General features: G+C 34.5%; 13 protein-coding genes across 26 annotated transcripts in view; 5 read left to right on the top strand and 8 right to left on the bottom strand.

Annotated features, from left to right (window-relative positions):
• LOC18589949 (mitochondrial fission 1 protein A-like) overlaps nt 1-2,303 on the top strand; it is a 3,612-nt gene extending 1,309 nt beyond the window's left edge. The window contains exons 2-5 of the mRNA XM_007015156.3: nt 1,231-1,366; nt 1,469-1,590; nt 1,864-1,927; nt 2,018-2,303. Of these exons, the coding sequence (XP_007015218.3) occupies nt 1,231-1,366; nt 1,469-1,590; nt 1,864-1,927; nt 2,018-2,103 (408 nt within the window). The 3' untranslated portion in view covers nt 2,104-2,303. The remainder of the gene's footprint in view (nt 1-1,230; nt 1,367-1,468; nt 1,591-1,863; nt 1,928-2,017) is intronic.
• A 904-nt stretch (nt 2,304-3,207) lies between these two features.
• On the bottom strand, nt 3,208-9,613 carry LOC18589950 (disease resistance protein At4g27190). Its single transcript, XM_018126894.2, has 5 exons — nt 6,539-9,613; nt 5,742-6,221; nt 4,913-5,629; nt 3,950-4,789; nt 3,208-3,411 (listed from the first exon to the last, which is right to left on the bottom strand). Exons 1-5 carry the CDS (start codon nt 9,293-9,295, stop codon nt 3,343-3,345), a joined length of 4,863 nt encoding a protein of 1,620 aa, XP_017982383.2. The 5' UTR covers nt 9,296-9,613; the 3' UTR covers nt 3,208-3,342.
• Nucleotides 9,614-18,322: 8,709 nt separating this feature from the next.
• Y14 (RNA-binding (RRM/RBD/RNP motifs) family protein) lies at nt 18,323-21,599 on the bottom strand. The gene is made up of 4 exons (XM_018128481.2): nt 21,222-21,599; nt 19,413-19,549; nt 18,774-18,925; nt 18,323-18,629 (listed from the first exon to the last, which is right to left on the bottom strand). The coding sequence occupies exons 1-4, from the start codon at nt 21,484-21,486 to the stop codon at nt 18,584-18,586; spliced, it is 600 nt and encodes a 199-aa protein (XP_017983970.1). The 5' UTR covers nt 21,487-21,599; the 3' UTR covers nt 18,323-18,583.
• A 782-nt stretch (nt 21,600-22,381) lies between these two features.
• On the bottom strand, nt 22,382-24,014 carry ANNAT8 (annexin 8). The gene is made up of 6 exons (XM_007015161.3): nt 23,942-24,014; nt 23,714-23,859; nt 23,371-23,589; nt 23,026-23,238; nt 22,786-22,875; nt 22,382-22,659 (listed from the first exon to the last, which is right to left on the bottom strand). Exons 1-6 carry the CDS (start codon nt 24,012-24,014, stop codon nt 22,459-22,461), a joined length of 942 nt encoding a protein of 313 aa, XP_007015223.3. The 3' UTR covers nt 22,382-22,458.
• A 720-nt stretch (nt 24,015-24,734) lies between these two features.
• LOC18589955 (Tetrapyrrole (Corrin/Porphyrin) Methylase) lies at nt 24,735-30,027 on the bottom strand. 2 transcript variants are annotated; one of them, XM_007015163.3, is made up of 7 exons: nt 29,896-30,027; nt 29,003-29,166; nt 28,788-28,912; nt 27,853-28,082; nt 27,367-27,406; nt 27,167-27,258; nt 24,735-25,159 (listed from the first exon to the last, which is right to left on the bottom strand). In XM_007015163.3, exons 2-7 carry the CDS (start codon nt 29,150-29,152, stop codon nt 24,939-24,941), a joined length of 858 nt encoding a protein of 285 aa, XP_007015225.3. In that variant the 5' UTR covers nt 29,153-29,166; nt 29,896-30,027; the 3' UTR covers nt 24,735-24,938. The 2 variants fall into 2 exon arrangements, with proteins under 2 accessions (XP_007015225.3, XP_017983969.2); XM_018128480.2 differs by having other exon boundaries at nt 29,003-29,170; nt 29,896-30,022.
• Nucleotides 30,028-38,221: 8,194 nt separating this feature from the next.
• LOC18589957 (Aldolase superfamily protein) lies at nt 38,222-46,628 on the bottom strand. 2 transcript variants are annotated; one of them, XM_007015165.3, is made up of 9 exons: nt 46,426-46,628; nt 44,770-44,961; nt 43,346-43,553; nt 42,896-43,075; nt 40,954-41,034; nt 40,700-40,863; nt 39,892-40,028; nt 39,046-39,161; nt 38,222-38,679 (listed from the first exon to the last, which is right to left on the bottom strand). In XM_007015165.3, the coding sequence occupies exons 2-9, from the start codon at nt 44,934-44,936 to the stop codon at nt 38,431-38,433; spliced, it is 1,302 nt and encodes a 433-aa protein (XP_007015227.2). In that variant the 5' UTR covers nt 44,937-44,961; nt 46,426-46,628; the 3' UTR covers nt 38,222-38,430. The 2 variants fall into 2 exon arrangements, with proteins under 2 accessions (XP_007015227.2, XP_007015228.2); XM_007015166.3 differs by having other exon boundaries at nt 46,453-46,623.
• A 19,237-nt stretch (nt 46,629-65,865) lies between these two features.
• Nucleotides 65,866-70,654, top strand: LOC18589958 (SNARE-associated protein-like protein). 7 transcript variants are annotated; one of them, XR_016028612.1, is made up of 6 exons: nt 65,866-66,308; nt 66,401-66,565; nt 68,240-68,416; nt 68,992-69,045; nt 69,734-69,844; nt 70,240-70,654. XR_016028612.1 is itself a non-coding variant. In XM_007015168.3 (4 exons), the coding sequence occupies exons 1-3, from the start codon at nt 66,053-66,055 to the stop codon at nt 69,015-69,017; spliced, it is 447 nt and encodes a 148-aa protein (XP_007015230.2). In that variant the 5' UTR covers nt 65,866-66,052; the 3' UTR covers nt 69,018-69,045; nt 70,240-70,654. The 7 variants fall into 7 exon arrangements, 3 of the variants coding, with proteins under 3 accessions (XP_007015230.2, XP_017983783.1, XP_017983778.2); XR_016028614.1 differs by having other exon boundaries at nt 70,254-70,654; XR_016028613.1 differs by lacking the exon at nt 69,734-69,844.
• Nucleotides 70,655-71,960: 1,306 nt separating this feature from the next.
• LOC18589959 (Putative methyltransferase family protein) lies at nt 71,961-77,310 on the top strand. 3 transcript variants are annotated; one of them, XM_088810317.1, is made up of 8 exons: nt 72,034-72,166; nt 72,287-72,354; nt 73,204-73,323; nt 74,197-74,270; nt 74,355-74,412; nt 74,487-74,587; nt 75,154-75,266; nt 76,737-77,310. In XM_088810317.1, the coding sequence occupies exons 1-8, from the start codon at nt 72,051-72,053 to the stop codon at nt 76,855-76,857; spliced, it is 771 nt and encodes a 256-aa protein (XP_088666443.1). In that variant the 5' UTR covers nt 72,034-72,050; the 3' UTR covers nt 76,858-77,310. The 3 variants fall into 3 exon arrangements, with proteins under 3 accessions (XP_088666445.1, XP_088666443.1, XP_088666444.1); XM_088810318.1 differs by having other exon boundaries at nt 73,222-73,323; XM_088810319.1 differs by lacking the exon at nt 72,287-72,354 and having other exon boundaries at nt 71,961-72,166.
• A 569-nt stretch (nt 77,311-77,879) lies between these two features.
• On the bottom strand, nt 77,880-81,850 carry LOC18589960 (MutS2). The gene is made up of 6 exons (XM_007015177.3): nt 81,379-81,850; nt 81,088-81,193; nt 80,814-80,866; nt 80,158-80,289; nt 78,963-79,035; nt 77,880-78,122 (listed from the first exon to the last, which is right to left on the bottom strand). Exons 1-6 carry the CDS (start codon nt 81,751-81,753, stop codon nt 78,031-78,033), a joined length of 831 nt encoding a protein of 276 aa, XP_007015239.2. The 5' UTR covers nt 81,754-81,850; the 3' UTR covers nt 77,880-78,030.
• A 1,751-nt stretch (nt 81,851-83,601) lies between these two features.
• On the top strand, nt 83,602-84,964 carry LOC18589961 (uncharacterized). The gene has a single exon (XM_007015182.3). It carries the CDS (start codon nt 83,602-83,604, stop codon nt 84,814-84,816), a length of 1,215 nt encoding a protein of 404 aa, XP_007015244.3. The 3' UTR covers nt 84,817-84,964.
• Nucleotides 84,965-85,217: 253 nt separating this feature from the next.
• Nucleotides 85,218-89,908, bottom strand: LOC18589962 (F-box protein At2g32560). 4 transcript variants are annotated; one of them, XM_018128101.2, is made up of 7 exons: nt 88,304-89,908; nt 88,086-88,165; nt 87,741-87,919; nt 87,050-87,124; nt 86,468-86,564; nt 85,924-85,990; nt 85,681-85,805 (listed from the first exon to the last, which is right to left on the bottom strand). In XM_018128101.2, the coding sequence occupies exons 1-7, from the start codon at nt 88,976-88,978 to the stop codon at nt 85,791-85,793; spliced, it is 1,188 nt and encodes a 395-aa protein (XP_017983590.2). In that variant the 5' UTR covers nt 88,979-89,908; the 3' UTR covers nt 85,681-85,790. The 4 variants fall into 4 exon arrangements, with proteins under 4 accessions (XP_088666025.1, XP_007015245.3, XP_017983590.2 ...); XM_088809899.1 differs by lacking the exon at nt 85,924-85,990 and having other exon boundaries at nt 85,218-85,805; nt 88,304-89,906; XM_007015184.3 differs by lacking the exon at nt 86,468-86,564 and having other exon boundaries at nt 88,304-89,904.
• A 33,312-nt stretch (nt 89,909-123,220) lies between these two features.
• Nucleotides 123,221-124,735, bottom strand: LOC18589965 (heat stress transcription factor B-4-like). The gene is made up of 2 exons (XM_007015187.3): nt 124,399-124,735; nt 123,221-123,949 (listed from the first exon to the last, which is right to left on the bottom strand). Exons 1-2 carry the CDS (start codon nt 124,645-124,647, stop codon nt 123,359-123,361), a joined length of 840 nt encoding a protein of 279 aa, XP_007015249.3. The 5' UTR covers nt 124,648-124,735; the 3' UTR covers nt 123,221-123,358.
• Nucleotides 124,736-141,433: 16,698 nt separating this feature from the next.
• LOC18589967 (rhodanese-like domain-containing protein / PPIC-type PPIASE domain-containing protein) overlaps nt 141,434-143,506 on the top strand; it is a 6,078-nt gene continuing 4,005 nt past the window's right edge. Inside the window, exons 1-4 of the mRNA XM_018128403.2 lie at nt 141,434-141,823; nt 141,920-142,036; nt 142,531-142,622; nt 143,500-143,506. The exon at nt 143,500-143,506 is cut by the window's right edge and continues 94 nt beyond it. Of these exons, the coding sequence (XP_017983892.2) occupies nt 141,583-141,823; nt 141,920-142,036; nt 142,531-142,622; nt 143,500-143,506 (457 nt within the window). The 5' untranslated portion in view covers nt 141,434-141,582. The remainder of the gene's footprint in view (nt 141,824-141,919; nt 142,037-142,530; nt 142,623-143,499) is intronic.

Raw genomic sequence — 143,506 nt, forward strand, 5'->3', positions numbered from 1 at the left:
TCAAATGTGGACTTCTAATTACTTTGGGATACTCTTGAGCTTTGTATTACATGAGGCAATAGAATGGACTTAAGGAGTCAACTTTTGGAAAGCTTATTTGATATTATTTCATTGTAGATACATGTAAACATGCATATAACTATTCTTTTTTAAAAATTAAACTAACATTTCTTTAATAGCATGCTGAGAGATGGAGGGAAAGATTAACAAAGACTTTGGTACAGACTATAATCTATAACAAAAGAATCAACTTTTACTGAGCTTTCTTAGGATTAGTCTTAAGTAGCAACACAGTGGGCCATTTCTTCTTCTAGTTGTCATTAACTAACACTTTGCTTTACTTGGGTGATTGCTTTTTAGTGCCTTGTGACTTGGGTAATACAAGGGTCCTAGAGCTGTGAGTGCTCCTTTGCCTTTGACTTCTATGGTTCATTTATTAAAGTAGTGTTATCTCTATTGTCCTTTAACTCGGACACAAGTGTCAGGCATGGATATATGTTCAAATAGGTGTGCTTCACTAGTAAATTTTACTCCTTGCAAGTTTTTCCTTGTATTTGGAGAGTCATACCCTCATATCATATTTATTTTAATGTGCTCCATATGTGTCACGGAGAGTTTGATGTAACTTAGGTTTATTGAACCTTGAATGCCTCCTTTATGAAAATAACTGATGGATTAGCCTATGATATCAGCTGTGTGATAATTGCTAGTAAACCAGAAAGTACTTTTTCTGTTTTATTTTCAGTTTCAGTTGTATTTAGCATCTAAGTGATTTTATTTTGAAACCTTTGAATTATGTAGACTTGGAATGCGGTTTGGATGTACTTCCTGGTTGTTTTTTCTTCTTCTCCTTCAAAATTTTTAATATATAACTTAGCAAAAAATTACTGCTAATGGTTGAACCAATAAAAAAGGTTCATCACAATTTGGTTCATGATGCTTGAACTGTGTGATGGTTCGGCAGTTTCTCATATGCTTCTGGCTTTTTCATCCTAAATATGAGGCACCGTATATTCATATTCACCACATTAAATTGTTTTATATATAGATATATTCTTTTCTTCTTGCATGGGATGATTAGGTGGTGAATCGAGTCAACTTGAAAATAACACTTAGAACCTTAATTTGTAGTTGGATGAGTTGACATCGAACTATCCTGGCTTTATATACTGGTAAAGATTATAGACATTGAATTAATCTATACATTTTTGTCTTTAAAATAATTTGCAGGGCTATGAAAAGGAGGTTGCTGAGGCAGAAAAAGGTTCTGTTGAGTTGAAAAATGAATATATTATGTGTTTGTCATGGGCTCTTGTTCACTCGAGACGAGCCGAAGATGTGCAACGTGGGATAGCTATGCTTGAAGGTGAAATTGAGTTTCTCTCTCCTTGTCACCCCATTTGAGATCTTTTGCTGAATATCATCTACCTGTCTGAATGGGTAAGATTAAGGCATTTACTATTTGCAGCTTCATCGGACAGCACTACTAGTCCATTGAAAATGAGAGAGAAGCTTTATCTTCTGGCCGTTGGATATTTTCGAAGCAGTGACTATCCAAAGAGCAGAGAGATTGTGGAGCAATGTTTAAAGGTTGATTTTCATTATTATTCCATACTCCTGCTCCAGATATTATGGCATTTCTTATTGGTGGAATATGCTGCATTATTTTGTGTTATAGACCTCTGACCTATTCTCATCATCCCCAGAATAATTGGTTTTGTTGAAAATGTTGTATTCCTAGTAAAAAATAATCTATGTGGAAACTGCATGATCCTTGTCTATTTATTTGTAGAAACACTTTTGATGTGAAGTTTGTTCTCTGTATATCCATATATCAATAGGTTTTGTCATTGAATTTGGCAGATGGAACCTGATCGGAGGCAGGCACAATCTCTTAAAAAGGCAATTGAAAACCGGATTACAAAAGGTAGTTTAAGTACCTATGATTTGTGGTTTCTCCCTCGTCATTGATCTGTACTTAGCTGATGTCACAACTTTCCTTTAAATTTCTGTGCAGATGGTGTCATTGGCATAGGTATTGCTGTTACTGCTGCAGGGCTGATTGCTGGTGGCATTGCTGCAGCTCTGGCACGGAAGAACTAACCTATCCATCTGATACGTATGAGAAATCTTTCTGCTTAAGCATTTTCTGTGAAGAAAGGAAAAGAAATGCTACCCGAATGCATCTTCTCTCTCATGTTTCATATATTGCTGTACAGAAAAGAAAATTGTTAGAAATGCTTCGCTTGAAAACATATTTGTTGTCTTCTCAAAATGAAATGTTTGAGTGCTTTTCAAAAGTAGTTCAGTGATCTCCTGGTTTTACTCTTGCTCACTGCAATTTTTCAGTGGACATCACATGACTGACTGATTGAGGTTATATCAGCCGAGTTGTCATTTCTCTTGGCTGACTCTAATGACTATCTAATTGCTGCATCCTTTGCATCCCATAACTTTATCACTGCAAATGATTGCTGACTCCTTTGCATCTCATGATTGTTGGCATACATTTTTGGGTTTTATTTTCCTTGGTATGAACAATGAGTGGCTATACTCTATATTCAAAGTGTAAGGAAAAAAAAAGTATAATTGCCTTATATGGTTATGGTGTCTTTATGGGGCCATAGCAAAAGCTCAATCCTTGACAACGTCAATATTAGAAGGCAGAAGATCCTTTTTGTGATGTCAAAGTCCTTGGCAACAGCAGTACTTGCTGGGAAATGGTGTTGGCTCATCATTGGTATGCAATAGTTTGACGGCTATATAGATTATACGAGTAGATTGCTGCAAATGTTACCCAATTTTTAGGACGGCATGCGCACCAAAGGCAACCATGCTACAAAAAGGAAAACTAAAGGCCTTTCTCCGATGAAATTTTTCATCGGGAAAAGTCTATATTTCTTTGAAATATTTCATCGAAAATTTCATAAAATTATTTAACTCACTAATGCTCTCCGTCGAAAATGAACAATTTGTTCATTAGCAATGGTTGAAGCATTTTTGATGAAATATTTTGTCAAAAATGACATAAAAAACTGTAGAAATTTAATTAAATATTTTGGTTATTATTAAAATTTAAAGCTAGATATATCTTCATATATTTTGAGAGTATACAATCATTACTTCATATTATAAATATATCTCGTATCATTGAGAAGAAATTTATAAAATAAACTTAGTATAAGAATGACTAATTACAAGCTTATATATTATAGATATGTATAAAGAATTAAATTACATTCGAAATACATATGGAAATCATACTTTTGACATGGGAAATACATATATATAGGTGTAATTTCTACCATGGAAAGCAATCACCTGATTTCTGAATGCCTTGAATTATTCATCTCTGATTGAGTAGGAAGCTGCTTGCTTTTCCAAATGATCATAGTCTCTTGTACCAGAGATCTGCCAAATATAATGCATAATTATTTTGTGAATGACAATCATTCCACAAATGCATTTCTCAAATAGTTTAAATGCTATCTACATCTTTAGCTGTGTAATTACTATGTGCTTGTACTATTGAACTAAACTTAAGTTTCTATAATGTTTAATTTGATCTTTTTTTTCAACGGGTCAGGAGTGTGCTACCCAAAAGAATGATTCAACTCCTTTATTTTTACTTTTCAATATATTATTAATCATATGCGTAAATTTCATGATTCATATTTAGATGTAAATATATGAACAATGATTAACTGTGTATCAAAAAGTAATAAATAATAGACGAAATATCCAAATGTCAAAATAAATCGATTTTCATTTAAGTTATTTTAAAAATAAAAATATATAAATAGATAAAAATAGATAAATTTTGTCTAAATTTTTAATAATAAAGTTCGAATTTCCTTTCTCTAAATATTAAAAAATAATAAATCAATATTTTGAGAACCAATAAATAAAACAATCTATAGATAAGAAAGTTCGGTGAATAAACACATACCATTCTCCCGGATGTATCATAGGAAGTGGCAATGGCATTAAGGTCACCTTCCCAGCAACTTCGATCCTTTTCCTCTGTCAACCAAACTTTGTGTAGCTTTGGTGTGCTTAACTCTCCCCAGTGGAAATACCTCAGGTTTGGGCATTGTTTCACAGTTACATCTTCCAGAGATGGAAACTTCAAGGCAGAACTCCCTGAGCTGAAATATAGGAGGCTAGGTAACCCATTTAGCTCCAAACATACAAGGTTGCTGAAAATAATTTCCTTTGGTGTTTCTTCTTCTTCGTCATCTACAATAATTTCTGTCACCTTATTGCATTCTCTTATACTCATTCTGGTCAGTTGCACTAGACTTTTGGCTGTAGAGGATGCAATTATGTTCTCCGGCCCATGGCAATTCCATACATCTAAAGTTGTGAGATATGAGAAAGATGAAGCTGATGGTGCCAAATTAACCAAATTGCTACAATGCGAAATGACTAGAGCTTCAAGCAGGGGAAGAACCAGGTCTGCTCTGGAGCTTAGCTGCCATATATGACTCAGATTAGGGAGAGAAACCAACTTCAAGCTTCGAACTCGGGCAAGGGTCCTGGGATGGTTCTCCTCATCCTCTACTTCTCCAGATGGAAATAGATCCCGAAATTCACAACAACCAATATCAAGCTTCTCCAAATTGGTGAATTTTTGGATGAAACGAAAGGGAAAAATAGCTGAATCCTGATGATAGCAGTGCACTTGCAGAACTTTTATCTTGCTAAACAGGTTAGCTGGAAAGACTTCATTACTTAAAATTGAGATGTCATCGCTGTTCAATGAAAGTTCCTCCAAGTTGGGAACAACCTGAAAGTCGATGAAAAGAAAACGAGTCAATGCTATATGCTAGGCTAGATTAGTCTCAACAATGCGAGGCCTCCATGAGTTTCTGCACAGATTTTTTTTGTCTAAACATAATAGATATGCTACCTTTTCTACTAAGAAGAGTGGCTGTGAAACCCTCGACGTTTCCTCAATGCTGAGAAGTTCTGAAGTGAAAGTCTTCAAATCACCACAATGGTAGGACACAAATTTTTTCAACGCCGGCCATTCTACAGAATGCATTCCAGGGTAGAAATTTTTGAGTTTGTATAGGTTCCAAAGTCGAAGGAAGGATAATTCAGTAAACAGAAATCTAGTTTCTGGTTGAGGGGTTTCATCCTTGGCGACGATCTCTTCCACCGCACTAGCGTCTATTTCAACCTTTTCAAGTTGCTGAAGCCCTCTTGCAACTGAGGCTGGAAATAGATATTTCAGACTGTGACATCCAAAAGCATATACGAAATTCAGATTCTGAAAAGTGGCAGTTCCCTTGGGGTCCTCACTCCACACATGTTTCAACTTTGGTAAATTGTACATGTACAATTTCTTTAATGGAACTGCTGCCTCAGCCTCGTTTTCTTCAACATAGAGCCCTTGGACCTCAAATACTTCTTCCAATGAACCAGCATCATTTATTACCAGCGTCTCCAACGTTTGAAATCTTCTGACCATACTGAATGGAAAAATGGTCTGCAGCTTTTCACAGTATGCAACTTCCATTGTCTTTAGTTTGCAAAAGGAATCTTCAGGTAATTGATTATTCCACATCATAGTCAAGCTTTTTAGGTGGGAGATCGTCAGCTTCTCCAAGCTAGGAAATGCTACCTGCATAATTAAGAGCATTGAGTAATCAACATACATACAAGTAAAGGATTATTTTATGTACTAAGCAATTCTAGTAAAGACGGTAGAAAATGGAAAACAATAAATGAACCACCTTTTCATTGAAGAGAGGTTGAATGCCTAAGACCATTTCTTGTCGTCCTTTCATGGCTCTCATTTCTTTTTTCACAAATTTGGAGACAAACGTCTCTAGTTTAGGGCAATACTCTATTTGCAATTGTTTCAAAGATGGGAACTCGACACCCTTTGCTGAGCAAAATCTGGCCAGCTTTGGAAGACCCTTCATCTTTAGGGAGTTGAGTTTGGGGAACGATATTTCCTCCATCCCTTCCTGCCCTGTTATTTCTTCAATGATCTCCTCTATTAGCTTGCATTCACTTATTTCTAGGTGGATCAGCTGCTTTAGATTCTTCACCGTAGAGGATGATAGAACAAATTTTAAATTACCACAACCCTCCACTGTCATGGTGGTTAAATTCTGAAAGCAACTAGGCACTGACAAAAGCTGAGCGTGCCATATCTGTGATGTGCTAATTGAGGACAATTTCAAGTCCTGTAAATTAGGAAATGTGACCTGTAAAAATGTATATGCTTTTTCAATTCAGTGAACCTCGTAATCTTGATGAAAAGGCAAAACAAATGCAGCGCTACTTAGATATCTAGGATTTAGCATCCCAATGTGAATGATAAGCACCATAAAGAAGGAAAAGGGATGAAATTTCCTCAAAAATTTAAGCTTTTAATTTAAGATGGCTATCTCTAAACTGTAGGAAGAGGGCCATGATATGAAAGCATGATACATAACGCATAGCAAGGACCTTGGATTCTGCATTTTAACTTTTGTCTAAAATATATAGAAAACAATAGAAGAAAGAAGAGGAGAAGAAGTACCTTCTGGTTGAAGAGTGCCATGGTAGTACTGCTCGTATTGAAACTGATAAGCTTTGGTACTTGTTTCAGTGTCAACAATTGCAATTGCCTGAACTCAATTTTGGTTGTTGCTCCATTCTTACCAATATCACTTTCTCCTCCCTCGGCAATGATCTCCACCATGTCCTTACAATCAACCATTTCAATTTCTTGAAGTTGTAAAAGCCCTCTGGCAACGGAGAACGAAAATAAATTCTTCAATCTATGGCAACTTCTCACTTTTACCACTCTTAGCTTTTCGAAAGGTTGTTTTTTGAGCGGGCCATTACATATCTTCTCCAAGTTAATCAAATTTTGAAGACACAAGGACTCCAAGACGGGAAAGGCTTCAAGAGTAGGTGCCTCAATTGAGTTAATGATGTGCTTCATTTCTGAACCATTTTGGACATGGAGATGCTTCAGTTGTGGAAAGCCTTTCCCAGTATCATCTAATTCATATAAAACATTCCTAACACGCTTCAATTCATCTAAATACAGATCTTCTGTTTTCTTAAGCAGCATTTGAACCCCATAATTGATACGAATGCCTTCAGTGAGCTTGAGCTTCAACATTCTTGAGGTTTCATGCTTGTCTGACCAATCCCACGTTTCTCCTATTAATATCCTGAATCTTTGCAACTTCTCGGAGAACAATTCCTTTGGCATATTACGAGAATCAGGAATCTGCAAGTTTAAACTTGTCAAACAAGGCAAGTGCTTCAACTCACCAAGACTAGCATGCCCTGCTGCCCTTTGCTCATCACCCCACCGAGCAAAGCTGTTACCTATATACAGTTCTTCTAGTTGGGACAAGTTTGATATTACATTTGGTGGAATTACTCTAAGTTCGGAGCAACTATCCAAGTTTAACAACCTAAGCTGAGTCAATTGCCCTATTTCTTTAGGCAACTCTTCTATAATGGAGCTGTACAAGCTAAGGATTCCAAGTTTCTTCAGCTTTCCGACCATTGATAGGTCTTGCAACAAGCATGACTCCAAGCATAATGTTAGAAGGTCTTCCAACAAGCTCAGTGATGAAGTCAATGACAAAAGCTGCAAACCTTTCAGATCCAAAACTTCCAATGCTTTTGTCCTCATGAAAAACTGATCAGGAATTTTCAAAGCAGAATTCTTGTTGTAAAGTTGAAAATATTTAAGTTGTGGACAGTCAAGCTCATCAGGAAGATTGATGAAATCATTGTAAATCAGTGAGATCGCAGAGCATTTTTTTAGCATACCTGCATCTGGCAACTCTCTTGGTCCTATTTCATTTCTCATAAAAAACATATGCCTGTCCCTAGACGCTATTGAAGCAGCAATATCGCGAATCACATCATGCATTGTAAATTCCTCAGCCATACGACCATCAAGCAATAAACAGGAGGATTTGAGGTTTTGTACCAGTCTTTGTAGTCTCTGGCGTGCTTCCTCCATTGTTTCTATTCCTTGAAGCAAACCCAAAGCCATGCCATATTTCAACAAGTCAAAAATGGTAGCATTGTATGGCATAAGACTACAAAGCAAGAAAGCAGATTTAAGGTCTTCATTTGCTAAATGATTGAAACTCAACTCGATAGCTGAGCGAGGATCTGCTGGCATTGTTTGCAAAGGACTTTTTAGCTGTTTCAAAGCATTTTCCCATTCAGGGGGAGTTCTATTTTTCAAGGCTTTTGCAGTTGGTACAATGGCAATTGGCAATCCCGCGCATCTCCTACATGCATCAATAGCTTTAGATTGTACATGGGGATCTTCCACAATATCACCAGCCGTTTTCTTGAATAGGTTCCAGGCTTCTGCTTCTTTTAAAGCATCAACTCGAAAGTGTCTGTTAGCATGCATTCCATGTAAGACATCGGGATCTTTGGATGTTATGAGTACCTTGCACCCTCTATGCTCGTGATCTCCAAAGGCAATTCCAACTTCATCCAACTTCAAACTCGTCCAAATATCATCTAAAATCACCAGAATTTTGCGCTCTTTCCTCAATCTTATGCTTAGCCTAATGGCTCGCCCAGCTACTGACTCCTCATCAAATTTGAGACCAAGAAAGTCTGCAATCTCTCCCTGAATTTTCCTAACATCTGGCGTCTTAGTTACAACTGCTAAAGCCACCACATCAAACAACTTGTCTGCCTTTGCTTCGTTAGCAACTTGTTTGACAAGTGTGGTCTTGCCAACGCCAGGTTTGCCATACACTCCAATCCTCTCCAAATTAGCATCTTTCAAAGCCCCCAAAATCTCATTCAACATAAACTTTCTTGATTCCAAGGCCACGTAACTCTTGGATGATGGAGCCCATATCTCTTGCGGATCAAAAGGGTGAGAAACTTTGCCATGGATTTTACCTTCTTGCTCAAGGAGTTTAACGATGGCCCCTGCCTGCTCGTCTGCTTTCTTGCTGAGCTCATAACGGGACTTCAAATTAGGACACAAGCCAAAGAAACACTTAGCCTTGTCTTTATTTGATTCCCCTTCAACTTCCGAGCCGTTCTCTGGCTCCTGAGCGATCATACTAGCCCGATCCTGCCAGTTCTTGACATTCTGTAGAATTTCTTCACCCTTTCTTGTGGCAGCATTCACAGAAGACTGCACCCTCTCCCTTGCAGCTATCAGGTCCTGAACTTTGAGCTCCAGATTCTGAGCCTTGCTCTTATAGCAAAAGATGTAACCAGTTTGACGTATAATGTGATTCATGCTAAAGTCAACAACTTTGCCAGCTACGGTAGTAGCCAAATCCATTTTTCTTTTCTTGATTTCCTTTTCAATAACCACAAACAATTGATGAGAAGAAACCAAGAACAGGACTACAGAAACAATGGGAAGAAGAAGAAAGAATTTTTCTTTCCTTTTTTGGCAGAAGTGAAATGATCAATACAATAGAACTTTTTTTTTTTTTTTGGAGATAAAGATTAAAACACAACAGGAGGCTTTGTTTTGTTTTGTTTTGTTTTCAGTGCAATGATCAGACAGCAAAGAAATAGAAACGAAAATGGAGAGGAATGTGAGAAAGCAAATGAGGTAGGAAATGGCAGCAGAATGGAAGGTGTCAAACCACAGTAATCAGGTTGCATTTGTGGAGCTTTATATGACTGAAAGTTCCAAGGGAAGGATAATGGGCAACCATTATTCTTTTCTTTCACTCTGATCAAAGTTAAACTGCCCATTATTCTTTTCTTGCTCTTAATTTGATCTTTGCGAGGGACAGAAGAATTGATAAGGTAATCCATTGCTTTTTCATAAAGCATCCCATTTCATTGCTGTCAAATATCTAAGTTTTTTTTTTTTTTTCAGCTTTTGCACGTAGCAATGAGATTCATGTGTGTGCTTTCTTTATTCTTTTCTTCTCAATTCTTTTGATTTGATGCTAATTATTTTGTTTCTTGCTCCTACTTTGATACTTGAGCAGTGCCCTGCAAGTCCAAGTCCAAATTAAAACAGGTCTTTCCTCTAGGATAATATGTCTTACCCTACTTTGTTGAGACCAATTAGGCAATAGTTTTGCCACTTATAAGTAAGTAGCCATTTTCCTGTGCTTGCTTGCATGCGAACAATGAATTCAGTATTGTATCAAAGTGGTATCTCTATTCTATTAATATTTTATCGTGACAATTTCAAATTTCACACTGAAAATTTGTGACAATTAATTATTATATGTATATAAAAAGTTGAATTCATATGTAAAAACTTTATTCTTATTTATGACAATTTCTATGACCTAAACTACTATAAAATCTATCGAATCAAAATCGGTAATTTCTTGCTCATTGATTGAGGTCACTACACATAAATTGATAAATAGAATAAAAAAATGGATGATACAACAATTGCAAATTCTGTCATACACTTTTCAGGTAAATTTTGTGTACCTTGATTTTCTTATCATATATATATATATATATATGTTGAATTTGGTTGCTGAAGCTGCTTAGATCCATCTGTTGTGCAATCTATAAATGAAATTTGTTTCCTTTCGGTTGTTGTTTGAGCCAATAGCTTATTTGTGTGTGTTTTGACTTTTTTTTTTTTTTGAAATTTCATAATGCATTAATCATAATAGGGAACCATCGTTCACCTTTTTACAAGGATTTCTCAAGGCTATGCCCCTTACAAAAGATAATAGGAGTATATCAATACAAAATCTCCCACAATGCCCTTAGGCCATCTAAGAAGTTCCATAATATACAAATCCTGAACATCCTCAACAAATTCACCTCAACCCCTAATTTCAACCATGACATCAAAATAGTAAAAAAATAAAACGTCCCAACAATTGCACTACAGCTATTCACCAACACAACAACACCTTGTATCTCATTTCCTGTGCACTAAAGACAGAATGATACTGATCTAGACTTCCTAATCCATATGGGAAACAGCTCTGTAGGTTGGGCCTTCTACATTTACAGCTCTAACTCTAGTAACATTGTCCCAAAACATTGATAAGGTCTTCTTCTCTACCAATACCTGATTTCGCTAAGGTATCCACTTGTTGGTTTGCCTCCCGAAGAGTGTGTTTGACTTCCCATTCTTTAACTCGTTTCTTTAGCATTTCGATATGACGTACCCATTTTCTGAGTCTCCACGGGGCTATCTCTAGTGAATTGGACCACTTCACAGCATTAGTGGAGTCACTTTCCACTATAAGTTTGTGGGAGCTTCCCCATCTTGAAGCTAAGAACATTAAAAAAGCTTCCCTTATCGCTAGCATCTCTGCTAAGTTTGAGTCCCAATGCCTATGGACTTTGAAAATGACATCATTGTCTCCCCATTGGTATTTCGAAGTAATCCCCTAATACTTGCCTCTCCAGGACAACCCCTTGCAACGCCATCAACATTGAATTTCAGCACCCCTTTATTTGGTTTTTCCCATTGAATTGTTGTTCTGTTCTTTTTTATACTTTTTATGCAAGCTCCTGCTTTCGGGGCTCTAAACGTATCGATCATCCTGTTATATTCTCTCAGCCATCTTGCCTTGGCCCATGTAGCCACACGAAGTTTAATTAAATCATAAAGCTGTTCGGAGCCCCACATTTTACAATTAAAAACAATTTCATTCTTAAAAAGCCATATTGACCACACAATTGCATAAAAAGCCATTTTCCACACTTGAATCTCACCTTCCATGATAACTGTCCCATTCCAAATTCTGAAAAGAGTAATCATGTCGCTTGGCATAACCCAATAGATATCCCATTCCTTACACCGTCGAGACCAAAGTTACCAAGATTCGAAATAGCTTGTAAAAAGATAGCTTATTGTTTCCTGTTTCTCATTGTAAAACGGACAAAATGCAGCATTGTTATTCAACAACCCACGTTTAGCCAATTCGTCCTTGACGGCAACCTTACCTTGCAACATTTGCCAAACAGATATTTCAACTTTGAAAGGGGCTAAGTTTGCCCACACACCCTTCCACATGCTGTGATTATTACTCACATTAGTCAAATGCTGTTTATAGAAGTTTTTGACAGAAAACTCACCAAATGAAGTGCCTTTCCACACTAAAGTGTCTAGTAGTTCCTCATTTAGTTTATAATCCTTTATAGTTTCTATAAGCAATCTCAGTTGTTCCTCCTCCCACCCAAACAATCTCCTTCGCAGCAATATCTCCCATCTCCAGTCATTATTGTGCCTACAACCGTACTCATTAATTTTTCCTGTTTTGTTGGAAGATAAGGTGAACACCCTCGGAAACTCATCTTTTAAAATAATTCATTCAACCCATTCCTCTGACCAAAAATGTATACTGCTGCCATTACCCACCATCCTTCCCAAATTGTTAGAAACTTGCATATAAAAGGGGTTAGTAAGGGATAAGGGGGATGTGATATTTTTTCATGTGTTTGACACTTTCCTATTCCTCTCAATTGACGGCAGAAGGCTATTAGGATCATCACCATTTTTCTCAACAATTACTTCCCTCCACAAGCTCGTTTTCTCTTTCCCATATCTCCAAATCCATTTTGTTAGGAGTGCTCTGTTTTTCAATTGAAGATCAATGATCCCCAAACTTCCATTCTCTTTATAGTTGCACGCTTTTCCCCATCCAACATAATGTAACTTCCTCTTGTCTTCCATCCCACTCCATAAAAACCTTCTTTGAATCTTTTCAAGCTCATTTTTTACCCCAATAGGGATTTGAAAAAATGACATATCAAAAATTGGAAGGCTTGCCATCACCAATTTCAATAGAGTAACCCTTTCACCTATTGAAAGAATTTTGGACTTTCATCCCGCTAATCGATCCTCAAATTTTTTAATGACTGGTCTCCAAGTTTCAATGGATCAATTACTTGCCCCCAATGGCAATCCTAAGTAGACATTAGGTAGACTGCCCACTTTACAAGAGATACAATCAGCCCATCTTTTCACACTTCCCTCATCCACCATTATGCCAATGAGACTACTTTTCATGAAGTTGATTTTCAACCCCGATGTGAGTTGGAAACATTTGAACAGCCTTTTGATATTAATCAAATCACCAAGCCTCGGTTTGTAAAAAATCATAGTGTCGTTCGCAAATTACAGGGGCGAAACCGATAGACCATTGTTCCCAACTTTGATTCCTTCAAACAAGTGTTCCTCTTCTACTTTATACATTAATCTGCTAAGGGCTTCAACAACCATATTAAAGAGAAAGGGAAAAAGTGGGTAGCCTTGCCTAAGCCCCTTCTCATTAGAAATGGATCAGTAGGGACTTCATTGACTAAAACTAAAACACTTGCTGCAAATATGCACTCCTCCATCCATCCCCTCCACTATTTTCCAAACCTCATCTTAGACATCACCAAGTCAAAAAACTCCTAATCCACACTGTCATATGCCTTTTCGAAGTCCACTTTTATCAAGAGACCACCGTTCTCGTCTTTTTTCAACAAATCAATTATTTCGTTGGCAATGAGTGCGCAATTTAAAATTTGCCTCCTCTTGGTGAAGGCAAATTGATTGATTCTTATGACTTCTCCAACCACCTCTCTTAATTGATTTGCTAGTAGTTTGGCCACAATTTTGTATATGCTTCCCACTAGGCTGATCGAACAGAACTGATTTAACTGGGTAGGATTAGGCGTCTTGGGTATGAGAGTAATGAATGAGTTATTGATGAGTTATTGATTCCCTCTCCCAACTTTCCTGTTCTAAAAAATGTCTCCATAAAAATCATTACGTCTTTTTTTATCACATCCCATTGGCTTTTAAAAAAATTGAGATTGTACCCATCAGGCCCTAGGGCCTTGTTCCCATCATAGCTGCAGATGGTGTCCTATACTTCTTCTTCAGTGATTTCTCTTTCAAGCTAAATTTTGGATTGCTCACTCAGCTGTTGAAAACCGCAATGAATATCTTTTAATCTCATCACCCCTTGCTATTCATAGAATTTTTTAAAATGATTAGCCACTTCTTTCTTGATCTCTTCGGGATAATCATAAATCCCCCCCTCAATATTAATTTTGCCTACAAAATTACATCTTTTCCTGACTAAAGCCATTGTGTGGAAAAAACGAGTGTTCCTATCACCTTCAACAACCCATCTAACCTGAGATTTTTGGTGCCATTCTCTTTCTTGCAACTTGTAAATATGCCAAAGTTCTGCTCTCCTCTCAATGACTTTCTTTCTAATTTCTTCCTTGTTCACTGATTGTTGCCACTCCAGAAGTAGCTTTTAAAGCTCACCTTCCAATCTGTCAATTTTCTCTTGAGTGTTGCCTAAATGATCTTTTTGTTATTTTTTTTTAAACTGGTTTCAATCCTCTTAAATTCTGCCAAATCCATTTATTCCCTATTCTTCCTTTTTCAATCGATTCTCAATAAACTCTGACTGCTTGATGAAAGCTATCTTCACTAACCTAATGATTAAAAAATTTAAAAAGCTTGGCCCCTCAATTATCATTTCTCATTACCAATAAAATTGGCACATGATCAGATAAGAAAACTGGTAAACACTGTTGTATCATCCCACTGTTCCCCATAATAAGGCTTGCATCAATTAAAAATCTGTCCAAGCAACTAAAGGCAGTTTGCTCATGATAATTACACCAAGTGATTTGCCACCAACAAGAGGCAGATCCACCAAACCCAAATCATTGATGAAAAAATTGAAGCTTGCAGCTGATCTTTCAATATTTCCTTTCCCAACCCTTTTCTCTTCTTTTTTGACTGTGTTAATGTCTCCCCCTAGACACCACACTTGTTCAAAATTACCCATTTCTATTTTCAACCTTTCCCATAGCACCCTTCTTTCACCCTCATCATTGAGAGCATAAATATTCTCAAAACCACATTTCAATTGAGATTTCCTTATTATACCCATCAATATAATAAAGTTTTTTGATTCAACCAGGTTCTCAACTGCAAAAAACTCCTCCTGCCAGATGCTTACTAACCCCCCAACTAATCCCTCAGCTGTGACAGCATGCCCACAGACTTTTTCTCTACTCCATAACCTTTCATATAAATTTTTATTAACCTTCTGCATTTTTGTTTCCTGAATAAATAAAATATTAAGTCTATAATTCCTAACTAATTTTTTGATCGTTTTTTTCTTTTCTCCCCTGCCCAATCCTCTAATGTTCCAAGACAACACAATCATAAGGAAATAAATCACATCTCATACCTGGCGCCTCACAAATCTCTACTTTCATGTTCCTCTGTTTTCCTTGCCTTGGTTCCACAAGGCCCTTACTACTGCATCACGATCCGTTAGGAATTCCAACCCAACTTTGTTACCTACTTCCCAAGATGCAATTGCCTCATTCCAATTGATACTGTTTCGAAAAGCAATATTTGACTCTGTCTCTGATGCCTGACCTTTTTCATCCTGACTTTTCTGCCCCCCTTCTAAAATCTTTCTAATGTTCCTCCTTATCCTACTTCTTCTATTCATTGTTGATTCCACTTCCACTGACTTTGCTTTTTCATTGTCTTTGCTTGGCCACAGTCTGACACTTCCTTCAACTTCACGAAGTTTCTCCTTTCTTCTTCCTCTTGCTTCACTCAGTCCTTTGGTATAAGGACTCCTTTCAGAATTGTTTGTGTGGTCCTCATCCATCGTCATTCCCTGTCTCTCTACAGAATCAGTTCCACCTCTTCTCATCTTTTTTACTACCTTACATTTCCCTCTAATACTTTTTCCTTTTTTTTATCTTCTTCAACCTTTAATTATTTATTATTTTGATCAACTCTTTCAGATTCATGTGGTCTGCAAAACTTCTTGTTGCCTTATCTGAAACATTTTCTTCAATAATCGACTCGATTCCCCTCTCTATTTCCCCTATCATTGGCCTGATCTTTCTTCCTAATTCCGACTCAACCTCATTCTGACATTTTTCATTACCCTCCTCCAAATTATCATACTTGATTTTCTTCCTCTTCTTTTCATTGCTCTTTACTTCTTTCTCTTTTATTTCCTCCACTAACCGGCCCTAGCTCGCTCAATCAATTGAGTTCTATTTTTCCTTTCATTTTTCATTTCAATTTTAACCCATGATCTCATAGAGCCCAATTCTTGGCCCTTTTCCACTTGATTGTGACTAAAACCTTTACACATCAGCCCATCAAACCTCATAATCTTATGAGCTCTTCCTATCTCTTCATTTTGGCCCATCTTCCTACTCTGTGGGTCTACCCTAGACTTACTCATCTTTTTTTTCTTCTCTAATTTCTCTTTTTTTATGACAGCCATCTTTTCCATCTCCATGCTTCCCTCATTTGTACTTGCCTCTATTCCTCGAGCCACTCCTCCATTTGAATTTCCCTCCCTTTTTTCATACACTAAAGTAGTTGATCTTTCTTATGTCTTTTCACAAAAGTTCTGCATGTCCTGTTAAAAAAAAAAGAAAAGAGTGCCCATGACTTTAGATTTCTTTAGCATCCGTTCAGAACTAGTCTTTTTGCAGCTATTTTCTTTAACAAAGGCCTCTTTTGTCTTGTCCCAATTTCCCTCGAAAAACGAGTCATTGTCCCCTTCCTCCCACCATGACTGGTTTTCCAGTGAACTGAAATTTTCCTCTACCACTTCTTTCCCTTTTTTCATGGCTAAAATCTGCCTCTTGATCTCGACTTTCTCCACGTCGGCAATGAAAGCACTTAAAATAATGATTTTTCCATTAAACTGGATTTGAGGATAAGCTGGGATTTTATTTTTACTGCTTACTTCAACTTGAATAAGTGCATGATCCAATCTATCTTTCTCTGCAGTTGCATGGTCTATCCTGATAAATTTTCCCCAACTATTGCCCAATGCTTTGAAAAGTTTCATGCTCCATAGGTGGATTGGAATTTCCTCCACTTTGACCCAGACCATATAGCTCCTTGTTTCTATGTCTGCATTGTAGGGAGAGATGGAATCAAACCACAATTCAAAAATTTCACTGTATGATTCGAGTAGAGTTTCCATTTCTTCTTTATCCCCAAATGTTACTAACACATCAAGACCTCCAGCCGGCCTTACTCTCGCCGTGACTCCCTCCAAGAACATAGCACTCTGGATTGCCTGGCATGATAATGATTTCTGCAACTTGCCTATTGGACTCCTCCCTAACCATTAGAGTTCGTCCTCTGCAATTTTCACCTCAACACTAGTTTGCCCTTGGCTCGCAATATTCTTCTTGGAGTTTTGATTATTTTCCACCGTTTTCGCCTCCTGATGTTCCCTTTCTCTGTTCCCTTTAGCTCCTGTAAGGACTTCCTTGTATGAACTTGCTCCATTCCTTTTTCCACCTTCACATTGTTCATCATTAGGTCGTCCAGTATTGTTGACTAACCTTCCCCTTGGGTAGTCAGCTTGTTTCACTTTTAATCTTTTCCCATCCAAACTAATCCCCGATCTGTATCGAATGGCTTTCAACATTTCTGTCTCATGCCCGAATCGAACAAAGGCATAATTACTGCCATGAGGTATGAAAACGTCGACTACCACACCGAACTCGTCAAAGCTTGCCTTCACTTCTCTCCATGATAGTCGATGACTAATGTTATCAACAAAAACAGTGAACAAGCTTCTTCTCCACCTCTCTAAGTTACCAAGATGATCCCTATAGCCTCTGTCGTCAACCCACCAAAAGCTTTCTCTTCTCGCTCCGCTCATGACTTTTATTTATTTTTTTTTAAGAATAAACTTAACCAGAATCTTTGCTTACTTACCAAAACGACTTGAACAACAACGATGGTAAGTTTTGACGAGGCTTTCATTTTGTGTGTGTTTTGACTTGAATGCCAGCTTCTTGCAGCAAAATCACTTGTTCCCTTTACTATAAGCCTTAACCTTGCATAGACATGCTTTTAATTAATTTGTCCCATTTTCTACCGTGCCCTGAGTCATAATTTGCGGTTTGTGCAATTAAATATTGGAATTGATTTTCCGTGAGAACAATCAGGAAATTTACATTCATGAGGCATCAGTTTTAATATTACCTTGCTGGGGAAGATTACTAACCACCCTCAAAGCTTCCAGCTTCTTCCTTTTTGTATGACTATTTATACTATGATGTTCAAGGGGGCTGCATTCATTCTGTAACCACTATTAATTATACACTAGTCAGCTCCCCGTCATATACTATCGGAATCAGTAAATTAAACAAAAGGAAAATAGTTTCATTCAGAAAATATGTAATTGGTTGTAGCTTACCCACCTCTTCTTCAAATTTCCTCAAGGCCAACAATCACTTCCCATTAAGGGGGTCATGGTCATGGAGCTTCCATGGCAGTAACATAATGATCAGAGTCAGAATCTAAAAACAACCTGCACAACTTTGCTGCGACACGAAAGGGTACTAATAAAAGATGTCTCTCACTAATATCTTAGAAATAAAAGGATGAGCACAATAGCGAGGAGCAATACACCAAGAAGTTAAATATAAACCAAAAAAGCCGCACTTGAAAACTAAGCAATCACCACTTAGAGACACCATACATGAAAAACAGGATGAGGGGACGTCAGCCAAACAAATACAAGTCCATAATTTCAGTAACTTTCAAGCACCAAATCTCCAAATCCCTTGTTATAAATCCTTCCTCACAATACAGCACAAGTTAGTATCTTCTCCTAGGACTCCTGGAGCGATGAGTCCGTCCAGATCTGCAAAATTTGAAATTGAAAGATAAAGGATTTCGTTAGATCCAAGTACTGCACTTTTTTGCACATACATAAGGAGAGAACAGATAAGCCGCAATATATTTAACAGATGAATCAAAATTCAAAAGCATATTCATAGAGACAAACCTCATAATTTTTCTTTTGAAGCCTCCAGTACTGGGTCCATTGCTAAAGGCCCAATCAACATTGATAGTCTGTGTAAGAAGTTCTGCTCCATCCATTGCAGATATAGCATTCTTTGCTTCTTCAAACTTTTCATATTCAATCAGCGCATATCCCTAAATGGAATCACTCACATTAATTTTACTCAAACAAAAATATACAATAATAAGAAACCATTGTAAACGAAACAAAAAGTTTGTTTTCTTATCTTCAATCACTGCTATAAAATAAAAGATGTTGAAATGTGTCAAACCAGCATTAAAAACATAAAATGGTTAAGCAACACTAAACTGCTTATATCTTTCGATATAACTGAATCCACATTCTCTAATACATATGCAAAACACACAAAAAAATGTTAAACATGCAGACATAGGTAGCCAAAACATATCCAACACACACACACACACACACGCGCACGCGCACACGCACACGCACACACGCACACACACACACACACACATGTGCGCGCAAGCACACACATGCATAAATATAAAATGCGCATGTGAATAGTTCCATCACCAAAAAGAAAACTTAACAGTACACCATTTGCACAGAGCAATAGTCATAAAGAGAGTTACACCAATTTACTAAGTTGCCTACCTTGACAAATCCAGTGCGACGATCAAGATTTAAATGCAAATTCTTGATCTCACCAAATTCACCAAATGCATTGTGCAAATCATCCTCTTGTGCTTCCTCATGTACACCAGTGACCAAAATGATCCATCCTTCAATAGCTGCATATTTATCAAAGAGAAATAACAGAAAATATTACTATTGAGAAAAAAAAAAAAAAGTCTACAAACATAGAGGAAATTTTTTTTTTTCATTCTTGCACACAAATGCTTTTATCCACTGTACTCTACAAGTTGAGTTAAATTGACATTATCTAGGAAAACAAGAGATGTCCCAAAATGGTCACAAACCTTGAAAATAGCCGGATAGACTAAAGGTTAAGTTTCAACAATACAACATAAAATGTTTAATGCACTCAATTGGTGGTTGAAACATGGCCAAACAGGTAATAGCAGTCCTTAAAGAAGAGCATACGGCTTAAAACCTCATCAACAATGAAATTAGAATCTTTTTCTTTTTCTTTGGTTGGGCTTATTGTCCTTGATAGAAGGGAATTTCCTATATCCCCTCCATGATGTCCCAACCATATTCTGAAAACAGGAAAACATGATTAAACCCTGTTCCATACTTTTGATAATGGAACAAGATAAACCTCAACAATCGGCCAAGAATACAGATCCACTTAATGCTTCAACAGAATTTCCTCTGAAATCATAGAGGAAATTTCTATAAGATGTTAAATGATTTTGATTGAATTTTGTGTCCCGTGCACCACTTGGCTTTAAAACTAGTTTCTATATGAGCAGAAAAAGGCAACCACAGTCAGGAATTTCCTCTTATTCCTATAACAATTTCCTCTTACACTTTGGAATACTATTTGGCAAACTTCATTTCCTAAGTGTTATGTCTTTTCTTCTCAACTTTAAAACTGAATTACCTATTTTAAGTCCTACCCTAGATCAACATACATAGTTCCTCAATAAACGATTTTAACTTTGAGCCTCAAAACTTATTACAAATGGACTATGTCCAAACACCAAGGCCTCTCTTCCATCCAACTTTAGAAATATTAACCATCCACAACTGACAGAAAAGTGCAGAAAGGTGCAGACCTTAAACCTAATGATACTACATCTTACAATTTGTGGGATGCATTAACACTGTGGACCAGAAAATTCATGAAGCATCTGCCCTTGGACTTGTTCTAGTCTCATAAAACACCTGAACATATTATACCTCTTCACCCAAGATCTCTACTGAGAAATGTAATAAAGCAGTCCTCTTAATCAAGGGTCTCTATAACGCATAATAGTCAGAAAATATCCATAATGACAAAGTTAAGGAAGTTGCTTTTAGGAATCCAACATTCAAAAGGTTAGGATGTTCGAACAGCCCGCAAAACAATTCATTGTGAAATCTAATCCTGGAACAACCTATTATAGCATGAATCGAAGAGTAAAACATTTTATCATGAGAAATTTCTTATCCCTAATATTAGTCTTTTGAACTATTTAGTTATGAATTAAGTTTAACTTGAAACTGTAAGCAAATAAAGAACATAAGAAATATTAACACTATATTCTGAGAGTAAAGATATTCAATATGACCCCAAAAAAATCAGAAACCTACTCAAGATTTAACGTTAAGCCAAAACTACCAAAATTCCCAACTAATTCCATCCATATTTATTCTAAAATTATTTAGCAAATTTCACATAGCAATAATAGGGACAGTTTTGACAAATAATAAAAATAAAAACCCTAGATAAAATAAAAGAAAACAGCGTAAATAAACGGAGAGAGAAAAAAATTAGGGTTTAGTGGAGGGACTAACATCTCTGGGGACCGGGGCCGCCGTCAGTGCCAAGAGACTCGAAGTCTCGGGAGGCGAGACGGGAGTGGCGGTCGGCGTCGTCCTCGCGGAAGCCACGGCCCTTGGTCTTCTTTGGGCCAGAAAGAGAGGTGGAAGCGCCGCCAGTGATGGCGGACTTGAGCTTAGGCATGGGGGCCTGAGGGGAGGCGTCGCCTGCGGCGTCCTCGTCCATGAGGTCATCGTCCTCCGGCTCAAAATCCACGGCTTCCACGTCAGCACTCGCCATCACGTGATCTCAACGTGCCTATCTTTCCCTTATTTACCTAAAGAAAACGAGAATTTCCTTTGACCTCTCTGATTCAAAAATTCGCAAGTGTGGCGTGGAGAGGTTTAAGCTGATTGAGGCTTTTATAGGAGATAGATAGATATCTGACCAGCTAACTTTTAACTGAATGTATATTACTTTTTACTTTCCATTATTATGATTTTATTACTGAATTTGGATCTAAGCCTACAGCTGCACCATGAAAGTATATGGGCCTGCTCTTCCATTTTCTCTCAGAAGCCTTGGCTCTACACCCATCTACTACTGTTCATAGGAACTATTGGGCCCAAACTTGGGAGTTTGCTCATGGTCGGGGTCAAGGGAGGCTTGGGCCCGGACTAACCTTCTGAGAGTTAAACCGAGGCCGCCCTTGCATTTGCACTTTATTAATAATATAAAATTAACATTAGTGCTTTAATTGTGTTTCACAATTATATTTAATTAAAAATAAATACGAACAATTCTAAGTAATTATTTTTTAGTTAGAATTATTGTTTTGGGAGAGCTTGATTGAGTCATTTGAGTTGGCCAAGTTATTGTTTCTCTATTGATTATGAGAACTAGCTTGCTCTTGCATCTTTTTTATTATTTGAAGAAGGACCTATGCACATCTGCAGTTTTGCATCAAGTTGATTGATCTAAAGAATGCCACGTGGTTCCTGGTGATTGGCTATTGGAATTGGGAAAAGACAAAGTGACTTTTTTATTCAGAAAACGGCATAAGATATGCATGCTAAGTTATTGTTGAAAATTAATGCAGCCAACATTTGTTGTGGATTTGCTTAATTTCTATATAAATCCCAATGCAAGACATGGGTCTATGAACTAAACTACCAGATGATCCAAAGCATAACTAATTAGGCTTATAGAAGTTCAGTAATTAGTAAAATCTAACTTAACTACTAATTAAATTGTAGAGGTCAATTAATGATATCACTCAGCCCCTAATAAGGCTAGCAGAAAGGCCTTGTAGTCCCCGGAACTGTCTCTACCAACCGCATCATCAAGGGATACATTGTTTCTCTTGAGGTACAGCTCCTTAATCTCCTTCAAGTCCTTCTCTGCGCGCGTTATGATCACACGGCTGAGAGCATCTTCGTCTGTTCCTGGCATATTGATGGCAGTTCGCAACACCTACATTAAGAAATCCATGAATTCTGAATCATTATTTTTAAGCTATAAAAAGATCGAAGTGTGCTGATGCCTTTGATGACAAAGGGTTTTTTTTTGGGTGAAAAATGATCTACGGGTCTATCTCACCTTCGCATAATACTTTTTAGGGTCTCTAATGCAACGGACCACAGTACGCAATGCAGAGAAATAATCATCACTTGGACCACCCAACAAACCCTTCAAAACATGACAAATATATATTAGTTCAATGCGCAAAGTACAAACATTGAAGATTTGGGTTAAGAGCAACAGTTCAAACATGTGGAATTACATCCCTGGTTCTCACGCTTGCAAATCTTCTAGTATTTTCAGATTAGGCTTTTGTACCTTAGTGATGGAACGGCCATGGATGTCTTTGTAGAGGTTGAATGTTGCATTGAGCTGTGCTTTGCTCCTAGTACTCAAGATTCTGATCATTTCCTCATGGTTAAAAGCCTTTTCATGGATTTCTTTATGGAGAACACTAGCTTCAGAATGTGCAACTGTCTCATCGAACTCATCACCATCGTACCTATAAGCACTTGTTACAGCAACCAGAAGCTGCATGACAACCCACAAATGAAATTCAAAATCATGCCATAAAAGATATACGATGAGGCTTAAGCAAGCAGCTGTCAACAGAAGAAGCCCCTTTGCTCAAGATAAGGAAACACTGTGTCTTAAAAGCCATACTTTTCGAATATCACCAGAGGTGTAAGAAGCCAGGTCTTCTTCAAGAGAACGCTTGTAGCGAAATTTGTAAGCACGTTTCACAGCCAGGAGATCTTCAGGGGATCCGGTACATGCTATTTCAACAATTGCTCGATAATCAGGAGTAGTTTTCTGCAAGGCCTCGTATGCTAAGAGAGCATCTCGGTCAGCAGGATCCAAAGTCCACAGGCTTATAGCTCTCTGTATTGCATGACAATAAAAACAAAACAAAAACATGTTGTTTTGTTAGAAAAAAGATGTCCAAAGGATAATTTTCTGTAGTGAACAAAATTTTCATGTTGTTGATTGTTGATGTATACAAAACCTGGAAGTCCCCAGACAGCTCACACTTAAGCTGCTGGAGGAGATCTTCATGATAAATTTCTTCAAAAGCTAGTCTAATAAGCTTCTTTTGAAACAGATTTCGATGTCCTAGTATCGAAATTATGGCTTTCTCATCTGTTCCCCATCCTGAAAAATTATCCCAGTGAGATCAAAACGCGGGCGAAGACATAATTATGTCTTCAGAAAACTACATATATAGATTCCAAACCTTGACAAGCCTTCTTGATATTTTCTGCATCTTCAACAGGAGAAAATTGCTTTGGTGAAATAATTGTAGCCATTTTTGTGCTTTTTTCTATCTTACTGATGTATTTTCACTGCTTCATTCATTCATTTATAGTGGCCAACCCAATCAATGTTACTGTTACAGAAATAAAAGTATTGTGGTCTCGGAGCGCATGGGGTTTCATAATCTTATTTACTCTAGTTCCGTTAACAATATTAAATGCACAGTTTTTTGTCCATTGAATTTTGAAATGGTTACATTGCCAATACACCTGTAACAGCAATCCTTGGACCAATTGTTAAATTTATCATAGATTCAGGAGGTTTAATTCAATAAATTTGTAGTTTGATCATAACTGAGCCCTGGAACAAACTAGTTAATCACTGTATCCCATATTGAACTGATCACAGGAAAAACTGGCAGAATGACAAAATGTAGAGAAGTATCCAGGCTCTAGCTAAGATGCCATAGTAAAAGAGATCTTGCTTCAATCATGCAAATATTATTGGATGGTTGTCTCCCAGAGCTGATGTATGAGTTGGTAGAGAGCTTACTGATTCTTTCCACAGCCCAAATTATTACTCGATTATATATGGAGATACCAGTTAAGCGATCAATCACTTTGAATTTGGGTCATTTTTTGTTTTGATTTTTCCAGTCATCTTAAACTCCAATCACTTTATCTTTTGGAGTCATTTCAAGTTAATTTAAGTAAATCGAACAGATTGAGACATTGAGTGAGTCTTTTATCCTTGGGCCAGGTAGGTTCGAGCTATTGATCTCCAATAAAATTGGATTGGTTCAGGTTTCAATTGAAAAATCTGCTGGTTCTCTACATCCAAACTATGACAACTTAGCACAACAGAAATTGTACAATTTGAAGGGTCTCACTTTTTTCCTAGACGCAAATAAAAGCAAATATTGGCTCTATATAAAATTAGAAAATAACTTGCACAGCTACACCAGGAGGAAGTTCTGTTCATGAAATTCCATTGCCTTTGTGCTCTGAATTCTCACTTCTAATCTTGTAGAACTCCAACATTTCATCTTCCACTGGATGAGTCTGGCCTACCATGACAAGGCAATGGAGAGGTTTGCCAAAATCAACCATAAGGAGTTGTCTCATTGTGCCTGCAACTATCATCTGATCCTCACTTCCCAGCCGAGCAATCCCAACACAAGCAGTGTCTTCACCATATGCTACAAGTCAATTCATAAACAGAAAATGCTTAGAAGAACCGTTCCTTCATACATCTTTTTCGCATTTCCATCAATGTTGGTAAGGAAAAACAGAAAAGTAGCATCTTTTCAAGCATACTGCAGCATATCTGAGAAATACTAGCTCCAAAACATAAAAATCCTGGGACATATTACATCAGTCGTATCCAAAACTGATATGCAAAATTGATTAGATCCCGCCAAATAGGCCACTCATAAAGAGCAAGATTAAAGAAGGGTATAAAATGTGGGATGGTGGGTGAGGGAGAGGGACAGAGATACCTTCCTACTACAGAAAAGCTTGTTTAGATGGCATGATATCTGTATACCAAACAGTAATCTATATTATGCAATATAAATAGCCTCCATAACAGTCACTCTCCTTGAGCAATTTCTACAACAATGAGATAACCAATGACCATATTCCCCTAGTTATCAAAAAATTTAAATGATTTTGCAGGTGCAAACCATGTTGTGATGTTAGAAAGGAGTTACTAGAAATAGGCATGATAATGTTTTACTAGAAACTCTTTTTTTTATTATAGGCGATTAATTGCAATTGTAGATAAGGAGCAAGAGTGGAAATGCTCATGAGCCACGGCTTTCAGATCCAACTTGAACATAATAGGATTTTGGACAAAGGCATTACATGATGTTCCCTCTTGCTAGGCCCACATCCTAGGTTTTTTAGTTCAAATCTGACAAACGAACCACGTTGAATAATGGATAGGCATTGTGTCATCAATATACAGAGCAAATACAAGGAGATCCTTTGAAAGCATCCCCAATGCAAAGAACTTGATATTTTCAACTTGACCAATCTTAACTTCAAATATTACGGAGGAGGGAGGGCTTTACCAGATGACAAAATGGCTACCTTCTATTGTGTAGCCCAAGGGTCAAAATTCCGTAGGCTTCCACATGTATTAGATAACTAAAAAAAGAATATCTATGACAGTAGTACAAAGCCCACATTTCTATATTCCCCTTAATTAATCTCCTCCAGCACAGGTACACGAAAGCATCGTTTGGTAATAGATATTATTGACATGTTTTATTGTAATTGACAATACATATAAAAGAGGGTTACATACATTAACTCCAACGTTCTTGTTGTAGGAAAACTAGTGTATTTCATAAAGTTCAAGCATCCCATATTGCTAAGGTACATAAAGCTGTTAGTGCTTTAAATAAACAAGCACACTTTAGGCTTGTTGCAAAGAAGAAAAAGAAATGGGCTCGTGCCCACACGAGATCGAGCTAGACCTTGAGAAAATTTAGATTTCCCCCACGCACACAAGTGTACATGTGGGCTAGGCCCAAGTGATTTTTTTGTACCTGCTGACTCTCCAACATCTATCTAATCCCATGCTTATGCTTATGACTCTCCTGATTTTGCTACAACGTATACCTCACTAAGTATACATGCTGACCAAGTACTCTACCATGCTGATGACTTTCCTAATTTTACTACAACATATACTTGACTAAGTATACATGCAGACAAAGTTTCTCTCAACTCTCTGATTTGATGCAACATTCACCTTCTTTGATGCAACGTTCACTTCATTTAAGATTCACCCTGCCTATAAATACAGCCTCCCTACCTCACTCACAACACACCAAAGCCTCTCATCTTCTCTTAAGTCTTCTCTGCTTATTTTCTGCTTCCTTTCCTTCCTAGTTGGGTTCTTTTTTTCTACTGTTCCCGCCATCCCTTACTAGTTTGTACAAACTATAAGGAAGGATCTGTTGAATCCTGGAGGATAACCGCTACAGTTCTTCTGCATAGAGTTTTATACTCCGAAGGGGCGAAAATTATCCTTAAAGACAGTGATACCAAGCCTTAGACTTCCTAGTGTTCTTACTTGCTTTATTTTATTTTCATTTGTTTCCCAATTTTTCTAACACTTGTAGACTCAAAAAGTGGAAAAGTACAAGGAAGAAATTTATAAAAGCTTTAAGATAGTAAAAGTTGTTGAACCTCACCAGATTCACCATGCTTTTGCTCGACCTCCAGGAGCTGCTCGATGGCAGTGTTTATTGTCATGAACCTAGGTGGTTCATACTGCTTTCTTCCCCTGAAAATATTCGACACAAAACCAAGAAAAATAATCAGTCAAAGCAATGGCAGAACCATCATACTGTACAGAGCAAAAACAGTACAAACTACAACTTCTGATACAGACCTGCACAAAGATTCCAATGTTGGTTCCTTTACACGAATATCTGTATGAGCCAAAGAATAAATCAATTTAAGATTCCTGAATCTGGCAGAATATACAACAATGACCCATAAATTCACACCACAGATGTACTAAGTTTAAAAGGCCTATTATTTGAGTCTCTAGGGAATAACTGAAAAAAAAATACTAGGATCCATAAAGAAATGAAAATAAGATGTGCATCCTCTTGCTATGCTCTGAAAAATATTTAGGCTTTTCATCAGCTAGTTCTTGTTAGCTGCTATTCTCACCATAACCACTCCAAATACTCTTATATAAGAAAAATAAGATCATTTCCTCACTGCCTAATCATCAAAGGTTATGAAGGTCTTTGCAGATTTAATTAAACAGAAGCACACTCAGCTCCATAAGTAGAGCATGCACAAGTAAAACATACTAAAAAAAAGGAGAAAATCCTTAAAAGGTGATTTATGTACAAAAGAACCTCACCTAACAGGCAGAGTGTGTGCAATCCAAGATTGCGATTTCTTTGAATTTTCTCATAAAAGCTATCAGGCCTCCATGTTTCGGTAAAAAAAGGTATTGAAACTGTCTCCCCATAACGGTAGAGTTGCAATCCACAAATTCCAATTGCATTCATCACAGATGCATTGTGCACTACCTTGACATCAACCCCCAATGTCTTTGCTCGAACAACAAGATCAGTGTGTGTTGTTGCACTGCAATTTTCCCAATCAAAAGACTAATGAGAAAGAGAAAACACTCATAAAAGGATTTTCAGATGAACAAAGACTATCAACGTAGTTGATGCTCAACAAACATAGAATCTCCAAGGTAAGAAAAGGACCACGATTATATTCCCACACACCAGCCTCAATCCTAATTCTTCAATTAAATATAGCTTCATCCAGATTCCAAACCTTAACTGAGTTATTTAGCTGTGGTGTTTCAAATCTTAAGACTTCATCCAAATAGAATAACTAGAGATGGAGAGAGGAAAGGGGAAATAGAAGAATGACATTTACTAAATCAGTTAAGAAAGATTCGCCAACAGATTTGAATAGCTCATTAAACTCAATTACAATAGGAACTGATACAGAAGAAGGTCCCATGTAGAATAAAAATTCCAATGGAAGTAGTCAGGCACTCCTACTTCCATTTAGATACTAGGCTGCATGCAAGAGAAATTTAAGCCCATATTGCAGGCTTCCTAGAAAGAAAACCTAACAAAACAACTCCATGATTTAAACAGTATTGATATCATAAGTATTTGATGAAAACCAATCATTTTACAAATAAAAAGCAATCATGTGTATATATAAATAGAATATAAAAAGAAATTAGTGAAAAAGAAAACTAAAATTAATGAGAGCACATAAAATACTTTACCAAAGAAAAAATAAAGAAAGATAATTTGGTAATACCCAAAAGGATCACCAACAACAAGGAAAGCCACATCAGACCCACGAGCTTCTGACAGAATATTGTCTACTTTTTCTTCAACCATTTCTCTATCTGCAATGATAATTGGTTTCCCATACAATTTCTCCTGACATTTTTAAATATACTAGCACAAATGAGAATTCCAAGAATTGAAAGATAGCAAAGTTATCAGGAATAGAAAGAATATTTGTAGTACCAGAGTGGAAAGGCCATCTGTAGAAAGACCAAAGCATAGAAGAGATGTATAGGCCTCCATGTACAACGTCTCACATTTTTTCACTGCCTCTAATCCTCTTAAAGTAATGTCTCTCTCATCCCCCAATCCAAGACCTATAATGTATAACATCTCTATCTGCTAACCTGGCTTAATGGTCAAAAGAAAGTACAAGAATCAAACTACTGGCACTGGTATTTACTACATTAAAATATTTTGAGGATACGCCATAGATGAATTTATTACAAGTGATACACTGATCTATCAACTAGATTCCTACACATACAAATTTCATACTGAAACCTACTTTACCATAAAATTGGAAAAGATAAAACAACTTGAAGTTTTAAATTGTCAATCCAATTAGTCTAAGAATCAAAATAGAAACGAAACTGCTCCCACAACATTTTGACACAAAACTCAACTCCAATAGTTTTAATACCTCTAAAGTCTAAAAATAGTGTTTCCTTATAGCTAAAATCACCACCACCACCACCACCAATTTGCCTCAATAAACCCACCAAAAAACCATGGTTTCCTACCGCAGAAACATCAACCATCTCCTAAACAACCCCAAATTAAGTAATCGAACAAAAACTTCCAAACAAGAAAACACATAAACAACTTCACCCATCAGTGACAACAGCAAGTATGTCCTTAATATGAGCTTTTAAGTTATTCTTTCAAGGGAAAAAAATGGGTCTTTAGTTTTTGGTTCTAGAAGCTCAAATGTTTCGTCTTAAAGAGAGGTTCATAGGAAACAAAAAACCAAAAAAAAAGGCAGTGTATTTAAGAGAAAAACAATATGCGATACCTCCCTAAGCCTCAATTTTCATAAATAAAAACTTATTTTAAATAAGAGAGGAATATCTTACCTGAACTGTGACTGGAAACAAAGAAAGAAAGAGTGAAGGGGGGAGGCGAGCTCGGCTGCTGGCGGCGAAAGAAAGTGTTTTTTTTTTTTTGGGTTAAATTACACTTGTTCCCCTGTACATTTCCATGTTGTTCATTTAACACCATAAATGTTTTTTTATTTTTATTATTATTATTATTTCAAAATTTAAACTTGGGAGTTAGGGGAAAAAATGTTACAATTACTTTTTTGCTTTAATTTTAAGATCATTATTAAAATCAATTTTGCAATGTTTCAACGACTGGATTGGAGGTGAAACCGGTTGAGTATCCAATTCCCAATCCAACCGGTCCAATATGATAGGAATATTTAATTATCGAGAAATTTTAGAAAATATAGAAAAATAAAAAAAAAATAGGAAAGATCAAGAGAAGTTCAGAACAATGTAAAAAGATATAACCAAATAATACAAAAAAAAAAACCAATAATTTTAAAAGGCAAATCAAATTTACCCCAAACCTCCAACAATACTACAATACACTCTACCATAAAAATACAATTGACGTACAAAATAGATAGACAAGAATGTTTGATATTATTTATAATATTACAATAAATGTAAAGATATTCTAAGATTTAATAAAGAGAAAATATTACTTAAATACTCCCGTTGAAGTTGCAGCATAAAGATCCTAAATGCCAAACTCGATCGATGAAAAATGAACACATTTATTGTTATCAAGAGAATTGGTGAATAAGCAAGAAGCTCCTTTGTGGTGGAAAGGGGATTAACGAAGATGAAGAACAATAGCTTGAAGTTTCTCATGAACAACATGGCAATCAATTACAAGGTCTTTTATTGGTAGACTGTATTAGTTGCAATGCGCAAAGCTATCTAATTATCATAAAACAAAGGAATTGATTGGACCAAAAAAAGTACTAAAATATTTCAACCAAACAATTTCACAAGTAGTTATTGTCATTGGCATGGCATGGTATGGTAATCAACTTCTTCAAACAGTAGTTTGTTTCTTGTTTTGCCAAGAAATGGACTTAGCATCAAGAAAGATAGATGCAATAGCCAGTTATGAACGATGGGTCATTGGACACGTGGCCCAATGAACTGCATCCCAATGAGGTTTACAAGGAAGATGTATGAATTGGCTCAAAATGTGCACTGAACAAGCAAAATCAGGCCGAATAATAATGGGAGAAATCAACCGTTGAGGTGTTGAACAAAGAAGGATCCTTTAGTTGATCCCCAAAAGAATCGGTAAACATTAAGTTTTGTTTCATAGGAAATTCAATAACTTTAAAGCCTTGAAATTAAACCATAATCTTCAAGAATAATATTAAGTGTGTATTTCCTTTGTGTTAAATATAAATCCTTTGAAGAACAGGCAACTTCTATGCCAAAAAATTAGTCACCAGGATCCTTAATATGATAACGAGCATGCAAATAGATTTTAAGATTATCTATAATAGAAGTGTCGTTATTGACAATAACCATGTCATCAACATAAAGGAGCACAAATCCGGAAGATGTACCTTGATGCTTATGGAATAATTCAGCATGGGATGAAACAAAACCAATGTAGAGAAGTTCAACAGAGAACTTGGCAAACCATTGGTTAGTTCCACATAAGGAATTGTGAAGATTACAAACAAGATTCTCTCCATCATGTCGATACCGATAAGGTAAGGATGAACTCAAAAACTGTTTTAAGTGGTGTCATAATTAAAATAATAGTAGTAATAATAATAAGTTGATTTATTAACATAATTAATTACATAAAACTCTAGCATAAGTAATATAATTAGTAACGAGTTTTGACACTTCAATGGTGTCATTTGACACCACTTGTATCAACTTGGCTCCACCCCTGCCATGAGCTAATTGCATATAAGCTTCTTAATGCCATGAAGAAAGGCATTTTGAATGTTTAATTGACGAAGAGGCCAATGGCGTGCAGCAAAAATAGTGACTAGCACATTTCAATAAGGACAAAATTATCATTGTAGACACCTCATTTTGTACAGAATCTTCTTTTGAAAGTTCGAATTTTGTTTCTTTTAAATTGACGAAAAGACTAATGGTGTGTAAAAACAATAATGACTAACACTTCAATAGCGATAAGTTTTGTGATAAAAAGTAAAAATATCTTTATAGACACTCCATTTTGTCTAGAATCTTTATTTTAAGGGTTCGAATTTTGTTTTCTTTGAACTTTTTCCTATGTATCTAAAATCAATTTCTATATAAATCAGTTTGCATATGAATTCATTAGCTACGAGTATAGCAAGTACTTTTAGAGTTTGTTGTTTTAGTTAATTGAAGGAAATGGTATGACGACTTGAATTATTGTTAATCGTCAATATTTTTAGATTTGTTTCATTGATATTTTTGCTATTTACTTTTTTTTTTAGAAACTTGATAATATTCGTGTTTACATGTTTTAATCGTGTCGTATAAATATATAATTAAACAATTATATGGGTAAAGACGAACACGACATGATTAATTAAATATGTCAAACATATAAATACATTTATGTTTATTGAATGTGTTACACGACACGATTAACATATTTACTAAACAAACGATTAACATATTTACTAAACAATTAAGTTAGATTAAATTTTATACAACATGACATGACATAACAACTTGTTTAAACATGATTAATTTATTTAAATTTATATTAAACGGATTCTACAAGTCAAATTATATAGATCAACAAGGTAACCCGATTAATTAAACGAGTTACACAATTTTTTTTTTGAAAAGCAACTAGTTACACAGATTTAACATGTTTAAGATACATAATTCTCGTATTTTAAGTATGCCATCATGCGTAATACACGGAACCCCGACAATCCTAAATCCAAACCTTCCATATCATTTTAGTAGTATCATATTAGCAAGTCGTATTCAAAAATTTCAAATCTACTCTTTACAATTCACCTCAGATAAAACTTTACCATAGCAATTAATACGAACCATCAAAGGTAATGCTTCCTATTACTAGTTTCTTAATTGTATAAATGTATGGAAACCGTATGTATTTTCAAGTATTAGCTTCTTAGCTGTCGGAATAAAATATAATCGTATATAGTTCTAAAACTATTTCACCACTACTCTTTAGTAATAATTAGCTTCTTAATTAGACTTATAAATAACAAAGTGATAAATCCAAAGGACAAAAATTACAAGATAAGCTTATTAGATAGAGACCACTGGAAAAATTAGAGCAAGATTCAATAGTTTGATGTCCAATTTTCTTTTTTTTTTTTTTCTAATTAATTAAGGGTATAATGGTAGATATTGGGAACACTTGCTCTCAGAAAGAAAAGGGAAAACATCCACACCTACCATAACAAACATTGCCTCTCATAGTCATTACACCAACAACTCCATCAATGACAACAAACATTAATTATTCTTTTATAATCATGCTTTTAATTATATCTTCTCAATTATTCCTATGTAGAATATAATATTCTCAGTGGTTGAAAAAAAATTCACTAAAAACTCTTTTATATGCAACTGTGAAATTGCTTGGCTTCATATTACATCCATTAATTCCTATGAACAAAACAACTAAAGCTCATATATCCATCCAATATGATTCGAAGAAGGGACAAAAAAAACTATATAGCTTTAAGGAGAGAAGTGGAATAAATAAATAAAGATTTATGGTTTCTCTAAATCATCTATTATGTAAAGGATTTGGACCTGTATGAACTTTTCTCTTTTCATCACCAAAAACTTCATCACCATCTTTAGCTCTATGAGCATCTCCTTGAAAGCCACCATGCGAAGATTCAAGAGGCCTAAAGTGACGAGAAGAAGCTGAAACTGGCTTGAAGCTTGCATGTCGAGCAGATCCATGATCAGTTGAAGATTCTAACTGAAACAGCAACAACAACAACAAAAGTAGTAGGAGATAAAAGCAAGTAAACTTTTTGCTTAAACCCATCTGCTGCTTCGTTCTTCAGAATTCAGATAATACACAAATCATGCATGGATTAATCCCTTTTTTTAGCCCAAAACCCTAGACAGCCAAAGGAAACCAACAAACAACTTTTCTCTTCGAAATCTGGTACAAAAGGCACCCCCACCTCGTGAAAGAAACTAGTCGAAACAGCACTCTCTCAGTGGCTTTATTTCTTTTGTTTGTTTTTTGGGGGCTGCGTTGGGTTTTTGTGATGGGTAAACCTTGGAGTTTGAGCACTGAAAATGAGAACAGTTAAACAATATTAGAGGAGAGAGTCAAAATGCATAGGTTTTGGTGCCTGGTATTGCAATAAGATGGGTGCGCAGGAGGAGTTCGGAATTTGAAGACTGCTGAAATATTGAGAGGCCAAATCTTTACATGGGGAAATCTGTATGAAGCAGAGAGAAAAGATGATTTTGCTTACTTGCTGTTGGAGCATCGGTCGATTTTTTCTTTGTGATTTTGTTGGATATATCTACTACCGCTCTCTTTGTCTACCATCTAGACATATGGTTCAACTTATAAGTTCTTTGTATATTATGGTTGGTAAGAAGGAAAGGAATTAGAAGAAATCTAATAAAATGAACAAAATAGAAAAATTCAAGTGATGAAAGAGAGAGAGAGAGAGAGAGGGGTGGTCTGTTAAGGAACACCCTAACCATGAGAATTTGAGGTTTCGTTTTAAAAGTTTCCCTGAGTTAGATCTTTAAATGAGAGAGGCTTTATAAGATAAGAAATTATTATTTTTTATTACATAATTCAAAATGTTTATGTATCATAAAAAATAAAAGAAAAAAGTGTAAAAAAATCCTTATTTATAAGTCCAAAATAAATTTTATCTATTATCGATATGAAATCCGTAACATTATACCTCATCTAATTGTGCAAAGCTTTCGATATTTATCCTCTTTTATCATAAAAGAAAACGATCCATCTTGATACTTGATTTTAATATCTCTCAAGAATTTGATAAATTCTTATATCACTTATTACGAGTTTGTGTTTCATTTTTATTTTTTGATATAGAGAATAATTGAGTTTTGTAAGCATATGATGCAAATTATTATATAAAGATAAAAATTATCCAAATTTCTTCTTTCATCTTTGTTAGTAGTTATTTTCTTCCAACCTCATCATTTCAGTCCCTCCGCTCTGCTCTCATTCTCTCTCGCCCCATCAAACATGCGCTTTAAACTTTTGGCCTTTAGGGGGAAGCTTGTGCTATACTCGTGATATTATTCCGGTAAAACATGTTTCCCAATTTTTGCATGCATTGTATACTCGAAGCCTCATTTGTCTATTTCCTTTCCCTCTTTATATCAGCCACTCCATTATTTTGTTAAGCAGAAAAGCTTCTTTTGATTCTCTTTTACTAATAATAATCATTAACACTTAAAACTTTAAATTATCAACTAAGTTTATATTAACCCTAAAGCACAGATATTATTGAGAATGTATAGCAATCAGTAATAGCTTTGCAGTGTCCTTAAAATGATGCAATAAACCTTATCATGGAACAAGGAATGATGCAATAAACCTATTTGGCTCTCACCTATTGGAAAGATAAAGCAAACCCAACCTATTGATTATTGTTTTGCAATATTTCTTTTAACCACAAGTTTAATCAAGATGAAATCATTTCAAAGTAGTCAAAGGGGTAGGATTTGACAGATGGGCCAAGGAGTGATATTTATTTTCTAAGGAAAACATGATGTTGTCTTCATTCACTTTTCTAATATTGAGGAAAGAAAAGCCAAAACATGAAAGTCATGGTTAATCGATTTTTAGCAGTTAGCACCTTTGTCAAAAAAGGGCCCTCCATTGCCCTGAAAAACTAGGAAGAATGTATTGAAAATCTTCTTTAAAGATTTCTTTTCAACCTCCAGCTGCACCATGGCTCTGCAATTAATAGCTTCCCAAGCCATGTATATGTGTCTCACATTCATAGTAATATCTATATCCACAAAAGATTTTTTGCCAGTTGTGTAGGCCAGCTCCTAAACATTTTCTCTTTTATGTGGGTGGTAACTCAAGCCCTTAGTTTTTTTCTTTTTGGTATATATGAAGGTTTATTATAAGATTTCATACCCTCTCTTCTATCTTATATATTTTAATTTTTTTAATTAAAATTTGATTTTGAGACTTTCAAATTAAAATTAAAAGGTTCAAGTTTTAATCATCGGAGATAAATCTAACCCTAGTTGATAATTGAATAAAATATTTAACGAATGTTTAAGTATTAATATAATTAAAATTGAACTCAGAAGAATAATTTTTAAGAATGTTTTCATCGAAACTAAGCTTTATTTTTTAAGAAGACATAAGCTAACTCGTTATGACTAGGTATACGTCGGGCTTTCACCATACATGTTGCAAGAGTTCTTTGGATCATCAAGTGGACAACTACAAATTGAAGTTGAGAAAACAATAGGCAGTCAAAGACGGTGGCTCCTTGTCATGGAGTCAACAGTGGTTGGGACTATACCTCTCCCTAGCCCTAATTTCTTACCTATAAATACACTTGCCTTACTTCTCATGTATGGTGAGTATTTCTTATGTTTTGCAGTGTACAAGAATCAAAGAACAAAGATCAACGGTTTTCATCTGGCATGGTGTGAGTATTTCTTAAATGTGATAATTACTTAATTTGTAGTTAGAGTGTGTAACATATAGATGTTGAGTTAATTAACTATTTGTCACTTGAACTTGACTCAAGTGACAACAATAAGGGGGTGGGATTTTAGCAGAGATCTGAGATTCAAGTCATTATACATTGACTCTCCTGTTCAATTTCGTACTCAATTCACTCTATTGATGGTGTTTGCAATAATTAAAATGATGAAGGTACAATCATTAATGCGAATATAGATTTCTTTGATGATATTTATCACGACAAATATACATACACATATTTAGGGTTAAAAAAAAGTATTAAGCAAATCATCATGGCTAGCTCTTCCATATAAGGAATTGTTATCTTGGTTCTTGGGGCACTGGTGAAAAGTATGTTGACCTATAAAGGGCAATAAACCATCAAAATTGAAGTACCAAGAAAAGTACCCAAATAGATTAGAGTTGTTGTGTTACTTCCCTCAGCTTTTGCAGCTATATGTTTAGACTAGTTGTTATGAGCACTTTCTTTTGTGTTTTGTTTCTTTAGACAAGAGCAAAAGAGTTTTTATAGATACTTTCGGTTCCTACCATTCATATCTGCTAGACGTTTGAATTGGTCTTCCTTGCTCTCTTCTTGCAGACCAAGCATTAGAACAAATTAATTAATGTGAAATATTGGGGGAGAGCCCATGCACTAGAAAAAGAGCCGTATCTTTTTCATGATGAGCGACATCCACCACTCTTGATAGTGCTTAATTTGAGGGTTGGGAGAGCTGGGAAAACACTATGAGAATGAGTGCTACATGTATAGCTTTGACTGTTTGAGTTTTGCACCAGGAAAAGAACAGACAGTGTCGATATGAGTACATTAGGCATCATGAAGGCCGAGAAATATGTATAAATTTGTGGGCAAGCAAAGAGAGGGAGAGGTCTCATCTCTTTAATTTTCACCTTTTTTTCTTCTTTTTTACTGGTCAAACCCATGGTGCTCTACCATCATTTGGATATCTCAATGACTATCATTAGCTATTTGACACCTACGAAACCTTGATTCGTTTTTCCCCTACTCATTGCCACATTGGTAACGTGCCCCTTTTGTGAACAAATTTAAAGAAGAAAAAGGTTAAAAATAATAATAATAATTCCACGCAAACTCAACTTGAGACAGTTAGATTGAATCTACAAGGTAGGAGAGAATCATTTTCTTGCAACGCAAAACTCAAAGAATGAATTGTTACAACAGCTAGATATGAGTAACAGGCCTAGAACATGGTTTAATGATTCTGCCATTCCTATCAGCCTCCCAACAACGACACCGCCAACCATGATTGAATTTCCTTATTTGCCCTAATCATCTTTTGAGACCAGAACCAGCAGGTGGCACTTATTGTCATAAGATGTTATGTCAATGCTTTGCAGTTTCATCATTTCACAGAGTGCTGTTGCATTAACCCTAGGGCGACATTTACAATGGAAACATGTATAACTTTCCCATGAACCCCTAAAGGCCAAAGAGGATATTTTCTATTCACAAAAGAAAAAGAAAGAAAAGAAGCAGATACTTTCTAGTTGTTCATTAATTATGTGATTTCTAACTGGGTTTGTCTTAATGAAATTGCTTGGTTTGAATATAGACTTAATGAATCTTGTATGTGCTGGATACAACAATCCATCATTAGAGATATTACAACTCCTATTGCTTGCAATGGGCAGCTTTTTGCTAGGCTTGGTGGATACTTTTAACAAAATAATAATATTATTATATCTGCCATTCCCAAAATAACGATTAGTACCAAGTATAGGGTTTGAGGTTTCTTTTATTTTCTATAGCATTATACAATGTAAGGAACACACCGTGCAATGAACCATGTTCCCCTTTTTGCTAGCTAGAGCAGAGATCATCGGATCTGGATAGAATTATTCCATTATAATTATAGGTATTTTCTTTATATCTTGGAGGCATCGGCTGTTACCCGGCCCAAAGCAATAGCGGTCTTGGAACCAGACTGGCGACCCAGATGGTCGCTGATGAAATCCCCAGCCAACTTGAGCTTCGCCAGATCCACGTTTGTTTTGACACCAAGGCCGTTAAGCATATACACCACATCCTCAGTGGCAACATTCCCTGAAGCTCCCTTGGCGTACGGACAACCACCCAAACCTGCTACCGATGAATCCACTGTGCTAATCCCCATCTGTTGACAGATTGGAACATACTAAAATCAATTATCACATTGCAATCAGACATTATGAGTAAAGAATACTAGCTGGCAATCCTCTGCAATCAATATTTTTCCCTTTTGGGCAATTATAGCAGTTACTGTTTACTTGGAACATTGACAGCTTACACTGTCTAGTCACGGGTGGTGTGATCCAAAACCAGTGGCGTGACAGTAACTATTTAGAGGAAGCCTGTCTCATTATTTAACTTCCAAGTATACCTTGTATCAGGCCCATCCATTACCGGTTCTAAACTATTTTATTCATACTGTGAAGGAACTAATTGTTATATTATGATTTGTATATATATATGGCTTCACTGTGTTTGTTCTATGGCTTACCTGGAGAGAAACTAATATATTTGGAAGAGATTGCCCATAAGTGTCATGGAAGTGGACAGCAAGCTTTTCAGCAGAAACAACCGCCATTACTGCTTCAAGCATGGGAACCACAGTACCTGTGCCAAAGAGAAATGGCAAAGAATTCTAATAACCAATGTTTGAACCCCACATATAAATCCAGGAGAAGAACAAGATTTCAAAGTATTCTTTCATGCTTCTTGCATTAAATTACATAGAACCATCAATTCTTCTAGTCCACTCTTAATCCCAACACAAAACAGCAACTCCTTTTTTGGTTTCACAATCTTAACGTAGAAATGAAATCCTAACTATGAAGTATGCATGTATGGCAGGACATATGCCAACGTGGATAAATGAATGTATGCATGTAGGTATATTTGGAGGTATGAATGCGTGCATATATATATATATATATGAGTGATGGATATATGTATGCATGAAAGGACGCAATATAGATGCAATACAGATGCATGCATCTATCTATGTGTGTAAGTATATGAAATAAGAGAAGAAAAAGAATATGAAATAATCAGTTGCAATATTATATCGTTCTTATTTATTTTGAAAGCCTAGTAAAAAATACTGCAATTAGTTATTTCATTATTCACTTTTTACTACTCCAATCAGCTCTACAAGTTGTTTGGTACCACATGAACAAAAGTAATACGCAATTTTAAAATTCTAAGTGGGGAAAACATAAAAAGAAATGTAAAAGCTTACCAAAAGAAAGCAAAATCTAACCATAAAATCTAATAGTGATTGCTTCCTACTCAACCCACACACTTTTGTTTCTTAAAAGTGACAGTGTAGACTGTAGAGCATTACCAGGGGTGCCAACTCCAATTGTATCAGCAAGGGAAATTTCAAAACAACCCATATTGTAAAGTTCCTTTGCCACATAGGCCACTTTCGATGGAGGAATTGCTCCTTCCACTGGACATCCAACCGCACATGATACATACCTGTAAAAGTTTAGCACCAAGTAATTTCAGCATCATGCCAACCAAAATGAATAAAGCACAAAAAAATACTCCTACTGGAGCTATATTGCATTTGACGTGTTATAGAACAAAATTTCAGAATTAGAACAGCCGAAATAGTTAAATATATTTAACTACAATCAAATTCCAAAAATCAATTAAAAATTATAATTCAAACATCCACACTAAAGCAACTTTTACACCAGCAAACCATGCTCAGCTCATTATCAAGCCTTCTCCTAGAAATAACTAGAAATAGATAAGAAAAGATATTTAAAAAGACAAAGCTTAGTAAGGCTGAAGAATGGCTAGAAATTTCACAAATTTCATATTTCCAATGATTCTGTACAGCAGACATCAATACTAAAAGAAAGGAAATAACTAGACACAACTGAAGCAGAATTTTCCAAGGTACAAATTGTGCACATCTGACAATCTGCATTTCTTCCACAGCATAGGTACTGTGTTCCAAATGTTATTCAATACCAATAAGCATATATATAATTCAACTAAAATTGAAGACAGGACAATTATATGTTAGAGATATTGCTAGGGAACGGGATTCTTTTTCCTTACCCAAGTACAGAGAAGAAAACAGAAATAGTAGCTATCAGTCATGAAAATAATGACAATAAGGTTATTAGAAGACATACCCACGAACAGGAACTGAAAGCTCCTTAGCAGCAGCACAGACAGCACGGTAGCGGACAAGGCTTTCTTCTATGCTACAATTAATGTTTGACTTTGAAAAGGACTCAGAAGCAGATGCAAAGACAGCTACTTCTTTTGCACCCGCTGCAACAGCTGCTTCAAAGCCCTAGAAGAATTTGATACAGCAGATTAGGAAATTTCTATGACACCAAAATGCCAAGGTAGATACCTCATATTTCAAAAGAAAATTACCAACCTTTAGATTAGGAGTGAGAACGGGCAATCTGGCATCCTCCATGTCACGAACTGCTTTCATTACATCTTTTGCATCTGCTAGCTATATAAACGGTTAAGAATGAATCACAAGCAGGCTATAGAAAGAGATAAATAAAGTATCTCACTTGCAACCAACAATGATTGTTTCCCATGGGATAAGTTTGTAAGCATGCAAGGTTCTCAATTAGAACACACCAATGCATAGATATATAAATGCATACAAAATATACACAGACATTCAGTAGGTACTACATGTGCATACACAACAATAAGGACAAAAAGCCTATTTTGCTACAAATGATAATCCAGAGAAGAACCTATGGTCAAGACTACATAAAGTTGCTTTGCAAAGAAAATTTTGAATAAAACCATTCAACTTTGATGATAAAAACTTTTTTTAATTTTCCCCTCAGTTTCATCCTTATATCTAACAGACGCAAGAATCAGATAAGAAACTTTTATCAGCAAAATACAGCTTGAAGTTTCTGCTTCCAGAATGGTAATTCACCCATTTCGCAGCAGATTTTAGCATTTAAGAACCTTCACCCAAGATTTCTCCTGGCCATGGCCAATACCATCATCAACTCACTGCATATTATCCTTGATCCTAAATATCTATCCAATCATACTAGTCACCCAGATTTTTTAAGGGGCAAACATCTATAGCATGGCTAGATTGGAAAGCAGATTATCAAGGTTGCTATTAAATAACAAACAAAGGCAACATATTCAGTTCCATTCTTTGAATCACCTTCTTCAGTGATAGAATTCACTTTTCCATTCGTAGATTGGATTAACTCTCACATGCAAGAGGAGCCCTCAAGAAAAATTAACAAGGTGTACAAGCAGATGAAAAGAAAAATTAGTCATTGACTTGAGATATTCATTATTAAAGAATCTTCAAAGAGATTTGAGGAATCAAGAATCATCAACTAAACAATTTTAACTGGTTCACAAACACCTAGAGTGTTGTTCAACTCATCCAATGTTTCAGCCATAAGCCTTAATTTGCTTAAGACAGAATAGTTATAGCACCAGAGAATAAACTAGGACCTTCATACAAAGATTTTTATTGAGGTATGTGCTTTACTAATGATTTCTTATTTTTGTATAATTTTTATTCGTTATTGGCAAGTCTACTAAATCAGCAAAAATCATTTTACAGAATAGTTCAAGAATTTCAAACAGGGTGAAGAACACTAATAGAAAGGTTAATTGGCCATAGCATGACATTCCTTTCATCCAAATATTCTAAATCCTTAGACAGGATCAGGAATGCACAACTGCACAGAGATTTCTCTCTTTCTCTTCTCTTTTACCAAGTTAGGTTGACTATGTGATATATGCTTCAAATAGTGAAGTTTTATAAGAAACAAAGCCAAAGATTTCAAAAGCATAAATGTTCCTATACTGTTAAAAGAAGGCAGGATGATAGGTTTAGGTAGAGGTTTTAAAGGCAGTATTTAGTGGAGTAAATTGTAAGAATGACTAGGCTGTTGTAGGCCATAGTCAATAGAAGTAACATCAGGTTGACAAAGAAATATATAAGAAATACAGACACACATTATACATTAGTGAAAACAACTACTCAAAATCATGAACTACATTCCGCTAAAGAAGCAAAATCAGTACTCATTTCCTTCTAAGCCAAGGGCAAATCTGGAATTAAACCTAAAATCACTGCCTACATTGCTTATGGCTATAAAGTCAACTCTAATCTTTGATGGACTTGATTTTGACCAACCAACTCAAAAAATGCATCCAAATTGAAACACCGATCGACTTAAGGGTTAATTAATGAACATCGCATGCATCCTCTATAGGATATAAATATAATCATCTTGTCATTTCAAATGAAATTAAAACATCGCAAAAGAATAATGAAGGTACCATCTCAACCTAAAACAAGCAAGCCACAATACCTGAGGAACCCATTTAGGAGACACAAAACTTGTAGCTTCAACAACGGTCAACCCTGAAGACACCAATCTCCGAATCAATTCAACCTTTACAGACGTAGGTACAATATTCTTCTCATTTTGTAATCCATCCCTCGGACCAACTTCTACTATCTTCACAAACTTTGGTATATCTTTTAAAAACTGCTACACATGAATAAAAGTTTTTAGATGAAGCAACTCCAGTGTCAATTTGGCATCCAGCACATGATATTAACAAGAAAAAGCAACAGTATCTGAGCTTCAAATATTAGATAATGAACCACTGGAAAAACCACATCCCACACAAACAGAGAAACATTAAAAAGGAAAGCGCAAGGTATTTAAATAATCCAGGAAATGAATATTATAGAAATTCATAAAGGTTTTAAAAGAAATGAGAAATACAGAAATCTCTTCAAGTTATTTAATTACCTTATTTGTTTTGCCTCGTACACCTCTGCCATTGCACTTGGACCTATACTGAAGATCTGGCAAATACCTCGAGTCACAAACATGTCTGCATTTCATGCGATTCTTGCTTAGACTTGAAGCCCTTCTGTTGAACGCTTCACCTTCAGACACATCCCTCACATGTCTTCTCCATGGGAATGCCTCCCCTGTATATTCTTCATAATCCTCACTGGAAACAGATGTTTCAATAATGTCAATAAAATTTATGCTTGATACATGGAGAACACTAACCATTCACAGATTATGGTACAAAAGCAAGAGAAAAGTGGGAACATCAACAATTGACCATATATATTATATACTAAATTTAAGGCAAAACCAGAAGCATGCATTTTCTCTCTTTCATATCCTAAAATCAATTTTTACAGAAAAAGATGCTAATGCCCTTCAATTGTTTAGATGATGCCCATTGATGCTTTCACCAAAGACAAACGGAACTCCAAAAGAATTCCAAGCACTTTCTGAGTATATAATCAACAGAAACCTAATACGGACAAGAAAACCATAATCACTTAGAATCAGGATGTATCCACAGTATACGTGTATGTGTGAGTAGGGGAGTAAATGAGTCAAACTGCCCGTAAGCTACTCAGTCCCGGCTCATTAATACTCAGATTTGACTAATTAACTATTGAACCCAGCATGAACTCAAGAAGCTCAAATAACAAGACAACCCAAATTCGAGTACTTGAATGCTCAACTCGAGGGGTCCTGATCAAACTTTTTTAAGTTTTTAATGTTTCTAGGTACAAGATACATATATACATTGAATATAGCATTTATTTACATTATTTTATTTAAGTTTTGAATTCAAGCTCGAGTGCATGACCAAGTCAAGTTTCAAGCTCATTATTTGAGTTGAAGATATTGATCCAAATTAAGTTGAGGTCAAGCAGCTCAATTATGTTTCTGAGTCATGCTTGAGCAAAAAAAAAAAAAAGCAAAGCTCAACCTTATTTTATCAATGGAAGAACTGCTAGGCCATTAGTTAATTTTTAAATTATATTACTAAATCAAGCCATCATCAGCTTTCAACAGGAAAATCAGCTTAAGTAACCAACACTAACAAAAAGATAAGTACCATATGCGCTTATGAGTTATGACCCACAGATCTAAACAACAGATTACTACAATACACTATTATTCACTGTCGTATCTTTTCAGCGACCAAGAAATTAATAATAAATAATGTAAAATAATTCTCCAAAAAGAAAACAATTTTATCTTTCAACTGGAATCAAAATCGTTAAGTATTAAGAAAAGTGAAAATTGTCTCAAAATTGATACCATTACTTCCAAATTTTAATTTTAACTTCTGGGAAACAAAAAATACTATGTGAGTGCTCTTAGGGGAACATTTCTACAGAGAACTGAATCTCACTTACTCACAACTATTAGATGTGCTGCAACTCCTCCCTTCAATCCAGCAGGTTCCCATGCCCATATCTTCTCCTCTAGGCCGACAAGCACCAGCTGAGAACCTCTGAATCCTATCAATAGTACTCATGCTAGGCAGCTTGTCAAAGCCGAGTGGCTCCTCCAAACTTGACATGGTGAACAAAAGCCCAAAGGAGACACTGAAAAGTAAGCATAACACAAATAAGAGCACAGCCACAACTCACTAGAGTGAGATCAACAGCAGAGCAATTAAGGACTATTAGATACATTTCAGAAATTTAAGATCCTAATTCAGTGTTTAGTGGAAAAAAAAAACATGCCATTCTTCAAAATTTTGAGCAGATCACCCAATGTATAATTACATGAGTGCATATGGAAATACATGCGCATTTTACTTGCCATATTGAGTCAAATCAAAATTACAAATGGAAAAGCACAAAGCACTTTCCACATCTCACTAGACTTATGTCACATACTCAGGAAAGAAGAGGAAATTATTCGACCAGCCACAGGTAAGAAAGAATTCTATCAAATTTTGCATGAGGGGAGGACAGATAACTTATCCCTTTGTAACTATTTAGAGAATCACTTACTTAAAGCAATTGGAAGAATTAATTAAATAAAATAATGATATAAACAAAACAGGATTTGCAACAAAAACTAATTAGACTGCTATACGAACAGACGTTCATAGATAAACTATAAGATTTTGCAATCGACTAATCATAATCTCAATAAATAAAGAGTTTCAAAATCCCATAAGTTAAACTAGCCTTTGTGAAACACCATACATATGTGACTAAACAAACAGAGAAGACATCACAAAGGCTGCAACAAAAGGTTTTTTATTTTCCTGAACACACATCCTATAAATGCCCTAGGCTAGTGCAACTGCACTGCACCAAAAGGGCAAAAAGCTCTAATCTAGTTCAAAATCATTAATCTCTTGGAGTCTTCCAGCCAGAATATTCGAAATTAGTGGCCTAACCCCAACGAGTAAAAAATTGCTATCATTTACTCTCAGAAGCAAGATAATTTTAAAAATTAATACTTTTCGAATTCCTAACGAACAACAGGTAAACTATCCTATGATATTACTATTAGCATTGGGTGCAACATAAAAATCCCAACTTTGAATTTTACACTGAACTTTGAACTTTCACATTCTTCTCTTTTAGTCCTTTAAGATAAATTAACATGGTTGAATTCACAGTAGAAAAAAACACAAACTCAGTTGAGCCTTTTAACCAGCTCACATTCCTTTAAAATTTCAAGGCAACCAAACAGCACAAATGCGCATCAAATCTTCCACCAAATCTTAACCTCTCCAATTCATAAACCCTCTGTTTCAACTTCTGAGAAAAAAAACAAAAAAATAGAAAAGAAAACTTTGCTCCAAGCTCTGACATTATCCTATTTAGTCGTAAATTTTCTTTTTCTTTTCAGTAAACTAAAAACAAAAGAAACAATCCACTGAAACAATTGAACTCATCCATCAAATTTAACCAACAAAACAGAAAACATAACGTTCAAATTCTCATTCCTTTTCCATTATTCTTGTTACTAAGAGTTTTCTCGGAAACCAAACAGAAGAAAACAAATTCAAGAAGAAACCAGAGAAAAGAAAAGAAACGTAAACGGACCTGAATAAAGAGAAGAGAGAGAATTACCAAATTAGGATCTCTGAGCAAAGAAAACGCACAGAAACCCTAGAATTTGGGGGTTTAAAAGAATCTGGAGTTGTATTCGAAAAAGAGAGGGAGTTGAACAAAAGGCGAAGAAGAAAGAAGGAAGAAGACGAGAAGGTAAGGCAACGTGATGAAGGGAGTTGTTCACAATGTTGCTCTTGTTTTGGTTTGGTGGGAGAAACTTATATAAATTAATTTCTTTTTGTCGTTTTCCTAACTTTTATTTATTTTGAAATCCGTTTTCCTAATTTTATTATTTAAAAGAAAATTGGAATTTGAGGGTTTTGATTTGTGTAGTAGGATTTTCATTTATTATCTTATTTTCCAATTTTCTTTTTTTATTAAATAGACTACAGGCGGAGGCCGTACGAGCATAAATGGGGTAGGAGGGAATGGCGGGGAATGGTGGTAGGTAGTTTTCAGTTGGAAGTTCGGTCATTTTCTTATTGCTTTTTTTTTTTTTTTGGTTTACTGGCCTGCTTACATCATCAGCTACACCGGCGTCTACCCTTTTTTCTTTTCCATAAATTTCATTTATTTTCAATAAATATGTTAAATAACAGCAACAATTATATTAGTTGACACGTTTTTATTAAAAAATTCAAAGAAATCGAGAAGAGAAATGTCTAATTCAATATGTTCCATGAGATATCCATTTAAATGTTAAATATTTTACTGATAATGATCATATTGATGTCAGTCATAATAATAGCAAACTCGTGTCAAGATTTCTCTATTTTTTTTTATTTTTATTTCCTTTGAAAATTCTAATAATTGATTACAGTCTAAAGAAATTGTACAAAATTTAATTAAAAAACTCACATTATCAAATAATATTATTTACTAAAATATTGATTCAATCAGTTCAATATTAAAATTTTAAAAAACGAATTTACACTCTTTAAAAATTAAATCTAACTAAATTTTTATAATTGATTCATCGAACCATTTCGATTGATTGGATCAGATTTGAAATACCATAAATTTTAACAACATTGTTAACAAATTTTAAGACAATATATAAAAACATAAATTTTGACATTCTCAAGCAAATTCAGCAATATTTTAATAAATTTACATTGAAAAATATAATATATTAATTTATGTTTGATTTTTAAATTAATTTGATTAAAAAATTTATCCACAAAAAATCGAACCGATTAAAATAACTTAATTTTAAAAACTAAATTCACCAATATCCATTATAACGTAACTCAATTCAATTCGAAAATTTTTTCCAATTTATAATGATTTTGTTCATCTCTAAATGTACTTTGGTTTCATAGAAAAGCTTGAGATGTGATTAGTGATGATGATTTTTTACTTAAAAGCGAGTCTTTTTTATTTTAATAGTTTTCAATTAACATTTGACATTTGCAACGAAAATAAAGAGAAAACTGATTTCCTACGTTAGCTATCTTTCCTTGTATTTAAATATAGCTTTAGACTGTCATATGGTGCCCAGTATAAGCTTTTGGTCCTATTTTGAATTATTGAATCCCTTCCAAACATTTAGATCAGGTATTGTGCTATTTATCTGAAACATCACCTTAGGATCTACAAAAAAGAATGGAAATAAACTATCAAGTGGAGTAAAATCTCCACCATTTTCGATTACAACAAATTTATGGATATTAATATATATATATATATATATATATATATATATATATATAGCTTAAATAATGGAGATCAAAAGTTGCAAAGAAATCAATAAATAGCCATAAATGAGTATAATAATTGCAAAATTCATAAATAATTGGTAGTACAAATATTTAAAAAACTTAAGCATATTTGTTTGTCATTTATTGCCAATATATAAGTGCAAAACCTAATTACATTTAATAAAAACTACATCATTTTATCAAATATGTTATACAAATTCCATATAAAAATAATCTAATTTTTTAAAAAAAGTTTATTTTCAAATAATTAATTAATATAATATGAAAAAATTGAAATTAATATGATAATATTAATTACATTAAATAAACACCACACCATTTTATCAAATATCATACACACAAATTCCAAATGAAAGTGATCTAATTTTTTTTTTTCAAAATTCAAATAATCAACTAATAGAATATGAAGATATATATCAAAAGTAATACAACAAAATCTAGTGATTTTTCATATTTCTACCTTAACCATTCTAGTCAATTTCGATGGTTATTGATAGAATATGAAACGTTTTTAAATAAAATTGATTTATATTCTTTTTCAAATTTCTATTTTTGAATCATTAATGAATAGGATATGAAATATTGGAATTTATTTTGTGGCTTTTCCTCTCCCTATCATTTATGACGATACAAAAAGAAATTAATGATTATTCGCAAAAACCTTTTATTTCAAAACAAATGAGCATTGGCATTTAAAAAAAAAAAAGTTTATTTTCAAATCATTAATTAATATAATTTGAAAAGAATGAATTTAATTTCAATTTTTTATATTCAAATCAGTAACTAATAGAATATGAAAAGATTGGAATTCATATGATAATATCTTATAATTTCATTTCTTTTCCTATCATTTCAATTAAATTCAGTTATTTTCTCTTTCTCAAAAGTTTATTTTGAAATTATTAATTAAACGATAATGTTTTGTGGTTGTTTCACTCCCTATCATTTATTAAAATAAGAAAAATTAATCTATTTATAGATTTTTATATTTTAAATCCAATATTAGTACCTATTTTTATTTAAAAAATTAAAAAAATTAATACTTGCATTTATTGTGTGAAAACGTAACTTTACATGTTAATACTAATTTACACACGCACATATATATATTAAATTATTACATTCAAATACAATCACCTAGCTTTACACATTATATATATATGCAACATTCTCAGCATTTATGTCCTATAAATTAGTGGTTCAATGCCTAATAGTCCCGTAAGCCCACAATTACAATTTAAAAAAAAAATATTAACCATATTTACTAACTTAAACTCAATCCAAAAAAGCATTAAATACATAAAATTATGTTGGATTAGAGACTTTATTAGTCCCTGTTTTTGTTTCCCAAATCTCTTTTACCAAAATATTTTAGAAGAAAAGGAGCTATGATTTGAAATTACTAATAATTCAAAGAAATATAATTTTGATAAAAAAATCATGATTTGGAAATGGTAATGATTCAAACAAAAAATAATCTTAATTACATGATAAAGATTTAATAAATTCCAAAAAATATGAGTAATTATTATAAAGATATAACAAAACAAATAGTTAATTATTATTTTTATTTAACAAATAAAATTTATCAAAAATTTAGCATTTAATAAGTATATACTTATTATTCAAAAAACTCATATATCTATATATATATATATATATATATATATATATGTATATATAAATCAAACAGAGCACATGTGAAATTGAGAAAAAAGAAAACCCAAAGAATGACAACCTCAATTGCCCGCCCCATCTTGGCTGGGACCCGGGGCTAGCTGGCTTTACGCGCATGGTTGTAGAAGCTGCGGCACGGTATTCGTGGATGGTCTGGAACCGAGATTTTTAATAAAAAAGAAGAAAAATGGAAGAAAGAAAATCTCAGGCTCCACTAATATTTTGCAACGTGTATGAACCAAAATGCATGGTATTTCAGTTTGTAAAGTTGTCCCGCCTACTTTTTTTCAGGACGTCTGCCTGTAGAAGCTCCGACCAAAGTTTAGGCTATGGGAGCTCCTACTGTCTAACAATTTTTGGTGTGATAGGCTATTTTGAAAAAGAGAGGTAGGCTTTACGCAAACATCAATCATCAACGTGTGGGTTTATTTTTTGTTTTTTCTTTTTTGAAATTTTTATAGGTAAATATTGAATTTTTTTATTATTTAAAACATTAACCAAAAAAAATTTACACTTTAGAAGTCGATAATATTCATTTTATATTTAATGGAATATGGGTTAATTCTCTAATCCGTTCGTAGACTCTACAAAGTTTATGTGGAAGATAATTTTTCATCACTTTCTTTTTTATAAATTATTTTTATGACACGTTTCTATGTGGATGAAAAATTACATAAGAAGATAAACTAAAAGGAAAAATAATTTTAACCATTATGTTATATAGATAGATAAAAACAGAAAAAAAATGTGTAAACATAAATTTAGGAGAGAAAAATAGAAGATAAATAAATAATATCTAATGAAATTTAACTTTCAACTGTCCTCAAGTTGAGCGTGACACCAAATTAGACACCACTATTATATATTTAATTAAGAAAAATCAGCAAAATATTCTTGAATTGGTTTAGAAGTAAATGGGTTGCTTCACATACATCATGGAGAAAACGATAGTTTATTTATAAAAGAAAATATTAGAAATAAAAACTGTTTCATTCACCTACAAAATAAAAATGACATCATTTTTCAAAATGCAAAAAGTGATAAATTGAAATTTAAAAGCCAATGTTATACAAAATAGATTGCTCTAAACTAGGCGAAATAAATTCCTAAAATGAGGTTCAAATTTACTTTCAAAAATTTTGAATTTTACCAATTAGAGAATAATAATCTTTTTTTGTTAGTTATTTGGTTACTTTTAATTCATTATAACTTTACTCTTAATTGAAAATGCCCCATGGAGATGCAAGTAGTATTTGATTCAAATTTCAAATTTTCAAGCACTAATAAAAAGCTCGAAGATTAGTTATAAGCTAAATACTTAAATAAGTTTTTGAACTATTTTAAAAAAGTCAATTCAGTACTTATCTTTTCATTGCGTTCAAATAAGTTCATGAATTTTTATTTCGAATCAAATAAGTTTCTCTTTTATTAGTTAAGGATACATTTAACACTTTTATACTGTGTCACGTGTTATTTTAATGATATCACTATCACATGGTAGATGACATGACATGATGATGTTTGTTAGAATTTGTGTGTTTACTTTTTTATCTAGACATATTAACCAAAAATGGTTGGTTAAAGATTTAAAACAAAAAAGTAAAAAAAAAAAAAACTAATTACCTTATTTCTAATCGGTTGAATAAACATTATGTACCTAAATATATTAAATCATTTGATTTAGGGTTTAAGTAAAAAAATGAAAACAAATTGACTTCAAAATAATCTAAAGCTTTTTCGACTTTCGACTTCTTGAATTTTAAGTTAAAATTTGGACCGAAGATTTTGAGTTGGTTGACAAAAACGCAGCAATTTCAAATTTTCCAACTCTAATAAAGAGCTGGAAGATTAAGAGAAAAGATGAGACGGATAAGGTTGCTAAGGAAGGTGTTCGCCGGTTACACGGATTCTTTGTTTTCCTGGAGTCTTGAGTTTGATTTTCAATTGATTTGGTAAGGCTAAGCAAGAGTCCTATTTTAATTCAGGTTGGATTTTAGCAGATTTGGTTTGACTAACGTGTCATGTGGAGGGAGCCGCAGATCATGCTCAAACTGATATATTAATGATGGCTTGTGACTTGTCGTGGAACGCATCCTGGCTGATTGTGTTCGGACAGTCGAAAGCATAATTTGAAAAGTTTTGTGTGCGTGATTTATGCTGCGCAGAAACTGTGCACTGGTGTTTTAGTGCGCTACGATGCTTTTAACTTGTCTTAATCTGCTATTTAAGATTGATCCATCTTTGAGGATTGTTCTTAATCTGTTATTTAAATACTCCGTCTAAATGTGTAAAAATTATTAATAAAAAATATAAAAAAATTAAAATATTTTTTTATTAATTTAAAAAATTATAATTATATAATTTTTTAAAAAATAGAAAAAATTCAAAGAGCACCGATCGGTGCTTTCATAGTAATTTTTAAAATTAATAAAGAGTAAAATTATTATTTTAATTTTATCTTGTCATCAAACTAATAGAAACACATTGACTAAGGGCTAAACTTATATGTGAAGCAGAAGATATTTTTTTTAGACAGACTGTTCATTTCGAAAACTAATAGATCCGCTTAAAATTTCGATGAAAACTTTGACGATAGGGGTATTTTATCTTTTTTTTTTATTTAAAATTTTTCTGGATACTTTAGCTCTCTTGTAATGTTAAAGTCTAAAGATTTTTCTTTGGTAATTAACAAAAAAATTGTATAATTCTAAAAAAAACCTTTACTTTTAATTTTTTTTATGCTGGAAGTTCTTGCAGGGCCCAGCTATCCTGTAATCATTTTATTAATAGCAAAAAATAAGTACAGCAGGGAGGGGGACCAAAACCTAACCTCTAGAATTACATGATTAAGGAAGGATAGAATTCCTAATCCAAGGATTACTACCTTTGCAATAATTTTAGGTGCAAATGATAAGTAATTTACTTGTGTGCTAGGATCTAAGGTAAATTTATAAGAAATAATCATAAAAATAAAAGTAAAACATAAAAAATTAGTGAGGAGTACTACTCCTTTACATTTATTTAAATCTAACATAAGGAAGACTATTTTGATCCAGTCGTAATGTTCCTCGTAATTTACCTTGAGCCACATTGAAAATTTGTAAATTTTGATGGTCATGGCCCATGTTCACTAACAGATCTGCTGCCTAGTTGCCTTCTTTATAAATATGAGATATTCGAAAGGAAAATTGAGATAGTAATTGTCAGATAGAAACCAATAAATACCGGATATCATGTGACCCTCTATAATTCTCCTGTAGCAATCGGATAATAGCCATAGAATCCATCTCAATCCACAATCTTGTTATGTTATACTCTTGGCACAAAACAAGTCCTTTATATAGGGCTAGTAACTCCGCTTGTAAAGAATTTTTAGCTCTTAAATTTTCAGAAAAGCCAAATAACATTACACCTGCATGATCTTGTAAGATTCCACCTCCTACAGCTGTCTGAAACTTTTTAGAGCTACCATCAACATTTAACTTAAACTCACCTATTGATGGCTTTTGCCAAGAAATAATTTTTGGACAAGAAGGCGAGTTCTCTTGGAATGTTATCCCCCATTCTTGAGCTATCTGCATATCTCTCCGCCATTGCCATTTTTGCCACTGCTTCCCAAGGAATAACTGGTGAATAAGTTTCAAAACTCTCCATACCACTCTATTTGAATACATACCAAGGTTCCTATATTTTGCATCATTCTGTTCCACCCACAGGAACTATAAAACAAACAGAGGAAGTAAAATGTGGATGTGACCATGCTTAGAATAATCACCAGAGTATATTCATGCACATATAATCTTATTAACAGTACGAGGATTAATAATGTAGATTTGGAAAAATTTTACAAAATAATTCCAAACCTGTTTGGCTACCGGATTCTCCCACATGATATGGATGAGCGATTCCTCCGAATTACAGCATCTACATTGGGAAACTAGTTGGAAACCTTTTGTTTTCATTTTCAGCTCCACAGGTATCCAATCATGTAATAATTTCCATAAAAAGAATGAAGTAGTTAAAGGGATATTTTTATGCCAGATATAACTGAAGTTCAGATTAACTACCCGTTGTTGCCGAATTAATTCCCATGCACTCTTCGTAGAGAAATTACCACCCGAAGTAGGCACACAAAATGCCGCAGTCTCACATGTTGTGTCGATAGGGATTTTTAAAATTTCAAGCACTAGCTCCTCAAGCAAAACAGCTTTTAATTTGTTCACATCCTAAGTGTTATTTGAAAAGAAATCACATACTTGTGACATTGAATTCATAAATGACTGATGTCGGTTTACCAATGGCTCCTCACCCATCTAGCAATCATGCCAGAAAAATAACTTGCCCTGTCCAATCCGCCATCTCATGTTTTGTTCTGTGACTGCACAACTAGCAACCATACGTTTTCAAGTTAGGGAATTATGAATTTTTGGTTCAACATATCTTAGAATCTAGCCAGCACAATACTTTGCCCTCATAAATTGGGTCCACAAGCTATTATAGGTCCGAAATCTCCACCAAAATTTCATACCAAAAGCCTTAAACGCATCATCTAGGCCTCTGATATCTAAACCGCCTTCTGACGATGGTAATGTAATTTCGACCATGAAGCCCAATGAATTTTTCTAGAAGTTGCCGAACCTCCCCACAGAAAGTTATTGAATAATCTGTTAATTCTCTCAAGAACACAAACAAGAGGTTTCAATACTTGGAGCAAGTAAATGGGAATAGATGATAATACACTCCTCAATAATGTTATCCGACCACCTGGGGAAAGTATTTTATTTTCCCATCCTATAATGCGCTCTTGAATCTTTGCTACAAGATCATTAAAGAGGGTTACCTTTTTGGGACCTTTGTATAGAGGAGCACCTAAATATGTGATAGGCAAAAACCAGTGATTAAAATTAGTAGTTTGAGATATGATCTGACTCTAAGAGTTGGCAATATTTCTGTGAGTAATAAAGCAGGTTTTTTGAACATTTATTCTTTGCCCAGACATCTCCTCATACTCTTGTAAAAAAGCCAAAATTTTCTGTAAAGCAGATTTAGAACCATTAGTGAAAATGATCACATCATCGGCAAAAGCTAGATGTCTCACAAACATTGAACAACCAGACAAATAATGGAGAAAGGGATATTGAGCAAATAAAGCATTTAAGCCTCTGGACAAATATTCTGTAGTTAAAATGAACAACAATGGCGAGATGGAGTCCCCTTGTCGCAGCCCACGTTCGAATTTAAAATACCCCACTGTGCGACCATTGAGTAGTAAAGAGAACTAGCAGTTAGATATGCAACGATGAATCATTTCAATCCAATGAGAATTAAAACTGAACTGCTGTAGCATCCTATAGAGAAAATTCCAATCAAATCGGTCGTAGTCCTTCATCATATCTAGCTTTAAAGCTACATTACCTCATCTCACTCTTTGGTCTAGTTTTCCTATCAACTCCTGAACTAGCAATATATAATCACTAATCATTCGACCACCAACAAACCCACTTTGATTTTCTGTGATAATAAAAGGGAGAAGCTTTGCCAGTCGATTAGCTAAAAGCTTTGTAATTATTTTGTTCAGCACTGTACAGAGGCTTATTGGCCTGAATTCACTCCATTTGCTTTTAATTATTATTTTTATTTTAAATCTTAAGAAAAATAAACAATAAATAGAGGTATCAAAAGTTACAATATAAAAGAGTGTAAAGGGTCTATTGTATATTAATATAAATTTTGGTTATAGGGAATTAAAATCTTCATTAATGCTACAAAGAAAAACTTTATATCCAAAAGAACAATAATAATGCTAAACTAAAGCTTCTTTGTTTATTCTTTCCAATTTCCACACTTAACAATAAAAACAAAAAAAATAAAAAAAATTGGTAATTCTTGTCCACGAAATTGGAATGCCATCTAGTCATGTAGTAACCATATATTTATATTAGCATGTTTTTCCATTTGAAATTTAAATGCTAGCAATTAACTTTAATTTAAAACTACTATTTGCATTTCCTTGTATTCCTTTGCGTTAAATATGTAGTACCAAGTATTATTATTTTACTACAATTCGTTCTAATATGTTCAATTAAGAAAAAATTGAGAATTTAGGGTTCAAATGAAAGAAAGAAGATTTTAAATGTAAAAGTCTTATTGTCTTTTTATAAAAATATTTAACACTGTTACTTCTTGTGGAAACAGAAGTAAAACGTAAGGTTTTATATGGAAAAAAAGAATCTTAAGGTGTTATGTCATATCACAAAGGGTCTAGATGAATTTTACCTTAGAATATTTTAAATAATAATGTTAAATAAGACTTTTTTTTGTCAACTAAATCCATACGAAGAAGTTTTTTCTTTTATAATTGAAGGATGGGGGATTCGAACTTTCCTCTTTAGGTAGAAGGATTATGCACTAACCAATAAGACAAATGCTCGGGTGCAAATCCATACGAAGAGGTTAATGAAGCTTTGTTTCAATGATAAGAGGAAATCTTGAGACCTAAATAAATAGAGTCCCAATAAAGTTGTCTCTAAAATTCCATATTAATTATGAACAGGAAAAGTTCTTAATCTAAAACATTTAAAGATATGAAGTTGTCTTGTATATGTGAGAAAACTAATGTAGATTAATTGTTCTCAAGGATTGATAGATGCTTATTTATTTTGATGAGACAATCAAACCGTTTGGTTTTTTACAAAATTTGGATGAATCAAATGTGTACAAGAAAGTTAATGGGAGCATAGTCACATTTTTTGTTCACTATGTTGATGATATATTACTCATTGGGAATGATGTTGGTGCAATGCCATCAATGAAAATTTGGTACTCTAATCATTTCGCTATGAAGGATCTTGGTAAAGTGTTCCTATATAATCGAGATCAAATATTTTAAAGATAGAAAGAAAAGATTGTTAGGATTGTCTCAAGTGAATTATATTCACAAGACATTGACCAAGTTTAGCATGTATAATTAATTCCAAATTAAAAGGTTTTTACACTATAAACATTCATCTCCTTAAAAAAATGTCTCATAAATCTCATAAAGAAAGAGAGAAGATGAAAACTGTCCTTATGCATCATCAATATGAAGTCTTGTGTATGCCATGCTATGTATTAGGTCAGATATTTGTTATGTAGTCAACATTATGAGTTGATACCGATGAAATTCAAGCCCTGAACATTGAACAATAATGAAACACATATTGAAATATCTAAATCGAACTAAATATTATTGTTTAGTGTTTGGTGGAGAAGATTAGTTCTAACAAGTTATACATATTCAAATTCTCAATTAGATGTGGATCATAGAAAATCAATATTTGGGTTTGTTTTCACTTTAGGTAAAGAAGCAATCACTTAGATAAGTTGCAAGCAAAATAATACTACAGATTCCACCATTAAAGTAAAGTATGTCGTTGCATGTGAAGCTAGAAAGTAAGTTGTATAGATTCGAAAATTTGTATAAAAGTGTGGAGTTGTTCCATTTATAAATTCTTCCATTACTTTTTATTGTAATAATAGTGGAACTGTAGCTTATGTTGTGAAGCCCAAAGCTCACCAGAAAATGAAACACATAAAGTGCAATACCTCTTGATTTATGATATTATAAATAGAGAGGATGTTTTAGTAGGAAAGATTGCTTCAACTAAAAATATGGTAGACCCATTGATTAAATCTTTGTCTCAAAAGATATTTGAAAAGCACTTTGAGTCAATGGGTGTGAAATATATGTATTATTGGTTATAAGTGAAAGTGAGAGATAGACATATGCCTTTAAAAATTAATTTTATTTATTAGATAAATAAATTGATACATTAATTATTGTTTCACATATAAATAAAATCATACAAGGTTAATTAACTTATTAAGTTTGCTAAAAAGTCCTCAATATTGTAACCTCTTATAATATTGACCTTAGCACTTAATTAAACCATTTTAATTAAGTCCTTATTAGTTAATTAAACTATTTTATGATTTAAGTCCAACTTAAATCATCAAATTCCCAATTTAACCCATAATGCAACTTTATATGTGTGACTTATTAAGATCTTAACATGTTAGCAATAAAATTGAATTATTAATCTTTACCGATTAATTTAAATTAATCCAATTCATATTAAATTAATCAATTGAATTCCATAGACCAAGATTGACAATTAGCAATGCATCATGGCCACCCAATTGTTAAGAGAGTCAAAGGGTTCCTTGACAATATTTTAGTGTAGAATCTATTAGTGTAATTTATTCCCTTATTATATATCTCAGAGATGATAAGAGCTTGGTGTAGTGTCTTCTCTTATTGACTTCCATATTTGTTCCTATAGTTAAATCATTAGCTTTATAGAAACGTATAAAACTCATTTCATAATCTCCCAATCACTTTGACCAAGGATTTGATTAAACTAATATCAACCAAGAATTAATGAGATATTTTCCTTTGAATCACTTGGGGTAATGGTTTCTATCTTTACCACTCATTCGCCTTTATATGCTTCATACTATACTCCAAAGTATCTCGATTTAGTATTTTTGGTAGGATCCGTAGAGATGAAATCAAAGTATAGTACTTTCATATAAAACAACTTAGTGTACCAAATTTAAGGAGTAGTTACATGATTAACATTTGAGAAGTATTGCATAGACACTAGAGTGAGACATCAAATGCACTTCTCATGTCGGGTCATATTCAGTGAACCTGCTCTACCATGACAAGCACCCACATACTAGTTCAAGTATCTCTATTGTTCAACCTATGAAAGTGGTTGCTTACTTCATAAGTAAGGAACAAAGCACATGTCAATCTTTGAATATTATTGATGTCCCGTCTCAATAATACAATGATTGGAAACTTTTAGGAACAATGTTTTAATGCAGAAAGACTTCATAATTGTATCACAATTTAATTCCTTTGCAAGGCATGTATAGTTTCTTGGATTTTATCTACATAAGTATAAATAGTAATTAAGTTACAAACTTATAGATAAAGAACTATTTCAATATTGTTATAAATAACAAAATGTCATACATGAATATCTAAATTTGTGATTTTCATACAACCATAGATTAGCTTGTAGGGCTCATATCAACATAGATAACCTTCTTTGCAAGCTATCTTAACTTTCTTTTGGTTCAGTTTTTATGAACCTTAGTTAAACACCTTTTGTAAAAACATATTTCTTAACAGTTTCCTTTAATACTTTATTATTCTCAAATCTCGTAACTTAATTTTTATATTAAAATGATACAATGTAAATCATACCTAAGTTAAATACAACTATTTTTCCTAGAAAGAAGTTCATCATCATATTGGAAATCATTATCATAGTCTTTAAGATCATCGAAATCCATATACTCAATCTCATATCCTTTACCATATCCTCTATTATTGTCAATTGCATCATCAATATCACTTTCATTTGCAACATCATCTCCTACAAAAATGTAATACCTCGTACTTTGACATGGTGGCTAATGAAGCTTATCAGATGTCAAATGAGGTTAATTATAATGTTTAAATGTGAGAAAATGTGAAAAGAGTATTTTAAGATAAAATATTTCGCACATGAGGGAATAATAATAAAATAATAATATTTTTATCGAGGAAGAATTTGCAAGATAAAAAGTGATTTGGAAGTGAATTGAGGCATAATAAGGTATTTTGGGTACCAAGGAGACAAGTGGAAAATTTTAGAATAAAATAATATTTTATTAATAAAATATTATTAAAATATTAATCTTTTATTCATTGTCAAAATTTTTCATGAAGAAGGAATATACGGTTAATCTAAGTGGGGGAGAGGAAGAACAAGAAAATTTCATAGAAAAATGAAGCTAGTGGGGCCCGCGCATTATTAAATAAAACTAACGCAAGAAAAAATTATATTTTAAATGTTATGGAAACGCCGCGTTGGAGTACAAGCTTTATATTTCATTTGTACATGTGTAAAAAAAGATAATAGAAGGAAATTAGAGTTAAAAGAGTGTTGGGAGGACTAAATTAAAAAGGGAAGAAACTTGGAAGGTAAAACGATAATTTTATGTAAAGTTTGGTCAAAGCTTCCTTTCATCTTTATCAGCCATGACCGTCTTTATCTCCTCCAGCAAGATATTTTCTTTTTCTTCTTGAAGCTTCCAACGCCATTTTCATTTCAAGTTCATGAAAATCAAATTTTTTCATGTGATTTCCCTTGTTTCTTTTCATTTCCTTTATTTTCTTACTTCTTTCTTCTCCAAACTTCTTGGGCACTAAACCTGTAGCTTTTAACCCTAATTTTCAGCACATCTAAACCCTAGGAGAAGAAGAAAGAAACAGAAAGAAAGGAAGAAAAGCTTGGTTTTGTAATTCAAGCAAGCTAAGGTAAGGATTTTTGTATTTTAAGCTCGTGGTTGGTTAAATCTTTGGAGAAATAATGTGTGAATCATTTTGGCAGCTTGATGATTAATGTTTTGAAGGAATATTGGAGTGCAAGTACAAGTCAAGCAACCATAAAGGTAAAGACAGATGATGTTTTAAATGTAGTTGAGGAATCTTGAGAAAATGGGTATTGTTGTGTAGTTGACATTTTAAGTGGCATATTGTGAGAAATTGTGGTTGTTGTGAAAAAGATGGTTGAACTTGATAAATATTCTTAGAAAAGATTAATATATGTGTTAGAGTTATAAACAAGTTGCCGGTAATCATAATTTAAAGAATTACGTAAGTAAGGGATAAAAGCAACTTTGATAAAAATTGCATCAAGATAAGTTAAGTTAAATAAGGATTCGTGATTGAATGAAAAAAGGAAGTATAAATGATGTACGCTAAAGATATTGAATTAGGATTGTTGCTAGGAAGTGCAACAGTAAAGGTAGTGTACTGTGCTGGTGTGCTGGGGGAAATAACAAGCAACCGGCAAGTAGGCATAGCTAGATACGCCTCCGAACAAAGAGCGATGTAATATCCCACTATTGTAAGGTGAGTGAACTTGCATTGAAAATATTTTGGAAAATGTATTGGTATTTGGACGAAGCATGTGAATGATTTTTATTTGATTTTTCCTTAAAGATTATGCATGGGAACAAGCCTTTATTAAAACATTTTATGTTGTGAGTGTGCAATATGATGAATCCTTGTGCCTTATATGATGTTGATATAAATATATATGTTGTGTATTGATAGTTAATATTGTGTAATATATATAACCGTGCATGTGCACAATGTGAGGGATGCACATGCCAGTGATAACGGGGTACAGAAGTGTGGATAATGATATTGAAATGTGCGAGTAGGGAGTGCACAGGATGATGTTGAAGTGTGCGAATAGGGAGTGCACAAGATGATACTGAAGTGTGCGAGTAAGGAGTGCACACGATGATACTGAAGTGTGCGAGTAGAGAGTGCACACGATGTTATAGAAATGTGTGAGTAGGGAGTTTACATGATGATATATAGTGTGCGTGATGTGGGGGTGCACACGATGACTCTAGCAATGTGCACGATGTGAGGGTTGCACATGAGCTGGTGAGGTGGTGGTGGTATTCGTGTTATATATATTTATATACACATATGCAATAGAAAGTTTATGAGTATAATGTGTGGTTTGTAATGTATGTTGCATCCTACATGTTGAACCTTAAAAAATTACTAAGTGCTTCCGAATTGATGTTCATTGCAGCAAAAATGGTTTTTCGTTGCAACAAGAATTCTTTTGACTTAATTGCTCTGTTTCTCGCTGCAGCGAAATTGCATTCTCATTATGGTGAAAAATTCTCGAGTGCTGAGGGCTTGCAATAGCCCTGGAGTTCGTTGCAGCGAGTTGCTCACGGTGATTTTCACTGCAGCGAGAATGAATCTCGCTACAACGAGAAACTCTCGGGTTTGGTTCAGAAACCTGTGCTTTGAATTTCGCTATAGCAAGAATGCCTCTTCGCTACAGCGAGAATCCTTCGGTCATGTTTACCTTGTTTATATCCTGTTATGGTTTTCACTCATTTATCTTCATGGTTGATCTTGGATTTTTCAACTCTAAGAGATGACTAACCAAAGTTTTGAAATAAGGGGTTTTAACAAGAAATTAAGTTAAATTGCATGATTTTAGCAAAAGTGCATCATGATTTTAAAACTTTCCGTATCATATGTTTATTCCCTTCTTATGTTTACTCACTGGGTTTATACTCACATTTTTAAACTTCATGTTTTCAGATTCGGAGACAGTTGGGACCTAGATTGAGTGTCCACGTATACTCGTCTTCTTGGTAGGTACTATGACATCTCAGTAGCTGTACCTTCACTTAAAGTCATTTTACTGACGGTTAAGAGTCTTTTATCTGTGTACACGTATATGTAATGTAAACCACTAGGAGTCATGTTGTAAATGAAGTATGTATATATTGGATTGATGATGATGCCTTTATGAGACGACAATGAATGACAGTACTTTGAGATAATACAAATATGAATACTCGGTTACTATAAAATATTACTGAAACATTCATCGTTGAGAATTACAACACATGGTTTTAAAGATAGTGGATGGAATGAGGAACAGGATCTCATAAAGAGGCTTGCTTGGGCCTAGTGGGCTATTCCCATTGAGTCCATGCGTCGGTCATGGCCCGAGATTTGGGCTGTGACAAAAAAAAATTTAAAATCTTCCACGTCATCATTTTTTTTTAACTTATCTCTTTTTACTCATTTAATTTTCTTCTAATGTCTCTAATCTCCTCGTCATCATTTTCACTCAAACACTCAACGTAGAAATGATAGCTTATCAATATTTACTTGAAAATTATCTCGCTTGCCATTCACATATGAAGTTTTTAGATTGTGCACAAATTAAAATTATAGGGTCTTATGTGGCATAAAAATTAAGTTCATGGTTTATCTGGTACAAAATAAAAGTTCAAAAACTTATATATCTCAAAATAAAAGTTCAGGAGCTTATAATAATAATAATAATAATAATAATAATAATATTAATACTCTTTATTTCTTAAATAGATAGAATTTTTGGCATATTACTTCGTTTTATAAGAGAAAAAACAAAAACAATACCACCAATTTTCTAAATGAGATCTCATATTCATTAATATGTTATACAAATTCTTTTATTGATAATGATGAAACTATTTATTTATTAATCAAGATGTATATTATGAAATTAACACACATACACACATATATACTCTTGACAAGAAAGATTTCAACATTGAAACTAAAAAATTTTTATAAAAACTTTTTAAATGATTTTTTATTCTTATTATCAAAAGCCAGTAAGGATTCAACAATAAATCCTTTCTTCTTTTTCTAAATCTCAATTTTGATTTTTCACTTTACAACTTTAAAAGTATTATTTAAACAACTCCCAGTAAACTTAAAACACTAGAAAGCTAATTCTATACAATCAAATTCTAATCATGAATGTGCATCAACAACAAATAAAGGTGTTTATTGGTGAATATTGAAGCCGTCAATCTAATATAATTAACGAATTCCCCTTCTCCTAATTATAAAAAAAATCCTAATATAATTATTAAAGTTTCAAATTCAGTAAAGAATTATGTTTCCAATATCTCATTTAGTGTGATACAATCTATCATAGATAAATTGTGTTTCCAATATATCATTTAATGTGATAATAATCATTCATAAATATCTTACTATCAAATAGAACATGAATCATGATAATAATTATAATCATAACTATGAATGATTGACAACATATTTATATTTAAAATTTTGATTCAACTATAATTGTATGTATTTCTTATCGAACTTCTTTTCCTAATAAACAACACAATGTGAAAGCATTGTATATTAGTAATTTTAAGTCATTTTGTTTGGTTAAATTTTAAGTTATTTATATTTTAATTAATTATTCAAATAATGATAAAATCAAGTAAAATTCAAAAAGTCTCCCAAAACACTTTAAAATGACACTTTGGTCCATTTTGTTTTAAAATGATGTTTTTGATCCTTTGACTGTTAACACCGTTCGTCAACAATTAAAAAAAATTATACTCAATACCACATAAATATTTTAAGACACAAATACCTTCCTAAAAAAAATAAGCTCATGTTCCTTATGAATGCAATAGTTGGTTTCACTTTAATATTTAATAAAATACCATAGAGGTATTTTTAAAAATAACCCTTATGATAAGATATTTTTAAAAATAACCCTTTTATAATTTTAACTATTTTTAACCAAATTGGATAAAATTACTCTTAATAAAATTACACGTCATGTACAAAAACATGTTATACGCCATAGTTAGGTTGTTACACGCCATATACAAAAACATGTGACACGTCATGGTTAGGTTGTTACACGTCATGTACAAAAACATGTGACACGACATGATTAGGTTGTTACACGTCATGTACAAAAACATGTGAAATGATATGGTTAGATTGTTACACGCCATGTACAAAAAAATGTGACACACCATGGTTAAATTGTTACACGTTATGTACAAAAATATGTGACATGCCATGGTTAGGTTGTTACACGTCATATACAAAAACATGTTACACGTCATGTAAAAAACATGTGACACGACATGGTTAGGTTATTACACGCCATGATTAGGTTATTACATGTCACGTACGAAAACATGTGACACGCTGTGGTTAGGTTGTTACACGCGATATATAAAAACATGTGATACATCATGGTTAGGTTGTTACACGCCATATTGAAAAAAAAATATTATTGTTACACGCCATGTTAAAAAAATATTATTGTTACACGCCATATTCAAAAACATTTTGTTACACTTTAATACTTAAAATGTTGTTGTTATTTACGAACTAAATTTTCAAATTTTCTCAACTCTCTTCATTTCTTTTGGTTTTTTTTGATAATTTGGTACCGATTAAAGTGTTTATAACATGTTTTCATAAATCAAAACATAAATTTTCTTATTTAAAACACCTATTTCGACTAAAAATCGTAAAAAATTTCCTTTAAAATTTAGATTTATAAATTTCAAAATGTTGAGTTTATTGATGTCTAAGTCTTGAATTGTTCTAATTAAAAGTTATTTAAAATATCTGTGATCATTTCTACCATTTTAATTTTATCTAAAATACCTAAAAATCAAAATTTTCAAATAGCCATCCACCCAAGAACATCAAAACCATTGCTTGGTGTTTTGAAAGCGCAGGAAAGAGAAATCTAAAAATGCGGGAGAGAGAAATCGAGAGCATAGCAGATGAATGCTGAAGAGAGAAATCGATAAAATTAGAGAGAGTGGGATGGTGAGAGAGAGAAATCGGAAGCACAAAATGAAAAAAAATTGTGATGAATGGTTTAATTTATTTGAAATAGTTTTAAATGTATTTTTGTTAAATCATGGCTAAATATGACTAAAAATAGTTAAATTTATTTTAATGGTTATTTTTGAAATATCTTTATCAAGAAAGGTTATTCTTCATAATTTCCTCAATTCTATTTTTGACAGAGAAGGAACAAACTTAAAACTTTTGATATATAATAATCAAGTCAAGATCTTTTTATGTCCCCCAAAATCTTAATCTCAAAGAACTTTTTGGGTAAAAATTTTTCAACAAGATTAGTAACCACAAGTAAGAAATTATTCATAATTAAACAAAATATTTACTTTTAATACATTCTCTTTAATGAAAAAATATTCTCAAATTGTTTGAGAAATAAAGAGTTTGATCACATTAGACTTTATTTCCAGAAAAAAGTTTATGGTTTTTTAGGCAAATATAGCTTCAAGTTTCCAAATTTTAAAATTAAATTTTTTAGGGTTTTTTAAATTAAAGTTTTGAGGGAATGATGAGTAATTTTTTTTAAAAAAAGAATATATTAAAATTGAAAAAAATAATATAAGAGGTATTCTATTTATTTAGTATTATGTCTAATTTTTTTTAGTGTTAATTAACGGTATTAACAATCAAAAGATCAGAAACGTAATTTTAAAATACGAGAGATTAAAATGTCATTTTAAACTATTTTGAAATTTTTTTTTAGATTTTACCCGATAAAAGCTATATCAAATGTTGTTATTCCAACTGGCTTGGAATAAGAGGAGCTCAATAATGCCTACTCTGATACCTCCCGCCCCCGGACTGACTATTTCGAGAAAAATACCCAAACGTTTTTAAATATTTTCCTTTCGAGTACAAATTGAATTGTAGCGGAATTTTCACTTTACCCAATTGCCTTCCCGAAGGAAGCTTCCTGTCTTTCGTATTTTCCAACAAAACCCAGAAAATGGAAAGCAAGGGTTCAAATGATGACGACAACGCCACCATCAGCGACGTTTCCGTCGAAGTAAATCCTTCTAATTCTTCCCCAACCCCAGACTCTCAATCTAACAATGATCCCAGCGATAATGACAGCACCGAAGCTTTAGCCAAAGCTTTATCCTCGATGCTTACCTCTCTCATCAAAGACTTCGATTCCAAAGCCCACGACACTCTCACCAGCCAAGACCTCCTTAGTTCCTCAATTGATCGTCTTACTCGAGGTTAATTTCCTCTTCTTTTTTTTTTTTCTTTTGCCGTTAAAGCTGAATATTAATATAAGATAAAAATTGCTTCTAATGTTGTGGGTCAGCAGAGCTTGATCAATTGCTGGAAGATGCTCCGTTGCCATTCATAATGCAACATGCTGCCAAGTTTTCTAATGTTAGAAAGAGAGTTTTCTCATTGAATTTGCTTTTGAAATCCATTCAGCGGCGTATTGATAATATAGACCGGATGCTATCAATGGGCTTGCAACATGGTAACTAACGTTTTTCTTCTACTCTCTTCTATTGTTTATGTAAAATCCTGTGTGCTTTTGGAATAGTATGATCAGTTCCATTTTTGAGTAATAATTTTATTTAGTGGGACAGGGAAACTGCCGCATAGTTGAGGGTTTTAAAATGAGGTCCTTCCATCTTGGATTTGGGGAAGAGGGGATTCGAATGCACCAACTAGTGAGCCAAATGTTTTGGTGCTAGGTCCTTACATCCCAGAAATTCCAATTTCCATGTTTTCTTTATGTGATTCTTGACCGCCACTACCAGTTTTAAGCTCTTTTTTGACTGGATATTGTTATCAAACTGAGAGATTTTGAACCTAAGCTGAAGCTATTTGTATCATTAGGTTCTTACATAAGCTTATAAGGAAGTAGTGTAATATGTAGAACAGCTGGCTCAGTACCTACAAAATGTGATTTAGCCATTTAGGTAAGGGAAAGTTGGCAGCTGCTTTTGTATGGAATGGGTTAGGAATTGATAAATACCGTTCTAGGCTTTAAAGAGAATGTATTAGAGCTAGTAGTAAACCTCAAACAGTGCAGAGAAATAAGGAATAAGAAGAGGAATAATGCTGAAAGAAGATTTCCTTTGGAATCAGAACCAGACTTAAGGTTGATTGTATCACACAATCACATGATCCATGCTGTACTGCTAGATATTCTCTTGTAATATTTCTATATCCAGATATTGAAAGTTAACATTGATATATACATATAGACTCCTAGCATTCCTAGTTCAGTAAGTAGTACCACTTCTAGTCAAATATTTACTTTAAAAAAATAATTAAGTTGAATTAGGAAAATAACAGACTTGACTTAGAAAGCACCTAAATTATGAATAAAAACTTAACAAAGTAAAGAAAGCCCCAAAACAAGACTCTCAAACTCAAAATCTAAACCAGAAGATTGTAAAAGTATATGACATCTAAAAAATTTACAAAACAAAAATACAGTTCGATTTTTCAACTTTTATCTTAAAGAAACAAGAATTTAAGATTCAAAAGCAACTGATGAATCCTACTCAAGCTCAAAATTAAGCTTCTAATCATTGGACATGAGCAAAATTAAACTTGGGATGTTAGACCAGCCTTCGTACATAAACACCTTTAGATGCTATTGCAGGCATGCTCCATCATCTCTTGCAGCTTGGAGAAACTGACCCCATGGAGTTAAAAGCATGCATTCTATCTTCAAGCTTTAGATTAAGTCGCTACAACTCCTCCTGTCTGATCCAAGGGCATTTGGAATACAAAAATGACAATCACTATAGCAAAAGTCTTGTCTTGCATAAAATGTCTCTTGAATCAGCTTCGTGTAGCTCTGGAATAGTTTGCTTACACAACTTTAGAATAATTATCCATCATGTATTGCAATAGGACCTGCTGTCTTAACTGTTGTATCCCGCAAATCTCTCATTACATACATAAAGAACGATTGTTCTGTGCTGACTTTGCAGCTTCTTGAAGCCTGTACTTGAGCTTGCAATATAGTCAACAACATACCTCTCTACCTAAGTACATTTGGCTGCTTTATTACACTCATCTGATTTATGCTTCTATGTGAATGAGATCTGTTCAGAATGAACTCCAGGCAACATGTTTTGGGCTGAGTTTCTTTTCTGGATTAAGATATTAAAGTGCTTCATTATCTGAATAGGTGAATATACCTTAAAATCCCAAGTACGGCAATAGTATTGCTAATGGTGAAGGGCTCCGAATAAAGCATCAAATTCCAGATTATTGGTCAAGTTTTACTATTTTGCATTGGCAACTTCTCTTAAAAAGGGTCATGTGGTCTTCCATCGTGGCTAGGAACAGCTGCTATCCTTACATGGTTAGTATCACATTCCACCAGAAAGAGCTTTTCAAATCCAGCAGCACTACTACTGGTGCTTTGACTCCTGGCTGTCTTGATCTGTTTAAAAGCCTTTTCTGCTTCTCTGGTCCAAAAGAATGACTTTATCTTTAAGCATTGTGTGATGGGACTCATTGTAGCGCTGAAGCTGCAAATAAGTCTAGGTTTAAAAGAAGCTGATCCATGGAACCTACAAACAACTCCCATGAACTGAGGTGTAGGCCTTTCAATTATATCTTTAACTCTTTTGGGATTTAGCTTTAAACCTTCAGCTTGCCTAGGGCTAGCTATACCCCTTAGACTAATGCCTCTAGAAGGGGATACTTTTATGATTATTATTGTTAATATTATTAGGTGTTGTTGCTGTTACTGGTTTTTTTTATTTGTTAAAACTAGAAACAGCTTCGGCAACTTGTTATTTGTTTGAGACGTATGTCCAAACTGAATGATAGATGCATTTATAGAGATATTTCATGATTTGTCCCTGTTTTTTATTCAGCTTTTTTCTGCTATTTTATTGTGCTCATAACTGACAAATTAAGATGCAATCACAGAGAAGACTGTGACTGAAGATTCCTGACAACATCAAACTTGGCTGTGTATTATTGGTATGTTTTAATCCCTTCATGACTGAAACATTTTAAATTAAAACGATCCATTTGGTTGAGGCAAGTGGAAATCTCTGTGATAGTTGACAAAGGTTTACACTTGCTAAAGATTGACTTTGCATGAAAAAAGAAAAGATTTCTAGTATGTTTTTATTTTGTTTCTTCACTTATCTAGAAAGCTATACTTTTTCTTCTTTTTCTTTTCTTTTGTATCAAATTCATATTACAACTTTTAAACGGGGAACCAAGGTGCATCAGAAGTAAATAAAGGACCAGTAAAATGATATCTGGAAGATATAACTGTTAACTATTTAAATCATTTATGAGAGAATATTGAACCAAAATATTTAGTATTTTACAGCCTCCAATTTTTGTTGTTCTTCTGAAGTGAAATAAATGAAATTATGGAATAAACAAACTTTTATCTGTATTGTTAAACCTCCTTCAGCCTTCAATTACCAAGCAATTCAATAGCTACTCTTGGTGTAACTAAGTAAACTCCAAATGACGAGATAATTAGAGACCTTAATAATGCAGAATAAGAATGTTGTGGAAAATGTTTGACTGATTTAGGTTGCTGTGAGGCAATCATGCTGTATTTGGCATATTAGATAAGCGGTTTTCAAACTTGTGCTAATTTGTTCTTATGTAGACTGACAAATCAGTTAAACTGTCCCGTGTTTTGCAGTTTTCTGAATGAGTAAACTAAAGTAGGATGGGCTTATGAGGTGTATGGCTCTGTTTAAGAGATTCTTGGCAATCAAAGATTCAAAATATTGGCTGACTTAACCATTTAAAGGTACCCTATTTTAAGATTTACATAATATAGTCTAAACACTTGAAACTTTGAAAGTTTTGGCCAATAAGCCATAGGCTATTTCAAGGTTACTTTTATACTATATAAGCTATAACAGAAAATGCATCATTTATTCAAAGAAGAAACCAAAAAAATAATAATAAAAACTGCAGGACAATTTCCAAGATAAGTGTCTTAGTTTGATTTAAGACATTAATATGCTTAATTAGGATAGTATATGCTAAACACATATGTAGATGTAGGTATAGGGTGGCTAAATTATTATTGCTGCTAGCACTTAATCAACATCACCTGCCAGTCTAAACATATTATAGTAGTTTCATCTTTTTCCTGAAAGATTATAGCCCTCCTATTTTATTTAATTTTTTTCTATTTAGTTTATGTTTTTTAGGCAACTTATGAAGGGAAAGGTTAGGTTGGGGCTCATGTTTTCCAAATGGGTGAAATGTTTGCGAATGCTGGACCTTGATAGGAGATGCTTCTCTGTTATGGAATGCTATGGAAGTTATGAAACAGAAAATGGTGGAAATGTCAATGTATTCATGAAAGGCTCAATGAGGATATTGGATTGACATTTTTGTAAGGTGCTTGCATTGAGGAGGGTAAGCTGTTCACTTAATGAGTTGGAAACATTACCCTCTGATCTGTTCATTTACAATCCCGTTGTCATGCATTACACACTTAACAGAATTAGGAAGCGTTAACACTAGAAATCAAGAGAGTACGCATCTCAAACTTGCCTGGAAAGTATGCAATGGCTAAGTAGACAAACTAAAAATATTCCAGTTTTCTTGTCCGAAAGTGTAGACTTGTGGTGTTTTTTGCATGCCCTGAGGTCCCTGTGGACTGGCACAAATGTCAAAGGATACGGTGTTGTTTCAGCAGGAAGGGAGAAGACTAGAATTGGTCATGCACATCACTCCACAATTTGGAGGATAGACCAGCAATCGGCTGACAAGATAGTAGGTGCTCTGTTTTTTCCTTTTTCCATTTGATCAGTTGAATTCAACTCAAGCAATGGGTGGTGAGAAACTCGGAAGTGCAAGCTGACTCAAGCTTTTTAAATGTTCATCCGTCAAAACGGAGGAACATTTTGTAGTGTGATGGGGTTGGCTGTATGTAATTCCTTGACGGCATACCAACACAAAAAATATTGGCTTGTTTATGAAATTATAGCAGGAATAATAACTATATATCTTGTTTAATTTAAAATGAAAATTAAATCTCACAATAATTTAATTTTGAATACATCTTAATAATAATTTACTTAAATGGTCGAAAAAGATAATCCATTCTTTACCTTTTTAATGTCATGTTCTTTTTAGATATTTTAATATTTCGCTATACTTATTCATGGTAATATAATAACATATAAAAATTGACAAACGGTAATTTTTTATAACAGTTTTTCATAGCACATCTTAAATGTAATTTTTCAATTCCAATGATAATGCCAAACTAAACATCACTCAAACGTGTGTGAACAATCACCATGCTAATAAAATTTGATCCGGAAAAAGAAATACGAATTCTTTTATAATAATTAAAAATCTCTTGTTCTTTTTTATTTTTGTTAAACTAGCAGCACGAGAATGACACATTGACAAGAGACTGATGACAAGTGTTACAAACTTACTGTATCTACTCTAAATATATAATTATTAAGTGAAAAAAATTTATAAATTTAAGATCCATTTTATTGTGAGATACATGATAAGAAATACGTGTGTTTGAAGAATTTGTTAATTAAGTGGTAAATAGTTAATTTAATTCTGTTACTAACTAATTAAGATGATGATTAGTTGTTGTAAATGCAAGATTAGAGATATAAGGACATATAGTTTCTCAAGTTCTATAAAACTGAATTTGATGGAATGTAATACAATCAATAGCCAAATTTCTCAAATTCCTCATTCTTGATTTTGATTCAATTTTCTTTTCCACTCTAAAATTGATCTGATATCGAAGCAGATTTCAATTTTAAACTTGTGTAGCTTAAAAACTCCGACTGGGTTGAGTATTATCAGCAAAATTAAGTTTAAAATACACTAAAATTATATTTTTCTTAAATCTTTCTACTAAATCGCACAAAAAGTGCACTCCCGGTGCGGGCCCATTTCTTCAGGTATGGTCGGCCTATGTATATTTTTGCCTGTTCACCATGTGCTGCGTTTCCCAAAGAGAAACAATGGAGGTCAAATCGGAGGTTTCTACTTTCCGTGAGGAAGAGAAAATGGTCAGGCGAGAAGAAGAAGAAGAAGAGGATATCGTTTGCTTGGACGAAGCTTTCTTCATCAATGACAAGTATTTCCACACCCTTTCTCTCTTGCTCTCTCTAAAAAATCTCTGTCTCTCTGTCTGTTTTTGATTCATACAATCAAAAAAAAAAAAAAAAAAACACAAGTTGATTATTAATGTCTGCAGTTACCAGCTGACTACTTACACATTTGGGTCTCATGTGCTTCAGCTCTTTTGTCTCCAATCAGCCTCTAGTAAGTTTCTTTTTTTTTTTTCTTTTTTCAGTTAATGACAATTGACAACCCCTTTTTTCTGTTAGTAAAGATACGCTGTGTTGGCTAATCAAAGTTCCTTTAAGTTCTCCAAAAAGATCCATTTTTGGTTGTGGGATTCTCTACTTTGTTCACTTTAGTATCCTAACTCTTTGAAAAAACAAAAACCCCAAAAAGGCTTTGTATGGGTTCAAGAATTTTGATATGTTGTTGTTAAAGTCGTTTTAAAATTGAAGAAATAATTGCTTCAGGTCATCTTTTAAGTATCATTCACGTGACATGTTTTTGGTCATTGTATTGATAGAAGCAGAGACTGGGATAAATGCAGGTAGAGATGGTCCTTGTTTAGTTTCCAGGAACCAGGGTTATTACTTAACCAACCATGTTAATTGCTAAGTAATTTGCATGAATAACTAGATTGGAGGTAAAGTGTTGGGACCAAAGGAAATAAAAGAAAAAAGACAAAACTCTTTAGTGCCCAATTATTCTACTCTTTTCATCTTAAAAGGAAATTCTACTCCGAATTTAACATTTTCCTTGACTTTATCATTAACATTTGATCAAACATTACACTAATTCTATGGCACTCCACCATATCTTCCATTTGCAATTTCTCATCAATATTAAAACCAAAATAACCCACTTGATGGGTTATGATTTGGACATTGTACTTGTGGCTAATGGCTTCTGATTCTATGTCATATGCATGCTAAGAATTACATGATATCAGTTATTATATTTCTTAATTTGTTGTGTGTTTTTTTTTTTTAATTTTTTGGTCTAACAGTTGCTTTGAAATTGTACATAAGTCACTAACTATTTGTGAAACAGCCGATTTTGATTTGACAGGACAATTGGTATGGCCTGGTGCAATGCTTTTGAATGATTATCTCTCTAAAAATGCTGAGATGCTTCAAGGATGTTCCATGATTGAATTAGGCTCTGGTGTAGGTGAGTCATAGTCTAATACATTTTACTCTTTCATTTTTCATTTCCAAGGTACTAATCATTAATTATTAAGGTGTTGCATTTGGCTGTTAGTTAACAACCTGAATCTGAATTCTTTCTTATATGTGCTTAGCCCTTTGAACTAGCCTCTGTTGTGGTGCTTAAAACTGGCAGATTTTTGTTGCTTTGAGGAGATGGATGGAAGGGTGATAATATATAATTTGTTAGTCTCCCTGCTCCCCACTTTGGCAGTCTTTATTGATTTGGAGCATGAATGTTTATGTGCATGTGTAGTTTGTATGTATATCTGCTGTCATGCTGATATTTTGGTTGAAGAGAAAAGGGGCCCAGGGGTTTGTTCATCGAGCTGTCTTTCTACTTAAAGATTTTTCTCATCCAAAACAAGATGATTAGGGTTGATGACAAATGCTCAATGCATCTTCATGGTTTAGCTGGTTGACGAAGCTTGATGTATTGGTTAGGTCTTGTCATATTTTTTTGCTTGTTTTCTGAAATAATAGGATGAAAGATTTTAGGCAGTCCTAGGTGTGCACAAACAGTCAAGTTGGCTCAACTCAACCCAAACTCAATTTTTAATTGCTTGACCGAGCAAAGAATTTTTTCAATCTTGAGTTTTATAATTGGCTTGTTATGCAGAAAATAATTTTTTTTAGCATGCTGAAGTTATACACCACAATTATATTTGCAAGATTGGATCTTGCCACTCTAGCTTTTAGTCCTAATTCCAGCTCTCCTTCTCTAAAATATCCATTTTTATTATTATGTTTATGGAATTTCCTGGTATTCATCAATTTGTTGTGCATTCGGTCTTCTATTTTACCTTGATGCCATGGCATGATTGCTGCCACCTTATAGGTATTACTGGCATGCTCTGCAGCAGATTTTGTCATCAAATTCTTTTGACTGATCATAACGATGAAGTGCTGAAGGCAAGATCACAAAATTAATTTTCAGCGCTGGGTATATATTTGGTAGGTGTTATCTCTAATTTTCATGTTGCCAATCATATGCAGATCCTGAGGAGAAACATAGAGCTGAATACATCTTCTGAAAATCCTAGTTGCTGTGCTGGTGAGAGAAATAAGCTTGATTGGGAATGCTCATTTTGGATTAGCTGATGTCCTCTTTTCACATCTTACATGCAGCACTAGAAGCTGAGAAGCTAGAGTGGGGAAATTCTGATCATATTAACAGCATTTTGCACAAATATCCTGGAGGTTTTGATTTGATACTTGGTGCTGACATTTATATCCTGATTACTATTAATTATTTCTTTTCTCAAGCAATGTATAAAATACAAGGAAAAAGATTGAGCTTATGAAGGATGAAACTGAGAATAACATAATGCAAAAGCCAGGAATGAGCATGCTCTATCATGATTGTCTAGGTATTGAACACCGTCTAAACACTATCCTTCCATACAATTATCATAGGATATGACAGTAGTCTGTTTCTTCCCAATAACTGATTAGATGCTTGTTTTAATTACTCATCCTCTTGACCAAGTCATTATTTTCTTTCCAGGAATTGAATGACACTCATTTAACTTTATTGTTGCTTGTTTTTCATTGCTTGCTTCTATCTTAGTAGAAGTCTGTTTTGTTTTATGGCATAAAAGTAGATGCAACTTTAAATGCTGTTTGGTCATGTGATGGCCTGATTGGACCACTGTACTATAATTGCTCAAAAAACTGCCATTAAACTTGATAGTTGTGAAAAACTATACTTCTTTCGTTTCATGTGCATTCGTTCCTTCTTAGTAGTTGCTGTTAGACAACTTGAAATGGAAAGACCTGCCCTTGACAATATCCATGCTTCCAGCAGTCAAGTGTTCCTTTGCTTTTTGATACTGTAGAACAGCTCCTGCGCAACAGGGGATCCGGCCATTGCAAATTCATACTAGCATATGTATCTCGAGCCAAAATGTAAGTCTTTTATATTTTCTTTTTCTTCCTCCGTTGTTCCTGAATATATTGATTACAAACCTGTCACCTTCACAACTAAAAAATGACGTTAAAAAGGCTTTGAACCTCTGTCCCCTGCTACACCTAAAGCAGTTAACCTTTTATGCATTCCCAAATGTTGATTCTGATTTTTGTTATTGAGAATTGGACAGTCTTTTTAAAGTTTAGGGTAAATAATGTGGTTTTGGCAAATTTCAGTTTGATCCATGTTTAAAAGTTTGCCCTTTTATACCATCAGGGTTGTTCCCTCACTTACAGAGGGTTAGACATATTTTTTTATGAAATGGACAACTTACCTCTAAACAGCACAAATATTTAAGAGCTCAATACATATTTGGCACCTGTAAGGTAGTCATACATAAAGAAAAAAAAATGTACAATTTACACCATGAACTTTCCAAATAATGTTCTATGTTAATCCAAATTTTAACACCATTAACTTACCTATACAACTTATTGGGGATACAGCATCTGACTAGTATAATTATGCCATGTATACATCATGTATTAAGTAAAAATGGTAAATATTGTGAAAATTTCACATGGATGCAATGTGGATGTCACATGGCATTCAATCATTGGTCGATCTTGAACAGGAATATTACTCTCCACCTGAAAAGAATATATATATATATATATATATATATATATATATATATGTTTTAATTGGTGTTAAAAGGATGTTGATTGTTTTATGTGATATAAATATGACATGATACTATTGATCAAACGTTACATATATAAGCCTCTTGGCTTAGTGGTGTTAGAATTTGGATTTGGATAAAGACGATACATAGTTTGAAAGTTTAAGGTATATATTGTATTTTCTTTTTTTTTTGCTTCAGATATCAATTTGTAAATTGTATCAAAATTTAAGTATCAAATGTGTAATTAACTCAAAATTTGAATAAATATAAATAAGGTGTTCTTGTATATCAAACATGGTGCTGACTTGTTAACTCTATCCAGCAGTAGCGAAGTTTGAGGATTCAACACTACCTTTAAAATGTTTGAACCTTTACTTGTTTGAGGTTGCAATGTTTATGATTTATAAATTTTAAACCTGAATATCTGATGACTTCTGCCTCGTAGTTTCCTACCTTCTTCTTGCACCCTTTATTCTCAGCCATGGATTTTTCATCTAAGTGATTTATTTCTAAATATTATTAGAATAAAAGCTGCCAAAGTACACTAGAATTTACCCTTTTTTATGTTAAGCACACTAGAATTTACTGTGTTTAACATATTATGATTTTGATCGTTTCTTGGTTTTATTTCTTTTTAATGCTTTAGTATGCCTGAAATTCGAGATGATATATTGTTTATGGTGCAAGCATGGTGTCAGTTCTACAAACAATCAGTGTCAAAATGTTGCACACTGAGCTTATTTTTTTTTGCTGTCCATTTATTCATGTTGGAATCTATATGCAGGATGGATTCAATGGTTATTACAGAAGCTACTCGGCATGGTATGCTGATAAATGAAGTAGCTGGGACACGCTCTGTGGTTGCAAATCTCGAAGGAGTCATCTTTGAGATCACCCTTTGCTAGAGGTGCTGAATATTCACATTGGACAGGAGAATATGTGGAGAAGCTAGCAACATACATGAGGGCAGAACAAAGGAATGATATCTATTGTGAATATGGTTTAACTAGCCGCTAGATGTTTCAGTTTTGTATGCAATGCTGCCACAGCAAGATTCATACTTGATGGGAAAAGGATTTAGATGGCGAGTAGAATTTTGCTTTCAAAATATCTTGTTATTTATATCTAAGTCCTATCTCTTTAATTTTGAATGTACTTAATTACAGTGTTCTTAGGACTGGAAACAGATGCACTGCTTCGTTGGTTTGAATTGTCTTTTTATATTTGTTGATACAGAAGCCCCATTTGTCCATTTTGGTACCATCTAATTTTAGTTGTTGGGTTGTTCAGAATTGTTCTGTAACATTTGCCATGGCTGCAGACTTTCAATTCCATGACAAGTATCTTCATGAGTTCAATACTATTCTGGTTGTCCTAAGCACTATGGATAATAATTTCCTTTGTGTATGCTGTTTCACGACAGCATGATCTAATTCATCACACCCACAATCTCCAAAATGGGATTTAACTAGTTTTAATCATGCTTGGTGGGAAAAAGGTGACCCCCCTCCAAGGCAAATGTCATATGCAACTAATCATGGAATTCAGAGCGCTTATAAGAAATACATTCGGCACCAAATTTAATCAGCCAAGAGAAATTGCTTCCACATGTATCCTAATTACTAGGGTGGAAAATGAAACTATGTTGAAAACTTATGATAACAGGCTAACAGCTAAATATAATATATCACAGCAACAGTGGAGGAAATATAGATACAAAATTGCACAGTGAAACTGCAAGCAGAATGGATCTGCTCCAAAAATGTGCTTTTCATTAAAAAAATTTTAGGTTCCCTAAAATATTCCTTCATATGCTAACTTACACAGCAATGTACCTTGTAAGGATATTGGCTCCACAAAGATAAAATATACAACTCCAGTCAAGCCAGCTCACTCTCAATAAGTTTATAGACATTAGACCTCTCTGAATGCAATCCTCAAGCTGCAGTCTATAATCTCCTACTTTCATACCATTAACCATTCAAATTAGTCTTAACAGATGGTTAACAGTTCAAACTGCAGCAATGCAAAGATGAACTGCGGTATGGGAAGTTGGCCACCAGTACAAACAGCAAGCTTCATGGGACCAAATTTTCAATGACAAATGATGGATCTACCTTCATTCTGAGACCTTTTCCATATGCAGCAATGAGAAGAGCCTCAGCCCGTCCTTCGAAATTCAATAGAAAACAGAATTCAATGAGAAAATAATCAAGTTAACAAATGCCACTGAGAGAAGGACTAAAAACGAAATTAGGAGACCCTGCTTAAATCAAACTTTATCTTCCAATCTCAGGTCAAAACACAAAATCTACAATTTGAAAAAACCATTTGCTAAGAAAGTAAATAATGAGGAGCATGTGATCCATGATGCACACTGCATGAATCACTGAAGATGTTTGGTGGCAGCATATTTATGGTCGTCAGTTTTGAGTACTTCTGCAGGCTGCATTTCTTTCAGTTGCTAAATGTTGGGAATGGTCAGTCTCGGATTCTAAGGTCTCTTTATAGGAAGGCCTTGAAACTACTTAACTTGTTGGTTCCTGCAAACGTTCAAGACTCTGGAAGGAAGAGAAAGCAACCGTATCACCTAACTTTACGATCTCCACAATTAGTGTAGGAACAACTTTTAAAGAAAATATACCAGTTCGTAGGTCAAGGCTAAAAGGTAGCATAGGCACAGAGGGCTTGCCAAGTAGCAGCAACCAACGAGTTGATAAGAGACAGTTTTACAGCAGCATTGATTGAGAACAAGAAGGCAGAAAAAAAGATTCACATAGCTTTAGCTATTGAGGGCTTCTATGCAATTTTTAAGTAACAAATGAGACTAATATCTATTGGAAATAAATGGGGAAAGAAAAAAGAATAATCATATGGACTGTAACTGGATCTACAATAAAGCAGATGGAAGGAAACTTTACAGAATGCAATTGGCGATTCTATAAAGGTTAAGTGTTAACAGTAATGAATATAGATTAGAATGCTATATTTTGGAAACAGGAACACATACCATGATCCTTTTTCCTTTTCAATAGATCACTCAATGAGGGAAATAAAGTTGATGCAATTCTCCGACTATCATCCTGTCAAAACCCAGAATGGTAATAAACAAAGGAAACTTATAAAAATCATAACTGAGGCAGCACTAATAGCTTAAACTAATGCTGTGAAAGTTAAGACACTATACTGCATGCAATGATTGAGACTGATGACCAAGGAAAGAAAAACTTCAAAAAAAGTTTGCTTATTTACTTAGACCCACAGGTGCAGCTACTGGTGCCCTAAGCATATGCAAAAGTCAAGGTGCCATGAATCTCCTTCTTACCAATCAAACAGGAAGGCAAAGGTACATGAGGAATGCTACAGAAAATACCATCTTGTTTGAAACTTCCTTGACAAAATTGGAGTCATTAAAATGGAAAAGGTTCATGCAAAACAATGTGACTCCAATTTATTTTCCATACGTCCTTTATCCAAAGTCATAGTTATAGAGTATGGGGTGTCACGTTATGGGCCTCAAATTGTCACCTAGCCTGGTTTTATAGCCTCTTCCTTACTGAAGGAATTTTGTAACTGAATTGCATTAATAAAATTTCTTCTACCTTTAAAATAAAAATAAAATAAAGAAAGAAAAAACGAAAACAACGTGTCAAGCTAATAAAAAGTTTCAAATTTAAACTCATTTCAGAAGAAGATCCAATTGACTTTGTTTACATCAATTGTTTGCACTTGTTATTAAAATTTCAAAGCATGTACAAGTATAGAGTGATGTTATAAGCATAACACATTACCATCAGCAACCTCGCCTACTGTTTCAGTTGCAAATTTTAAAACTGAGAAACAACTCCACTGCCCATCCACCCCCTTCATCAAAGAAAAAGAAAACAGAAGGAGATGGGGAAAAAAGGGCTAGAAGAGCAATCAGCTTCACATTTCCAATTCAAAGGCAATATGCTGCAAGTTAAGAAAAATGACTCAACTGATTTTTTGCATGCATCTAAAAAAATTGTAGTTCAGCAAGTGATCACACACACACACACACACACATGATTGCACTCTCTTTTCCTTGCCACATGTCTCTTATCAACCCCAAGTTATTTCACTTCTATGCATACATAAATGCACTGTTTACCTCATTTATCTCAAATTATAACTAGGTCAATAGGCATGAATCAATCATTACAGAACAACACTAATATACCAACCTTTGTAGAACCAGCTCCAGTGAGTTCAAACCCTTTCTTCCACAACAAAGATGGCACTGGAACTACAGAAAACCCGGAGGCAACCAGTATTCCAATCCATAATCCATACCCAAATCCTCCACTCCACCAACCCTAGATTAAGAAATAAGAAAGTAACCTCAGCAAGACTATTAAATTTTGGAACAATTGATCTGTCATTTCTTTTCCTATTGATGAATGTAGGAGAATAAGGACGTAAAGATGCTTTCCCAACTATGTAAAAGAAAGTCCGCAAAGGGACACTCCAACAGCTAGAGCTTGTGATTTTCAATTGAAGGTCTCAGGTTTGATTTTTGGAAGGGGGAGGTTGGGATTTGTGGGATGGGAAAGGGCTACCTCCCTTTCTGTAGTTCAAGATCAACTCAATAGGTTTCCATAAGTACCAAAAATAAAAATAATTAAACAACATTTAGGCCAATAGAATTTGCAAGAGGAAACAGAGAATGTTTAGATGGGGCAGAGATAGCACCAATAGATAACCTAAGGTAACAAATTAGAGTTGCAAGAAAAATGGACAAATAACAGCAGTTATGATGATGATGACGACGGAACCAGGAATAATAAGAGAATGATTGGAAAGGTCCAACAAAATTCCATTGTTTGGTAACAATGCTGACCTGTTTCCCATCTTTTGGATAGGGGATAGATTGCTCTATATATGCAGCAGTACCTGAAGAAAGGCAAGCCCAATCAATGCAGAAGGAAAAGTGGAGTTGAAAAACAAAATTTCAACCTTGTATCTATAAACACTACCAAATCATGACCATACAAAGATAGCAAAAAGAATCAGTAAACATAAGCCAGACCTCCAGTTTGCTTGGTTCACTTATTCTCCATGGTTGAACCAAACATTGGAAAAATTCAAAGAAAGAGAGAGCCAGAGAAGCATACCAATTGGAGCCTCTAAACTTCGAACCAACTGAACAATAGACCTGGCATCTAAACGTTTCCGAACTCTGTTGCCAACTCTAACAGGCAAGTGCGGCGAATCAAATACCTAAAACGTTGGATGAAAAAACCAAATACCATACACAATTTAATAAAAAAAATTAATGTCCAACCAATTGCAAAATGTTTATAACGCAATTAATTAATTCATTCCAATTTTAGAATACCTTGAAGAAAAGAAAAAGATAATATATTTAAAAAAAAATGATACTTTAAACTGTTAGCGAAATGTACCTGGGCGGAGCAACCGGAAGAGTCAGTTCTCAAGAGTGCCAAGGCACCAGAGAGGTCAGGGTCAACACCAATGACCCAATTGGAATCCGCATTACTCCGGATCGGATCCTCTCGGCTGTCAGGCAAAGGGCAAGACAGAGAGTCCAACCAACTCTCCTTCAGAGCAGCAGCAGCATCAGCAGCAGAGAGCTTGACGCTGTTCGTTCCAAAAACTCTTCTTGTTGTTGATGATGGGTGGTTGTGTGGGTTCAGAGAAAGAGAGAGTGAGGAGAAAGGTACAAGTTTAGAAGAGGAAGAAGAGAGAAGAGGTTTTAGCTTGGAGGAGAGTGAGTTCATGTAATGGGCTTGAGAGAGGTTTAGTAACTGTGTTTCCATGGAAGATTCATTTAATTTCTCCCATTCTATACTCGTAATTCCTGCTTTTGCTTACACCCGCGAAAATAAATTGAGCATGGGCTGTTTGTTTTGCAAGGATATGGTTCTCCTATCAAACGGCTTTGAAGCCTTGTTAACTTTGTTTCCATTTGATTTGATTAATAAAATTTAAATAAAATTTTTATTTTTTATTATATTTAATTTTATTTTAAACTCAATAGATATTTACAATTAATTATTGATTAATTATTTTTACTAAAATGTCTCATTTTACACCTATTTTCTGTGGAGAAAAAAATGACAAGTAACAATGTTATCATATTACATTAATATGTCACGTTATCATTTATTATGTCATGTCAATTTCATATAATATAAAATAATAAGTGATATTTTTATTAATAATAATTAATCATAAATGAATTTGATGTAAAATAAAATTATAAAAATTTAATTAAATATAATTAAAAAATATTTAATTTTTTTAAATAATTTAAATTTTTAAAAATATTATCTTGTTTGAAGAACAGAATTGAGCCTAATTGATTTTAAATAAAAAGCAAAATCAAAATCCAATTTAATTCTCTTTAAAAAACTAAATCATATTGAATTGAATATTTCACCATTCATTCGAGTCACCAGTATCACAAATTGAGTATCAATTTCTATATTTTAATTTTTAATGTATTGAAAATTTGATTTAATAATTATTATTTCTATTTTAAAAAATTAAAGTTCAAGATTTGAATTTTCTCTTTATAATAAAACGTTCCTACATTTATCAAAGTAAAAATATGCATACACACATTTAAGACAATTATAATATTCTTTTTATAATATGCTTTACAATTAATATAACAAATTTTTATTATTTATTTTATGTGAATTTCTAATGATTTAACACATGAGAGTTTGTGTATATTCGAAACTAACTAATTCAGTCCAACAACACTTGAACATTTAATTTATTGATTGATACATAATATTTCTTATTAAAAAGCAAAATTCAATTTTAAAAAAAATTAAAAAAAACTAATATGATCCAACAACTAACAGTTATTTATATTTATTATTAAAAAGTATGCAATATTCAGCACCCTATTCATAATTTGCTCATGGAATATGTCACGAGCAGGTTTTGAGGTTGACTGACATCAAAATGTCTGGATCATTATTGATTTCAAATTATGAAGCTCAGCTCCGTGACTCAAGTGGTACTCTTACCAATCAAGGGGGAAGAATCAAAGCCAGGATTTGTTTGATTTCCTTTGGCAATCATTTAGCATAAATGATACCTAAGATCTAAATCAGGACAAAACTACTTGTTTTCTACTTAGCTTTAATAAATTGTTTACAAATTACAAAGCCAGGTATCTTCACGCAGCTGTTCATGCTACGAGACAACACTTGTATAGACAAATGTCTGGTCTCGGATCATTCGCAAAACCACAACGCCTGGCATAGTTGTTTAAAATTTTATTTAGACACGAATAATAAACTATTAGTCATGCTTACAACATCTTGACAATAAACAAGTTTCGCCCTTTTGAATGTAATCTTGAGTACTTGTGGTAAGCTGTTGCAGCAGATAGCCAGCTAGGGACATGAACCCGGAATTTCTCCCCGATATCTTTCTAGTAGCTAGCTAGTTTTAAGCTTTGAAGAATAATTTGGAGGCTGTTGACCCAGGTTTTAATATATACATGCATGTCACTTTAGGGTTCCCTTCAATTCAGGAGCGAGAATTGGGCTTTGTTTTCAGAATCTATAATCCAAAGCTAGCCAACGATCTTGATTGTTGAATTGATAGCCAGCCTAGGCTTTTGCAGCAGGAAGGAAACTATGAGCATGACACCTCAAACGCCAAATGATTCCTTCTATATGAGTGCTCCGGCCAGCCCGAGGAGAATCAGCTTGGAAGGTTTGTGTTTCTATAGTGTCCCAACTAGTTCAACTAGGAAGACCCTGAAGGCTGCATATGATCTCGACACTGAGCCAACGACACCAAGAACTTTTGAAGATTCAAATTCCAATGTTGATGAGTTCGAGTTTGAAACTAGGCGTCGTTTCAATGTTGACGAATATGGATTCGAATCAGAGCCTAAGTCCGAGTCCAAATTGGAGGATCCACAAGAGAACCATGTTCGTAAGGAATCACTTCCTGCCATGGCGTTCGCTGATGAACTATTTTCTGGTGGGAAAGTCATGCCACTGAAGCCTCCGCCGCGACTTCAATATGCCAATGACAACAAGTATGATAAACAAAGCTCGACTTTGTCATCTCCCAGGTCGCCAACTGGTGTCCTAAAACTTCCATTTCAACGTAGGAGCTTGTGGAATGATGATTTTGATCCCTTCATGGTAGCTTTGGAGAACGTCAAGGAAGAAAAAGTTGAGAAATCTCAAGCAAAAAATCGTAGACGGGCTCGGTCCATGTCACCGTTTAGGGAGATAATTCCCAAGGGAACCTATGACTTATCAGGCTCAAGCCAGCAGCAAATCAATCAGATGGGTCTCATATTACCAACGCAACAATTAAAGCCCAACTTGAACAAGAGGATGGAGAGCAATGACTCAGCCTTTTTGATGTGGGTTCCAGACCAAAACAGGCAAATGGGTCGTCAAGAACAGCTGAAACAAGTAAAGAAAACCCCAATACAGTTGGCAGAGCCCAAAGGGGTTCTTTTTGCAAGAAGAGCAAGGCTTGTTAAAGTGGGCCATGAAAATCCAAGAAAGACCAATGTCATCAACCCAACAGTGGAAGAAGGAGAAAGTGCAAACGCAAGTGGAGAAACATGTACAAAGGAAACCAACAGCCAGAAATTCAAGAAATTCCTTTTCAGGAGCGGATCCGTGAGAAAAATAAGCAATGAGGAGAAGCCTAAAAGTTCAAATGCAACAGAGTCAAAGCCTAATATTACAAGGAAATTTAGCTTTAAGTCCATGGGATTAACCCAATACAATGAGGAAAAGGGGGTGTCTCAAGTGACCAGAATGACACTCGTACAATATAGACCTAAGTTGTTGCTTTGTATGGGTTATGGGGCTAAGTATGTGCAGTAAAAGGTGCCACCAATCTTTCTTTCTTTTACTTTTGTTTTTGTTTAGACATTGTGTTTATAATTTGCCAAAAAACGAAACAGCCCCTAGATGTTTGCGTGAGTCTATGTTGTATGGAAAATGGTGATCAATCTCTTGATCTTCTTGTAAAGGCTGGTGAACTAACTGCTGGCTCCTTTATATGAGAGCTAACCTGGTCATGCTCAAAATTTCTTTAAAAGGGAGATAATTACCTCTTATGACTTAAACTTTAAACTTGGGTTATCCATTAAAAGAAACTTGTTTGCATCTTTTTCCTTAGCTTGTTAATATGGAATTACTTTCAATTGCTTATTCCTTAAAGTTGAGTGTATGTCATGTGTGCGAGAGAGAGAGAGAGAGAGAGAGAGAGAGAGAGAGAGAGAGAAGCAAATTCTCTTGCTTTCATCATATTGTTCAGTTAGTCATAATGCTCCAACAAATTTATAAGGCTGGAAACAAAGGATAATTTACAATTCCAAAGCTCTACAGGTGATATGATGTTGGAATAAAGTTGCCATTCTCTATTCCTCGAATAATCAATGGGCTCCCAAATGATTTTCAACAAAAAACTTTACATAATCGTGGGACATGCCAAATAAATAAGGGGATTTTACATGAACATTGAACTTTAACTCCCCATTCTTGCAACTTCGAAGTCGATTTTCAATTTCCAGGAGCACCATTTATAGAGCAGAAACCTGATAAACTTTGCCTAGTTGGAAGGAAAATAGGCCATATGTATTGAAATCGTGGTGACATTAGCATGCATTTGTACGCACAAGGCTATTCCAGGATTTCCGCTGGCCAGAGCCGCTTCCATGTAGTAATCTCCTCCTCACTGCTAAGTTTTCTGATTCCCCCATAAAATCCATCTGCCTCATTTCCCTCCTCTCGATGGTCTTTCCTATTGATTGATGTGCGTCTCCACCTTGAGCCAGGCGTGTAATGATTGAACTCTAACACCACTGTGTCTGTAAGCATCACTTGGATGTTAGAACCGGGCAATAACACTCGACCATCAATTATGATGCAGGATTTAACACTGTATGTTCAACTGAATAGCAATAATTAAAGCCTTTATCTGAATACCATTACAGGAATACACTGCCTGTGAGAACCACATCTTTCATTTTTCCAGTTAGTTCCACCATAAATACTGAAAGTAAAGAATGAATCAAGAAAATTTCTGGAAATCTCAAAACTGCGATATACAATTATGCATGAAACAAATTATCCAAAAGAATAAAAAAGATAATGGACAACACAAATCAACTTCGTCTTTTGAAAAAAGATGTAGCTTTTGGACTGAAATGAATGAAGGCCTTTACCCTGTCTAAAATTGACTTCAAACAAGTGCACAATCATAAAAGCTAGAAGCTTTTACAATTATACAGAGGCATTTTTGTCTGCTTAAAGTATATTTATCTATTAATTGCAACAAATGTGCTGTTTCTGCTTTCTCAAGTTGCAAATGATTACCCAACGAGATCCTTTCTTTCTTTTGTGGTGATGGAGAGAGGATAAGGGAATTAGTGCTGATGTAAGTTGACTAGTGGGCATTTGAGCTCTGTTGGTTTTGTGAACTTGTGATAAACGACAGAAAATAAATGAAAACTAAGAAGTGTAGACCAACCTTTGCAGCCCCACATAGCCGAAAGATTCCAAATAAGCAAACAAACAGAGTCCATAGGAAACACAGGGTTCTTTCAGTGTGGTTGGCCATAAATATTCTGCTGAGACAGAAGTTATCACAATGCTGGTGGAAATTATGACATGCTGACAGTGATTTGTCTTGGGGACCAACCCAACAGCACAAGCTATGGCCCATGTATTGGAAAAATGAGATTCATGATAACGACCTATCCTAAACTGCGTGTCCTCCATGAAAGTTAACTTTATATTCATCTCATCCACAATTTGTTCATGTCTTATTTTAAGAATATTAAACCTAAATAGCCAAATTTGAAACTCCCTTGGTCCTTCTCTCTCTCTCGGTTAATTTCTTCAAAACAAGGGTGGATTTTTCCCTCTTGTATTGTCAGCTTAGATTCATATGCCCCCTGGAGTAATTTAGAAGGCGGATAAAATGGGATGCTTGCAGTATGAAAGCAATATTTCCAGAGACCATTAGTTGTTAGATTCCCATTTTTTCTAGGCAATCCTATGGAATATCATAGAGTGCCATTTCAAAGAAGAAAAGATGAGATCAACTTACCACTATTATGACAACGGCAGTAATTTTCATTCCCATCACATGACTCCAAGTGACCAACCACACCATACCACCAACCTGCAACATATATGGTAATCTTATCAGCAATAAAATCATTATAAAATGATTAATATAAATTATTTAATATTCACCTGATGGCATACCCATTACATTAAACTATTTGCAGAAAAATGATATCAACAATACTTGATTAAGAATTCCTTCTATAAAAAGTTGCCTGCTGCTTAATTCTTGTACTATAGTTAAAAGCTTTCCTCAACCCATCAGAGAAGTTGAGATGATACTTTTCAAAAAAAAGAAAAAGAGTTGAGATGATATTCGGTGTAACCAGCTTTTTGTGACAGTCAATAATGGTATCACTAAGGTTGAACAGGTCTTCTTCAATGGAAACTTGACTAGCTATTTTTATGCTTTAGATTTTAAAAAAGAACAAATTTAATATATATGCGAACTCATCTTTCTGAACACTGCACTAGATCTTTCTTGAAAGTACGAAACGCTGCTTTTTTTTTTTTTTTTTTCTTTCATCTTAAACCAACCTAAAATTCCTCAGGAAAATTTTGGAAGTGAATTTAACAAGCCCCCACGGGATAGCATTCCAAGTAACTTTAGAGTACAACAAAACAAAACAAAACTTATGAAATACTTCAAGAAATTGATATGAAGAGCTAACCATAAGGGAATTCTTTGTTTCTTCTCCATTGAATCTCAATGTTATCACCTGGGCGTAGCTCATTCAAACAATCAGAAATATGAAGATCATGTGGTGAAGTATCAATAGGTGGTGCTCTTAGCCTTTCCCACGGCACACAATTCTCTATGGCCACGGCCCTCCTTCCATGTGGAGGGTACCTAAAATGATCAAACCAATCTAATGTCAATCACCAGATTAATATCCAAGCATTAGGCCTATTTTGATCCGCTGGAGTAGAACCTATTTTCATCTTCCAGGACACAGTATGAGAAAGTTTCAAAACCAAAATACCACCATCAAAATTATGTTCATCTCCCATATTACCTGGCTTGGAAAGTCTCAGTACCGGGATCATAACTGAGTTCCGCATCATAGCATGACAACATAAAGCCGACATGGCCATTCTGCAAAACAGCAGGACAAAGAATTTCGACTCAAAACAAAATTAGGAAAAACAGCATAGAATCTGCTGATTAAATTGGAACTAGCATAAATGTATAGCTGATTTAACAGCTGGCAATTTGGAGTTTCAGAATCAATACCTCACGATTATAGACCTGAGCAGGGAACCAGAATCTGCCAGTTTCTAGAGCAAGATACCAAGACATGATTGAATCATCTGGCAAAGAACTCTGCTTACTACTATCATCAACCTTTAATTTAATCCACCAAAATGGCCTAATAATTGATAAAATCCTCATCAAACCTTTTGGCTTCCCTTGTTTTACATGACTTGAATCCTTTCTTGAAGCAATATGCCATTGCCACTCTCTATAGGCCGCAGGACCAATAACTCTACCCCACTTCTCTTTCATATGCTTTTCCCAGAAATGATCACTAATACACCTACTTCTCAAAGAGCTGCAAACACCTGCCATACTACAGAGACCAGCAGGTGGTAGCTTTTCAAGAATGCATTCTAAGACCAATTCTGGTAAGTCCAAAACTGACATCACCCCTTCTTCAATCTCCTCAAAGTTATCAACTTTTGAAGTAAAAGATATCTTTTTTAGAGACATTTTGGAAGGGATTGTGGTAAAAAAACTAAGACTAAGACTATTTTTTATCGACTTGGAAATGGAAAAAAAGGGTACTTCTTTCCAGAACCAGAGAGACAATAATCTCATCTCAGTTGCCCACGGTGGGAGTGGTTTCAAAGTTAAGGACTTCAAAAAGAAGATGAAGGGAAAACAAGTGATGAAGAAGTAAAGTAGCATTCCAAAATATAGAAAAAAGGTGAATTCTTTTTATGGGTCCAAATTCAATTTATATAAGGCAAAAAGGAAAAAAAAATCAATGGAAGAACCCAATTGTCTCTCCCCTTCTCTCACCCTTCCCTTCAAAAACAAAGTGGGATCTTCAACACAACAGGAGGAATACCCAACTTCGATGAAAAACAAAGGGGGTTTTGTTGGTTAATATGAAAGCCCACCAAACCCCAGAGGTGGGCCTCCCTTGTCAAGGTCTTGTCAGAATAAAGATTAGTAATATAAGAAGAAAAAAAATTTCTGTTTCTTTTTTAACAAAGTTTGATAACAAAAAATTACCTCAACCAATCCAAAGGCCTAAAAGAAAGCTAACAAAGCTTCCTCCTTCCTTTTTTTTCTACAAGAAAAGAACTCAACCGTACAGACAGCCTAAACAGCTGTCATGTAATAAGAATGAGGTTTAGTGGACGCACCCAGAAACAGGTAGATGAAGGAAGATGGTGGTGGGGTTACTGAGATCTGATATGGGTTTCTGACACCTGGAAATTCTCCCCCCAAAGAATATTTATTGAAGCTAACAAGTCTAGATACAAAGACCCATATCCATATAATCTCTGGAAAACCTTTCCTTTGTTTATGTACAAAACAAAAACATAAACATTAAAAAACCTTTTCTTTTTCTTTTTCTTTTGAAGATAATAAGGTGAGAAAGAAAACAAACAACAAATCTGGGTTAGTTGGGATTGAAAGAAAAGACACCCGAACCAAAGGAAAGAGATTGAGAAATTTGATGAATTCACCTTAGTTCATCAAATTTCTCTTATCTCCTTTTCTTCTTTTTGTTTTCTCTGGGTACAAAAAAATAGGGTGCGTAGGGATGGCTATAGGGAGACAAAGAATGGGCGGTTAAGGTTTAAGGGGGGGGATATTTATTTGTGTGGATATTAAGAAGAACAGTAGAGAAGTGCAAAATTTTTATGTTGCTAGCGTTTTTAAAAAAGATTTTGGTTTTGCCTGTGTCTTGATCAGGAGCTTTCAACAAGTTGGAGGAAAATCCGTGTAGCCAGAAAAAGCAACCGCTAGGATAACGTATGAAAGAATCATTGATATATTATAGCGGTGAAAAGGTTTGGGATATGTTCCAGTAGGCCATCCGCCTATTCAGTTTAGGTACTTAGAACCACTGATTTAACACTACCTGGCAGTTGAGGATTGGAGGATGGTGACCCCATGACAATTCAATTCCATACAAGAATTCTCAAGTAGATTTAATTGTGTTACGATCAACTTTTCCCTCCTTTTAACCTAGGCTTTTAGTGCCTCTACTCTTCATTTTTTGAAAGGCAAAAGGAAGCCTATACTACTCATTTATTATAGTAATAATTAATTACCGAGTTTGATGTAGTTTTTTAACCTTATTCCCAATTTTAGAAGTTGATTTAGAGCTCATTAATTTACAGGTTAAATACCTTAATTATGAATACCTAATTTACAATATTTTTAACAAAATTTCTCTTAAATACTTTTTTTTCATCTAGAAATTTATTGGGTTTTTTAAACTAGATAATAAAACCTAACTCTTAGTCATTTTATTAAACCTTTTTATTCGATTGAAAGGGTAACTTAAACTCCAAATTAAAATACTTTTGTCAATTTCAGAATTTTATCAATTGAAAGTTTATATAAAAGAGAGTTGAGGCACTTCATTATTTTGATTAAAATTTTATGACTTGAGACACGAAAAAAAGTTAAAACATCACATAAGTGTCATCGTTAGGGATTTTCACGAGTAGAGTTACTTGTTTGAAACTCGGGGGCCCAGCTTGTCATGAACAGGACTTGAGTATAGAATTGTAAGCTTGATTTCGCCATAATTCAATTATCTTATTTAATTAATATATATTTTTTGCTAAGAAGGCAAATAAGTAGCACATGAGTAATTGAGTTAGCACCTAATTCTGATTAATTATATTTTCCACATGATTTAAACCCTTGCATTGCTGACTGACATCACACAGCGGGCTGCATCAAATTATTTTAATTTAATGTGGGCGGTGCGGAGCTCGGACCAACGATGAGGGTAAAAATCAAACAAGGGTAGGCCTAGGGTAAGGTCAAATGGCACTGGGAACTGGGAAAGGACAGTTGAGTCCGTCAATAAGGGCAAATTTTGGATCACTAGCTGGTGGGCTAACAGGTGACTTGCACGTGCATGTTGCTTTTCGATCTCCAAATGAAAGGGAGTTCCAATTCCCAAGGTAATATAATAATTTTTTTTTTTTTTTACGTTTCTTTCTATCGATCTGAACGGCACAAGGACAACAATATTTTTCATTTTCAATTATAGTCCAAGCAAAATTGTTACAAAAATATTAAACACTCTGAAAAGTTTTTATGAATTTAATTACATGTACATATTTGAATAGAATTGTGTGTATTGACTAAGACATAAATTTTATAATTACTATTAATATGAAAAAAAAATCGATTTAGAAACTTCCACTTATTGATTTTTTTATTCTTAATCTACAAGTAATTTGGGGTTTTCACCCTAACAATCCTTAGATTGCTGCCCTTTAAATCATTTTTTCTTTTTTGGTTCTTAATGTTGACAGCTTCATCTGATTTTATAGGAGTCGATTATGGGTTTTTTTCAACTCAATATTAAAAGAGTTGACCTCAATATCAGACTCAAGGGAGAAAAAAGCCTCAGAACCAAGAAATTGCTGGAACAAAGTTGGGCATGAAAAGTAAAAAATCAATCCACACATGAGGCCAAATCCAACCGACAATTTGAACAAAATCAAATTTATAGTAATAATAGTAACTCTTTTGGTTGGTTTGGCGGTGGCAGCTCTGTCAAGCCTTGATAAAGTTTGTTTGATGCATATATCAACAAGGAGTTGAAAAAGAATCTGATTGAAGGCCCTTAATTAGGATTACAATAAGGCTAGAATATATATCAATTTTAGGTTGATTTAATTGGTTAAACGGTTTTAAATTGAATGTTACAATTTAATGAAAGAAGCCCTTAATTATTAATTTCTATATCTTAATTTTAAGGTTATAAGGTTGGTGCATACAATTGGTTTTGGCCAATGGCAACCCATACTTGACTACTCTTTCTGCAACAAACTAACAAAAATAAAAATAGATAATCATTAGACATAAAGAATTTGGATCTCAAATGTTGATTATTGAGTATGGAGGTCAATAATGGTGGGTTAGAAAGTAGATAAGGATTTTCGGCCTACTCCATGACTAGTTCAAGGAAAGAGGTCCTAACATTTTCATTGGTTGGTGTAGTGAGGCAACGTGTATCCAAATCAAATTGTTTTGTGATTTTTTTTATATTAAAAAAAATCCTCCCAATAAGCAATCACTTGAGACAATAAAATTATGGTTGCAAAAGTCATGATAGGTAAAGAAATATATATATAATTTATTTATTTATTAGTTGATATCATATGGGGGGCATTGGAATGGTGGGGTGGGAAATAAAAAGATTTTGAGACCAACAACTTTTTGGGAAAATGGCATTTGTCAATTGTCATACACAGAAAACTATATGAATCTTATCTTAATGTATTATGCTTTGTTTAACATTATACATATAAGGCCATATTTGATTGGGGGTAATGCATTTGGACTTTACTCTGTTAATTCGGGATCATTGCTATAGAGTGGTAACTGATTGTTAAATGGTCTAAATTCAAAAGACAGAGATAATAGCATTATGTGTAGATATTACAAATTTTAAAGGTTAAGATTTAATGTCTAATTTGCACACCATTTGAGTATATATATATATATATATATACTTTTTAGCATTTTTCATTCTAAATATTATCCATATTATTGCAATGGGTAAACCACATACCTAGCGAGCCAAATGCTATCTTTAAGAAGAGACTCGAATTTCCCCTTATCTTTCTTGATGTCAACCAAATAAATCCAAGCATCTTGATTGGTGATGTTAAGCTTGACTCTTGCATATTAGGACCAAATATGAGATATCAACATGGTTTGTTGCTGTAAAATGTGGGTGTATGAAAAGTAAAAAAAAAAAAAAATCAATAGAAATGGCTTAAAGGTGAGCTATAAAATGTCGCTTTCTTTTAAGTTTATTTCTCCCATTAATTATAGTGTACAACAGGTTTAATCAAGTACCCTTAGTATGCAATGAAACTTTATTTGACTACATCTGCACTAATGAAATCAAATCACTTACATTTTTTAACGAAAGGCGAAATTATCAGTCTTGTACAAGATTTTCTACAGGCAAGCAGCATATAAGGGATGATTTAACTTTGTAGAGATTGTTCTATGATAAAGTGTTTTGGAAAGTTTTTTACCTTGGTTATTTATGTTGAGAATGACATAATCAGATTAAGCGCAGTGGATTGAAATAAAAAAGTTAAAAAAAAAAAGTAAAAACATTCAGCACTTACCATGAATCTCCTTAATGATTTTAATACAAATAAAACAAGAAGAGAGGAATAATCATAAAAATGAAATTAACTTTACTAAGTGATGTAACTATCATGATGGTACTTCTTCCTTGTCCAACTTGTGAACATCATAAAGGGAGCAAAAAACCTAAGCTACTCAAATGCTTGGCTTCAAACAATTGCACATACGGTTGCACTTGAACTTTCGCATAGAAGGAGCTTTCTCAAATATGCTTTTGTGCTAGTAAGGTGGATAACAGCTTGTTCTCTCCATACAATCACACTCTTTCTAGCCGAATCACAAAATTGGAAAACTATTTTTCTAGGTCACTCAAGAAAGTGTGTGGTTAGGTTTTTCTTGTTAGTTTTCTAACAACTCAAAAAACCTAACTTTTGTGTTTTATTTGTATAATGAGGAGTAGTTGGAGTAGTTGAAAAGTGATATTTATATCTAAGTCAATTAACTTCTTAAATTGTAAATAAAGCCTCAATATTATAACATTTTATAATATTGGTCTAACACTTAATTAAATCTTTTTAATTAAGTCATTGTAAATTAAAATTAAATTAAATTTACTTTATTTGTTTGCAATTAAGGTTTTAATATTATAACTAATTATAATATTGGCCTTATACTTAATTAAAGTATTTTAATTAAGTCTTTTGAAGTTAAAAACCTAGTTTATGATTTAAGTCCAACTTAATCATCACACTCCTAATTTAATTCATAATGCAACATATTTTATGTTACCCATCAGGTTCCTAACATGTTGGTAATAGAATTGAATTACAATTTTTATTAAATTAATCAATTCAATTCCATAGACCAAGATTGATATCTAGCAATCGATCATGGCCATTCAATTGTTAGAAGAGTCAAAAGGTTCTTTAACAATCTTTCATTGTACAGTTTATTAGTGTAATTCATTCTCTCATCATTTATCCCAGAAATGATAAGAGCATGGTGCAGTGTTTACTTTTATTAATATCCATATTTGTTTTTGAAGTTAGATTATTAGTTTTATAGAGACTTATGAAACTTTGTTTCATAATTTCCAAGTCACCTTGGCAAGTACTTCAACAAGTTAATATCAACCAAGAATTGTTAAGATATGTCCCCTAAATCACTTGGGGTGTGATTCATTTCTTGACCACTCATTTGCCTTCACATACTTTGTCGTACAACCAACCATATCCTATTTTAGCATCCTTAGTAAGACTTGTAGGGATATGATCAAATATATAGCACTCTGCATATAAGATAACTTGGCGTCTCAAGTCTAAGGAGTATTTACATGACCAACACTTGACAAATATTTGTATAGACATTAGAGTGAGTTACTAAATGCATTTCTCATGTCGGGTCATATTCAGTGAACTTATTCATAGAATAATCACCTACATTCTAGTTTCAAGTATCTTTGTACTTCAATATCTGAGATCGGTTACTTACTTCCTAAATAAGAAATATAAAAGGCACCAGTCTCTAAGCATAATTGATGTCTAGTCTCAATAATACATCGATCAAGAACATTTAGAGATTATGTTTTAATGCATAAGATTTCATAATTGTAACCCATTACAATTTCTTTGCAAGGCATATTAGTTTCATGGACTTCATCCAATAGACTTATAACCTTTATAATTAATGCCTTATTGATAAATGAAAACCTTTAATCATTCAATATGAATGATATGATTACATGTCTGAAACTAAGTCTTAATCAATCTCAATTGACTGTAGGGTTCATTCTAACAATTTTTTTTATATAAATTTTCTTCAACAAACACATCTCTTTCTGTTACCCTTTATGAAAGAAAGATGACCTTTAGAAAAGGTTTGAACACTTAAAAATAGGATTAGTCATTATAGATTAAAATTTCAATTTCTACCTAGTTAATCACCTAATTTATGAAGTTAGTTTGACTAAATCACTCTAATAGTAAATTTGTAGACTTGAGTTTTAGCTTTTTGTCTATTAACATATTGAACATATCTTTGTTTCACTTTTTTCTATTTTATTTGAATATTGATTGACTAATCTTACGACCTAACCAATTAACCTTACCTTTCCTTCGTTTCATTTTAAAAATTTCCCAACAATCTACCATTATTTTTAAAATAAAATAAAATCCAATAATCTTAAAAGTCTTATGCATAAATGAATTTCCATTTAAAACCTCCACCCTAGTGAAAGTGTTTTCGAACTAATCAAAATTGTATAGTAAACTTTAAATCTTTGAATTAACAATTTTATATAATTGGTTGTGCATTAATCACGAACAAAATTTCAAAACTCATCAAAAAATAGTTTAGAATCCACTAACAGTATTGCTCGACCATGTGTCATGTATCTTTTTTATTAGTTCTATAAGAATCAATTGCCCTTTAACTTCTTGAAGTGACATCACTTCCACTTGTATGGGTGAACTCCATAGGAAGTGCCCTTGTAACAAGCACTTCAACATATTTTGTTATCGTTATCGGTTCATTAAGAATATTATACTTAACCATCTTTTCATTGCATATGGGTATCAAGTACTAAAGCTTTACACCCGAGATGGATAAATGGATTACAGTGATTGCAGCCACATTCATGTGATGTGCTTTGACTCATTAAAATTTAAGATTTAATGTCTTTTTAAGTTAAAGTTGCACCATGCGCGGGCTTGAGTCTCATTCCCTTAAGAAGTTCTAGACACCGCTTCTCTTGCAAGTCTTTTAGTCAAAGGATCTACCAATTTTTACTTTAGGTGATAAAAATTCCCTTAGCAAAATTGCTAGACAAGAACCTTTTGGTACTTTAAGCTTAACATATTATCTACATATAAGTAAACGATGACAGTAACAAAATCAAACCACTAAACATTTCTTAACAAGAGATAAAATTATAAATCTTATACAAAAATTTTTGTAAGCGAATGGTGTATAAAAGATGGTTTTATCTTTTAGAGAAGAAGAGGATTGTTATTCTAGTTTTAAAAAGTGCTTTGAAAAGTTCTCTGTCTTGGTTATTTATAAAGATTAAATATTTTTAAGAGACACATCTCTTTAATTAGTGGTTATCGACACATCTCTTTAATTCTCATTTCATTTCCTAAGGTGCAATTATTCCTTTTCTGTGGTGGTGCTTCAAATCCGTTGGTTCACGCCATCCTCTTTTTCTCTCTCTCCGTAGACTATGGAGCAAATAGCATAAAGATTTTTTAACACACACAAAAAAAAAAAAAAAAAAAGAAAGAAAAGAAAAGAAGAAGCGTTTAACATCACATAGGCAAATTCTTTTTGGTTACTTTAGGATTTTCGATAAGGTACTCAATCTTTTGATTCTTTGTCTCCTAAAGTTTAAGCATATCATGCATCATCCTCCATCAACTTTTCCATTTCCCTCTCCCTCCCCCCCCCCACTTATTCCATCACAACAAATAAACGCATCTAATTGAACCGAATGGATTGGGGTTCGGTGGGTGGCTATGCCAAACCCAATTTGGTTGCTCCATATATATATATATATATGTCAACTTTATTTTATTTTCATTTCATCGTTTCTTTTTCTTTTCTTTTCTTTAATTAAGTTTTGTTTCAAGGTTGGTCAAATCTTGAGCGCCGTTGGCTCCCTTGTTCGTTAGGCGCTTGTTATTTGACTACCATCAGAGCTGTCTTACTTGGCCATTTGACTACAAACATTAGTGGTTTAATTTACTTTGGATAGCCTCTCTAGTAGTAGGGTTATGCAAAGCATGTTCTTATATTATTCTTTATTTTTCACATGTAACTTAGAATTTTATGGTTCTTCCTCGACAACTTATTATATATATATATATATAAAAGTTCTCAAAATATTAAGCTTTATTTTTAACTTTTTATTAAATACTTGAGTTACACGGTAAAGTGATTGACAGTAATCCTCTCTCATCTTCAGAGTTTCACTATTTTCTCAAATAAATTTGAAATTTTCAAATTGATAAACATATATATGTATTTAAAATTTATTTGCAAAGTTAAAATCTACTTCTTTGAAATTTTTAAATTGAACGTGCTTAAATTAGGTCATATTAAGAATCGATCAAGTGAAACCCAATTTTAATTTAAAAAGTATGAATACTCACCATAAGTGAGTTCTCTCTCTTCCTCTCAAATGTATTTTTATTGTTCTTTTTTCTTTAAAATGTTGGTCAAATGTTGAGCACCACGGTTCTTGAATTTGACTAGAGATGGCTTAATTTTTGAAACGTGACTACAAATTGGTTCTTTTATGTTTTTATTTTTTGGATAGATTAATTAATTGTTTAAGTAATCAATTTCCATTATCATATAACCTAAAAGTATATTTATTTTTTTATAATTTGACTTTGATTGGTGAAGTCAAAACCATTTGTATAACCTAAAACTAATTAATGGACCTCCATATTAAATAAAAAAACATTATCAAGGTATAAGGGTTTTATTTTTTTTTATTTTTGAGTTCCCTCTCAATTTTGACTTAGATTGTCAAAATCATCTCATTTGAATTTAAAATAAATTTATTTTAATATTTTAGTATACGACTTAATGATAAGTGTATGTGTTCTTTTACTTAAAGAATTGAATCCAAATATTCCTTTCTCCAAATGACAATAAAAAAGATGAGCATCTTAAGTCATTTCACAAATAGATTAAGTGAAACCCATGCTGAATTTCTGTAATTTATCCTTGCATGGACCTCAATCTCAAATGACATAAATAACCCTTTCTTTTGCAAAAATAAAATTTATTTATTTATTTATATGTAATAGAGGGTTGTAGCAGTTAAGAGTATGAAGCAACTCTGGTAGAAAGAAAACTTGTGTCCAATATTTAACACAAAAAAAAAAAAACAGAAAAATGCCAGTATACAAAGTAATGGAGGAGAGAATATGTAAAAGGTAGGAAAACTTTAGAATTGAGATAATGGAGAAGAGGAAGATGAGAGAATGAAAGATAATGGGAGAATTACTAAAGTAGTCTTATCGGAGCCAAAAGAGAACAGGATGGTTCAAGTGTACTGGCCGGGTCAACAAAATCCAATTGCATTGCATTTGTAGTTGAATATATTTCGGTTATTTATTACCCTTCCTAGTCTTCCTTCAATTTTTCCATTATACCAAAGAACTGTTTAATAATAATAATAATAATAATTATTATTATTATTATTAAGATGATTATACAAATTCAGTAATTTAATTATACAGTTAGAATACAATACTATTGGTACGTTAATTAGTTAGTTAGATTAAAATTATTAGCTAGTAAGCTAGTTAGACTACAATACTATTGATTAAATTACAGTGTTATTAGTTTGTTCGTTAGTTAATTAAATTACAACAGTTAATTAATTGAGTAGTTAGATTAAAAGACTATTAACTAATTAAAATTAAATTATAAATAAAAATAATTATATATATACATCATAAACAGATAATCAAACTCAATTTTAATGTTAGATAGTATTATTAATCAGACTAACTTTAAAGAGTGCATTAAGACATTTGTTAGAAAAATCCATGATAAGAGATGAACACGATTGACCCAAAGACCCAAATGACCACCAGGCACACAGAACAAAAAGCCACCAAGGTTTCCTTACCCATTGTCTTAAGACTACGTGTCCACCCAAGCCCAAGCTTTCCAAACTAAATTATATAATTGGCTGGGCCTTGGCTCAGCTTCTGTCCCCTTCCTGCTACCCATAATTAATAAGATTTTCGATCTTTCCATTGTCCTTCCTTAGCACCCGTCTTGGAGGGCGAAGCTAGGATATTCGCCCTAGGGGTTGTGTTAAAAATGAACATAAAAGTAAAATAATAGTACAAAAAATTAGTATATAATTAATGATATGAAAGAGTATGCCATATTTGAATGAATTAGTAATGTGATTGAATAAATACATATAAAGGATGTAATAAAAAAAATAACGTTAAATTAATAATTTCTTCTTTAAAGATAGAAGAACTAAAGCCTGATTTAGTAGGTATCAAATAAATGACAAAAAAAAAAAAATGTTAAGCACTTGCAGAGCCTAGCCATTGGATAAGATTAGTATATTCTTGGTCACACAAAGGGTTAGAATGGAATCCCCTTTCCTTGATTAATAGAAGCTGACAAGCTAAAGATCACTTGATAAAAGGAAATCCTAGAGTTTTAGTGAAAATGGAGGTTTAGGTAATGGGAAAGGCTTATATCTAATTAAGCCATTCCGACCATTCAAAGCGAATATTAAAGTTAAGCTTGGAAAGATGAGGAGGACTAAAATTATATTTTATTTTTAATTTTAAAAAATATTATATTATATTATGTTTTGGTGGCCTAACAATCACACTATATTAGTATCTTTGGTAGGAGGGGAAAGAAAACACATGAAGAAAGAAAATTGGGAGGGAGGAAAAACAAAAAATTAAGTACAAGATCATTTGTAGACCTCGTCTATGGGAGGTGTACGGGTTTTGGACTTCATTTTTTTACGTTAGAACTCAGCCCAAAAACATTAAATATTAATAATTAATATATTTAAAATTATTAAAAGTATCAATATAAGATACTATTTATATAATAACTAATTTAAATGGTACGGTCGACTTGATATTTGAATTTTTTAAGTTAACCAAGTGTAACCCATGAATACCTTTATTAATTTTCATTTTGCTATTTATTGAGGATTCAAAATGAAATGAAAAAAAATACAATTAATGGTAAAATCCATGAATATCCTCTTTCAATTGTTTGAAAGAATTGGATTTTTGGACATAGAAATCAGCAAATCCCTCTATTCTGTTTTGTTTTCCTTCCTTGTTCTTTTTATTTTATATTAATGAGCAGTAGAAAATAGAGAAAATTGTGAGAAATGAATCTCTTGATAAGGTGATTTTAAAAATAACTACCCATATAAAATTATTTGTTTATAGCAAAAAATAAGCATGACTAGACCAAAATGCCCTTAAAAACATCGTTCAAATTAGGGTCTCGATATCTCCCTCTCGCTAGATAGAAATAAAAATAAATAAATAAATGCTCAGCTGTTTGAGCTCGCTCATCTTTCTTTCTTAGCCCTATGAACTATTTCAACTCTGTCAACTCTCTGTTGAGCACCATGGTCATCAACTCTCTTAGCTCTCTGAATTGTATGAGCTCCGTCAACTCTTTGTTGAGCACCATCGTCATCGGGCTGTGGCCTATCTCTCGGCATCTGGCCACAGTGTCGTAGATTAACAGACCCTATAGTAGAGATGACATCAAGATATGTTATTCGGTTTATTGCTGCAACACTTAAATTTCTGAAACATTTGGTGTAAATTAGAATCTGGATTAGAAACATTGCCTATAGTTGTTACACGCCATGCATCTATAATATGTGTTAGCGTTATTTTAGCGTGTCACGACATTGGTTATTTTAGGGCAGTTCGTGTAACGAGTCAGTAATTACACTGATTGGTGTGTCACACACCATGGGTATCTTAGGCCAGTTTGTGTAAGGACGGACACAATAATTATAGTGATTGGCATGTCAGCGTTGGCGTGTTACCACAATTTACGTTATATGCATGGCGTGTTACCACATTTGACGTTATATGCATGGCGTGTTACCATATGACTGACAAATTCTAGAACACGGCATGTCATGTAATGTGTTAAATGATTGATAAATTATTATTGTTTTCAAAATTTCAGTGGGGTTCCAATTGTGCGACCTGTGATAAGATATAGTGGTTAGTGGGTGGATGGCATTTACAAGGGTGGTAAGTCATGAATGCGAGAGGTTAGAAGTGATTTGTCGTTTGTGGGATTGATGAAGCTGGTTGAAGATGTTGTTGGGGTAAACTCAGAAATTGACGAGATTGAGTTACATGCATTGATCAGCACACCTGGAGAGTTATCACGGCCAATTATCAAAGACGATGAGGATGTTGCATTAATTCTGCTAGAACAGAGAAATGTTTCGAGTGTGTATGTCAACATTAAGGGACGCTAAACAAATGTTATGTCACATGAAGAAGTTGAACAACATGGTAATCAGCTTAATCAAAATGAGATATACAATGCTTCACATATACCACAACATTCGGTCCATAACCCACAACAATGGCAATTGACGTATGCACAAGAGTTTGTGTAGCCCGGTAGACACACGACATTCACAGAATAGTTGGTTGCACAATTGCGATCAGGATGTGCATTGAATCAATTAGTTACTTGTGTCCAACAAATGCAATGATCGGGTGAAACTGTACAGGGTGTAATGACATTTTTAAATGAGAATGCAACACTTGAGGACAACACTGCAACGTTGGTGGGTGACACTGCGACTCTCGAGGATAATACTACATATGATGAGGGAAATGAGGATTTGTTCCCTACCGATTAAGATAGATTTGATGACAATTAGGATGATGGGCCTGATGAATGGCATGATGAGAGTTCAGACGAGGATTGTCTTTATGATAGTGACATTCTAATTTGCAATAATGTTGAAGGTGAAACAGAACCTGTTGGAGGTGTTGATGTAAGAGATGTTCAGTGTGATGAACCCATATACAATAACCCCATCGCTGATGAGAACGGGATATATTTTCCTGGTACATTGCTCCATGACAGTTATCAAGAAAGGAAAAATGGAAGGATATATCGTACGTGAGTAATTTTAGGTGCAGAAAGGTTATCCTTTCAAACAATTACAACTAAGGAGTCGACATGTGCCAATGATCCCTTATACAGAGGAAGAACATTTTCCTCGAAGGTCGAGTTAAAACAAGTTTTGAATATGTTGGCTCTAAAAGAGCAGTTTGGGATAAGAGTAAAAAGGTCATGTAAAGCTTGTTATGAGGTTGGTTGCAAGGACAAGGCATGCAAGTTCAGTGTGCATGCAACGAAGTTACCTAAAGGAAGAGAATATTGGCAAGTTCGGACATTCCACAAAGTACACACGTGTACTGTCGATGGTTTACAAGGGCGATTTGCAATCGCGAGTGCGAAGATAATTGGTGAACTTATGTCACACAAGCTTCAGGCTAATGGAGTAGCATTGAGACCTAAAGACATAATTGGTGAGATGAGGGTTCAATGGGGATTGGAATGCCTGTGTGGTAAGGCCTAGCAAGCGAAAGAGTATGCGGAGAGGCTTGTTTTCGGTCCTCTGAAGGAGTCATTTCAACTACTACTCTCGTATTTTTATATGTTGGAACAAGAAAATCCTGGCATAGTCACTATAGTGGCTACTGATGAGGCAGAAAGATTCAAATATTCTTTTGGGGCATACGGGGCTTGTATTCGGGGGTTTAGAAATGTAATGCATCCTACAGTTGCAATTGATGCAACACATCTGAAAGACAAGTTCAAGGGTGTGCTGTTTGTCTCTATATGTAAATATGCGAACGAGTGCATATATCTAGTTGTGTTTGGCATCGGCCATGTTGAGGATGAAGACTCGTGGATGTGGTTTCTTAGCAAGCTGCATGATGCGGTTGATTGTCTTGAAAACACTATGTTCATTTTTGATCAGTATCTTAACATTAAAAAAACAATCCAAAATGCATACCCAGAAGTGCACCACTATTTATACGGGTACCACTTGAAGAAAAACTTTAAAAACAAGTTCAAGCACGACGACGTTTCTATAATTTTCACCCTTGCTCGAGATTGCTATAAGGTTTTCGATTTCAACAGACATATGAACCAGCTCAAGCAGATTCATGTAGGAGCCCACGCTGACCTTATAAGAATAGGGCCTAAGAGATGGGCACGTGCTTGTTCACCGACAAGGCGATACCAAATGATAACATCTAATATTGCAGAATGTGTTAACTCATGCTTGCAGTATGCAAAACAAATACCAATCACTGTTTTGATCAAGTTCATCAGAGACATGTTCCAACGGTGGTTCCATGACTGATACGAGGAGGCCATCAAGGTTACCACACCCCTCAGCCTTTGAGTTGCCAAGCAGTTGAGCAAATGGTTCAATGATGAACATTGCTTTGTGGTTAAACCTATCAATTGAGTGGAGTTCGAAGTTAAAGATAGAAAGATGGATGAACTTGTAAACTCGTCCATGAAGACATGTTCATGTTGTGAGTTCCAAACAGATTTACTGCCTTGCAGCCATGCCATTGCAACAATAAGGTTAGAATATCTTTATTTCTTATTTGAACCCTAATTGACATAGTATTTACATTGTGCTTGAACATTGAGATCATTGTATTTTTCAGTAAATGCAAACGTGAAGCCATTGAATTCTACGCTGACTACTACAAGACAACCATTTTTGTGGAGGGTTATGCAGGGTCAATTCGCCAGGTAGGGCATCCCAGTGAATGGGATATTCTCTTTCATGTGAAACAAATTGTTGTCTTACCACCACCTTGGCGAGGCCAAGCGGGAAGACCTAGAAAGAGAAGGATTCCATTGGTCGATGAAGGTAGTTGAGCATGGAGATGTTCGCAATGCAAGAGGTATGGGCATAATAGACAGAATTGCCCATCCCCATTTGTAGTTCCATCCACAAATCCAACACCATCTCCAAGTCAATCGATGCCTCCAAGAGTGTGTCGATCGAAAGCATGTTCAAGTTGCAGACAAATCGGTCACACACGCAACAACTGTCCAATACGAAGGACAATGTCTGAAAACTTAAGGTGTTTTGTGGATGAAGACAGCTTGTCGGCCTAGCTAAATGTGTAACCCTGGTGCAATACCTTTGTCACAATTTGCTTTTGCAGTATCTTACATTCATTCATATTTGGATTTTATGTTTGTTAGTTTCCTTTTGTAGATGAGTCTTTATTTTTTTTTATTAATTTTGTAGATATATTATTTGATTATTAATTTCATTTTATCCGTAGTTTTGAACACTAAATAAACTTGCGAAGTCCCTGTACTGTTACCCATTTTCTCACATTTTATTACCACTTGTATTAAATAATTAATTATTTAATTTAATTCCTTTCTATTTCATTTGATTTAACCTTCTATGTTCTTACAATCAAATCTCTTACAATCTATAAAATTAATTCATCTAACTTTAGTAGCTTTCTAAATCCTAATATTCAATTTGTTTTTGTAATTTTTTAATTACAACATTTATTTTATCTTATTAATACCTCTATATAAAACTTTAAGCTAATCACTTAAGAAAATAATAATAATATTGTACGAAGGAGTTTACTTCAAAGGATGCAAGTATGGAAAGAGAAAATTTTGGACTAATTAAAAACATATCATATGAAATTTAAGATTAAAACACATGACTTAAACAAACAAATTTAAAAAATTTATGGATCATCCAATCAAATTTCATCTATGAATCATCATAATTATTTTTTATTAAATAAAAATATTTTAAAAATAAAATTGAAATATAAGGATGAAAATTCCTCAAAAATATATTATGCTAAGCTAATAAAAGAAATGCCACGTGGCATTTTTTATCATCTGGTGTGGGGGTTGAGAACATTGTAATTGGTAAATGTCAATCAGATCTTATGGTGACATGCTGAGTGGAAGCAAATAGTTGGCGTGACATACTGAGTGCATGCAGATTTTGGTGGTGACACGTTGACTTCTTGCAGTATTGTGGGGTGACACGGCATGCCCCATCTTGTGGTGACATTCTAAGTGGAAGCAGATAGTTGACGTGACACGCTGAGTGCATGTAGATTTCGGTGGTGACAGGCTGACTTCTTACAGTATTGTGGGGTGACACGGCACGCCCAATCTTGTGGTGACACGTTGAGTGGAACCAGATATTGGTGAGACACGCTAAGTGCATGCAGATTTCGGTGGTGACATGTTGACTTCTTGTAGTATTGTGGGGTGACACGCTGAGTGGAACTAGATAGTTGGCGTGACACGCTGAGTGCATGTAGATTTCGGTGGTGACACGCTAACTTCTTGCAATACTGTGGGGTGACATGACATGCTCTATCTTGTGGTGACATGCTAAGTGGAACTAGATACTTGGCGTGACACACTGAGTGCATGCAAATTCTGGGGGTGACAAGTTGACTTCTTGCAGCATTGTGGGGTGGCACGGCACGCCCCATCTTGTGGTGACACGCTGAGTGGAACCAGATACTTGGTGTGACACTCTGACTTATTCCAATTTTTAGAGGTGACACGCCATGTCCCAATGGGGTGACACGCCACGTGGTTGCAGTATTAATTTCAAGGCACTATGTTTGAATTGAGAAAGAAAAAGTAATGTATAAAATGTATGAATATTAAAATTAATAAAATTAATTGTATATAAAAAAAATATAGACAAGGGTCGATATGTTCAGGGTTCGCTCTCACAACTGTTGGAAAAAATTTCTAGAATGTATTGGCGACGCATATTTGCAATCATATTTTGCTTAACTCTGATTGATTCCGATTGTAAAATATCGCCAATGTACCCTATCATGAACATGCCGCAGCTAGCACTATCATTCTGCTGATGCACTTTAGCTTTTGGCAAATGAATTTTCAATGGCATCGGTGTCAAATCCAATGTTTTTCAACGTGTTTTGTTGAAATAACCAGCTTGGTGGTAGGTGATTGGCCTAATTATCTTAAGGGGTGTCATCTGAGCTGCTCGCACTCCGTTATCCTTAGCATCCGAAGTTCTTACGGAGTCCACTACCTTGATCGTCCACCTCACCAAGTCGATCTTCGCTACCACCCAATGCCCACCCACATTGCGAGGCGCGAGGATGAAATCGACATCTTCCCATTTTCTGCAGTATGTTGGCTTATCACCCTCCACGTACGCCCGTAACTTATCTGGAATATCCATACTCGACAGAGCATTTTCAATTGAAAATGAGGTGTGTAGCATATGGATGGTATCTTGTGAAGCATGTATACATTAGCTTGCACTTAATGCAATAAAAAACTTAGTATTTTCAAAATTGAAAAATTTTCAAATTAATTTACGAAGAATATCGTGTCAACCTCGCATGCATGGGTAGTGTACAACTTTGACTTCGGCCCTGTCATCGGCTTACAAAGTACGTTGAGGCATGCGTCTATATGTTCACTACTCATTTCTTCTTTGGGATCCTCTAATGTTGTGAAAAAATTAGCCCCTTGATCCTCTAAAATCCCGACATTACACCTGCATATGTAATAGAATGAGTTAGAAAAGCCTTGGTGAATTAATGTTTCATTAAAAAATAATATTTGCAATGTTATTTATGTGCTTACATCGCACACTCATTTTTCTTGAAAGCTTCGTATGCTTCGACCATTGTGCTCTTTATATCCCAACAACTCATTGAGGGGTCGGCGTACGGGGTTGCTCTGTATTTGCACGCCATTTTCACCTGTGCCAGCTCAATTGGGTCTGAAATTTATGCTACATGATGATGGACATCAGATGACTCTGATGACGACAACCGTGAGCCGTTGGCTTCAAGAGTGCTCTGAGGAAGATGGTCCCCTCCTGCTGCTGCCTCTATTAATGCATCGACCTATGGAAGATGGTCCCCTCCTTCTGTTGCCTTGACTAATGCATCGGCTAAAGGAAGATGCTCTCCTTCAGCCACCATTGAGTGAAGGTCCCCCTCCCTTCCCGCAGATGCATCGATAACTGAATCTGTCTCAAGAGTAGGGTTTCCTTCAGCATCATCTGTTTGAAGGGTCACATCCCCTACCACAGCATCATCCGGATCGGCCTCAAGAACAGGGTCTCCGTCAGCACCAGCAATGTCATCGTGAATGTGCAAACTAGGTTTATCATGATGCCCATCATCAGCATCATCATGGTCCTCACCAACACCGTGAGATGAAGGACCGCTCTACAGAATGAGACAAATGGAAAAATTCGTTAGCTCATATAATACCACAAACCATAAACCAAAAACAAAAAATAGAACTATACCTACTAAATGTAAACGACCAATATATGAGCGAAGATAGAATAACGTATCTATGATTTTAGGCCGTCTAGAATCCGAGCAACGACACTGTCCTTAAAAGTCTGCATCGCTAGAGTTAACGACTGAATTAAAGCCTTCAGCTTCGACATGTCTTTTTTATACCCGTGCATGATCCGTTGCAGCTGACTCTTCGTGACAACTCCGTCATTGACTCTTGTCGAATGGGTCAACTATAATAACATATATTACTGTGTTATTCAATAATCATATATGAAATTGTTGAACATTACCCGTTAGAACTTTAATATCCTTATCGGCAGCTTATTACCATTTTACAGTTGAGCAGGATCGATCAGTGGTTGAAGAGCTATCATCGCCTCCCTCAACTGCAATAACATAAATTACTGTGGTACTCGATAACCATATGTGAAAATGTTGAACACAAATCGTTAGAACCGATCTTACTGATGGGTCGTTAGCACTATGTATCTAAGGAGGACCTCTCAGTGGTTGAGAAGCTGTCGTCGCATGGTCCAATTGCAAACACAGATATGTTATTTGATAATCACATATAAAATTGTTGAACACAAACCGTTATAATCGTCCTTAGCGGCTCGTTGTTAGCATTGTGAGTCTGAGGAGGACCTTTCAGTGGTTGTGGAGCTGTTGTCGTATGGTCCAACTACAAACACAGATATGTTATTTGATAATCACATGTGGAATTGTTGAACACAAACCGTTAGAGCCGTCTTTACTGGCTTTTAATTGCCATTGCCATGGTTGTCACATTCTTTCATTAACTTGAGGACCGACAGCTCATCGACGACAGAAACGGCGGTGCGCCTCCGTTTCATGGCACCAGTGTCTCTTTTATGCTGCAAGTTTCTCCTTTTTTCCTTCGCACCTAAGCCTCAGTCCGCCCGATCTTCCATGTGCCTTATTGGCACGTATTGGTGGCCGTCAGATAATGGGACATCAATGTCCACAAAATAATCATGGCTATCCTCATCTAGGGTGGGCTCCAAGGTCTCCACTGCCCACAACTGTAAAATAGGGATTGTGATTAAATTTTAGAAAAAATTATTATACAAATTCACATTAGAAATTAGTAGCTGTTCACTCACTTGTTGAGATGACTCTAACATCTCAACTACCTTGTAAAAGTCTTTTGGCTTCTGGTTTCATTGCCATCTGCACATGCGTGGGTAGACATTGTCTTTCGGAGCAGAGGGGGTAATTATCTTTCGTAAGGCTGAAATTGCCTCCATTGCCCAGAGCTGTAAGTTAAATGTAACCATTATCAGACCGTAAATGATAAACGATTACAACCATAAATTATTATGTCAAAAGAAAAATGAAAAATCTTACGTGATAGTACCTGTATTACCCACGCGAATCCGTAAATGTTGTATCGTAAACGATCCTTTTGCATGTTCGAGGAAAGCACTTCGAACCCCTTCGAAAGGTAGTCCACGGTCAGCCTCCAAACGTAGTGACTCTATGGGAAGACATTCCAAGCGTCGATGTCCTCCACCAAAGACAAGAGCCAAGGTATCACTTGTCTACGGTAGTCTTAACCAAATAAAATGTTATTCACGATCAAAATGAGTGCCATCTTGGTCGCGTCTCTTGGTCATTTAAAGTTGCCTCAACGAAACGTATCAAGCAAGGACTGCAGCTTAACGCTTTGCTGCCCGTTCCAGTATTATGCATGAATTTCGTCCGCAACAACCTCGTACGGTCGTGTGAACACATCCGGCATTCGACCAAACTTCAGTCCTATGATAAGGCAGAACTCCTACTTTGATATGCGCGCCTTGCTTTTCCCAATGGCAAACCATAGCTCATGTTCCATTGAATCTGTCACAGTGATTCGACGGATCATGATGTTATGCAGGAGACTAGCAAAGAAGTAGCCTTGCGGATATACGTCCAGCAGCATTTCGAAGCACGTACGTTTCACTGCATCGTACTCTCTTAGAAGGTCTTGTTGATGTAATGGAGTTACGACCATTTACAGTGGGTGTTAATGGTTATATTGAATGCCCACGTCTCCCTCAGCACAATAAGCAAACCGTCAAGATCCTTATACTGTTTAGACTGTATCTGTAAAACATGGCACACATGCACGAGTGAGTTAATCGATAATGTGGTAACACGCCATATATATAATATAAAATGTGGTAACAAGCCATGCATATAATGTAAAATGTGGTAACACGCCATGCATATAATGTAAAATTTGAAAACACACCATGCATATAACGTAAAATGTTATAACACGCTATGCATATAAAATAATATGTGGTAACACGCCATGCATATAACGTAAAATATGGTAACATGCCATGCATATAACGTAAAATGTGGTAACACGCCATGCATATAACGTAAAATGTTGTAACATGCCATGCATATAATGTAAAATTGGTAACATGCCATGCATATAACGTAAAATGTGGTAACATGCCATGCATATAACGTAAAATGTTATAATACGTCATGTATATAACGTAAAATATGGTAATATGCCAAACGATGACACACCATGCATATAACCTAAAATGTGGTAACATGCCAACGCTGACATGCCAATCACTATAATTACTGTGTCCTTACATGAATTGGCCTAAAATACCCGTGGTGTGTGACACGCCAATCACTGTAATTACTTACTCGTTGCACGAATTGTCCTAAAATAACCAATGTCATGACATGCTAAAAACCCCAAAAAGCAATTTACCCACTACACGCCATATCTGTTGTAGTTCAAAACTTTGGTACGACCATAAAATCGAGAAGAAAATAGTTTAAACATAACAATTGAAAAAGATTGAAAAAACACGTACATATCACACAAACCCAGCAAAAAATCAACAAAAGTTTCAAAAGTTTTATTTTCAGACTGACTGACCTCTTCACTAGTAACCCACATTGTTGCTGTGGTGTCGTCAAGCTTGCAAAGAAGAAAGTCGAACACTCTGGTATCTTTGGGAATGAGGAATGACGAATGAACCTCTTCACATAGACATTTGCGATTTCTGAAAAATATTTAATTAAAATAAAATGGCCTCACAATTTCCTCTATAAATATTCATTTATTGAATTCATTCAGTTGAAGTCCAATCGGTTTCCTTGTTATTTGCCTGCTTTTTTTTTTTCCTTTTTCAAACCATGTCGTGTCACCCATAAATTGCCATGCTATGTCACACACTTTAAACCCTGCCGTGTCACGGATCTCCATGAAGTCTGACAAACTCTGAACCCTGCCGTGTCACAGATTCCCTCCATGGGGTGTCACGAACTCTAAACGTTGATGTGTCATAGATTCCCTCCATGGTGTGTCATCAACTCTGAACGCTGACGTGTCACAGATTCCCTCCATAGCGTGTCACCAACTCTGAACTTTGACGTCTCACAGATTCCCTCCATGGCGTGTCACAAACTCTGAGCGTGGGCTTTATTTTCTGTTTTGTTTTCCTTTCTTTTTCTTTTTATTTTATATTAATGAGTAGTAGAAAATAGAGAAAATTGTGAGAAATGGACCTCTTGATAAGGTGATTTTAGAAATAATCACCTATATAAAGTTATCTATTTCTAGCCAAAAATAAGCATGAGTAGACCAAAATGCCCTTAAAAACATCGTTTCAAATTAAGGTCTCGATATCTCCCTCTCGCCAGATAGAAATAAAAATAAATAGATAAATGCTTAGCTTTTTGAGCGCTCTCATCTTTCTCTCTTAGCTCTCTAAACTGTCTCAACTCTGTCAACTTTCTGTTGAGCACCATCGTCATCAGCTCTCTCAGCTCTCTGAATTGTATGAGCTCTGTCAACTATTTGGTGAGTACCATCGTCATCGAGTTGTGGTTTATCTCTCGGCATCTGGCCACAGTGTCATAGATTAACAAACCCTATAGTAAAGATGACATCAAGGTATGTTATTGGGTTTATTGCTGCAACACTTAAATTTTTGAAACATTTGGTGTAAATTAGAATATGGATTAGAAACATTGCCTAGAGTTGTTACAGGCCATGCATCTATAACATGTGTTAACGTTATTTTAGCGTGTCACAACATTGGTTATTTTAGGACAATTTTTGTAACGAGTCAGTAATTACACTGATTGGCGTGTCACATGCCATGGGTATCTTAGGCCAGCTCGTGTAAGGACAGACATAATAATTATAGTGATTGGAGTGTCAGCGTTGGCGTGTTACCACAATTTACGTTATATGCATGGCGTGTTACCACATTTGACGTTATATGCATAGCGTGTTACCACATTTTACGTTATATGCATGGGGTGTTACCACATGACTGACAAATTCTAAAACACGGCATGTCATGTAATGTGTTAAATGATTGACAAATTATTGTTGTTTTCAAAATTTCAGTGGGGTTCCAGTTGTGCGACTTGTGATAAGACACGTGGTCAGTGGGTGGATGGCATTTGCAAGAGTGGTGAGTCACGAAAGTAGGGGTTAGGAGTGATTTGTCGTTTGTGGGATTGATGAAGCTGGTTGAAGATGTTGTTGGGGTAAACTCAAAAATTGATGAGATTGAGTTACATGCATTGATCAGTACACCCGAAGAGTTATCACGGTCAATTATCAAGGACGATGAGGATGTTGCATTAATTCTGCTAGAACAGAGGAATGTTTCGGCTGTGTATGTCAACATTAAGGGACGCCAAACAAATGTTATGTCACATGAAAAAGTTGAACAACATGGTAATCAGCTCAATCAAAATGAGATATACAATGCTTCACATATATGATAGCATTCGGTTTGTAACCCACAACAATGGCAATTGACGTATGCACAAGAGTTTGTGAAGCTCGGCAGACACACGACATTCATAAAATAGTTGGCTGCACAATTTCGATCAGGATGTGCATCGAACCAATTAGTTACTTGTGTCCAACAAATGCAACGATCGGGTGAAACTGTACAGGGTGCAATGGCATTTTCAAATGAGAATGCGACACTTGAGGACAACATTGTGATGTTGGAGGGTGACACTACGACGCTCGAGGATAATACTACATCTGATGAGGGAAATGAGGATTTATTCTCTGTCAGTGAAGATAGATTTGATGACAATTCGAATGATGGGCCTGATGAATGGCATGATGAGAGTTCAGACGAAGACTATCTTTATGACAGTGACATTCTAATTTGCAATAATGTTGAAGGCGAAATGGAACCTGTTAGAGGTGTTGATGTAAGAGATGTTCAATGTGATGACCCCATATACAATAGCCTCATCGCTGATGAGAATGGGATTCATTCCCCTGGTACATTGCTCCATGATAGTTATCAAGAAAGGGGAAATAGAGGGATATCTCGTACGTGGATAATTCCAGGTGTAGAAAGGTTTTCCTTCCAAACAATTACAACTAAGGAGTCGACATGTGCCAATGATCCCTTATACAAAGAAAGAATATTTTCCTCGAAGGCTGAGTTGAAACGAGCTTTAAATATGTTGGCTCTAAAAGCGTAGTTTGGGATAAGAGTAAAAAGGTCATGTAAAGCTTGTCATGAGGTTGGTTGTAAGGACAAGGCATGCAAGTTCAGTGTGCATGCAACAAAGTTACCTAAATGAGGAGAATATTAGCAAGTTCGGACATTCCACAAAGTACACACATGTACTGTTGATGGTTTACAAGGGCGATTTGCAACTGCGAGTGCGAAGATAATTGGTGAACTTATGTCACACAAGCTTTATGCTAATGGAGTAGCATTGAGACCTAAGGACATAATTGGTGAGATGAAGGTTCAGTGGGGATTGGAATGCCTGTATGGTAAGGCTTGGCAAGCGAAGGAGTATGCGGAGAAGCTTGTTTTCGGTCCCCTAGAGGAGTGATTTCAACTACTACCCTCGTATTTTTATATGTTAGAACAAGAAAATCCCGGCACAGTCACTACAGTAGCTACTGATGAGGCAGAAAGATTCAAATATTGTTTTTAGGCATACGGGGCTTGAATTCAAGGGTTTAGGGATGTAATGCTTCCTACAGTTGCAATTGATGCGACACATCTGAAAGACAGGTTCAAGGGTGTGCTGTTTGTTGCTATATGTAAAGATGCGAACGAGTGTGTATATCTAGTTGCGTTTGGCATCGGCCATGTTGAGGACGAAGACTCATGGACGTGGTTTCTTAGCAAGCTGCGTGATGCAATTGGTTGTCCTGAAAACACTATGTTCATTTTTGATCAGTATCTTGACATGAAAAAAGTAATCCAAAATGCATACCTAAAAGCGCACCACGGTTTATACGGGTACCACTTGAAGAAAAAATTTAAAAACAAGTTCAAGCGCGACGACGTTGCTATGATTTTCACCCTTACTCGAGATTGCTATAAGGTTTTTGATTTCAACAGACATATGAACCAGCTCAAGCAGATTCACGCAGGAGCCCACACTGACCTTATGAGAATAGGCCCTCAGAGATGGGCAGTGCCTGTTCACCAGACAAGGCGATACCAAATGATAACATCCAACATTGCAGAATGTGTTAACTCATACTTGAAGTATGCAAGACAAATGCCAATCACTATTTGGATCGATTTCATCAAAGACATGTTCCAGCTTTGGTACCATGATCGATACGAAGAGGCCATCAAGGTGACCATGCCCCTCAGACCTTGGGTTGCCAAGCAGTTGAGCAAATGGTTCAATGATACACATTGCTTTATGGTTAAACCTATCAATCGAGTGGAGTTCGAAGTTAAAGATAGGAAGATGGATGGACTTGTAAACTTGTCCACGAAGACATGTTCATGTTGTGAGTTCCAAAAAGATTTACTGCCATGCAGCCATGCCATTGTAGCAATAAGGTCAGAATATCTTTATTTCTTATTTGAACCTTAATTGACATAGTATTTACATTGTGCTTGAACATTGAAATCATTGTATATTTCAGTAAATGCAAACGTGAAGCCATTGAATTTTGCGCTGACTACTACAAGACAACCGTTTTTATGGAGGGTTATGCAGGGTCAATTCGCCTGGTAGGGCATCCTAGTGAGTGGGATATGCCCCCTCATGTGAAACAAATTGTCGTCTTGCCACCACCTTGGCAAAGCCAAGCGAGAAGACCTAGGAGGAGAAGGATTCCATCAGTCTATGAAGGTAGTTGAGCACGGAGATGTTCGCAATGCAAGAGGTACGGGCATAACAGATAGAATCTCCCATCCCTATTTGCAGTTCCATCCACAAATCCAACACCATCTCCAAGTCAATCGGTGCCTCCACGAGTGCACCAACTGAAAGCATGTTCAAGTTGCAGACAAACCGGTTACACACGCAACAACTGTCCAATACGAAGGACAATGTTTAAAAACTTAGGGTGTCTTGTGGATGAAGACAGCTTGTCAGCCTAACTAAATGTGTAACCCTGGTGCAATGCCTTTGTCACAATTTGCTCTTGCAGTATCTTACATTCATTCATATTTAGATTTTGTGTTTGTTAGTTTTCTCTTGTAGATGAGTCTTCATTTTTTTTATTAATTTTGTAGATATATTATTTGATTATTAATTTCATTTTGTCCGTAGTTTTGAACACTAAATAGACTTGCGAAATCCTTATACTGTTACCCCCTTTCTCACATTTTATTACCACTTGTATTAAATAATTAATGATTTAATTTAATTCCTTTCTATTTCATTTGATTTAACCTTTTATGTTCTTACAATCAAATCTCTTACAATCTATGAAATTAATTCATCTAACTTTAGTAGCATTCTAAATTCTAATATTCAATTTGTTTTTGTAATTTTTTAATTACAAAGTTTATTTTATCTTATTAATACCTCTATATAAAACTTTAAGCCAATCACTTAAGAAAATAATAATAATATTGTACGAAAGAGTTTACTTCAAAGGATGCAAGTATAGAAAGAGAAAATTTTGGAGTAATTAAAAACATATCATATGAATTTAAAGATTAAAACACATGACTTGACCAAACAAATTTTAAAAATTTATGGATCATCCAATTAAATTTCATCTATAAATCATCATAATTATTTTTTATTAAATTAAAACATTTTAAAAATAAAAATAAAATATAAGGATGAAAATTCCCCAAAAATATATTATGCTAAGCTAATAAAAGAAATGCCACGTGACATTTTTGATTATCTGGTGTAGGGGTTGAGATTACGCTGTAATTGGTAGATGTCAATCAGATCTTATGGTGACACGCTGAGTGAAAGCAAATAGTTGGCATGACACGTTGAGTGCATGCAGATTTCGGTGGTGACACATTGACTTTTTGCAGTATTGTGAGGTGACACGACATGCCCCATCTTGTGGTGACACATTGAGTGGAAGCAGATAGTTAGCGTGACACGTTGAGTGCATGCAGATTTCGGTGGTGACACGCTGACTTCTTGCAATATTGTGGGGTGACACGACTTGCCCAATCTTGTGGTGACATGCTAAGGGGAACTAGATAGTTGGCGTGGCACGCTGAGTGCATGCAGATTTCGATGGTGACATGCTGACTTCTTGCAGTATTGTGGGGTGACACGGCACGCCCCATCTTGTGGTGACACGCTAAGTGGAACCAGATACTTGGCGTGACACGTTGAGTGCATGTAGATTTTGGGGGTGACAAGCTGACTTTTTGCAGTATTGTAAGTTGACACGGCACGCCCCATCTTGTGGTGACACGCTGAGTAGAGCCAGATACTTGGCGTGACACGCTAACTTGTTCCAGTTTTTAGAGGTGACACGCCATGTCCCAATGGGGTGACACGCCACATGGTTGCAGTATTAATTTCAAGGCACTATGTTTGAATTGAGAAAAAAAAAAGTAATGTATAAAATGTATGAATATTAAAATTAATAAAATTAATTATATATACAAAAAAAGTACAGATAAGGGTCGATATGTTCAGGGTTCATTCTCACAACTGTTGAAAAAAATTTCTAGGATGTATTGGTGACACAAATTTGCAATCATATTCTACTTAACTTTGATTGATTCCGGTTGCAAAATATCGTCAATGTACCCTATCATGAACATGTTGCAGCTAACACTATTATTTTGCCAATACACTTTAGCTTTTGGCAAATAAATTTTCAATGGCATCGGCGTCAAATCTTGTGTTTTCCAACGTGTTTTGTTGAAATAACCAACTTGGTGGTAGATGATTGGCATAATTGTTGTAAGAGGTGTCATCTGAGCTGCTCACACTCTGTTATCCTTAGCGTCCAAGTTCTTGAGGAGTCCACCACCTTAATCGTTCACCTCACCAATTCGATCTTCACTACCACCCAATGCCCACCCACATTGCAAGGCGCGAGGATGAAATCGACGTCGTCCCTTTTTTTTGCTGTATGTTGGCTTATCACCCTCCACGTACGCCCGTAACTTATTTGGAATTTCCATACTCGATCGAGCATTTTCAGTTGAAAATGAGGTGTGTAGCATATGGATGGTATCTTGTGAAGCATGTATACATTAGCTTACACTTAATGCAGTAAAAAACTTAGTATTTTCAGAATTAAAATTTTTTCAAAATAATTTACGAAGAATATCGTGTCAACCTCGCATGCACGAGTAGTGTACAGCTTCGACTTCAGCCCTGTCATCTGCTTACAAAGTACACTGAAGCATGCGTCTATATGTTCACTACTCATTTCTTCTTTAGGATTCTCTAATGTTATGAACAAGTCAGCCCCTTGATTCTTTAAGATCTCGACATTACGCCTGCATATGTAATAGAATGAGTTAGAAAAGCCTTGGTGAATTAATGTTTCATTAAAAAACAATATTTGCAATGTTATTTATGTGCTTACCTCGCGCACTCGTCTTTCTTGAAAGCTTTGTACGGTTCGACCATTGTGCTCTTTACATCCCGACGATTCATTGAGGGGTAGACGTACGAGCTTGCTCTGTATTTGCTCGCCATTTTCACCCGTGCCCGCTCAATTGGGTTTGAAATTTATGCTGCATGATGATGGACATCAGATGACTCTAATGACGGCAACTGTGAGCTGCTGGCTTCAGAAGTGCTCTGAGGAAGATGGTCCCCTCCTACTATTGCCTCGATTAATGCATCAGCTTAAGGAAAATGGTCCCCTCCTCCTACTGCCTCGACTAATGCATTGGCCTAAGGAAGAAGCTCTCATTCAGCCACGATTGAGTGAAGGTCCCCCTCCCCTCCCGCAGATGCATCGATAATCGAATTCGCCTCAAGAACAGGGTTTCCTTCAGCATCATATGATTGAAGGGTCACATCCCCTACAACAGCATCATCCGGATCGACTTCAGGAACAAGGTCTCCGTCAGTGCCACCAACATCATCGTGAATGTGCAAACCAGGTTTATCATGATGCCCATCATTAGTATCATCGTGGTCCTCAACAGCACCGTGAGATAAAGGATCGCCTACAGAACGAGATAAATGGAAAAATTCATTAGCTCATATAATGCCACAAACCATAAACCGAGAACAAAAAATAGAACTATACCTACTAAATGTAAATGACCAATATATGAGCGAAGATAGAATAACGTACTTGTGATTTTAGGTCGTCTAGAATTTGAGCAATGACACGGTCTTTAAACGTTTGCATCGTCACAGTTAACGACTGAATTGAAGCCTTCAGCTCTGACATGTCTTTTTTATTCCCGTGCATGATCCGTTGTAGCTGACGCTTCGTGACTACTCCGTCATTGACTCTTGTCAAATGGGTCAACTGCAATAACATATATTACTGTGTTATTCAATAATCATATATGGAATTATTAAACATTACTCGTTATAACTTTAATATCTTTATCGGCGGCTTATTACCACTTTACAGTTGAGCAGGACTGATCAGTGGTTGAGGAGCTGTCATCGCCTCCCTTAATTGTAATAACATAAATTACTATGGTATTTGATAACCATATGTGAAAATGTTGAACATAAACCGTTAGAACCGATCTTACTGGCGGGTCATTAACACTGTGCATCTAAGGAGGACCTCTCAGTGGTTGAGGTGCTGTCGTCGCATGGTCTAACTGCAAACACAGATATGTTATTCGATAATCACATATGAAATTGTTGAACACAAACCGTTATAACCGTCCTTACTGGCTCATTGTTAGCATTGTGAGTTTGAGGAGGACCTTTCAATGGTTGTGAAGCTATTATCGCATGGTTCAACTACAAACACAGATATGTTATTTGATAATCACATGTGGAATTGTTAAACACAAACCGTTAGTCGTATTTACCGGCTCTTCATTGCCATTGCCATGGTTGTTACCTTCCTTCATCAACTTAGGGATCGATAGCTCATCGACGACAGAAGCGACGGTGCGCCTCCGCGTCATGGCACTAGTGGCTCTTTTATGCTATAAGTTTCTCCTCTTTTCCCTCACACTTAAACCTCAGTCCGCCCGATCCTCCATGTGCTTTATTGGCACGTTTTGGTGGCCCTCAGATAATGGGACATCAATATCCATAAAATAATCCTGGCTAGCCTCATCCGAGTTTGGGCTCAAAAGTCTCCACTGCCCACAACTGTAAAATAGGGATTGTGATTAAATTTTAGGAAAAATTATTATACAAATTTACAGCAGAATTTAGTAGCTGTTCACTCACCTGCTGAGATGACTCCAACATCTCAACTGCTTTGTAGAAGTCTTTTGGCTTCTAGTTTCATTGCAATCTGCACATGCGTGGGTAGGCATTGTCCTTCGAAGTAGAGGGGGCAACTATCTTTTGTAAGGTCGAAATTGCCTCAATTGCCCAGAACTGTAAGTCAAATGTAACCATTATCAGACCGTAAATGATAAACGATTACAACCATAAATTATTATGTCAAAAGGAAAATGAAAAATCTTACGTGACAGTACCTATATCACTCACGTGAATCCGTAAATGTTGTACCGTAAACGATCCTTCTGCATGTTCGAGGAAAGCACTTCGAACCCCTTCCAAAGGTAGTCCAAGGTCAGCTTCCAAACGTAATGACCCCATGGGAAGACATTCGAAGCGTCGATGTCTTCCACCAACGACAAGAGCCAAGGCATCACTTGTCTATGGTAGTTTTGACCAAATAAAATGTTATTCGCGATCAAAATGAGTGCCATCTTGGTCGCGTCTCCTAATTGCTTAAAGTTGCCTCAACAGAACGTATCAAGCAAGGCCTGCAGCTTAACGCTCTATTGCCCGTTCCAGTATTGTGCATGAATTCCGTTCGCAACAACCTCATACGATCGTGTGAACAAATCCGGCATTCAACCAAACTTCAGTCTGGTGATAAGGTAGAACTCTTGCTTTGATATGCGTGCCTTGCTTTTCCCAATGGCAAACCATAGCTCATGCTCTATTGAATCTGTCACAGTGATTCGACGGATCATGATGTTATGCAGGAGATTAGCAAAGAAGTAGCCTTGCGGATATACGTCTAGCAGCATTTCGAAGCATGTACGTTTCACTGCATCGTACTCCTATTTCTCTTCGAGGGTCTTGTTGGTGTAATGGAGTTATGACCACTTACAGTAGGTGTTAATAGCAATGTTGAATGCGCACTTCTCCCTCAACACAATAAGCAAACCGTCAAGATCCTCATACTGTCTGGACTGTATTTATAAAACATGGCACACATGCATGAGTGAGTTAACCCATAATGTGGTAACACGCCGTACATATAATATAAAATGTGGTAACAAGCAATGCATATAACGTAAAATGTAGTAACACGCCATGCATATAACGTAAAATGTGGAAACACGCCATGCATATAACGTAAAATGTTGTAACACACCATGCATATAACGTAAAATGTGGTAACACGCCATGCATATAACGTAAAATGTTGTAACACGCCATGCATATAACGTAAAATGCGGTAACACACCAAATGCTAACACTCCATGCATATAACGTAAAATGTGATACCACACCAACGCTGACACGCCAATCACTATAATTATTGTGTTCTTACATGAACTGACCTAAAATATCCGTGGCGTGTGACACGACAATCACTGTAATTACAGACTCGTTACACGAACTGTCCTAAAATAACCAATGTCGTGACACGCTAAAAACCCCAAAAAGTAATTTATCCACTACACGCCATATTTGTTGTAGTTCAAAACTTTGGTACGACCATAAAATCGAGAAGAAAACAGTTTAAACATAACAATTGAAAAAGATTGAAAAAATACGTACATATCACACAAACCCAACAAAAAATCAACGAAAGTTTTAAAAGTTTTATCTTCAGACTGACTGACCTCTTCACTAGTAACTGACATTATTGCTGTGGTGTCGTTAAGTTTGTAAAAGAGAAAGTCGAACAGTCTAGTATCTTTGGGAATGAGGAATGACAAATGAACCTCTTCACACAAACGTTTGTGATTTCTGAAAAATATTTAATTAAAATGAAATGGCCTCACACTTTCCTCTATAAATATTCATTTATTGAATTCATTCAGTTGAAGTCCAATCGGTTTCCTCGTTATTTGCCTGTTTTTTTTTCCTTTTTCCAAACCATGTTGTGTCACCCATCAATTGCCATGTTGTGTCACACACTTTAAACGCTGCCATGTCACGGATCTCCATGGAGTTTGAGAAACTCTGAACCTTGCCATGTCACAGATTCCCTCCATGGCGTGTCACCAACTCTGAATTTTGGCGTCTCACAGATTCACTCTATGGCGTGTCATAAACTCTGAACGTTGGCGTGTCACAGCCGTGTCACACATTCCCACCATGGCGTGTCACCAACTCTAAACCCTGTTGTGTCACAGCCGTGTCACACAGTCCAACCATGTCGTGTTATAAACTCTAAACTCTGCCGTGTCACACATTCCTAACATGCCGTTTCACAAACTCTAAACTCTGCCCTGTCACAACCGTCTCACATATGGCTTGCTGTAGCACGACCATTTCATGCTTTGGATTCACATCTTTCTCCTTTCGATTCACCACCGTATCAGGGATTTTTGGTTTCACATCATTCTCCAAGCTTTCCATTCATCACGACCGGTTCCTCGTTCGGTTTAATATCACTCTTCTCCTATTATCTAAATGTCATGTCCCAAATCTCTAAAAAACCATCTCATGCAACATTATTTTGTTTTGCACAAGCTTCACAAAAAAATAGATGTTTTACACAAAATTAGATGTTCGCAATTTATTTGCATATATATTTTCTCATTTTTCGCCTGTTTGAGAGTGCGCGTCAACTAAGATGGCTCATTAAGGGCATTTTTGTCCCAAAATCTATTTTCGTGGCTAAAAACAATTAAAATTATTTGGAAGCTTATTTACAAAAACATGTTATTTTTAAGAGTTAAAAAAAAATTTCCCCTAGAAAATATTGTAGACGTTCTTTCTTTTCTTTCCAATTTTGTTTTTTCTTTCCTGCCAATTTCAAACATATAAAAAATTTGGTTTAATATTTTGGAGCTGCGCATAGTATTGGCATCAAAAGGAAATGGAGAGGCAATGAAAGAAAGCGCATTATGTTCCAATCCCGAAGCAATCTTTAGCCAAAATCTCTCTTTTTTTTTTCCTTGAGTGCCTGCTCTTGAGGCTAATGTTTTATTCCTTTTTGATGGTCTCTTTTCTCCTTTTCAGAAACAAAGAACGCAAAGCAGATATCTAGATTCCAAATCATGGAAAACGTCAAACTCATAGCATGATATGATTGCCCCAATACCCCCCTCTCCACTTACATCCTCTTCGATTCCCTTTCCTCTCGATGATTCACAGGTTTCTAGTTTCTACCCCATGTTTATTGCAAGTGTGCTTTCACATTCCAAGAAGGGAAAGGGTGGCCCGAAGATTGTTTTTCTTTTCTTCTGTATTGGACTATAGCGGTGCAAGGCTTTAAAGAAAATATAAATGGAGACATAAAGGGGAATATTCTTGAGGTGGAAGATAGCGGATTAATGGAAGTTTTGATGGGTGGAAGAAGGAGCTTGTTTCAGTGGTTTTAGGCAGTTGGATACCTGAGCAAGTAATAAAGCGCAACAACTTTCTGCTTGTTGTTTTAGGTGATGGAATTCTTTGGTCCATAAGGAGGGAGGTGGAAGACAGTTTAACGTACCATCTCTGTCAAAAGTCATGCTGTAAGTGCACATGCTCAGCCTCAGATTCCAATTACAAACTATTTGGTCACAGTATCAGTTTGGAACAACCAGCCCTGTTGGCTAAAAACCATAAGATTGGTTCTTCAGAGGTCATTCAAGCGTTTAAACCTTGAATTAAATCTTTTTTAAACAAATAGTTTGTTCGGTTTTCGAGTTACAACAATATTGTGTTATCTTATTTCACAAAAGTGGTGCATTTGAAATTAACATCAACAATACAGTCTAAGACTTTCAATGGCATTTACCGGCAACCGAGACCAATAAAATCATCTTTCAAAAAAAAAAAAGGAAATTAATATTAACAAAAGACTCTTAATATGATTCGATTCGAATATAATTTGAATATAAAAATAACTGACATTGATACACAGATTGAACTATAATCTTGAATTTTTTTCTTAAAGGCTTTTGACTTTTGAATTCAAATTTTAAGATAAATTAGAGATGATTTATAAAATAAGAAATAAAGCTTAAAGAAACAATTTAATTTCAATAACCTAGAAAAAAACCTCTGCAAATGTACTTGTTATAATTGTTTGAGATATCTGTTTGTGGTAGACTAAGAAATTTTTCTAAGTGGTGTTATGGTTAAAATAATGATAATAAATAAAAAAATATTAATATTTAAATTATAAAAAAATATTTTTATCTTTTCATGTAGTATTTAACTATATTAGTCCAGATAGAGCCAGAAACATGGTAAAGTAAGGTGAGTGAAATAAATTGACTTGATGAAAATCTTGCATGTTTCCACTGTTTCTTGAAGCGAAATTTATTTGATGGATCAAGTTGTAGCTAGCTAGGAAGACTAATGGTGATTATCAAAGATGTAATTCTAATGATAATATATAGTAGCTTAAATCGACAAGAAGTTCAGCCCGAGTATCTACAAATCTTCTGCTCGAACAATTACATATTCTGCCAAAGTACTGTAGCTAGCTTAGCCCCAAAGAAAGCTAATCAGTAGAGACCCCGCATCTCAAATATTCTTGCTGATTAATCTTCTCAGGGTGCAGTCGTTTCCTGCCACTGAGAGGGACTCCAAAAAGCTTCACAGTGTTGTTTGGCTCCTCTGTTAGAGTCATTGATGACTTGCCCAAAACGCTGCTTGTAGCATTTTCATTGCCAGAATGGATTGGATCTTGAAACGAAGGACCAAATTCTCTGATCTTTGTTCCTAAATTATAAGCTTTTTGCTGATAAGGCACTGGTTTTACATGATTTTGGATAAAATAAATGATGTCGTTGTAAAGGTTCTTCATGTGAGTGAGTTCAGACACAAGCATGTAGTTCTTTCTGCGTAGTCTCTGATTATCTTGGGTGAGTGCTGTTAGAACATCGGCGCTGGCTTTCGGAGATGGTGACGGGGACTCGATCCATCCAAAGCCTTCTTCTGGCTTGAGAAACTGGGTTTGTTGTTCATGGTGGTACTGTTGGTGATTTTGAGGGGTTTTTCTTCTATGGATCTCCGATAGCAAGTGCTTTGCTCCTTTCCTGAAGTACTCGTTCGCAAACTCCCATCTGTCTGCCACTACCTTCTTAAATCCCTGAGATTTTTTCAACCATTACCAAGATTGAGAAACATTATTTAACCATATTTCAACACAAAGTCTCAACTGCATATATTATGAAAAGCAACTCTATTAAGATCGTCAAAAAATGGAATGAGACTGAGAGCTTCTTTCAGTGATCAAGTAAAGGAGAGAGTGTATATATAGCAAATGATTTGATTGTTGAGAATCATATATTGAAATACTGAGCATCCAGTACATTGATCTCTGCTGATATTTGAACCTAAAAAACAACAACAATAAGATAAAGATCTTGAGAAAGAAAAAGGGATAAACAACACATCATTTAAACAATCAATTAAAGGCTGAGAGAAACCTAGAGTCCTAAACGTCGGGGAACTTAAAGCCTGGAAAACCATCTAAAATCATATTTCATTCAAAGAAAAACCAAGTTGGGGAGAGAGAGAGAGAGAGAGAAGGCTCACATAGGTATTAAGCTGCCTGACAAAGCTGGAGAAATTGTTGTGCTTGAAATAGCTGGGCAGAAGATCCCTCGCAAACTCAGGGGGTCTCCACACAACAAAGCTTGTCTCATCTTCACCCCATGAGACAATGTGGTCTGTGAGAGGGTCGTCAACAAGCTGGTAGGTCTTTGAAAGAAATGGTGCAGGAACTGCCTTTTGGGATTCCACAGAGAACACCAACTCTTCACTCCTCTCCACGGTGAATGCCATTATACCAAATACTAAAGATTAGCAAGTGGTAGTTTCTATCCTCATTTCACTCCAAGTATAAGGCGTTTAAAGCACAGGCACTTCTCTCTCTCTCATTATAACTTTCTAGCTTTATGAAACAGAAACATATGACCTTGTCACTAAAATAAAAGCTACTATTCTTTCCTCTCTCTCTCTCTTTCTCTCTATAGTTTATAACTTTAAGAAGCATATGACCATGTCAGCCAAAAAAATTGAATATTTCTAGAATTACTATAATAAGATCCAATGAACTATTAATTAGCTATTGATTGTCCTTTTGACAGCAGAATGGGTGGTGAATGCTGATGCTTCATGAACTCTTCCAACTTTTCCCCTTGATTAGGGCACTCCCAATTTCTGATCTCCGAAATCTCTTTTAATTCAGTGACCTTTATTACTTTTGTTAACACCTGAAAGTACTGCCCTACTTGACAAACTGATTATTTTACTCAACTTCTGTTTTGCCAGCGATTAAAATGGTTTTTGCCTTGCAGATTACACGAGCTATTATTTGTTGTTCCGTAGCTTTTATGTTTGTCTTTTGGAACAAGGTCGATACTCTGTCTATATACAAGATCAGGTTTAGCCTGACTATTGTTATCCTTCTTTATTAAAAGAGTTCAGATATAGGTCCAATCTTCTCTCCATTTTTTGTTTTTCATCAGAGTCGATATCCTCTTGAGAAACTTGTTTGCAGCTAGAGATTCTCACACATGACACCATTATTCTCGAGAATGAATTCCTTCATTATTAATTAATGGCAGCTTAATCTTGACTAAAAGATTCCACAATCGGGATGTACCAGCTTTCAACTGATGTGGTCCTAGAATAATTAAATCAGTGCTAGCCATAGTTGAAAGGAAAGGGTGGAGTGCCCCAAACAATTTTTCCATGTTTCAAAAGGGTGGTCAGCTTGCAAGTTTATTTACTTTTTTTTTCTGAACATAAAGATCCAAATCCAATTGCAGATTTCAAGATTAAATGGTGTGATGAAATGGTTTTAATGTTGTTATGTCCTCCCTCGCAGGAACATTATATTTTTATCTAGAACCATAGTTTGGGTGCTAGCAGCTACAAAGCTTTCATCATAAACTTTACTATATATATATATATCCATCTCCATATTATATATTTAATCAATTCAACAACTTTCAACAGGCTGCTGTTTGATTATATATATAACACAGTGTTTCAGTGACATTCAGAAGCACTAACTCTATTAGATTTATTGGAAATAAACAGTAAATGCTAGTTGGCAAGGGAAAGGTGCATGGTTGATGGTTCTAATCTGTCTATCTCCCCTTCTAACTAGCCGTCTTCAATTTCTTGTTAACTCTTTGCAGAATAAATCAATTATTTAACAAGCTGAGACAAGATTTCAAATTAATTGTTAATTCTAAATTTCAATTTGTTCGTCGTAAACACTTGATGCTCACAGGCTTGTGCTGAGTGCAATGCATATTGGTAAACAGAATATATAACTAATACTGTTAAATTAATAAAACACAACGCTTACTGGGATGACCAATTTTGTTTTATTTAATTTCCTGGTTTCAAAATTTTATAATATCCAATACTTAGCATTTTTCTAAACCAACGTATCACATTTAGCTTCATATAGAGTTTTATACAAATATATATAGAGCCTCGAAACATTCAAGAGAGCTGTAAGGCAGAATAAAGTAAACAAAAGATTGCATATTGAATTAGCAATACACTACCACAAATTTGAGTGACATGCATTCATACAATGATACATTATAGGATGATAAATCTTATTTACATTTGAATTTAATCATATTATAGGATGATAATTTTATTTACATTTGAATTTAATCATGATAACATAATAATTAGATAAATACTGTCAAGATAAATGAAAACAAACGTTTACCTTGGAATTAAAAGACTTTGAAATCTTTATTTATCAGGAATAGCTCAGTCACGTATGGATTTGATTTCATCATTTATGTTTTGTTCTGTTCTAAATCATTTCATATAACTTGATGAAATTCTCAAAGCATGCTTGTGACTTGAAAGAAAATAGGCCACTGCATTGGAAGGAATATTATGATCCTTCGCCACAATAAACCTGAATAAGAACCATTTTCTACTAATTAATTCCCATTTCTTTTATATATATATATGTATTATTTATAAAAGCAAGCCAAAACATCCACTTCTTAAAAGCTGCTTCAAAGAATTAAAAGGACAAAGGTCTCCTACCCTGCTCTCTGCAGATTCTTTCTAAGAGGGGGGCCACTTGATTTATACTATTGTGTATATAGCTTTGTGGGTGGTCCTGCGAGATACTATTTTAATTTTAAAATTTGACTTGAGAGAAAAGCCTTTATTCATTTTTTATATTGAAAATATTTATAGCTTGAATTTCATAAACGAGTCTTTATGGTTAAAAGTTAACTTTTTATCGCAGAAGGAGAAAAATTTATACAATTATAAGATATCATATGTCTTTTGTAATAAGTGATTTAGAGATAAACTAAAGACACTAAATTCTCATAAAGGTTTCTTATCCAGCACTACAAATATAGAAATGGTGTGGATGATTCCAAAAGGGTTATGTGTAGTCTTTGGATGAGTTCAATTTTTTGCTTTTCAAGCATGAGACTTTTGGTAATGTAGTTTGTCCCAAAGCAATAGTTGATTCAATTCTTGATATAAACTTTGCCTTATTTGTCTTTTCTCTCATTATTTAATAATGGAAGGTAGTAAATAAATAGTCACAACTCTTAAGGTTTAGGTAAGATCACACTAACATTAATGCACCGGATTCCATTAGAACTTCTCAGTTAAGCGTATTTGGGCAAAAGTAGTACTAGGATGGGTGACTTCTTAAGAAGTCCTCGTCTTGTACCTTTTTTTTTGTTCTTTAAGTATAAAAATATTAAAGTAGAGGAAGTCAATGGAAAAGCCACTGTTTCTAGAGGAAGTCGATCACCTTGAATGGAGTAAGCCATTGCGAAAATCGATGGAAAAGCCACTGTCTCTAGAGGAAGTCAATCACCATTCAATCACTGTCTCCAGAGGAAGTCTATCACCTTGAATGGAGTAAGCCACTGTGAGGAAGTCGATGGAAAAGCGACTGTCTCCAAAGGAAGTCACTCACCTTGTATGGAGTACAACGAAAAAGATTTAAGTCAGGAAGAGAATAAGTGAATAAGGGGTGCAGTAAAGATTCAATACAAAAAACTTTCAAATAAACTATTTTGTGGGGGAAAAAAAATGTTTACGGTGCTACTGCCAAGGGTAATATTGACAAAATTTCATTCAATTTAGAACAAGGATGGGTTGATGATGATGATATGGTGAACGGTGAAAGATAACATGAAATGCCACAAATTTGTATCAATAAGGAAAAAAAAAAAGAGATTCAACGACCATGGTGTTCTACTTTGATAATCAAACTATTAGGTAAGTCTTTGGCTTTTAATGCTCTTCATAGTCGAATCATTAAGTTATGATGTTTGAATGGTGATTTTGAAATGATTGATTTAGGTCTTGGTTACTATATTGTCAAGTTTGATCAAAACCATGATATGATCAAAGTTCTTAGGGGGGTCCTTGGAAAATATTGGGTCATTATCTAATTGTTCAAAGATGGAAGCCAAACTTCAAGCCTTCTACTGCTTCTTTAGGTTCAACTACAATCTAGATCAGGTTACCAGAGTTGCCGTTTGAATATTTCAATGAAAAGGTGTTGATGGAGATTTGTTGGCTTCTTAGTAAACTGTTATGGCTTGATGCTAACACAAACTTAGTGGCACGAGGGAAATTTGCGAGAATTTGTGTTGAAGTTGATCTTGCCAAACCTTTGATCCCTAGGATCAAAATTGGAGACTTGATTCAGAAAGTAAAATATGAAGCTATTAACACAGTTTGCTTTCGAAGTGGAGTTGTTGCACATAGAGTTGACAACTATCTATTAGAGAACATTGGGGTGGTTAGTGAGTGTTTAAGTGACGGCATAACCGTTGCAAAGGAAAGAGGTCTAATGGTAACTAGAACGACAAAGGTAAATGGTGATACCTCTAACTCCACTAATTATGGTTCGTGGATGATGGTATAGAGGAAATCTTGATGGGGGTTAAAGAATAAAAGTAAGAAATTAGGTGCAGGAAAAGAAGGAGATTTTGCAAATCGTTTTCATATTTTAAGGGAGGAAATTGTGGAAATTGACAATGACCCTTTAACTAATCAAAACAATGAGCCATTAACTGATCAAACTATCTTCAAATTGGTAGGGAACGTGGAAAATTTTAAAGGGATTGAGGCTAAGTCCTAGAAGGCTGCTATAGAGCGAAAGAATAATTCAGTGGACTTAATCTTAGTGGCAAAGAATTTGTCAAAGTTGGCTAGTAGAGAGAATATTGTTAAGTCGAGGAATGAACAGGTTAAAACATATGGGCTTATTCCTAGGAAAACCTTTTTCTTTAAAGCCCAAGCAAATAAGTATAAAGAAAACTCTTTCTTAATTGGCAGACCAAGTGAAAAACCTTACCGTGGGCCATCAAAGATGATGTTAGGTTCAGGAATAATGGTGATGAATTTGGGACATAATACAACTCTTGAATTAGACCCTCGATCTTGACCTCCCATCGGTCTTGCTCATCATATAGACCCCTTTGAACAAAGTCTAAAGATGAGAGGTAGTATCCAAGAAGAGTATGAAAACTTGGATGAAACCATAATAGAAATATTTCGTAAGAGAGAAGGTGATTCTGTTCAATCTGAACCTAAAGAAAGGGAACTTCTTCAACAAGTAGAACTAACCCATTCAATTTGAAAGGAAGATAATTTCATGGAACTACAAAGGCATTCTAAATAAAAAATACCTTCGAAATTATAAAGATTTAATAAAAACTTATGTCCTTGATGCTTTTGATTTTCTTGAAACTAAATGTAATGAGGAGAGTCTAGATTCTGATTTTGCTAAAATATTGGGTTTTGATCGTTCATTTGTGGTGCTATCTTTGGATTTTGTAGGTGGTATTCTTGTACTTTGGAAGCAGAATAGAATTAAAATATAGAGCCTTCAGTTGAATAATCAAACTATCAATTAGTTGATACAAGATTTGAATTTGAGTTGGGTACTATCTTGTGTTTATGTATAGCCTCATTGTCAATGAAAGGATATTTATTAGGATGAGCTGAGGAGGTTTCTTACAACTGTAAATCCACAGTGGGTGGTGCCAAGTGATTTTAACAATATTTCTCGGTGTGAAGAGAAGAGTGGAAGGTCTAGATTCTGTGTTAACAGATCTCAGTACTTCATGGATAGATGGGATGCTTGTAGTCTATTAGATATAGGTGATATTGGTGTTAAATCCACTTGGTCTCGTAAGATAAATGGAAGAGTTATAATTTAGAAAGGTTGGATAAGCTATTAATGAACCCTTTAGCTCAAGAAAAATTACTTGAAGCAAGGATTATGAATCTCTCACGTTTAAGTTCAGACCATCATCTAATTCTTTTTCACTCAACCATGACAAATCCACCTTTTAAGGAGAATAGACCATTTAGATTTCAAGCAGCTTGGTTAACTCATCAGGATTTTGACAATGTATTTAGTTTAGCTTAGGAGTTTAGTGATTCATTGCTTTAGTCCATTGCTTCAATTACTTTTGTATTAAAAAAGTGGAGTTATGATCATTTTGGGACATTTATCGTAAAAAGAGAAAATTGGTGTTAAGGATTGATGGTATCCAACGTAGTGCCTCATATGATCAGTCTTTGTTTTTACAGAAGCTAGAGGTGGATTTTCAACGTGCGTATCAGTTAGTTTTATATAAGGAGGAATTGTGATGGTACCAGAAGTCCATATCAAAATGGATTCGGGATGAAGAGCAAAATACAAAATTCTATCATCTTTTGACAGTGGTAAAACGAAAAAAGGAATAGATTAGCTGCGTTAATGGTGAATGATCATTGGGAGACAGATTCGACAGTGTTAAAGGAACATGCTGTCTCTTTTTATGGTTCACTTTTTTAATAGAAAATATACAATTTTCTTGAGAAACAGCTTTAATAGACGACAGCTTATGATGTCATTGAATGCTCAAGCAAAACTCGTGAAGCCCTTTAATATGGAGGAAATCCAAATAACTATGTTTTCTATGTGGGGTTTTCAAGCAATAGGGTTGGATGGAATCTAACCCTTATTCTTGTAGAGAAATTGGGAGGTAGTCAAAAATCATATTAGCTTCTTTTTGAATCAAACTTTAGTAAATGGCCTTTTCCTGTTTGATTTTTCTAAGGCCTATATCACTGTAATTCCTAAAAAGGAAAATCTATTAACAATAATGGATTTTAAACCTATCAGTTTACTTAATATTTCGTATACAATTCGTACGAAGTTTTTAGTAAACAAATTAAGGCTTCTTTATAGAAGATGGTATGACCATTCTAAGGCAGTTTCCTCCAAAACAAAAGTGTTAGTGATAATATTTTGATTACTCAGGAAGTTGTGCATTTTCTTATGAAATTGAAAGGAAGGAAATTGTAAAGCCTGACCTTATAAAATACTTGTCATGACATACATGTGATGGATAGCATGTTTGCATGCTAGGAGAGTCTAGAAAAAATTTACAAAAGTCGATATTGTACCTAGAGGAACAACAAAGTTGATTTAAGCCTCGAACTAGATCAAATAGAGATTTTAAGGTGAAATTGAAAATTTTACAATCAATGAATAACTTAAAATGGTGATTCGGAGTTCGAGGATTAATTTGGAGTCAAATCAGAATTTTCACTATCTAGGGGTAAAATGATAATTTTGCTACATGAGGATAAAATTGAAATATTGGAAGAAGTTTTTGATCAAGATTGATCACATTTGACTCATTGGAGTATAATTTGAGGTTGATAAGTGAAAAAAATTATAATCTCGGTACTTTTCAGAGCATAGGGGTAAAATGGTAATTTTGCCATCCCAAGGGCAAAATTATAATTTTACACACCCGACACTTGTTGAGCACATGGATTTTATCCAATATTATCATGGATATTTGAAGGAAATTTACATGGAGGAGAGAGAAAGCTTAATAGTTAAGAAATTAAAAACGAGCCAATGACATGATGTCACGTGTCATGCCTTTATTAATTTTTTATTTTTTCTTTTTAAAAGGCACAAAAACCAGCCCATCTTCCACCCCATGGTCGGCCAAACCAGCAAGAAGAGAGAGAAAATAAAAACCAAACCCTAGAGAGAGAAAATCAAAGAAAAAGTGTGAATTTTCAAGGAAATTAAGTGAAAAAGGTAAGATTTTTTCTATTAAGCTTGAGTTTTCTTATTCCCAAGCATTTCTCCTTATTTTTCATGATTAAATTGCATTTTTTTCATGGCTGGTCATATGGGTCTAGAGAGAGAAAATTATTGGATTGATTTGATTTTGATATATGTTGGTGTTTAGTGTTAGTTTAGCATGTTAGTAAACAAAATATGTAGAAAAACATTCATTTTTTCCATTACCTAGCCTTAGCTGAATTTTCAAGTCAATGGTGAGGGAGAATGTGATGTTATTTTAGGTTATTTGATTATGAAATCATGGTTTTTTATATGAAAATTAATGAATTATGGAAAGAAAATCAAGTAAGAAAAATTGTGACAATGATGCACCATTTTGGTCAAAATTTTCCAAGAAGGAATATGAATGTGGCTTTACTGATTTTTGGGTTATTTGGCTGGACATTGGTGATTGGAAGCATTAGAAAAAGAAATGGGATCAATTGGAGCTAAATTGGATGCGTATTTCAATTTATCGGGTAAAAGATCGAAATAGGTCAATACGATGTTTAGGCAAAATTTAGACCTTTTGCATTCCATATCATGCATTAGTAGTCTAAATTAGTTTAATTTCAATTTAGTACCAATGTGATGAATTTCTCAATTTTATACTGTGTCAAGGTGGTGAGTCCTCCGATAAAGGCAAGAGAATTGCATCCGATGACTAGTAGTCTGAGTATTTCGAAAATCTCCACTTTAGACATTGTGAGTAACCTTACCATCATTTTAATTATCTAAAGTATATTTTTATTCAATTTTGGTGAATTTTATGAAAATGAGTTAAAATGGTAAATTTTTATGTTTTGTAAACAAAATGTGTTTAAATGAAAAGACTTTATAAATTGTCTTGAAATGAAATAACAATTTGGAAAATAGAGTAATTGGAGACCACTGGCATGTTGCAAATTTATGATTGGAAATTGATGGCTTATGTTATATTGTTGTTGTGTTGGCATGATTGGTTAGGCTCTGTTTTATGAATTGTATGAATTATTTTATTTTACCCTTGCAGGCTGGGTAGTATTATATTAGCCCTGTCATGTTGTTAAAATTTTATTATATGGTGGGTTTAGCTTGCTGCAGTAGGCGGGTTCTGTGGACCAGCCTATTAGAGGGACACAAAATCCGAATATATATATATATATATATATATATATATGTACCTCGGTTAGAGAGGCGCGTAGGGTATCTCTTGAGGTATGGTTAGAGTCACGCCGAACCACCTCATGACGATGAACTTCGCTAACGCCAAGGAACGGCTGTGTTCTTTTTTTAAAAAACTAAAAATATATTTACGTGTATACGAACTTTTTAACAGCCTTGGCGGACTCGGTTAGATGTCTCGGCCAAGGTATCCCCGAGAATGATTTTAGCAAGAGCCAAGCTTTTAAAATACCATAAGTCATGTTGAATATTTAAATGAAATGAATATTTATGTTATGAAATACATATTGAGATGAAATATTTTAATTGTCTCCTTTTACTCGGATTTTAGATCTTTTGAATGATGTTTGTTTACTCACTGAGATTATAAAATCTCACCACTCTCCTTTCCCTCCATTTTAGGCTCAGATTAGACTGTAGATAGCTGATCTCATCGATGACTACCGTTGGGTTTGCATTCTTCAAACTGTAGGTTATAGTCCTATTTACTTTTGTTTATTCGGGGGCCCATTTATTATTGTAAATTAAATTAAATATTTTGGCTTACTGTATTACAATATGTATGAATTTATTTAACTTTTATACTACAAAAATTATTTATGTATAACTCTAAAAATATTGTTTTATGATAAAATAGAATATTTTACTTAATATTTCTTTATTTTCTTATTATACCCAAATAATCGAAATTTCATTTTAAATGAAGATTTTAGACTTTAAAACTCACTTTGGATTATGAATTATATGTTTTGTACTCATATATTACATTTTAGCCAGTTTCGAAATTTTTAGGAAAAAATGACTAAAATACCTCTGTGAGACGAAAATTATTATTTTATTTGTTTTGAGTTAGAAATAGCTTAAAATCTTCTAGAACATGATTTTCGACAACGGTTACTCACAAGGGAAATGAGATACTGATATTAAGCCTTGCGGGGTCCCGATTGGCATTCCGAGAAATGAGTGTCTATCGGGTTAACACGGCAATTGTCACGGCCTCAAGGGGAGTACCGGGTCGTGACAGAAATGTGGTGTGATTATGAAGATTGACTTACACAAAGCCTATGATAGTGTGGATTGGGAATTTCTGAGGCAAGTTCTGATTGATTTTAATTTTCCCTTGTAATTGATTATTTTAAATTATATTTTGTGTTACTTCGAACCAAATATATTTAATTTGGAATGGTGAATCTCTTTTGTATTTCTCTGCATAACAGGGTTTAAGATAAGGTAATTCTCTGTCTTTATATATGTTTATTTGTGTATGGAGAAATTGTCTCACATGATACAAAAAAGGGTTTATAGGAAGAAATGCAAGACAATCAAAGCATCCTGGTTGAGCCCTACACTTTCACATTTATTTTTTACAAATGGCTTTCTTTTTTTTTTTTTGCTCAGGCAGATACAGGGCAAATACAGGTTGTTATGGAGTGCCTAATTGAGTTTGCTATAGCATCCAGTTTGGTCATTGTTTGCCAAAATCTAAACTCTTTTTTTCTCTTAATGTCTCTCGTACAATTGTTAATTCCCTTAGTGTAGCTTATGGAATCCCAATTACCGATGACTTAAGTAGATACTTAAGTGTTCGATTGTTCACAAGAAAACATCTAAACAGTTATATGCTTTTATTATGGATAAAGTTAAAGATAAAATAGCGTGTTGGAAAAAGAATGTGCTGTCGAATGCGGGTAGGAGAATCCTAGTACAATTTATGAATGCCATTCCAATTTACACAATGCAGACAGCCTTGCTCCTTATGGCTACTTGTTGGTGGTTGGACAAGATAGCTCGAATTTTTTGATGGAGCGGTAAGGAAGATAGCTCCCATAATTAGGGGAGTGCATTGGTTGATTTCGATTTCGGGAGAAATCAAAATCGATGAAACTGATGAGAAATTTCAACTGACCGAAGTCGATCGGTTACAATGAAAAATCAATCAATCGAAGTCGATCTCGATTTCAGTTAGTTTCGGTCAGTTGAAAGTGTTTTTTTCTTTTTAAAGTTAGGTTTCATTCAAACAAGATAATAATCCCTGTATATTCATGGAGTCAAGACTGGTAGGAAAGTAGTCAAGGTCCTCTGTTCATAAATTGGTTATACAAAAACACAAGTAGACATCTCAACCTTTCAATACAAAAAATCATTCCTTTAACATTAACATTCATCCCTCAAACCCATCACTTGAAAAAGCATATCACTAACAGAAGTGGCTGGCAGCAAGGAAGAAGATAGATGTCGATAGGAAAAGATGACAAATAGCACCAAACAGAGGAAGAAAGAAAGAAGAAAGAAAGGGGGAACAAATGAAAATGGGGGAAGGCTGACAGAGGAAGAAAGAAGAGGAGTGGGGGATTAATGAAGCCTATTAATGGAATTTCCCCCCTCCCTCTTGATTTTTCGATCGGTTCGATAGGAGAGAGAGTGCCCCTAGCAATAGAACCGAGGTGACCTTAGTATTGTCGGCCACTACCACGTCAGCAATCACCATCAAATAACCGAGTTGACAGTTACTACTGTAGTTGATTTTGATTGGTTGTTGGCTTGTAACCGACCGGTGCTTTGTCCTACCCATAATCATCTGATGAGTTGGGATACGATGTGCTTATTAAAGGCTCATAGTGGTTTGGGTTTGCATTTAGCAAGAGACTCAAACTTGTTTTTGCTTATAAAAGTTGGTTGGCGCTTGGAAATTAACTTAAGTTCTTTATCTTGTGAAATTTTGCAAGGTAATTATCTCCATAATTTTGATTTCAAGTTTGTATTTATTTGTGTTAATGCTTCTTTTATTTGGAGAGGTATTTTGAAGTGCAGAACATTGTTTAATTTAAGCAGAAAATGGGTTATAAGAAATGGTATAAATGTCAGCTTTTAGAATAATATGTGGGTGGGTGATAGCCTTTTTATTCGGTATGCTTTTGGTGTTGTTGACAATGGGTTGCTCTCTAGAAAGGTTGTTGATTTTATTGGTAGCCACAAGGAATAGCAATTTGACTCTCTTTGACAGTTTCTCTTTTTCGATAAATTATTAGAAATAAAAGCAATTCCAATTCTTTTAGCAAATTCTAGATGAGATCAAATAACTTGGTGTGGGAAAAGTAATGAAAGCTTCATGGTTAGCTCCACCTATAAGTTAATGCAAATTCAATAGGTTGGAAACTTGCAAGTGGAGGACTTATTGTGGATTTGGCACTTAGATTGTACAGAGAGGGTTCAGTTTTTCATGTGGACTTTGTATCATGATAAACTAAACACGAATGAAAATAGAATGAAGAAACACATGGTGAATGTTATGACTTGTTCTAGATGTCTACTTGGTGCTGTATTAGTTTTACACTTGTTTAGAGACTGCCCTTATGTGAGAAAGGTTGAGAAGTATTGGCTGCATCTAGGAATTGATGATGCAAGTTTCTTTAATTCAAATTTAAAAGAATGGCTATGGAGAAATTGTTCTAGTAAGTTTAGAATTATTGGCAATGTAATGTGGAGTGTTCAATTTTCTATGACTTTGTGGGAACTTTGAAAAAATAGGAACAAGTGGATTTTCCATCACCTTGATTTATGTCCTAATAATTTATGGAACAAGCCTCAACATCTAGTTAGAGAAATTAGACATGCCATGGAACGAAAGCAGAGTAGTAACATGGTGGCTAAATGGGTTAAGTGGAATCCGTCGAAACTAAATTGTTTTATTTTTAATATTGATGATGCCTACAAATCAATCTCAAGGTGTGCATTTGTGGGGGGTTGATTCAAGATTCTAATAGAGAATGGATTTGTGCTTTTATCTTCAATATTGGTGCTACAGATAGCTTAGTAGTGGAACTTTAGGGCATTCAAGAAGGTTTATTACTAGCTAAGAACTTGTAATTGAACTAATTGATTGTTGAACTGGATGTAATAGTGGTAGTCCATTTCTTGAAGGAGGGTGTTCTGGCATCTCATCCATATGCTACTCTAGTTCAAGATTATGTTACTTTGATCCAAAAAGGTTGGGTAAGAGATATTCATCATATCTTTAGGGAAGGTAACATGTGTGCAAACTTCCTTGCTAATTTGGCTTAGTATTGTCTGTTGGCAAAAACTTCCTTAAGTAAACCTTTGATAGATTTGTGTTCATTAAGGATATATTATGCTATCCTAGTCTGAGATCTTAAACTGAGCCTTTCCAGTTCTTATGTATAAAAAAAAACAACACTTGTCAATTATGTGATGGGTGTGATGACTTCATCATAAAACTAATCATAAATAGGAAGATCACTCAATTTATGCAAATCCCATAATGAGAGGGAAGTTTCTTTAGAGATAGCATGGATAGTGTTCATGAATAGGTGTCATGAGCCAACCTTGTCTTGAACTATGACAGGCTACAGTAGTTTAAGAGATTGAGTCTTTTGCACTTGTGAGGGAAATGTCCCCATTTCAAACATTGTAATGGCTTGTGATGACATCTCTATAAATACTTATTAAGTCTTTAGGGGGAAAAACCCTTTAGGAAAAGAATGCCATCATTTCAAGCATTGTAATAACTATTGGTAGAATACTTATAAAATCTCGTAAACTCTTTATAGGGGATGAGCAGTCGACGGATTGTTGGGCTGCCTCATTGGTAAAAGTATGTTTATAGCGAATCATCTAAGGCTACCCCTATGGCCCGACGATGGCATGTCTTGGTCCTTTTGTACTTATTTTCATATTAATAAGACATTTTTCCTTATTTGGTTTCAGTGGTTATGTATATGGCATTCGGTATTAGTCTAATTTGTTGCTATTATTGATGTTTGATTAGATATAAATGAGTTATTAGCTGGCTTGCATGGAAGAGTTCACTCAAGCACCGTATGGACTATCGCATACTTTAGTGAAGGAGCATAATTCATGACACTAGGCACTAAGCTTCGTAGAATGCTCAAATAACATTTGTGTTTCGAGCATAAGTGTATAAAGATGAAAGAATAGCATCATCAATCTTCAAAACTTCTAATAATGAAATAACGTATCTTTAGCCTATTCCAAATCTTTGGACATATAATTAAATTCCCCGATAATTTTAAAAGAAGTTCTCCAATAAGCTTCACCAAAAATTATGTGATTTTCTAAATTGATAATTTTCTCATGACTTGAAGTTTTATCATGAAGATAAGATTGAACATATTGTGCTCTTGAGAAAGATTGTGAAATTTTAGTGGATTTAGAGGCCATTCTTCCAGAGTGATAAGAGCATTGACAAAGATGATAAAATTTGACAAAATATAAGGGAAGAAATAATCCCTTCTTCATGTCTTCATTATTATGGGAAAGAATGACAAGATGATCTTTGTAGTTATTAAAATACACCACAGTAAGAAGCTACAAAAGAAAACAACATGTTGTGAAAATATAAAAAAAAAAAAATCATGACAAAGGTGTAAAAAGAATTTATATGTTGTGTATGTCATTGGAGCTTTCAAATATCCAAGTAGACATAACTTTTCAAGAACAAGAGGCTTCCCAAAGATGCAACGTTGTGAATTAAGAAATTCTTGAAAGAAAAAAATGGCTCTGCAAAGAAAAGAAACTAAATCATAAAATTTACAAATGAAGGATATGTGTTGAAACTCATTATTTAGTTATGAGTAATCATAAAATTACTTTCAAGTATACTTAATCCAAATCTTTAAGTATTTGGGTCACAATTTCTAATAAAAAGCACTTAATGAGATTGACCAATTGTTTTGGACTGTAAAGGATATTGTGAGTATGAAAGTTTGAGTGCTAAGGTTTACCCCTAAAAATAAATTTAAGAGTTTAAGTTTTGTTTGATATTTGTATACACTAATTAAGAGTATCAAACCTTATAAAATAATCCTATTTGTCTCATGCGTGTATGTGAGCTTTCCTGCCGAATAATTGTACTATTTATTTTGGTATACACTATAGTAGTTTCTATTTGAATTGTGTGCATAATTAACTCATTTTTATTATTTGAAATATTATATTTATTGTCATTCAGTGCAATTAAAATTATGATTTACACATTAGATAAATCTTATTAATATTTTTAATGAAAATAATTTGATATAATTAGAATTCTTATATATTTACTAATTAAATAAATTTTATTAATATTAATAACAAAAATATTTAAAAGGACAATAAATACAATGAATAGATATAACCATTTTGGTCAATTAAAAAATTTCCAATATCTATGTTCTTATATATATAGGTAAAGATAGGACTTCTGCAATTGATTGTGAATGTGACAATTTCAATATAGTTAAGGAAGATAATTTTTAGATGATAATTTAAATTAACAAATGTCTCTAATTAGAGGTATCTATGAGCCGAGTCATGCCTGGTTAACACTTTAAAATGTTAGACTTGAGCTCAATCCAATATATTATTAATAATTGCTTGCAGGGAGATTATTCAAAGAAGTTGGAATTGCCATGTTCTTCATGTTCATCTTAAAGCTAATTTTTCTGTCAGTGGATGACTTCTTATTTCGAGCATCTTTTGTTACGTTTGCATGAATTTTTTTTTGAGGAATTAACTTAATAACGCTATTATTGGTGTTTGCATGGCTAGAAAAATTTATTGTAAAATTATATTACTCCCATATACTAAAATTTTTTTTTGAATTTTATTTTTGGGACAAGGGCTCTAATCATAATCATTTAATTAAATGCTCAATTGCATGAGTCATATTCTTGTTTTATTTAAAAAAAAAAAAAGAGAATTCAAATCTGCTTCTTGAACATTAAAATATATGCACGTATCATTTATCCAAATACTCATGTTAGTCATAGTATTTTAAACAAAACAAAATGGATTCATTTTCCTTAACATGTATCCATATAATTAATCCCTCTTCCATGCATGTGTTGCTCAATGATTGGATGGTCCTCCTCTTATTATATACAAATATTGAAGCATAGAATCCAAAGGGTTCAAAAGCTAACATTGAATAATGAGGAAGATTCTATTCCAAACAAACCGACCCTCTTCAGAGTTGAGAAAAAATCTGTGGACATATTACACTTTGACATCACATGATCTTTAGCTTTATCTCCATGTGACCCACTGCTTCCCTTTTGAGGTAGAAGGAGACACATCTTTGTCTCATTTTAGCACATATCGTAATGCATTACATGTGAACAAATGAGTCCATCAAAGATTTTTTCCTTTATATCTATTCGAATGTAAAAGAAGTTAACAGTAGTATATATATTCATGTGATTGAAATTCTAATGATTAAGCCATGTAGTTTCTTAATTACTTGCTCTTTAGTTGTAAGTCGGTCCCATGAAAATTGGCAGTATATTCAAGCATATATTTCAGATATTTTATCCCTTTCCAAAGTGAGTGTAGAGATGCTTGAGAATACCAAGGGAGATGAGAGAAAAGCAATAATTTGTGAAGCTTTCTTTCTTTCTTTTCCCTTTTTTTTGGGTGAAGGGAGGCTTTTTTCTTCCGGAAGTTGATTGGAATGGAAGGCTTTTCTTTGTTTTTGGTAGAAACAAAAAAGTGCTTTATTAGACTCTAGGGAAGAACACTAGGGGAAAACGTCTACAAAGCATAAAAGAATGGTACAAGAGTGCTTCTAAGCATATTACTTGAAAGACTATGGAGTCCCAATCCTTAATTTTCTTCCAATCGAGAAAGAGGAAGTTGTAAAGCTCATTTTCTTATCACTTTCTTCTCTCTTAATTACTCTACATTTCAGATGCAAAACTCTTAATATTTTATTTGTTTTTTTTCATCAAAAAGAAAGAGTGTCGCAACCGTTAATTTTAATAATTTTTTTTCGATAACATTTATGAATGAGTATTCATATTTTGGTCATAAGAAGCAAGATTGTGAGTTTCTCTCAATATGTGTTACATGAACCATTTAATGGTGAAAACAACATACTACTAAGATTTAATTTCAGTGAAAATTTTGAACTTAAAGATTAATTGCGACCAAAAAAGGTAAAATACATAAGTTGTTATTTTATTTTTAGATGAATCTTTTAGGGAGATTGTTTGCAAAAACCACTTATTAAACATAATCAAGCTGACCTCATATATGTTCTAGCTTTGACTTGTCTAACAATTGAATTCTAAACTTTTACTTCATAATTATTCCTTTAATAACTTAATTAAGTTAACATAAAATGAATTTAGTAATGAAACTGTTCAAATTGGTTCTGCCGAACATGGCCCAAATACCAAATGAGGTCCATGAACTTTTTGGGTTTCAGATCAACGTCCAAATTCTGAAACTAGTTGGTGATGGTACAACGAAGTCCATTTCTCAGTTCAGATTCCGTCAGTTTTGCTACCAATTTGATCGAATATCCAAAAACCCAAAACCCAAAATCCCGAGGATAAATATATCTACAGGTTAAACTGGTCAGCTGCCCCCATGAATTCGGAAGCTAGGAACAACTGCAAGTAGGAAGCACATTATAAAAGGGTGAAGCAATGTTAAGAGCAACCCATCTCCCGCCCGTAGCATCTCCAACTTTCTTCGCTCTCAGGCAATCTTCGATTCCAGCTCTCAGCGTCTCGTCCTTAGCTTGTTATTCTCTTCACAGACTCTCCACATTTTCTCCCTTTCACTCTTTCTTCTCCAAACCGCTCAAACCCACTCGACCTTATCTTCCCCCGCTTACTCTCAGGCAAGTCTCTCCCATGGTGGGTCATCCACGACTCAGACCATCAGGTTGGTGATTTTATCAAAACCCATGCCTTTCTTTTTTCCCTTCTTTTATGTTTTTTTTTTTTTTGTCTAACTTTGGTTGTACTTATTTTGTTGTAGCTTCATTTAATTCCGAGAGTGGCTCTGGAGATAGCAGAGAAATATTGGTACAGCACTTGCTTCTAAAAGAAGATGACCAGAAGCTCTTGTTGGAGCTTCAGCAGAAAATTGCGGGAGGTTTGCCTTCTTCTTTTTTTTTTAAATTTGATAATTTTTAGCTTAAGGCATGGCATATGAAAATTTCTAAAATCAATTTGTGAATTTTCTTTATTGCTATCATAAACAGGGCTATGGTTTTATTAGGATAACATTGGTTAATTTTAGTACTTGCTTTTGGTTTCTAGAAGCAAAGAAACAAAACTTTTTTTTTTTTTGAAAAATCAAAACCTTTAAATGTAACTTACTTTTTATAACAAATATATGATTTTACCTTTATATAGAATAAATTATATAAGGACTGATGTTGTATTTTAGTCATTTGTTCATTTTTAATCAATTCTGTTTTTTATTTTCAAAATTTACTTTTCCTTCATAGCAACTTCTTAGAAAGAAAAAAAAAATGGTAAGAGAAGCAACAAAATAGAGCGTAGATTAAAGTTAATTTGGACTTGTATAATATTTAATTCTCACACATGGTTTAATGTAAATTTTTTGTTATTTGTTTCGTGAAGGAGAGGATTTAAGTGATCTTGCTGTTGAATACTCAATATGTCCATCCAGAGAAAATGGGGGAATGCTTGGGTGGGTCAGAAAGGGGCAAATGGTATGTAGATTCTCCAATTTTTTTAAAAAATTTTTACACATTGTTATTCTTTTTAGGAGTTAAAAATATAGTAAGAATCTTAGCTAGTTGGTGTTAAATTTCTGGTAGCGTCATTAAATTTATGGCTTGGTTCTTAAATTCACTGAAAAGGAAACAATTTTCAAGAAGTTACCTAACATGACCTGCTTAATTTTGAAGCGTTTACCAGACTTTTTCTCATGTATTCAGTAATGAGTTCAAAACTTTAGTCAACTTATATTGAGTTCAAAATTGGAAAAACTTAACTAGGCCGATAGTGCCTTCTTTGTGGTTGTGGCAAATGATATATTGATTTGAGTTCTAAAATACAAACAATTAATGTAAACTTTATTCTGTATCTCCCCCGTATGGTCCTTGGACTTTGTCAGTAGCTTGCGGTTACCATAAGCCTCTGATAGAACCTTTAGACTGTGAAGTGTTGTTTGTGTGAGGGAATAGTTAACGGTATGTTATTCCACATAGCAGGCATGTTGCACCAGATTTGCTTATGCATATTAAAGCATCACCAACCAAGAAATCTCCCCTGAACCTATCTTGATTGCTTTAAGATTCCCCCTTGCGATGCGTTTTGGGCTTTCCGTGCATTTTATTGCCCCTGTACATTATGCTATCTGTTATATTGATTTTGATTCATTTTAGGTTCAACAACAGATCTGCTTGTTGAAAATTTAACATTTGTATGATTTTTTTTTTTTATTATGGAAGTTATTGCCCAGTTTTGTGAAATACATTTATTCACATTACTTTATGTTTGCACCAATTTACACAAGAAGATAAAAGTTGAAATTTACTTGCAAACATGTTTGATGGATCCTTTTTTCATGGTAAAATATATCAGGTACCAG

This window comes from Theobroma cacao, chromosome 9, assembly GCF_053813885.1.
Source record: "Theobroma cacao isolate CCN51 chromosome 9, ASM5381388v1, whole genome shotgun sequence".
In the NCBI taxonomy this organism is placed as follows: Eukaryota; Viridiplantae; Streptophyta; class Magnoliopsida; order Malvales; family Malvaceae; genus Theobroma; species Theobroma cacao.

Excerpts from the sequence above, each read along its gene's own strand:
- LOC18589950 (XM_018126894.2), bottom strand. The coding sequence starts at position 9,295 with ATGGATTTGGCTACTACCGTAGCTGGCAAAGTTGTTGACTTTAGCATG. Across the intron at positions 6,222-6,538 it reads TGGCACTCTTCAACCAGAAG|GTCACATTTCCTAATTTACA; the intron begins GTACTTCTTCTC and ends ACATTTTTACAG. Across the intron at positions 3,412-3,949 it reads ATGATACATCCGGGAGAATG|ATCTCTGGTACAAGAGACTA; the intron begins GTATGTGTTTAT and ends TATATTTGGCAG.
- Y14 (XM_018128481.2), bottom strand. The coding sequence starts at position 21,486 with ATGGCGAGTGCTGACGTGGAAGCCGTGGATTTTGAGCCGGAGGACGAT. Across the intron at positions 19,550-21,221 it reads CGGCCCCGGTCCCCAGAGAT|CTATTGAAGGATGGATCATT; the intron begins GTTAGTCCCTCC and ends ATAAATATGCAG. Across the intron at positions 18,926-19,412 it reads GTCGCACTGGATTTGTCAAG|GGATATGCGCTGATTGAATA; the intron begins GTAGGCAACTTA and ends GATTCCATTTAG.
- ANNAT8 (XM_007015161.3), bottom strand. The coding sequence starts at position 24,014 with ATGGCTACAATTATTTCACCAAAGCAATTTTCTCCTGTTGAAGATGCA. Across the intron at positions 23,590-23,713 it reads AGCTGTCTGGGGACTTCCAG|AGAGCTATAAGCCTGTGGAC; the intron begins GTTTTGTATACA and ends CATGCAATACAG. Across the intron at positions 22,876-23,025 it reads ATGGCCGTTCCATCACTAAG|GGTTTGTTGGGTGGTCCAAG; the intron begins GTACAAAAGCCT and ends CATGTTTTGAAG.
- LOC18589955 (XM_007015163.3), bottom strand. The coding sequence starts at position 29,152 with ATGTTATACATTATAGGTCTTGGATTGGGGGATGAGAGAGACATTACT. Across the intron at positions 28,913-29,002 it reads CAGATGGCCTTTCCACTCTG|GAGAAATTGTATGGGAAACC; the intron begins GTACTACAAATA and ends TAAAAATGTCAG. Across the intron at positions 25,160-27,166 it reads GCAAAAGCATGGTGAATCTG|CATATGGTGAAGACACTGCT; the intron begins GTGAGGTTCAAC and ends ATTGACTTGTAG.
- LOC18589957 (XM_007015165.3), bottom strand. The coding sequence starts at position 44,936 with ATGTCAAGTTTGGAGGAGCCACTCGGCTTTGACAAGCTGCCTAGCATG. Across the intron at positions 41,035-42,895 it reads CTCCTAAATGGGTTCCTCAG|CTAGCAGATGCAAAAGATGT; the intron begins GTATTGTGGCTT and ends CCGTTTATATAG. Across the intron at positions 39,162-39,891 it reads AATTGGAGTTGGCACCCCTG|GTACTGTGGTTCCCATGCTT; the intron begins GTAATGCTCTAC and ends TCTTTGGCACAG.
- LOC18589958 (XM_018128289.2), top strand. The coding sequence starts at position 66,053 with ATGGAAAGCAAGGGTTCAAATGATGACGACAACGCCACCATCAGCGAC. Across the intron at positions 66,309-66,400 it reads AATTGATCGTCTTACTCGAG|AGCTTGATCAATTGCTGGAA; the intron begins GTTAATTTCCTC and ends GTGGGTCAGCAG. Across the intron at positions 66,566-66,669 it reads ATCAATGGGCTTGCAACATG|TGGGACAGGGAAACTGCCGC; the intron begins GTAACTAACGTT and ends AATTTTATTTAG.
- LOC18589959 (XM_088810317.1), top strand. The coding sequence starts at position 72,051 with ATGGAGGTCAAATCGGAGGTTTCTACTTTCCGTGAGGAAGAGAAAATG. Across the intron at positions 73,324-74,196 it reads TGAATTAGGCTCTGGTGTAG|GTATTACTGGCATGCTCTGC; the intron begins GTGAGTCATAGT and ends GCCACCTTATAG. Across the intron at positions 74,271-74,354 it reads ATAACGATGAAGTGCTGAAG|ATCCTGAGGAGAAACATAGA; the intron begins GCAAGATCACAA and ends AATCATATGCAG.
- LOC18589960 (XM_007015177.3), bottom strand. The coding sequence starts at position 81,753 with ATGGAAACACAGTTACTAAACCTCTCTCAAGCCCATTACATGAACTCA. Across the intron at positions 81,194-81,378 it reads CTTCCGGTTGCTCCGCCCAG|GTATTTGATTCGCCGCACTT; the intron begins GTACATTTCGCT and ends CCAACGTTTTAG. Across the intron at positions 78,123-78,962 it reads GAAAAGGAAAAAGGATCATG|GACGGGCTGAGGCTCTTCTC; the intron begins GTATGTGTTCCT and ends TGAATTTCGAAG.
- LOC18589961 (XM_007015182.3), top strand. The coding sequence starts at position 83,602 with ATGACACCTCAAACGCCAAATGATTCCTTCTATATGAGTGCTCCGGCC.
- LOC18589962 (XM_007015183.3), bottom strand. The coding sequence starts at position 88,978 with ATGCTACTTTACTTCTTCATCACTTGTTTTCCCTTCATCTTCTTTTTG. Across the intron at positions 88,166-88,303 it reads CTCAGGTCTATAATCGTGAG|AATGGCCATGTCGGCTTTAT; the intron begins GTATTGATTCTG and ends GCTGTTTTGCAG. Across the intron at positions 87,125-87,740 it reads AAACAAAGAATTCCCTTATG|GTTGGTGGTATGGTGTGGTT; the intron begins GTTAGCTCTTCA and ends TATATGTTGCAG.
- LOC18589965 (XM_007015187.3), bottom strand. The coding sequence starts at position 124,647 with ATGGCATTCACCGTGGAGAGGAGTGAAGAGTTGGTGTTCTCTGTGGAA. Across the intron at positions 123,950-124,398 it reads TCAGGCAGCTTAATACCTAT|GGATTTAAGAAGGTAGTGGC; the intron begins GTGAGCCTTCTC and ends AAAAAATCTCAG.